The sequence below is a fragment of the Scomber japonicus genome, chromosome 10 (assembly GCF_027409825.1).
Source record: "Scomber japonicus isolate fScoJap1 chromosome 10, fScoJap1.pri, whole genome shotgun sequence".
Taxonomy (NCBI): domain Eukaryota; kingdom Metazoa; phylum Chordata; class Actinopteri; order Scombriformes; family Scombridae; genus Scomber; species Scomber japonicus.
The window spans coordinates 10,187,030-10,317,736 of NC_070587.1; the positions used below are offsets into that span (position 1 = coordinate 10,187,030).

General features: G+C 39.8%; 6 protein-coding genes across 6 annotated transcripts; 1 reads left to right on the plus strand and 5 right to left on the minus strand.

Annotated features, from left to right (window-relative positions):
• Positions 1-6,254: 6,254 nt before the first annotated feature.
• On the minus strand, positions 6,255-49,466 carry kcnn3 (potassium intermediate/small conductance calcium-activated channel, subfamily N, member 3). Its single transcript, XM_053327155.1, has 9 exons — positions 48,366-49,466; positions 36,416-36,511; positions 24,293-24,589; positions 23,120-23,241; positions 20,815-20,956; positions 15,727-15,837; positions 9,340-9,467; positions 7,497-7,566; positions 6,255-6,680 (listed from the first exon to the last, which is right to left on the minus strand). The coding sequence occupies exons 1-9, from the start codon at positions 49,464-49,466 to the stop codon at positions 6,255-6,257; spliced, it is 2,493 nt and encodes an 830-aa protein (XP_053183130.1).
• Positions 49,467-68,364: 18,898 nt separating this feature from the next.
• Positions 68,365-81,839, minus strand: adar (adenosine deaminase RNA specific). The gene is made up of 16 exons (XM_053327153.1): positions 81,750-81,839; positions 78,582-80,343; positions 77,335-77,663; positions 76,836-77,031; positions 76,371-76,573; positions 75,882-76,017; positions 75,467-75,705; positions 75,004-75,160; positions 74,310-74,478; positions 73,965-74,058; positions 73,722-73,838; positions 73,425-73,552; positions 73,108-73,290; positions 72,816-72,928; positions 72,202-72,329; positions 68,365-70,509 (listed from the first exon to the last, which is right to left on the minus strand). The coding sequence occupies exons 2-16, from the start codon at positions 80,211-80,213 to the stop codon at positions 70,185-70,187; spliced, it is 4,149 nt and encodes a 1,382-aa protein (XP_053183128.1). The 5' UTR covers positions 80,214-80,343; positions 81,750-81,839; the 3' UTR covers positions 68,365-70,184.
• A 4,375-nt stretch (positions 81,840-86,214) lies between these two features.
• LOC128366446 (neuronal acetylcholine receptor subunit alpha-7-like) lies at positions 86,215-92,709 on the plus strand. Its single transcript, XM_053327158.1, has 10 exons — positions 86,215-86,394; positions 87,792-87,931; positions 88,508-88,552; positions 89,550-89,659; positions 89,742-89,821; positions 90,059-90,226; positions 90,724-90,918; positions 91,373-91,459; positions 91,574-91,683; positions 91,763-92,709. Exons 1-10 carry the CDS (start codon positions 86,343-86,345, stop codon positions 92,636-92,638), a joined length of 1,863 nt encoding a protein of 620 aa, XP_053183133.1. The 5' UTR covers positions 86,215-86,342; the 3' UTR covers positions 92,639-92,709.
• A 6,223-nt stretch (positions 92,710-98,932) lies between these two features.
• snx27b (sorting nexin 27b) lies at positions 98,933-110,138 on the minus strand. The gene is made up of 13 exons (XM_053326803.1): positions 109,807-110,138; positions 105,202-105,433; positions 104,499-104,691; positions 104,275-104,339; positions 104,082-104,186; positions 103,837-103,915; positions 102,525-102,688; positions 102,320-102,409; positions 101,741-101,890; positions 101,506-101,634; positions 100,749-100,808; positions 100,607-100,655; positions 98,933-100,476 (listed from the first exon to the last, which is right to left on the minus strand). The coding sequence occupies exons 1-13, from the start codon at positions 110,136-110,138 to the stop codon at positions 100,409-100,411; spliced, it is 1,716 nt and encodes a 571-aa protein (XP_053182778.1). The 3' UTR covers positions 98,933-100,408.
• Positions 110,139-119,481: 9,343 nt separating this feature from the next.
• LOC128366399 (ictacalcin-like) lies at positions 119,482-120,634 on the minus strand. Its single transcript, XM_053327097.1, has 3 exons — positions 120,586-120,634; positions 119,721-119,860; positions 119,482-119,620 (listed from the first exon to the last, which is right to left on the minus strand). Exons 2-3 carry the CDS (start codon positions 119,853-119,855, stop codon positions 119,498-119,500), a joined length of 258 nt encoding a protein of 85 aa, XP_053183072.1. The 5' UTR covers positions 119,856-119,860; positions 120,586-120,634; the 3' UTR covers positions 119,482-119,497.
• A 7,673-nt stretch (positions 120,635-128,307) lies between these two features.
• On the minus strand, positions 128,308-128,712 carry LOC128366295 (protein S100-A6-like). The gene is made up of 2 exons (XM_053326977.1): positions 128,572-128,712; positions 128,308-128,469 (listed from the first exon to the last, which is right to left on the minus strand). The coding sequence occupies exons 1-2, from the start codon at positions 128,710-128,712 to the stop codon at positions 128,308-128,310; spliced, it is 303 nt and encodes a 100-aa protein (XP_053182952.1).
• Positions 128,713-130,707: the final 1,995 nt, after the last annotated feature.

Consider the following 130,707-nt stretch of genomic DNA (forward strand, 5'->3'; position numbering starts at 1 on the left):
GGTGTTACATGCATGGCAATTTCTTTCCTTTGCTTTTATTTACTGTAAGTCTTCCTGCAGTCATATTCTTTCACCTTTTAGGCTAAGTTTGGATTGGAATAAGAAAAAAAAACCTTATCCAATGTCCATTTTTACCTCTTTAATCTGTCATGTCTCTACGACTGTATGTTGAGCTGTATCTTCTTCGCTATGTGCCCAAACACCCACCTTGAAAGTTGGTGTGTTTCCTGAAAAGAGAGACTGAAAAACAGGTGGAGAGAGAAATAGAGAAGCAGAAAGTGAAGTGTTAAAGATTTGTGGAAAAAAAAGATGTCATGCATCACAGACACTACCTTGGCCTAAAAATTATGACCCCCAATCATGAATACACATAGCCTGAGAGAGATGATGAAAGCCATGGGTGCAGTAGAGCCTGCCAGTAAATAACACAGATAACAAGCTCATCATGTCTGGGTATCTGCCGTGCCCCAGGCAGAGCACGGCCTCAGGCTGCCTGGCCTTCACACCTCTGTTACTGTTACATTTCACCCTGGGCTCATCACACAACAGACTACGTTTATATAATGCCTGTTTTATGAAAAAAAAAAGAATCCTCTGTACAAGAAAAATAGTGTGAATGACCATCATCACATTCACACCGATTTACTTACATGATAAACCCTGAAAATATTAGCATGTGGTCACCTTTGAGACAAACATTGGTGTGAACTAATGGGAAGGTGTTTCATTTAGCTTCGACTCAACTATCACTAATGAATAAGAAGACATGAATAAAGTGAAGGTGCAAAATATTTTGATATTATATATTACGTACTTAAGCCATATATTATCTGGAGATGGACTCATAGGCCAACAACTACATCTACTACTACATCTGTAAATGGCTGTACATTCCTTGATGGCATTGTTTGAGAAAAATACCATGAAGCTTTGAAATCCATTAGCTTGGGTTAAAGACGAAGGTGAGGTTTGTGTTCGAGCCGAGAGACTCATCTGGCCAATTTTGGATGATGAACAGTATACAAAATGTGGTCCACAGATGTGCGTCATAGAGAAGGAAAGATCAACAAGGGAGCTGGACAACCTGGGAGGCTGTGACCAACAGGGCTGTTATGTGGGCTTATATGTGGAGGATACCGCAAGTGAGGGTCAAATATGACAAGCTTCCCAGTCCTCAGAATCTGCACCTCTGTTACAACTCAGAGGAGACCTACCAACTCTGTGATTCCTAGAACCTGAGCCTGTAGGACATCGGCTGCAAGGCAATGTTGATGCAGGGCTGGTATGAATTGTGCCACAAATGGGTCCAGCATAAGCAGGCTGGAAGCAGCCATCACAGCAACTGACCCATTTTGTCAGGCAAGTGGGTAGGGCTCAGTGCAGCAGCATGATGGAGTGGTCCCTCCTGTCAACTGGAGGCGAGTGGAACATGAAAACTGATCTCGACTACCACAAGAAATCACCACAACTTCCCTATGGCCAGATATCATGCTGTGGTCCACCTCTATTAGGACAGTCATTATGGCTGAATTGACTGTTCCATGGGATGAGTGAATGGAGGCTGCCTTCAAGAGAAAGAAGGAAAAGTACACAGAGCTGGCAGCTGTGTGCTCACAAGCAGGGAGCAGGGTGGAGGGCGTTCCAGCGGAAGTCAGTTGCAGAGGCTACGCTGAAGCATTCACAGAGCCGTTCCTGAAGTCTCTTAGGATCCCAGGATCCAAACTAAGAAAGGCTCTCAAATACCTGATGGAGGAGGCACAGTGGATGCTGCTCCACCATTTTGAAATGTTCTGGGATTAAAGGAGTGAAACATCAGCGAAGGGTGGCCTCTGGTTGACGACCTGTCATCCGGCACAGTGGCACTGTAGGAAGTGTGTCAGGCTGAAATGCCTGGCAGGTGGACCTACCTGTGCTCACATTCAGATTGTGACTTATTATATCAAGTTTGGCACATTTTTAGACTATTCTAAACAGTGATTTTCCATTAGACCTCTCAGGATGTTATCTTGAGACATATATACATATATTTTATGTTATATATTTGTTAGATGAGACTGGAATTTATGTATTCCTATGTAGTCTCTTTATACTCCAATGCCAATATCAGACAAATCCACAAGACAAGTCAGAAATTGTTTAGATGAATGAAAGAAAAAATCAAAGACAAAGAGAAAACCGACTTCACCCTATTTGACTATTGTGAGCATTTTCACTGCTAAAACATTACAACCCACACTTAGATAGGCCTGCTATGGTGAGATTATAAATACAACAAAGGATTACACCAATTAGAATGAAAACATCTGACAAATATGCAAATCCGAAAACCAACTATCTTGTGTTGTAGAATGTATCTCTTGCTGGCACAAAATACTTCCAACTGCAATTTGAATTACAGAAAAATGGAAAAGAGGGCAAACAGTCTGACTGAATGACTGACCAGAAATGTTAATTTCTGGCATGCTCAATTCAACAAGGACCTAATTGAAAATCAGTTAGCCACATGAGTGCTAATGAATGCATATTCCAGTAAGAAAATGGCTTTCTTTTTCATGTATTTGTGTTTTTATTTTAGACAACATGCCTTTCATTAATTTAGATTATTGCTGCTGTCTTTCAGTCCAGTGACATTTTGGGAGTGTGTTGTATTCATGCATACTTTAATCTGTCTTCATTTTTTGCAGCAGCACTGAGTCATCTGCATCATTGCATAATCACTGTTCTTGCATTGAGTGTTGCATGCCAGGTAAAAGTTGTAAGAGTCCCCTGACTATGACTAAATCCCAATGAGGACACAAACCATTTAGTTGTTGCTGAATACATCTGCATTGAGAACAAAATGGCAATACCAATTTTAATCACACTTAGACAATTTAATCCCAATTACATGGATTAACATCTGTAATTGATTCCCACATTTGAAAATGGCTGGACCACACAAGCACTTACAGGCGTTCTTTAAATTATAGCCCCAAAATTAATATTTCAGATATTGTTTGTATTTCAGTTATAGTCCATTGTAGCTTGCTCAAAATACTTAGTAACCAATAAATAAGGAAACCATTTGAATACACCCTTCAAAACCCCCCAAAACCTTTCAGTTGACCTCACCATGAGTTGACAGCAATCATGTGAAATAATCTTCTAAGATTAATAAAGAAAAATAAGTAAAATTGCCTTTAGCAGCTCTAAAAATAGAGTTTAAATAATTATTTAGTGCGTAGATAAGCACAATTAACCACAAGATTTGCTTATTAAGATCACACATTAAACTAAATGGGGGAATACAGAATGAGAGATACATCTAATCTGTTGTTAATTCAATAAGTGGTATTTTAAATCACTGCACATTTAAGTCCTCTCCCCGGGCCTGAAAGTACAGAATAAAATAAATAAATAACAATCAGCGACACAGAAAACATGGAAGCTGTAATGTTATAGATATATACTTTATTAATTCTCTCTGATAAAATAAAATTACAAAATAATTTCAACCTCAAACGGCACTTTCCTTCTTCATAATTATTTAACATATTGTTAATACATATATCATAATTGTCATAACGAATGAGAAGAATACTATAGTTTAGTAATATTAGATATCAGCTATAACTGCGTTTAATCATAATGGTAGAAAAGACTAAGCAATCCAAAGCTAGATTTCGTTAACAGCATACTGTACAATATTCCAAGCGTATGTAATTCAGTATTCCGGCCACAGCGTGTAGCTATAAGACAGTTTTGAATATTGTCTCCAATGCAAAGGGTAGGCTTGTCTCTTTTCCATCACACCATTATACATCCTCTTAGATATACCTTAGTGTTCCTGTGTTTTATTTATTTCATGAACAGCTGTTCCTTCATGGCCATTTATCCTTTATAAGGTTTATTTGTGTTCCCTTGTGTTCATCCGAAGTCCACCTTGAGCTGTTTTAAAGCAGTGAAGAGCAGTCCATGTACAGCGCTGTAACAAGTCCATGCCCAGATTTTCACAGTTATTCCCTCAGAAATATTGTCAAGATATCTGCAACGCCTCCTGCTATCTTTTGTCCCCAGTGACAGCAGCGTTCCCTGCCTCTTATTGAAGTCCATTTAAGAGAGAGCACTTTGGTTGTTGAGGTGTGTGTATTATATCTGTGTGTACATGTGTGTGGGTGACTGTTCCTGTGTCTGCATGGCAGTTTAAGTGGTTGAGCAAGCGAAAGTGTTTGAGTGTATGTTCCTACTTCTTTACACAGAATACATTCATGATAACAGTGAGTTGTTTTGGGACTGCAAGCTTGAAAAAAGAATGGCAGTAAGTAGGTCTTCTTCCCTTCACGAAGGGTCGTAGACTGACATATACTGTGAAAAAATATGAATCACATCAATTTATAATCACACAGACAAATCAGTGTTGGATTAAGAAAAATGTCAAATTACTGATGTAAAAAAAATCTACATTTTAGAGATTTTAAGTATAACATTTCTTTCAGAGAATGAAAACAAAACAATAGATGCATACATAATCTCAATAAACCTGACTACTGACTTCAGCTACGTCTACATAAGAAAAACAAGATAATTTATTATTAATGGATAATGTCTTGATTGTTATTATAACTGTCTGCAGTAGACCTCTAGGTAGAAAGATCATTTTTTAATTACATAAAAATGAGAAGACTTACTACACATGGAGCATTAAGTTTGTGCAAAGCTCCAACTAGTCGAACTATTCATAAGTAGATGATATCGTCTTGAACATTAACGACCAGGTTGAAATGCCAGTTTCATAAATGTGTGTTTTATAAACCATCCCAATAGTAATGCACTTGATACAACTATTAATGGAGGTTTTCTTTTATATAAAATGTTCACAGAAATTAAACAAAATCAAACTCTTCTACAGTCTCATTTCAGTACAGAAAGTATACAGGTACATCTTAATTTCAGATCAACTAAATCAGTAACCAAATCAATAATATGCAGTTATAATGCAGTAATAAAGTCCTGTTATAGTTGTGTTAGGGCATGTTATCATCTGCTACTGCCTTTTGCATCACAAACAGATGTTATGATGACTCATGTCACTCAGTATCATATCTGCTTATTTGAATTTGATCTGTGATTTGTGTAGTTCAGTGAACAGTTTACAATTGAACAGTTTAAGTGTCACAACTATGCATTGTAAGTCTAAACTACTGCATTAGCTCACAACCACACACACAAAACCCCCCCCCCAAAAAAATGTTTGGATGAACATTTTTTACAGTGTGTCGACATTGCTTGGCAGTGCTCTGTGGAAATTGACAGTGCATCCAGTGCTTGGCAGTATAGGCTTTAGTATTATCTGGTGGGCTAGTGCATTAATTTCTTTGTGTGGGTGCAAAAAGAGCCTGCATTGTGAAAGTGTGTATTCATGTTTGTGCTGTGTTAACTTGTATTGCGTGGATGAAGAGTTGATATAATTTGTGTGTGTGTGTGTATGTGTGTGTGTGTGTGTGTGTGTGTGTGTGCCACTAGTTTTGTTTTTTTTAAATCGTGGTCGTATTGATCGAACCTTATGTTAAAGGGATGCTCGTTTACACACAATTAGCATTCAGATATAAAATACATCATAAGGATAAAAAGTCATGGTCATTAATTCCTGATGAAGGGAGAGAGAGATTGGGAGAGGGGGAGGGAAGGAGAGAGAGAGAGAGAGAGTGAAAGAGAGAGAGAGAGAGAGAGAGAGAGAGAGGGAGAGAGAGAGAGAGAGAGAGAGAGAGAGAGAGAGAGAGAGAGAGAGAGAGAGAGAGATAGAGAGAGAGAGAGAGAGAATAAAGGCCTTTTTCAGTAATTAAAGTGGATTCCATTTAGGAGCTCTGAGTTCATATAATTATTCCTCGTTATTTCTCCTCCTCTCTCCCTCCCCCCCTCCTCCTCTCTACCTCCATTCCTCACCCTCTTGACATCCTTCCTCCCCCTCACACCTTTTAGAGTCTCCATTTTATCTCCATTTTTCTTCTTCCTTCGCTCTTCAAGAAAAGAGCCCCAAAGTCCCCTAACATGTCTCATCATTCATACTAGCCATCCATCTTTATCCCATTATTTCTCCTCATCGTCCTGTCTTCATCCCTCTCTTGTGGAGTATTAGTTTCAGAGGATTGCCTCACATTTCTCTCCTCCTCCCTTGTTCCTCTCGTTTAGTCTGCAGTGAGAGGACACACACATCCCACCTGCTCTCTCCCGGTTTCCTTACTGTGTATGTCCTCTCCTGGTCCTCAGAGCTGTCTTCAGCAGCTAGAGGTGCAGATGTTGGGGTTGGGACTTGCTTCCAGGCTCCCCTCTGTGCTTACAGGTGGGGGCGACAGAGGGGACTCCAAGGCCAAAGTAGGGAGTTGGGCTGGGGGTGGTGCTGGAGCTGCGACCTGGACTGGAGACACTGCAGTTGGAGTTAATGAAGCTGCTGGGGACAGTGGGACCACAGCACCTCCTCCTCCACCTCCACCCCCTCCTCTGCCATCCCTCACATCTCTCTCCCGGAGCAGGTGGACAAGGGCGGCGTGCTGGGCGCTGAGCGTAGCAGAGAGGTGGGCAGGCAGGGCGTTGAAGCCGGCAGTGAGCTGCTCCACCCGCTGCTCCAGGGACAGCATCTGGCGCTCCAAGTCCTCGCTGCGGTCGTTGAGCTCCGACATGAGCTCATACATGACACTCTGCATCTACAGGAGGAGAAGAGCAGAGAGGAGAGGAATGTGGAGGACAGGAGAGGAGAGGAGAGGAGAGTGGGAGATGAGTCAGTGTACACAGAGTACTTTGAAGAAGAGGGACAGATTGCACATTTGTAAACAGGAGTGGTATGAGGGTCGCTTTATTGAAGCATGTTTAGATAAAATTATTTTGAATGAGGAGACAGTAGAAGTGGTTAGAGGGTAAAGAAAATGTAAAATGAGGACAAGCATTAAGGCTTGGGAGGACTGAGCAAGACAATAAGAAAAGGGAAAAAATGTTAAAGAGGGAGCAGAAGCTAGAACGAAGAAGAGGCTAAAGGGAAGTCTTTATGTGGGTGTTATAACATTGTGAAGAAGGAGAGAATATGAGAGATAAAAGAGAGAATGAAAGGAATATACGCACGCGCACACACACACACACAAACACACACACACACACACACACACACACACACACACAAAGAGTGCTCACATTCTCACTCAGACACCCACACATTAACAGAAAAACATGGGCACTCCCCACCCTCCTCTCATTTCCTCCTCACTCTCTCAGTCTGTCATCCCTGTTTTAACACTTGTTCCGGTTGCTAGGAGACGCAAAGCCAAAGAAACGTGCAGGTCAACATGGAAATGGAGGAATGCTTTGGTGTATTTTGGTGGGGAAACGGCATGCTAGATATGCTAGTCCACATGAACTGTGAGTTACTTAACTGTATGATGATTGTATATGATTAAAATGTATGTCCTACATAAATGAAGAGCAGTGCCGCTCTGATATGTGTGTGTGTGTGTTTGTGTGTGTCTCACCTTTGAGAGGTCCACTAGTGTGTTGGCTTGATCACTGAGTTTCCTCTGCTCCATTTTCACACTGCGTAATCTGCAAACAGATACACACACACGCACAGGCATACATAAATACACAAACTCACATGCAAAGAAATGAAACCCAGTAAACACACAGTGGTTGGTCCAGAGAGCTAATCCCTCCGGGTCCCGACAACAGCACTGTGAAGCGGTCACCTTGCCTAATTCAGCCTCATTTCTACCTGCACTGTGTCACTGGATTTGAATGCACAGCAAGCACATGTTATGCTCTGTAATTTTGTAAAGCAGAAGATAATACATACATATTTTTTAGTGAAGTAAGACCTTGATGGATAAGTTCACATTTTTTCAAGTCTGTCCTGAAACAGTAGTCAGGTGCCCTCCTGTTCATACTGACATTTAATGGTTCACTTTATAATGCCATTCTTCCATCCAAAAATGTATTAAAATTTGATTTGAAGGTAATATGAGGCTTCAGTCAGACAAATTGGTAAAATAAAGTCAATATCTTTCAAAGTTAATGTCTTTTAGTGCCATATGTGCGGTTGTGTTACCATACTTCCACTGTAGCCAAACAGGAAAACACTGTCAAGACACAAAGAGGGAAATATTTACTAAAATTACAAGCAGGAAGATATCCACTTTCTTTGACTTACTCAGGCAACCGAGGCCTCATATTACCTTCAGATAGAATTGTCATGGGTCATGGATTTTGTCCCCCACCACTTATATTGTAAGATCTTCTAACGGCCAGTATGAACAGGGGCAACACCTGTTTTAATGTTTATTTGGACACCCGACTTGAAAAATTGTGAAAGTATCCTTTAAGCTCTTAGAAATGACAGTGTAATTTTGATATCAAGAAACCTTCAGGGTAGTTAGGCCTACAGGGAAATAAACTAAGGGGAATGAAATAAAATAAAATAAAATAAATAATTTTTCTACAGTCCAATTAAAAATAGGAGCTCCACACAATAATTAGTGAAGTAAAAGTCTAATCTATGTTTTCATGAAACAAACCCTGTGGCTTCCTCCATTATAATGAAGTGCAGACGGATTCTATGAAACTGCACCTCCACATGAATCTGTCTCACTGTTATGCTAACAGGATTGAATAAGTAAATATACTCACATCCCCATAAAACCATCCTGTTACTATGTTCTTAGAATTGAGCTATCATCCACAGTCTACATGCTTCATGATTAGCCTTTCTGTGTTAGAATTAAAATATTTTTATGTCTATTGATTTTGGTTTTGAAGGCACTTGTTAATGTTTTTAAGTTTTGACTGAACTCTTCAATCAAAAGGAGCAAGCAAAGGGACACTTAACTTTTTGATACTAGACAGAAAATATGTAAAAATCCTTTTAAAGAACAGCCTTTAACAAGACAACCATATGTGTAGCCATTCAAATATAACTGAACAATAACGCTTCAGTCCTGCTGTATGTGTTTGTATCTTCTACAACACTCTTTAGCACATTTGATATGATGATCAGAGTGTTTCTAATAGTACATGATATACTGATTATCCAGTCCCACAACTGTATTTGCCTGGAGTGATCCTGTCCCTTAGTAGAGGATGATTCATTTTGTGTGGCTGTGTTTGTGTGTGTGTGACTGTGTGTGTTTGTGTGTGTGTGTGTGTATGGCTGTGTAGGGATTCATGCACTTTATCTGATTATCAGCGTTGATTCAAACTGTGGGTGGATAGAAAGTACAGCTGATTTCAAAGGCCTCATCAGCTCAGCGGCACAGTTTTGTGCATGTGCGTGTGTGTGGGTGCTGTTGTGTGTGGGCAGGTGTGTATAAGGTGTGGTCTTACTGATGTATCGCCTGCAGGAACTTCCGCTGGTGTTTGCGGACTCTGGAGTGGTCGATCTTCTTCATGAGCTTGGTGTGTTTGTAGATGAGCCAGGTCTCTCTCAGCACATTAGCTGCTGCATTCTTTATCTGCTCCCAGACGACACACATGCAGGCACACACACACACAAACAAACACAATTATTGTTAGCAACAGGTAGCCCTTGGCAACTGAAGCAGGCAACAGGTTTACTCATTCCTGTTCTCTTTCTCCCTCCATCCTCCATTGTCTACATGCAAAGAAAAACCTAGACCATCTTTCTCTTCTTACAGCCTGCCCTCATTCTCTCTGTCTCTCTACACATACCGGCTTGCTTGCCAATGCTTTTCATGCACGCATAAACAGCTCTCTCCTTAGGGAGATTTGGCAATGAGAACCAATGGGAGTCTCTCCCTCACACACTTCCCTCTTCTCTGTCAATGTGCACCATTATACCCATTATACCTAGACTAATTCAAATGGGCCACATTATCTCGACTGTTTGGAAGTAAATTCAGCGCAGTGCAACTACAGTTTATTAAAACCAGTGTTCTCCCATTTAATTATGACAACAACCGGCAGAAACAACAGCAGTATGAGCTGCTGCTCTTAAACTAGCTGTCAAAGACACTCTTGATCTCTACAGAATAGGAACATTAGAGAATGTAATGCTCACTTATTCTCACTTATGGAAAGCCTGATAACCATCGCAGAAAATGGTCTGATGGTTATTTTTCTCCCTTTTACTGGTCAGACATTTAGCTTGGTATCATCTGGATGTGAGATTGCTGTGATTCAATAAACCACTGATCCAGAAGGTCAGTGTAGGCCTCCGGTCCACTTATGTGGGAACAAACCAGGATTTTGTTACATTAAACTTACATCCATATCTACTCTTGTATGTTTCATGTACAGTGTATATCTATAGATTGCCATGTAATTACAACACAGGGGTCTGACACTGCACAAAAAAGCACGGGTGTATACCATAGAAAAGGGAAAAGGGAGAGAGAATCTCTGAGGACATAAATTGAATGAGAGACTTCAAAGAGATGCTGCACTGAACAAAGAACAATTATACCCCCGTCTGAGGAGCACAAAAGACCCCGGCAGCTTGGCTAATCAGCACCCATCCACCGCAGTCAAGGACTGCTCACACACATCATACCAGCCTACACATGTGCGCACACACACACACACACACACACACACACACACACACACACACACACACACACACACACACACACACACACACACACACACACACACACACACACAAACACACACGCATGCATGCACGCGCAGACATACACACACCATTGGCCACAGATGAAGAGAGTAGGAGGCCCTGGGCCTTGCAGATGTGTTTTCAATGACACAGAGGAAGTCAAACCAAAAAGAGCTATCTAACATGCTATAGATGCTATATGAAGCCTCTCCAGATAACTTCACGTTACCAAATTTATAAATTCTTGCCTTTATGATGCTTATATATAGAGAAGTAATTCAAATACAGTATGTACATCTCATGTGAATAAACACAACAAAATAAACATATTTATGTATATGTATGTACATATGTATGTTCAGTTCATTTCCCATAACTAATGGGATTTGCATGTCCTGTAAATTAGGGATTGGAGTACGGAGTAAAGCATGCTATACTATGTTTCGCCCTCTGAGCTTCATCTCTCAGTGTGTGTCAATAGGATTACAGAAGTCCCATCCATGTAGCGAGGACAGCCACTGAGAGAGCTGCAGAGATCCTAAAGAGGCATCACAACTATGACATATTATCAGGGGGCCCATGACACTGATTACACCATGTTTTTTCTTTTTTTTTCTTAGTAGCTTTGCATTTTTTGGGTAGTGCTTTATAATGACATTCAAAGCTAAGAAAGAAAGAAAAAAAGATATTTGCATCCAAAAGTCAGTCAGTGATAAAGAGATAAAGAATTTATTCACAGGTCAGGTTACTGAAGAGCACATTTAATATCCCTCATATTAACAGGCCCATTGGTGAACTGATATGTTAGAGCCTGCTACTTATGAGTTGACTAATCACTGCAGGGTGAGTGAAATATGATGTATGATGGCATCGTGTGTCTGTCAGGCCAACTCACTGTGGACGTTTTCACACAAACATTTCAACATCTGTCCAGCAGTGCAGATGAAGCCTGTTACTTCACTTTAATTCAGCCTCACCCTTCAGTTAATCATTAGGAGGTGCTTTACTCTGCTGATAACAGGGAGTGAAAGTCTCAACATGAACCACTAAGATTACTCCATGAGAAACCAAACGACAGCAGCAGCAGCCATTCCTGGACCATATGGTTCGTACGTGGGCAGCCATGTTAGAGCCATATGGCTGGTTTGGGTCAAAGAACTGTTCTGCTGCTCCCCTACATGGCGCACCTTATGGCAGATACATGAGAAATCTCTTAAAGCAAGGGGTTCCCATATCTCAGACTCTTGAGCTCAGCATGCTTGATGACATATTTTGGAGTCTAAATTAATCAGTCCAAATAGAAATATTTAAAAAATGTCAGTACATACAATACTTCAGCTGTTATAAAAATATTTTCTCCAAATAAACATGGACGAATTTCAAGATTATATAAATAACTGTTGGTGTCAGAAACTAAGATACTTCATTAGCTTACGCTGAAAAAAACCCTTGTTTATTTTCCTTGGTTTTTATGTCGTGATGGAGACTTTGTTCGAACATCAGAGGAAAAGCTGTGATGCCTGACCCTTCCCACCCAGAAAAGCCTTGATGACCTGGGTATGCAATTAGTAATTAAATGCTGTTGTTCTACAGATACAATGGTGTTTTCTGGGAGAGCAGAAAACAAACAAACAGGCCAATTACCTTGGCAACAACCTCTCTCATGGCATTACCTGCTCTGACCTTCCCCTCACAGGCGCTGTGACAAAAAGAAGAGACAACTCTCACACATGCACATACACACAAATCTGGTGTGTGGTCCGGTTTAAATAAAAGGATAAAATAAATCGATAAAGGTTCATAGAACATTTAATTAAAATAAAAAATTGAAAATAAAAATTGACATTTTTGTCTCCTGAATGAGGTCATTTGGTAGCCGACACCCACAGAACACCATAGAGAGCCTTCATAAATCTAAACCAGTGCTCCATTAAAGGGACGAGTACACTGAGGTTAAATTGGTAAAAAAAAGAAAAGAAATCAGAGTGATGTGCAAATGCATTCAATGAGTGTCAAATTAATGTCATCGCTGTCACAATACGTCTGCACTAATATTGATCTCTTTAGCTTGAGTGTGAATTAAAAGGCTGTTGAAAGAGGAGTTATTTTTACTGTATGGAGTTGAAGCTAGCTTTGTAGGAATCTTCAGGGCTTAGATTGCTCCCATTTGGCTGCTGGTGTAAACATTGGAAGGCATTTCAGCACCTCCTCCTTGGCCAGTGCCCAGAGTGCACTCTGAATATTCAGACAGGGCGAAGCTCTGAATATGCCACTGGGACTTCTAAAAGTGCTCTGATTTAACCAATGGTCCAGTGTGGAGGCAGAATATACATTTGGAGTGCAAATTTATAGAAAGACCTAAGATTTTCAACTTTGCAACAAGATTAAAAATAAAAGTACCAACCTCAGAAACAGGCAAAGTCAGTCATATTCATGGGTCAATTGGCTTGTTGCTTCAATGAGTGGCATTTAATTGACATTGCAGAGACATCAAAAGGAAGGAGACACCAGTCCACTGACTTAACGCCTACAGTTAAGTGTGTCCTGCTTTTTCCAGACTCAAGAGCACTGTGTGAGTGTTCAGGGCGACGCACTGACCAGATGGACTTCCAGCAATGCTCTGAATTAAGTGCCAGCCTTTTAAACACACACCTTTGACACTCTGCATTAAGACAAGAAGTCCTGACATCAAACATAAGCACTTACATCACCTCACACACATGCTCAACTTAGGGGCTAACTATTATTTAATTAACATCCATGTTAATCCTATCAGAGGGTGGGAAGACCTCACTTCACAGTGTGCATTGAACTTTGAATAATGTTCTTAAAGCACATCATCCTCCCTGATAAGTTGTGGCTCTTGTGCACCAAATCTGCACCGCACAAGACTTCAACAACTTCAGTCCTGTCGGGCGCATCTACATTAATGATCTCATGATGTAAGCAGGGAACAAATACGTGGTGATGAAGTTAGTTTGCTGATTTTTTTTAGGGCTTTAACTCTGTGCTATGTGGGTGCTGGTGAGCAACCACACCCATCACTTTTTACAAAACACACATGTACTGATATAGACACATCAACAGCAAACACTGACATTATCAACATCACAGTATATTGGCTGAAAGCCCCACTATTTGGCATTTAATTGACATTCTTGTTAATCCTTCAAAGGGAAACAACATTTTCACTGAAGTAGAAAGCCAGTGTATGCACTTTTATGTCTTTTCTTGTACATGTGTGTGTGTGTGTGTGCATATACAATGATGGCAGGATGTAGAGTCTATCATTGCATTATTCATCATAAAGCCTTGAGTGATTGTGTTCTCTTGTTATGGTGATATGACAGAGAATGGCCCCAGCCATGTAAATCGATGTGCACACAACAGCTTCAATCAATGCTCTCTCAGTAATAGAGGGCAAGAGACAATTACTACCACATAAACTGAAGACCCTTTGAAGGAAATGTCACTGTGCACGCAATATTGTGTTGAATGAAACTCCTTTACTCTGTTAATTGAGGGTTATATTGATGTTGAAAATTTGCGAATGTTTATCTATATCTATATTTTTTCTGAGAATAGCACTGTAACGACTAGAAAACCTCAGGAATATGAATCTTTACAGTCTTTAGATCAATGATTCCCACATCCTACAGAAGCCAAGGGGTATATGGACAAATTGTGGCTCAGCTAATTTGAGAATATAGAAACAGTTTAAAAAAATGATATCTGCACATGTAATTAACAGGAAAATAAACACAAGATTAAATATTAGTAGTTATTCTTGATCTTTACTGCATTTATTGGCACCACAAGCAGCTGATTGTAATTAAGGCAGCAATGGACAAGTCATTTGACAGGAAATTAATTTAGATAATCGTTTAATTTTTTTTGTAGTTTTTTAAGCAAATATGCCAAATGTTTTCTGATTCCCGCTTATCAAATGTGTTGATTTGCTGTTTTACTTTCTCATATATGACAGTAAATTTAACAACTTAAAAGCACATGCTGGGAGATATGGGAAAGCATGAAAACTAGTTACAGTAGAAGTGCAACAGGGAAATTTAAGTAACTAAAAATAAGTTGGACAAACGATTGAAATGTACAGGTCTGTCATTCTAAGTGGTATGAATAGCAGTTTGTATCCAGTATACCAAACCTGTCTTATATGAAAAGATTCTGTAACAATATCCATTTGATATATTTAACAGTGTTTAGATGGGCAGTTGAAATCGAGGCTTTAAATAATGTCCATGCAAACACCCACACAAACACACACTCAAGCACACACTGTTCAGGGTGTTAAACATGTTGTGAAAAACGATTTCGGTCAACCTGGTCAGAGACTGCAGGAAGATGAGGTGAGAGCTGCACTGCAGAGTCTATTCCTCTCGTCTGTCGATATTTTATCCATGCTGAAATTATTGATCACCCCAACTCAGTCACCCAGATACCCTGCTGCCATAATGTACCCTACATATTTGATATGGGAGCTATTTTTAACACAGTCTTTCAACTGTATGAAAAATTGAAAAGGACCGGAGGAGGGAGGGAGGGAATGAAAGATGGAGGGAAGGAGGTGGGTAGGGGGCAAGGAAAGGAGGGCAAAGGAGGGGAGGAAAGGTGACAGATAGAAAGAGAGAAAGAGAGAGAAAGGGATTTTACAGTAAGAAAGACAAATGTCAGAGAAAAAAAGGAGGTGGTGGTGAGGAGAGATGCAGAATGGATGGATGAAGAGAAAGAGAGAGACGTTAAGTGAGGGAGTGAGAAAGAGATGACCTTTTATTGCCTTCACTCACTCAAATAACATGGCACCCTGTCACAACAATATAAGGTGATAGTGTGATGTAGTAGATGGGGAGCATGAAGGAGGGGCAGGGAAAGGACAGCCTGGCTCTCAACCACCTTGTCTTCAAACCCCTCTTAAAAATCCATAAATATGGTACAAAATCCCCCAGTGGATGATTACATGTAAGTACATTACTTCAACAAATTACTGTTAGAAGTCCAGACATGTTGCATGCAGAGAATATGCACTTTCTTTTTTATAAATGATAGTTTTGCTTCATTTCTGCACACACTCATTCACAACTCTGTGCACAAACACCTCAGCGACACCATAGAAGTCTACACACCCTCTTGGTGAGTTGTGTGTCCATCATGAAGTTGTGTACATGTTTCTCGGCCTTGGTCAGCTCCAGCTTCCTGGCTACCACGGCAACCACCAGAGCCGTACAGCCTGCACCCTGAGAGAGGAGGGAGAAGGAAGAGGAGGTGGTGGAGGAGGAGGAGAAAACAGAGCATTGAGTCAGTCAGTCAGTAAGACGGAGGAATTGGTAAATCAGTGGCTTTTGGCTGGGGAATTAGCCCAGATGATTGAAGGGAGCGAGGACAAATATGAAGACGGAGTGCACGACAGAAGGAGAAGCGAATGGGGGAGAGAGGAGAGGATTAGGAGGGATAGTTCTGTTCCAGATCCACATTTCTTCATGTTGAGACGCAAGCCAAGTCTATTTTCACTTCCAATCCATCTGGCGTGCGATCCTCTCCATATCGGCTCTATATAGCTGAAAAATATGTTCCCGTATAGACACACATACACACACACAAAAAAAAACATCAAGAGATTGACACCACCTAATTTTATTTAATTAGATGCTGTCAATCTGAATTACATGGTGTCAGTCTTTTCCTGTCACCGGATGCTCGAAGGCCTTCAGGAAGTGTTAAAATGTAAAACATGGACTGGTTTGTCTGTATTCCAGCTAGGCCCGAATGGGACTTATGGCAAATTCATTTGGGAGAGAGTGACAGCAGTCTCTCAACCAGAAAGACATGCTTGAGAGGAGAAGAGGAGCAGGAACACAGGGAGGAAGACAGACTTAATTAACTTTCAGATTAGACACTGTTTTCAATGGGGCTGTTGAGTGCTCACAGGTTCCTCTGAAGGGGCAGGCACCGAGAGGAAAGAAGGAGAAGGGAAGGGAAGAGAAGATAAAGAGAATGAAGAGCAATGAGTCAATACAAATGGGGAAGGGAGGAAACACGGAGGGCGGCTAGAGAGAGGGATGAAAGCAGAGAGGCAAGGGTGTGTGCTCGCAATAGTAGGAGAGAAAGATGGAGAAGAAGGAGATGTTAATGAGGTCACATATCTACTGATAAGTAATGAATTAAGATTAAGAGTGTTTAATGAAAATGTATGAGTGCTTCCCTTTCCTGCTTGTGAGTGTGTGCATCTCACAGTGGGAGAGAAATAGAGGGAGACAATAAAAGGGATATAAAGAGAGAAACAGTGAGTTAGAGAGCAAGTGAGGGAGCATGCAACATTTTGAAGCATGTAGGAAATAGCCAAGACTTCAGTGTGCACACTCTTGAGGTTTGCCAAAAATAACTTTGGCTGGGCTCAAGTAAAATGTAACGCAAAAACAGGCATTAGTGCCCACGTCTAAACACTCATCCACTCTATTTGTGTTTATTCAAAAACTCTGAATAAAATATGATGAGAGCTGATGGAAAACCCTCAGAGCATTCATACATGTCTGTGCTTTAGGGAATAGAGCCCTCTACAAATTGCCACAGTACAGTACGTACCAGTGTGCCAGTGTGTGTGTGTGTTTAAAATGTCCTCTTCGGTTAGGAACAGTGGGGTGCTGATTGGTTTGTCAGGGCGGGTAATGTGTGTGTGTACATGCATGATGATGTGTGTGCGCGTACAAGAGTTTGTTTGTGTATACGCCTGCATCCATTTGATTCCAGCAGGGTTCCCTATGCAATCTCCACAGATTGACACGGCTGATGATGGCTGTGCTGCTGTGATTTGTTTCATACGCCTGGGTGTTTCCCTTTCTTCCTCCACTACAGTGCAGCCATCTACCCAGCTGTCAGAAAAGAGGGAATCACCCATCTGTGCTCCTGTGAAACATTTCCACACTCTAGGTAGACAGCTGCAACTCTTTGGATTAGCAGCAGATAAAAATCAGTTTCTCAATCAGGTCAACTGGAATATGTAGAGGAATAGGAATAAGAATATTTCAAATACTAAAAATGTGAGATTTAATTTCCTCAGTTAATGCACACAGTACAAGCACTTAGAGGCTAAAAGAAGACAATCAAGGTTGGAATAAGCAGCCACTCTGCATCTCTTTAACCTGACAACATATCTAGAGCTACAACAGCTCAAGAGGCTGAAAAAAAATGGAAGACAAAAATACAAACCCACATTCATACATGCACACAACATGCATGAATGAAACTATAAACAACAAATACACACTTTCATGCCATACATAAACTGCATTAACCAATATGTGTTGTATTTTAGACACACATACATATTTTGCTGTGTATTTAAACATGTTGTGGTAGTCTATACCTTACCACCATCCACCCACCCACCCACATACACACACTAACATACAAAAGGTACACACCAACACCTGGCACACCCCCAGCTAGCCTCGGGGCAGTGGTATATTCCAACATGGGTAGCCTTCATGTGTTGTCATAGTAACGACAGTGAGAATTTCTCCTATGGAAACTCATTACAATGATTCTCAACCAAGAAAAAACCATATCCTGTTCTCTGTTCTCGACCTGTCACCCATGCCTCCCACCCTTCTCCTCTTTAAAACAAAATCTTTTAATTTCACTTCCTCAATTTGTTTTCCCACAACCTGCTGGCCCTGGTCTCTCTCACAAGCTTCACCTTTCTCTTTCTACCTGCATCCTCACTTCTTCTCTGATGATCAACGAAAATAAACCACTCTGAACACTCTGATGAGTGTTTGTGTGTGACAGGGGAGGAGAGCTTGTGTGGGAGTCACACGAAGAGTGTATGTCAAGCTCTGTGTCAGTGTTGTGTGGAGGATGCAGTCTGTAGCAGTGGGCTTGGGATGTTCTGTATCCACCCCCTGCTTTGTGTCTTTGTGTGTGTTCACATCACAGTGAGAGTCATACACTGTATATAAAAAACAATTGGATGATTTATCCAGCAAATGGGTGTCTGTGAGTGTATGTGTGTGTTTATTCACACATTTGTTGGACTTTACCATTAAGAAAGGGAATATAGAAATATATAGGTTGCACAGTGAAGATGACAGAATACATGCAGGTTTTGGGCAGTTTTGGGAATGTTTAGTAGCAAAATGATCAATGTGAGTGCAGCAGATGATTCCTGTCAGCACACTTAAACGAGAAAAACACCACATGAAAACTCATTAAAAGAGGTAAGGAAAAGTTTTGACTTTGAGAGCTGTGCTGAGGGTTTTTCAGTCCGCTTTCTTGATTTTTTTGGAACCAACATCTAGCAGACATTAAAGTAATAGTACCTTCAGGCATTTCTGCACTGGCTTCAAAATTCAGCCATGGTGACTGCTGATTGACTTTAGGTGTACTTTAACAAAACACACTGAGCTGTAGTACAAAAAGACTAGGCATAAAAGTGTCTAAATGAAATACAAAGGATTTCCTGTTTTAACAGCTTATTATCTCATTTTAACAATGAAACAAAGAATTTGAAAGCTTTTGTGATTGTTTTTATAATCACAGCCTGTGGTTAAATGAGGATGCTTTCACACGTAACTTGACTGAAGTGAAGACTGTTTCAAGGTACTTTTAAATGTAATAGATGGTGTTTCTTCAAATAGAGGGACATCTTTTGTAAATGGTAAAGGTCAATGGACTGCATTTATAAAACACATTTCTAGTCTTCCAACCACTCAAAGCCTTTTATACTACAAGCCATATTCACCCTTCACACCCATTCATACACTGATGGCTGCTCATCAGGAGGACTTTCTAATCATTTACATACACACACACACTGATGGCACAGCCTTTGGGACATGCGGACTGCAGCAGCCACTGTTTTTCCGATTTGTGGATGGCCTGCTCTACATCCACAGCCACTACCAACGTATGAAGAAATTGAACACCTACAAAAGATGTAATTACTTTTCACTCACTTTAACAAGCTTAAATAGGCTACTAGTTACAGTCCTCATTACACAGGGTTACCTTTAGTTTTTAAATATTAAAAAAATGACATCAAAGTGGCATTGCTTTGTTAATAATAATACAAAAAACATTTTTAATCATCGCATACAGGAATTTGCATCATTTTGTAGAAATGCTGTTGATGTAGTACTGCTTCTTTGCTCAAAACATTTAAGCATTATATCAGTCTGCAATTCAGAGAAGTAATACTATTATGTAACATGCAAAAAAATGCATTATCCCCAACTCAGGTGAGCACCCACTGTGCAGCGACTTTCGGCTCTTTAGCTGCGCAAAGTCTTCTATTACTCACTGTACTCGACCCTTTGGCAACATTAAACATGTGGCACACTGTGTCCTTTGAGAAACTTAATCCCAGGTAACATGTAATTTGTTAATCCTATTTTTTTCCCTGAGCCTTAAAAAAAAATCAACAAAAGCCAACATACTTATTAGCACATTTAATTTGACATTTAGGTGAAGCTACTAAAATTTTAATTTGTTTTTTTTTTACATTTTGAAAAGACACAAATTGCCTCCAGTCATTCAAAATAGGGTATGTTAATGAGACAGCATGGTGATAAAAGAGCAGTATCTACATTTTATATTCAAATCATCAAATCAAATCCGGTTATTCCTTTAAATAAAGGGATGAGAAAAATGAAGAAAAATGACATGGTGACAAAGCAGAGGCAGGAAATGAGATTGAGACAGAAAGCTAGAAAGATGAATAAATAGTTTGAGGAGGGAAGAGCACACCTGTGAAGTGAAGTAAACAGAGGAGAAGTCGGCAGCTTAAACACTGATACTAACAGATGGACAGTAGATAAATAAAATAAATAAATAAACACATAGCCTCAGGGAAGGAGAAGTGGACAGAGGAAAATAAAGATGGAGAAATAAATGGGGAGGGGGGGGCCTTCATTATGCAATGAGGACAGACAAGGGAATAATGTGCACACATGCACACGCGCGCACACAAACACACACACACACACGCAAACCATTAACATGCTCATGTTTGCACGCCTACACACCCAAAACACACAGAAGCACAGATGCAGGCTAATTCAGGGAGGATTGCCCAAATTACAAAAATGGCAGAATTTCTCTAACAAATGACAGCATGCTCTCTAATCTGCTGACCTTTGAATGAGGGGAGGACAGCACCAAGGGGAGAGAGAGCATGAGGGAGAGATAGAGAGAGAGGGGGAAGGAAATGTACTGACCATGATTCCAGTGAGCAGACAGACTCCTTTGCCACAGTAGGTATGAGGAACCATGTCTCCATAGCCAATAGACAAGAAAGTGATGGAGATAAGCCACATGGCTCCCAGGAAGTTACTGGTCACATCCTGGGCATCATGATACCTAAAGGAAAATGTTTACAAGATAAAGTCAGTCATAGTAGAAAAAAAATAAAATAAAAAAATAAATTAATAAATATATGTATATATAATATATATATACACACATAAAATAAATAAACAGAACTGTCCCTTGTCCCTCCTTCCTGTCTGCTAATATGGGTGTCAAACCTCAAACACTGACACAGAACATAACACATAACTGCAGCTCTTGCCTCCGTCATTTCTACCCTACGCTCAACACTGTTACCATAGCAACCAACCTGCTGCAGATCTAAAACAAAGTTGTTTTCTCAAAAACTATTCAACAGAACAATGTATATTGTAGCCTTGGAAGTTAGCGACAGATATTCACTCTGAACTGAACTTTCTCTATAAATTCTCATATTTGCCCTTGTTTAAAGCAGTTTAATTGAATTTTATACATTCTTTTTCCATCGTTAATTTGGTTTGAGAGGGGAGGAAATTCCAGTTAAACCTGGATGTCGACCAAATAAACGGCTTCCCAGAAGCCCGGCAATGATGCATTTAATCAAGCTAATTAACCAACTGACATTTACCCATATTTCCCTGATTATCTCCAAAAGCACTTAAACACATCAAAAGGGATGGCCACTTTTTCCTTTCAACTTTATGGTACATCCATATAACAATCATTATGTAACTCATAAAATCAGATTGTCTGTCTTTGAAATGTAAGTGGAAAATTTGATTTACAGTTTCCAACAGCGATCATCAACACCAGAGAGGCTGATATGTGAGTGGCTATTTCATTTTCAAGCATCTGCCCATTGGATTAAAAAAATGTCCAATAAATCACCAGCCTGCACAGCCATATGGTTACAGCTGTTAAGTATTTAAAGGTGCAGTGTATGGAGTTTGGTGGCAGGCAGAAATGGAATACAATATTGATAAGTATGTTTGAAAATAAATGAGAATCGTGTTTTTGTTGCCTTCGCCATGTTGCATTGTCATGTTTCTACAGTTGCCCAGAATGGACAAACCAAACACTCTCTAGAGAAGACCTTTCACATTTGTCATGAGTTTTGCAGCCCACATAGGTTCTACTACATGCCTGAAAGGGAGCGGTGAGAGTGAGGGGTGCAATTTGCAACCTCTCCAATAAATGCCACTAAATCCTGCACACTGGTCCTTTAAGTCACAGTCTATGACTTCGGTATGATGTAGCAGTATGATTATATTTTTTCCCCTACCTGCATATCTTGAATATCTTAAAGGATATAAATTCCAGGAAAAGAAATAAAAATGTTTTGCATAGTGGGATAGTTTTCTTCTGCTATACTTCCTGCAGTTGTATCTAACTATTAAGCATTTATAGATGGTATATAAAGAATTAATAAATGCTTTGATACACATTTAACATAAAAATTGATATGTTTATTATGTATAGTTAAATTATTTAGTATAGTCTCTAACTATAACACCTTCTGTGAAGCATTAGTAACCACTCATTAATGAATAACTGACTGATAATGAAACACAGTTGTAATAATGAGATATCACATTTATTTATTCATTTATCTATAAATGCTTATTTATATCCCTAAATTTAATTATTTACACATTTATTTATAAATACTTTCTCTTCACACTGTATGACAACTGAGCAAGCATAATCTGCTGATGAAGGCCATAACATGCAGCTGAAACCTCATTTGCCTGTGAATGATTTGTCCATGTGTAAATACACTATGTTATAATGCGTTGTTAGTCATTCATTATCTCTTTAACAGCAGATATGGAAGCTTCATGGGGGGATTTTTGATTAATGCATTAACACATACTTAAAATGTTCATTTATCTGTTTACAATAACATTACAGTGTATTGCAGGAGTCTTTATCATTATTGTGTCCTAATATGTTTATTTATGCAAGAAAAAAAAAATGGACGAACTCAGTAACAACACCAATGCTTGGATCAAATTAAGTGTACAACTGGTGATAAAAGCCTCATAAACTGTAGTCTAAAGATGGATTATGTTCCACGCATGTCCCAGATTATATTTCCTGCCAATTTAATTTAATTTCTCAGCCGAATTCCCCATCCAATCACATTCCATTGCTCTGTCTCATCCACCCACACATAAACACACACACACACACACACACACACAATAAAACAGATGGACGAGCTCTGGTACTAACCTCTCGCAAACTCGTACAGTCCAGGCAGCAATGATCCACAGAGAGATGCTGAAGACCAGCAACACCGTCCCGGGGCAGATAGTCATGAGGGTTTTCATTACAAATCGTGTGTTAAAATGCACCTGCAACACACACACACACACACACACACACACACACACACAAACTTTTTTTTTCAAGGGTTCATATTGCATAACTCTGAATTGCCATCCTATACACTGTTTCCCACACAGAGTTGATGTTTTAGTAATTAGTCTTCTCAGTAGCTTCTGATAGTGGCAGCACTTGGAGTATCTCCACTGTAATTGGAGTCGAGATTGGGGCTCGCCCTATGACTCGGGTCAAGCTATACAGTATCTTGTGTAATTGACCTATTTCACAGTAGTTTTATCTGTGGCTAGTTGGTCAATAAGAGGCAGAGACTGTCAACTTGAGGCAGATGGATAATCTGAGAGCAACAGTTGAGCCCTGGAAGGGTTAAACAGCTGATAAATGAGTTGTCATGATGGAGCTGCACTTCTATGGTAGCTTCACCTCCTCTTCTCATCACTGTACCCTGAGGGTCAGAGTAGCGCCATTGCAGATACACTCGCAACCTGCTAAATTACTCATCAAAAATCTACTCCATCTCTCCTGCTGTCCTCCTCTTCTCCTCCTCCTCCTCGTAGTTTGCATATTCCCACTATCCTCTGCATCTCTACTGATTTTACAATAATGTTAATAGTTTAAAGTCATTTCAAACCTGCCATAAATAATTTATTGCATGGCTTGTACACATTTCTCTGCTCTCCTATTTCAATCTCATTCTTTCTTTTCATGCCCCATTTGAGCCGTATGCAATATCTTGTTCCCATTTCACACTCCCATCTCATATTGTATTATGAAAGATCAGCTGTAGCTTACATTTAAGTCTCTATGCATAGTGATAACAAAAGGATAGAAGGAGCATTTGAACTCATAGATGAAATAAAGAGGATGACTAGAAAGACAGAGCAGAAGAAAGGACTTGTTGGAGAGATAGAGACCAAGGATGAAAGGGACATCACGGACACAGATTTAATTCGAAGCAAAGAGCCCTTGACCTTAATAACTTTATAGCTCACCTCGTTCTGGCTAAACCTTTGACAACCACACTCTTGAATGCACACTGCACAGATATAAACCCTTTCTGACCTTATTTAGGGCACCTATACTCCTAGAGGAGGCGTCTGTGAAGAGTTTGCTGTGGAGAAGCATGACTCTGGCGATGAGGTAGAGGCGCAGGAACATGGGCACGCTCAGCACCATGTCTAGGTCAGCCTCAGCCTGTGATGGCGCATAGGAGAAGGCCAGTCGTGCCCGCCACTGAAACTTAAAGTCCCCGGGCACAGGATGCACCGCAGACACAAGCAGCTCCAGAGCAATCAGGAGAACCCTCTCCATCGTCATGGCGATGCGCCAGTCGTCCGCTCCGTTGTCGATGACAAACAGCTGCAGGGACAGGAAGGACATGCAGAGAGTTAAGTGAGGAGAGGAGTTAAGACTTATTTTAATGCATGGCTGTGCAAACTTTTCATCATCACCCTCTGCCTGCACAGTCCACTCATCAGTAGCTACAGCGGACTGATCTGATGATTAAAGGAATCGGTGGCAATTTAGAGTAAATGCCTTTTTCCTGAGATGTAAAACACCATCCATCTAATCAGTAATCTATTCAGTCTCCACACAGTGCTTTGGCTCATTTTCATATAACCTACAACTCTTGTCTTGCTAAAATTAAACTAGAGATGCCACGTCATCTGGAGTAGTGCCAGTAAACACTGGTCCTTAATTATCACAATCTCAATATTTTTCTGAAAGACGACTATGCCAGTCCTTCGAGCATGTGCCTAACGATGTTACTTTAATTGTAACTTCCCCCCGCCGTGTGTTGATGTTTTGCGTTTGTAATTGCTGTAGTTAATCTTTATACTGTTGCCAAAGCCGTTGTTATAAGGAAGTGCTAAGAGCAGGTTTCATTACAGGGTCCCTCCTCCAAACGGTGCTGACAGGAATTGGGGGTGGTGGTGGGGCTGATTAGAGAAGGCGTTGGAGAGAGATGGGTGGAGTGCGGAGGAAATGAAGAGACAAAGATAGGGACGAGGAAATATCAGGAAAAGGAGGACACTGCAAAAAAACAAAAACAAAATAAAAAAACAACAACAAACAAACCTCCACTGAAAATTGTTCTTCTATTTTCTTTAACAAGAGTAATTACAAGTTTCTAGCACAAAGAACATGAGTTCCTCCACATAATAAAGCATTTTGGATTTTTATTGGATAGTCAAGTGGCAGACAGGGCACATGGAGAGAGAGATGGTTGTGACATGCAACATACAACTCAAATTGGAAATAGGTTGAAATCTTCAGATATCACACACACAAAGTGCAGTGGAAAGAAAAGGTTAAAGAGAGAGATAGACACAAGATAAAGGCTAAAAAGAAAGGCCTAGGTACAGTGTGAAAAATGAGGAACTTCTCTGCTGTAAATCAGCTGGGTTTACCAGTTGCTGTACTGCCTGGAGAAACAGCCGGAGCTAACAATTGCTTTTTACCACATGATTCATCTCAAGGGCTTTTAACCCACACAAACATTTATTAAGGACAACAAAACAAATACAATAATAGTTCAAATGTCAGAACAAGCGGGCATGACAGCTGCTCTGTGTTGTGGCCAAATGGTCACTGCCATGATAAAAGCTCTGCTACTTCCTCAAACTGCTATGGACACACACACTGTATATTTCATCATTATCTATATCCAGCTCAGCAGGATGTGTGTGTTTTCCTTGTTCTACTGTTGTAACGTGTGTGCACACATGTAGACAACATGTGTACAAACACACACATGTAGCCAACGCACACGCCTGAGTCATCGTGTAAGCTATCATTTGAACCGTGGGTCAAACACTGGCTGTATTCTTTAATGATTTCAGTGAGCAAATGTGTGTGTTTGTGTGTGTGTGTACTGTACTTGTGTGTATTTGTGTATGCCTGAGTGAGTTTGAGAGAGAGTGTGCAGACCCAGCCTCGTCATGGTGACTGTTGCCAAGGCGACAACATCAAAGAGCAGCCAAGCTTAATTAGGATCCCCAGCGAGAGGGAGTGAAAGAGAGAGAGAGCGAGAGAGAGAGAGGGAGAGAGAGAGAGAGAGAGAGAGAGAGAGAGAGAGAGAGAAAGCGGGACGGAGAGGGCAAAAAAGAGAGAAAGAGTCAAAAAGAGAGAAAGGCAGAGAGAGACAAAGTAAGAATAAAGAAAAAAGGATATACAGGAGAAAAAAGACAGAGGTGAGTATGACAGTGAGTGGAGAGGTACAGACAGGTTGTCTAACTCTTGTGTTCTCTGCAAAGACTTGCAAAGGTTTTGGTGTACGTGTGTGTGCTCACAATTTGGGACTCACTTCCTGTTTGGGGACAAAAAGCTGCTCCTCACGAGGTAAACCAATACATTTAGAGCTAATGTTATTTGTTAAAATTGGTGTTATGAATGGGTTTAGGCATGTATCAATAGGATAAGTCAGATAAGTCTCCGGAAAATGAATGTGAGTCGATGCAGTGTCCTCCTGAGTCATAAAAATACATTTCTGCATGTGTGTGTGTGTGTACTCGTTTGAGCCAGCGAGTAGAGCACCAAACTTCATAGATATTCATTCACACTTAAAGAACACTGCTTTTGTCTAGAAACCTGTCGTCACCCATTCTACTTTACTCGCAGTGTGCGTGTGTGCCTGTGTGAGACAGAGCCTTTCCAGCAGCCCCAACTCTCTCTCTCTCCATCTCCCTTTCTGTTTTTCCTCCCTCCAACATCCCTTGCTCCCCTTCCTTCTCTGAATGTCATCTCTCCAATTCAAAACGGAGGTGATCCAGTTTCTTGCCACTGGAGGAAATGAGCGCCCTCCCTTCCTGTCCTGTCCTCCCTCGCACTCCTGCTGTCGGTCTTTTCCTGGCTAAATCGCCATGAGGAAGGGATAAATAATTAAATTCCATTAGGAAAGTAATCTGTCAATGGGAGTGAGTGAGTGCCACTGCCCCTACATGACCAGGACGAAGAAAGGGAATAAGCCAGGAGGGTGGAAAAGTGGGTAGGGAGTAGTGTGCAGGTAGGGATTGTTTATATTTGTGTGTGTGTGTATGTGCACGAGAGAGTCCAAAACAAACTGTCAGCTCTATGAGGGGGGAAACAGGAAGGAAGGTCAGACAACAGCAAAGCTAAATAAACTTGGACATAAAAAACATAGCCCATAGGGAAAAATGAACTCGATCATGGGGAAAAAAATGTTTGTTGTGTTGTTTTCTTAATTCTAACAAAATATGGCATTAGAGGGCAGAGGGCACGGGACAAGGAAAAGGAATGGAAAGTGGACAGGACAGAAGGAGGGCACAGCAAGAAAAAACAGAGAAAAAACAGAGAGCAGGCCAGCGGGAGAGGAGGGAGACAAAAAAAAGAAAATGTGTGATAAGCTGAGGTCTTGTTGCAGGTGAGGGATTTGAGAGGACGCTCTGCACCTCAAGCATCTTTCACTTGCACATAAGCAGACTGCTCAAGAAGATTGTCACCCTTCCATCTTTTCTCCGCCATCCATCCATCTATCCATCCATCCATCCATCCATCCATCCATGTTTCGACCTCTTCCAATCCTTGCGGCTATAGTACCTTGGGAATCGTGTTAAGTCCCTGATTGCGGATGTCCTCTCATCATGGAACCAGATGCACTGCTGGCCAGACTCTGCCAAGCAAGACATGTGGGGACAATTTTGCACACATACATGTGCACGCACGCGCATCCAGACGGCCTTGTCAAATGGAGTGCAGAGTCTAAAAAAAGAGCTGGATGCAGGCAAATGAGCCTCAAGTTGGAATTTCCCACGGGAGGGAAAAAGACTAAACCCCAGTCAGGGATGGAGACGGCCCTAATCACTGAAGGAGACAGTGATAGAGCGAGCACAGAAACACTGAAAAGTGTGCATGCATACTTTTATACACACATCACACCTCTGGGAAATGTCTGGGTCCTACAGCATGGAAATCCCTCAAACAGGCAGAAAATAACTGGGGCAAGCCCCACACACACACGCACATGCACACACACACACGCACACACACACACACACACACACACACACACACACACACACACACACACACACACACACACACACACACAGGCCAGATATGCACACCCAGATATACGTGAATATGCAGAGAGGATAACACGCTTTCCTTGACTGTAATTGCAGCTCTGAGGGAACACCCCCATGGCTGTTTTTACGCAGCCGAGAGAAAAAGAGAGGAAAGGTAGGAGAGAGGGTGCCATGGAAGTGTAAAGTAAGTGTTAGAAAGTGTGAGAGATGAGGAAAGGTTCACTGTTTTGGTGTGTGCATGAGTGATGTTGCCTATAGTCTGCTACTAGAAAGTCTAAAAACAGTAACTTGGAGTGAGTGAAGAAAGGATTCCACCAGTAGTGCCTGGAGAAATTTCCATCAATCAATGCAAATAAGACAAAAAAACTGTGTTACTAAAAACGGCCACAGACTAGCAAGATACAAAGGGCATCTGGTAAATTAGCATTTCTAAGAAGTAAGTGGGTGAAATGCATCTTTCATGTCTACAGTCTTTAGAGGACACTGTGTTTTCCCTCACCCTCTTTTTCTCGCCCATTATAGTTCCCAGGGAGGATGTACATTATGCAGAATCTGCAGCACATGACATCATGAAATGACCGTCCAAGTACGAGACATCTTAGGACTGCATGCAGATTCGCTTTAAAGATGATAAACCCTTTTGGAAGACTGCTGCTCACTTTATTTTCCTAATGCCATCTGCTTGCCTTTGAGTAGCTGTGAGTGCCAGGCTGGTGTCTTCTTGATCAATGGACTACTTCTAAAATCCTCCAAAAGTAACCCAATAACACAGTTCACTAATGCTTAAAGTGCACTAATGGACTGGAGAAACATCCCTTTCTCAGTCACTCTCTTAGAGTTTCTATTTGATTAGTTTTAACTAAAATTAAATTTTTGCCTTTCAAGTCTGTATTTCTTGCAAGTTTATGAGCTAAAATGCATGCATTTCATTCTAGAGTTAATGTGTGTCTTGTTGCTGGGTATGTAAACGCTTCTCTCTCTTTCTGTCTCTCTCCCTCTCTCCCTCTCTCTCTGTGTATGTGTGTATGTGTGAAAAAAGAAGAGAAGGCCACTGGTGAGCTGGCAGATAAGTGAGTCACGCAACAGACCTGAACTTCAAATACATGCACAGACATGCACAGACGTCCCTGGATGCGCCATAAAACACATGAAAGATGAAGGTGCAAGCTTCCTAAATTCATATGTTTTAAGCAAAGATTTAGCCTTGTTTTGGCTATGAATCATTTATCATTCGTCATAAACCACATGACCATTTGGAAACATAATAATAGCTTGGCTTAGGCCGACCAAATTTCAATCCATTATTTCTGACCAATATCAGCCAATTGAGTGTAACATTAACTCAGACTAATGGTGTGGGGTTGCACAGATTGGTCGGTCAATCACAGCATACTTAAAATGTCCCCTGAGGTCTTGATGGTGATAAAAATTGCTGCTGAAATTCTACCTGTACAATAGTAGACTCTATCTGTCAAGAATTTTTCTGAACAGTAACAAAGAACAAGGATAACAACCTCAGAAAAAGTAAACAAGCTTAAAGTCAATAGTAAAAAGTAAAAGTGAGACAAAAAGGGACAAATAGTCGAGGACAAAAACAGCATCACAAAAACATAAAGCAGGCATTCAAAAGTGTCTCCTTACAATTTCTGTTCACTTTTCTTTACATAAGAAAATCTCTGAAACATTCCTTCAGTCGGTACAACACAAAATGATCTGTCACAGTCCAGCAAGAAAATGGTTACCATGGTTATACTGTTGAAGTTGATACCATCTTGATTGTAATAGCATTGGTTCTTCGTGTTGGTGCTCATATTATGTGGTTATTAAAATGCTTTGCAAAAATCTGAGAATGGGAGGAGATGACAAATGTGCCTGAATAAACAAAAAATAATATTGCATAATGGACAAGATTACATAATTTACCTGTTTAAGGGGGTTTCCCTGTTTCAAAACACTTCCACTGTAGCACATGTAGTCTACATACACTAGGTTTTCATTGATGTTTATCAGAAATATTTCAGTATACCTTGAAGCCATGATGATACACTTCCTGATTTTGTTGTACTCCTGAATTTGTCACGGAGGCCCAAAACACCTAAATATTAACTCAGCTCACTGGTGAAAGTTTTAAGTTTTAACTGAGAACTCGGGGGCCACTGTGAGTGTATCTCTAAGGATAAAACCTGATATAAATGAGGTTGTTATTAGTTAGGTTAAAGCTGCGCATGTATTGAGGAATCTTCAAATAACTAGGTAAACTTTCTTAAGATGCTTTATGCAACACAATGCTGCACACATCTGAACTCTCAATGTACAGAAGTACATTTGTCAAAGTGTAGGAACAAACGGTGCTATTAAGAGCTGAAATTATTTATTCCAGACGGGTTTCAGATAACCTTTTCACCGAGCCATGGCCAGAATGGACTGATGGCCACTTGCAGTCCAATCTTGTGCTTTTATGCAAATTACACAGCAGAGCTGGAAATACCAGAAAGGACACACCAATAACCACATGAACTAGCATCTGAGAGTTGCACCTTTTTTGCCAAGGTTTAATATATTATCAGGACAAAGAAAGGTTTATTTCTCCCATAGAGGGAGACATTCTTGAAAGGATCTCTCACATTTTATAATGTTTGACCTTAGCCTTGTACAAAATCCCAGGAAATATGAATATTTTAGTCACTTTTATATATCACTTTTATATATCATTGTAGCATGGGCACTTTAATTATTGTATTACAGTGCCATGCTAGCTGTGTCTGTGAAGTATATAAACAGTTTGCAATTTCCTGATGGGAATTCTTATTACTTCTCAGCCCTGAAGTGTAATTGGCACCATGACGTTAACATTTGTGTTCTTCAGTAAAATGTCTTAACAAAGATTGGCTGGATTGCCATGAACTCTGGTGCAGACATCCATGTCCCCATCATAATGAACTGTAATGACTTTATGGATCCTAACCTTTCATCCAGCACCATCATCAAGTCAAAGCCTTTTGTTATTAATTACCAAATATTTGCAAATTTGAACTCAAAATGAGCACATTGTCTTCAACATATACAGTGCTATAGTTAGCATTTAGCCTTAAAGCACAACTGTGCTTATGTACATTGTCACAAAACAGCGAGCATAGCTTTCGACTCTTCATCACTTAAACAACCAAGTTTGTCCCTCTATAGACTGATGATCAATATGTACAGTAGTTTGATTTTTTTAAGTCGTTTGATTAACTTGAGGGACTTACTGTAACAGTAATAATAATGATAATAATAAAACACACATTCATAATTCTATAACAATGTATAAAATCTATTTTTTCGCATTTAATCCCTTAATATAGTGATATATAGTAAACATAGTATAATTTGACAGTGTGCTAATTTGTACACTATTTTCATCCAATCATTTCATCAAACATTTTTTATTGAACTAAACATTCACTAAACTAATGAAACAAATTAAGGAAAAACCAGCAGTGTCACAACTGTAATGTTCTCACTTAATAGCAAACAATTCTCATGTCAGCCTCTTGTCTCTTTTGTCTTTCCTGTCATTTTTCACTTTAACACTGCAATGAGCTTTAAAACACACTCTTGCTTCATGTTCATGTACAGTATGTTTCTATTTGCTTCATTCAGAGAACAATAATCTCTCTATCATAACAAACTAATCACTGAAAACAAAATAGGAGTTAATAGGAACTTAAACTCTTTGTTTTGAATACAGTAAATAACAGAAATTTGCAATATGTCATGAGTGCAGATGTGGTGCACTGTAGTCTGGTTTTATTGTTTTTCCTAGTTTCATGCTGAGCACAATTGTTTTGGGCTTTCCCCTGACAGATTAAAAGAGACAGTGAAGATGGAGAGAGTGGAGGGAGAGGAGACAAACGTCCTAAAGAGAAGAGCAGAAAGGAAAGATGTGAGAGAGGAATATCGCAGATAAACACAGTGTGAAAAGGGGACAAGATAAAAGCATAAAAATAAGAGCATAGGGGTTTTCAGAAGGAGAGAAACGCACACAAATGTTTAAGTACAACAGGAGGAGGTGAATAGGTGAGAAGTTGAATACTGAGTAACAAGGGAGGAGAGGAGTCACGAAGAAAGGATGTGAAACTCAGCAACAAAATTGAATTGAGGCCCAGTGGAGGAGAAGGGAGACGGCTCTAATCTGATAATGACAGAGAAGCAGATGGAGAAAGAAAAGGGAAAAAAAAGAAAAAGAGAGGCACAATGATGGTGGTGAACAAAAAGTACTGAGATAAAAGACATGAGGAGAGAAGGCGATGGAGATCAGAGAGAGAGAGAGAGAGAGAGAGAGAGAGAGAGAGAGAGAGAGAGAGAGAGAGAGAGAGAGAGAGAAAGGTGGTATAAATGCCAACAAAATGTGATAACATCATTCTGATCTCTAGCAACTCTGACTTTCCAACCTTCTGCACAAATATGTGTGCATGTGTGTGTTTGTCTATGTGTGTTGAATGTGTGTACGTGCATGTAATATCCTGTTACATGCTGGGCAAAATGCTCCAGCAGAGTGTGTCATAATCTGAGAATGAGATCTTTATTGAACAATGCCTTTCATTTTGCACGGCATCACCTCTCATGGTGTCTGTGTGTGTGTTTGAACAATCCAACAATAAAAAAGGGAGACAAACTGGTTCTTCTTATGCTGCTTATGCATGTAAGCAAACAGGCTTGGTGCCAGCGGGCAGGTACTGAACAATAAATGCAACATGCTTGTAATAACAAACATGGAAGTAGGTTTGCATGTGCAGACATAACAATGGGAAACAACAACACATTTTAACTGAGCACAGCTGTTGTTTGCCAGTAAGCGGTTTCAGCATGTAACTCTCTAAATGATTTTTTTCTGTTTCTGTACATTAAAAAAAAGCTACAATGTGTTAATTAGGCTAGCTGTCTACCCCTGCCTCCTACATGTATATTTAATCTTAGCAAAAAAGGTGGACAGTACGCGTATCCAACAAGGTACAAGTATATGGCAAAAAGCAGCAACAAATGTCAGCTGGTCAAAACTTTGCAATAAATATGTGGGAGCTTGCAAAGTTCAGTGTGTATACTGCCTCTCCTTTTTCTTTAATGGAAATTGATCTTCTCATCTAAATCTGGAAAGAGAACAAATAAGCACATTTCTCAATATGTTATCTCTAAGTATTATCTAATTACTACCTTTAAAGTAGTTCATCAACATTTAACAGTGCAGTGTGTAGGATTTAGTAGCATCTCGCAGTGAGGTTGCAGATTGCTATCAAATGAATACTTCCCCCTACGTCCCCCTTCCAAGCATGTAGGAGAACCTATAATGGGCACGAAACTCACCTGAAGAACTGTTAACCTGATTCTGCAGTTGTCAGCTGTACGGGTGTGTTTAGTGTCTTTTAGCTCATTGTTTTGTTTTTTATGGCCTTCAACTTTATTATGATGGTTCATTCTCAACGCTCTCATCGGAGTTGTTTCCAGAAGCAGCAGGCGGCTTTTTCAGTGAAAATTAGAAACTAGCTGGTAAACAATGTGACGCATTTAGCAGGTAAAGTGACAGGAACAAAGAAGAGCTGAAAGGATAATAAAGATTGGACCAGAAACATGACTCCGAGTGAATGCTAATATTGGGCTCTATCTGCTGCATGTGTATATAAGCAACTGCTTGCCAATAAATTCATCATATTAACTTAAAATTTGTCACATTGTGTTTCCAGCTTATTTCTGCTGCTCCCAAGTGTAAGTGATTTCAGTTTACAATTTTCGTTAGGTTTTTGTTAAGTTTGTTAAGTTTTTAAGTTACAAAGTTTACAGACTGACTGCCTGTTTCAACATTGCATGATACAGTTTAGTTGTTCAATGAGGGTTTTACCTCATAATAAAGTTGTTCACATGAACTATTGGCTTGTTTAAGACCTGTCTGATCACCTTAAAGTCCCAGATCTCAGTAATTACTAATTCCTTTAGTGCAATGTTATTATAACCGATAAACTGCAAAAATAAAAAGTTGTTATAAACTAGATTCGTCATTTGAAGCTGTCTGTTGTGAGGTAAAATGCTTATAAATTATCACCGTCCTTACACCAAATATCATAAAGTGATTTGGGATTAAATCCGAACACCACCTCCCCCACCCTTCTGTGCTTCCAACCCACACCTTTGCAGCACCCTCCCCAAACTCCTAACTTCATTTAATCAAAAGGAATTATTTCTCAAAGAGATTAACAGTAGACCAGTTTATCTCGGTCTGTCTCTCTCCCTCCCTCTATGTCAGCCTTACAGTAGCTATTCTCAATCTCTACCTGTCGGTATTAGTGTGCCTGTCACGTGCGGCAGCCACAGTGTGCGTGGGTGGATGACTGACTCCGTATGTGAATGTGACATCAAACTTGTGAGCAGAAACAAGGGTCCTTTTATCAATGAATGCTTTATACACAGACATACACTTGCACGTGCATGGTACGAGTGTGCATCGACTCGTTTTTTGTCCTTAATCTTAATACACAGTGGCTGCCTATTACAGACTGATTACCAGTCTATCAGTCCCTGTATATGACAGTGAATAATCAACAGTCATCCAGTTATTGATCCAGAGATGGAAAGCCTGAAATTCGAAGCAAAAGGCATCAGAATCCCTATCACGGATGTGCTGGAACTTTAATAGACATTTCCTGCAACATCCAAGTTATGAAGTAATGAAAAAACAGAACAACATTAAACTAATATGTGGTTAGATGGATGACTGTGGCTCTGTGGTTTAGCTGGTGGGAGTAATAGCTGGTGTGGGGGCACTCAATGGGTCTGATTCCCTCAAGGCTCCCATAAATAGTCAATGTGCATCGATTGCAAATGGCTTCAGATGAAAACCCCAGCTAAATGACTGTGGTACCATTATATTAGTGAAATGACAAACACCAAAACAGATATCATGAAGCATGAAAGCATTTCTGATTGATTGTTTCAGCTGTACCAGAGATTGAGGCTGTGTGTGTTTGTGTTCCTGGCTTGTGTAAGCGTCCACATGTTTATGTGTGTTTTCTGTGCATTTATTGAATGATTGTTATTGGCAGAGCGTATCTTTAAAATTCTGTGTATATCAACTCGATGCAAAGCCATGACTGTTTTGTCGATCCCTCTAAGACTCTCATTAATGTCATTAATTGGCTGGAGCCAACATACACCTGAGTCCCTTGGTCTATCTCAGGAGTCCAAGCAATGGCAACGTAATGTGCATACTACAGAGACAGCTCAGATGTGCTTTTGCTTATATTTGAATAAAAACACTCTTAAACAAAAGCTACAGGCATTACAGCCATTATTGGCTCTTTTGGCTTATTCACAATCTTGCCAAGATTTAGACGAAAAAATTGATTGATACAACTCTTAGTGTTTATCAGCAGCTGTAGCTTAGTTTAGCCTAATGGTTGGCAATGGGGAAACAGCTAGTGTGGTTCTAACCAAAGGTAACAAAATCTGCCCACCGGCTCCTCTAAAGCTCAATGACAAGCTTTGATTTTATGGGACGTTATGTGTGTGTTAAGGCTTATAAACCCTTTACATGCACATTCAAATATAAATACAGACAATATATATATAATGTTTAATGTGTGAGCTTCAGAGAGGCTGATAGATTTGTTATCTTTGGAAAACCAAGTTAGCTGTTTTCCAGTGCTTACAGTCTTTATGCTACACTAGGCTAAGCTAATCTTCTTTTGGCTCTACCTGCATGCTAAATTCACATACATGAGTTGTATTTTGCATGTATTTGACCACTGGACCTATTCATTTGTCCCAAATAGCTTAAGTACTAACTGTACATTTGCTATAAGTCTTTCTCCCTTTCCTCTCCTCTCTGTATTTTTATTCAGTAGTTTCATAAAGCCCTGGGTTAGTGCGAAATTTTCACTCAAGTTGAAACATGGGGTGGGTGCAGGCAAATTCACATCTACTTGCATCTTTCCATTGACTTTATATACTTTCGTACCACCTCTAAAGTAAACTTTGCGTTCTTACTAAACTCTGTAAGCAAGAGAGTGATTAAGCATATTAACCAAAATGTCAAATTGCCCTTTGAATTTCAATTAACACCTTGTTTGTGTCAGTGTGTAAATGTCTGTTGATGCATGTGTTTTACCTGAACCTCCCGGGCATGGTAAGCTATGATGAGGCCCAGCAGTATGACTGTGGACAGGCTGATCAGACACTTCAGGGCCAGAGAATACATGGAGCTCTGTGGAGAGATAAAGGGACATAAACACTTTTAGAAGCATGCTGCACAAACCCATCCACAGATTTTTACCACAATGGTTGTTCTTGAGAGTTCACATTCAGTCACAAGTCAGATTTAACTCAGAGCGAGTCCCAGATTTCAGACTCTGTCATCTTTCATTCCTCTGCTAAAATGGCGTAAGGGTGTACCACAGCAGCACTGACTCAGAATAGACAATAAAAACTAACATTTACCAAACAGACTTTCAAAGGCTGAGCCGAAGAATGGCAGTATTCTACCCGTCAATATCACTCTGCAGTCGAGCTTTAAATCCTCTGCTTGTCTGGTTTCATAGGGCTTATAATCAATGCACTGGGGAACTTCCGATCAATACAACTCATAGCACTTCAGTGGGTTCTTTAACCCCTTCACCTCACACACTCAGAGCACAGCAAAGATTATCATACGCATGTGCACACACAAATACTTTTGTATTAGCAAGAAACACAAGACCCCCACAAATGCACATACTTGGTCTCCATTAGAAAAAAACAAGTAATACACATCAAAAGGATGTACAACAGAGGAAGAAAACCCTAACAAACTGTAGCTGCATGTGTGTATGTAATTTACTGCATCATTTATATTAGACTGTTTTTGTTGCTCTTCTCTGGTGAATTTATGTCCAGTTTAAAAGATATATAATTTTTGGTAACAGCATGTCTGGTCATGTGTGAGCCAAATGTGCTAAGGAATGAACAAATTAATTATTAATGATGCATGCAGAGACCTGTAAATTCATCATACCATTGCTGTTTAGTAGACTTGTCTCTGATGTTTGTAAATTCTACATCAGGACACCTCAATCACAGCACAGAGTATATTAAAGTGCAGGTAACCATAGCAACAGCACTGATGCTTCACACCGTCAGATAATTCTCACTGGAGGAACATACATGGCTTAAACCGACAGTAAGCAAACATGTTAATGATTTGTACACTTTGGTAAGTGGCCTGAGTGCAGCAGAACCCTCTGAGGCATCCTAAAACATGGGCACAAACAATTTTATTTAGGGGAGGAAATGTCACTCCACTTCCCATTCTGCCATTCTTTGCTTTCACCTTGTCCATTATTGTCACACAGCAGGAAACCTTGTTTTGCATTATCACTTTGAAGATAGCACATTTCATTTTATTAGGCTGTTGCAATAATGCCTCGGAGCCAGTCTACCCAAAATCAAGATGAGTGAATTGAAAGACACACTGTCAATCCTTAGAACCTCTATTGGGATGAGAAAAATACTAGAGTGCACAGACGTAGCAATCAGAGAAGTACAATATTAAGCAAATAAATAGAATAAAATATAACAGTGAGCAGATTATAAGTATCATTAAATAACTGAAGTAAATATTATTAGTGCACTATCACCAGGGACACAGTATTAATTATCTTTATGCTCTTTTTAAGGTGTACAACATTAACATACCGTATCCTGCTTTTAACTTTGATGACGAGAACCATTAAAAAGAACAGGCAAGTTTCAGGTAAAACAATATTTTGCCTGTCGATTTATCTGTTAACAAGCAAAAGCATGAATTATGGTGATATCGCCTTACTGATACTGACCTTTTATCAGAGACTGGATTTAGTCAGTGTATTTCATTCATTCATTTTTAATTGAATATTTTAGTGTCAATATTTTGTTTCAAAAGAGTTTCCAACCTGTCAAATATTGGCAAAAAAAGATGCTGCATGTAGATTCAAAATGTCAGGAATCAGTAGTCAAACAAAACATTTATTTAGACAAATTTCCAAAGCTTTAGAAATGTAACTACCGGTAGTCACATTCAGTGCTTTGGTTTGTAAAACTCACAGTCACTGAGTTTATTCATTTGTCTACATGAGCTCAAGGACTATGTTCTGAATTGTAGAATATAATAAACAAAAAATCCCCAAAGCACATTCATTTCCAAGTTCCCCAAGGTCACATGATGACCACAGCCTGCTGACCTTAAGCCTGCAGCATCACTGAGCAGATATTCAGCTAGTTGGATGCTGTTAGGTATTCATTGTCCAGAACACTCTTCATCTGAATGTGCACACTGAGTTGAGGCAAAATATTACTCAGTCTTTCCTTCATGATGTTATTAAGCAGCATCTACATTGCACTTTAGGTTCATGAATATATATTGCAAGTCAGCATCCTGGAAAATACAGAGTGTGTTCGTGTACTATTGTGTGTATTTAGAGTCTGTGTAGATGCTTCATGGCCTTAATGGTATTAATTTAACATGACACACACACACACACACACACACACACACACACACACACACAGTGTAGTTTATTAATCCTCAATGACACCCTCCTCTGATGAGTATTCCTTTTTCCTGTAATTATCACAATATGAGAAGATTGAATATGTGACTCAATGCCTTTTCTACCATTTATATAACACACACTTACACACAAACACATAGAGGCACACTCACTCACTCGCAGAGCATTAAGTAAGTGTTGTTCATTTGTTGCTCATATCAGTCTGGTTACGGGCCACTGCACAACATTGGGAAAATACCATCTTGCCTTGGCTCTCCACTGATTTCCTCTATCAGTTTGCCCAAAGCTCTAGATGTCTTTTGGTCTCTATTTGCCTGTGCTCTCTTTCCCTGTCTCAGGCTGTCTCTCCTCTTCTAACATCTCATTTGTACTCACTGAAGCAAACTAGGTGCAAAGGAGCCAACATTGGCGTGCTAATGGGAAAATTCAGACTTTCAGGATTTCAGCAGCGTATATGTTTTAAATACATAGCCACACTGGTGAGATGAAATGTGATTTGCTTGCATTTACCTACAGCCATCTGTTGTGTGCGTGTGTGTTTTTCAGTTCTGCCTTTCTCATGCAGAGCATTTTGTTTATGCCTGTTAACACTTCACTTACTCTGCATGTAATGTAAATGACTGTGAGGGAGATATGTGTGTACATCTTTGCCTCCTGTTCCTTTTTTACTTTGTTTCATACCATGGGAACTGATAATTTTCCATACTCATTGGCTGGGAGGGGTCCATTCATTTCTAGTAACCGGATTGTATAACTGAACATCTGACACAGGCTTTTTTCTCTGTTATCAACTCTAGAAAAGGCTAGCAACTGAACTCCTAAAGAGTTAAGCCTCAGAGATTGTGATGCTGAAACCATCTAAACTGTGCCATTTGGGGAAATATGATTATTTGCATTTTTGCTGAGAGTTACATGAGAGGATTGATAAATTTAATAAAATTGAATAGAGTGACTTGATCTGTGATGTAAGCATGGAGCTAGCTTAGCTTAGCATTAAAACAGGAAACAGAGGGAAACATCAAGCCTTGCCCTGTGTAACATTAAGATATACACTTCATGGCATTTATAAAACTAAGTAATTGACATTGAATCTTGTTTGCTTAATTCTTATACAAACAGAAATTTAAAAAAAAAACACTTTGTGGGTTTAGAGGGGTTTAACCAGCCATGAGCAGTGACTTCTGGTAGTCTTGACCTCACTGTGAGGTTGCCAGGCAACCAGCGGAGACACCGCACAGCAGACACTTTTTTCAAGGAAGACATTTTGACATGTCACAGCAGGAAAAAGCTCAGGTGTAAATGATAAAATTAATCATGGCTAAATTCCATTTAGCTGTTTCAGTTTCAGCGTCCTGGTGTTGTGCATGCTGGCTCACTGTCACACTGTCATGGCTAATTGGGACGCTGAATAGAAGGGAGCCATCGTTTTCTGTGCAGATTAAACTTTTTAAAGAGTGAACTTCAAAGATGTTAGAAGGAGTATTTTTTTAGTTTGTAGAAATCCAGGCTAGCTAACCACCTCCTCACTCCAGCTCTATGCTTAATGTACAGACAATGGGCCTCTTTTTTTCACAAATATGTAGAAATGTTCTTACTTTGTACACATAATAAGTACAAACGCACAATTACTGACGGATTCATGATGTGCACACCAGCCAATTTTATTGTTACCATTGTATATATGTTAGTGAATCATAATAATTCTAAATTGACAAATGTGTGCCCATTATCAGTAATTAGCATACTACCCATTTCTCTGTATAAGGAAAGCTCTGTTGTAGTGGTGCAGCTGTGAAGAGAGCTGTCAGTCATTACAAGAGGGCCATGATGATACAAATGTAGAAAAACTGTACTGTTAGTGAAATGCAATCAATAGCTTCAGAGGTCGAAGCAAGAAAAGTCAGATATGGCTGGCAAACGTCATTGGAACAACAGCTTGGAGCCCGATTGTGAACCCACTCTCGCCTCCTCACCTTCTTCATTTTGATTTAAAGTTGCAGTAATGTCTTCTGTATTATCCCCATTCGTAACTTTGTGCTTGGGTTCAAATTGAAAAGAAGTATTATTAAACTATTTGACGTCACTACCCAGACTGCATTGCGATGTAAACAACAATGGCAGCCAGTGTTGGCTGCCATTTTTGACTTAAACTTGACTTAAACTACATTTAGTTGAACTACATAGTTTAACTACAATTTGCTGTAACTTGCTGGTACTGTAGTTAAACTGCATCATATTTTGTGCTGCGTCAAGTATGTCAACTACTTTTTGGGTCATTTTATGTAGTTTAACTACTCAATTTACAAACTACAATTTTTGCCAAAAACGTAATATTTTTTATAAAAAATATAATAGAAATTTTATTTTACCATTATTGTGTTCCCGAACTCTCTTTAAAAAAGGCATGAATCATGTCATGACATGCCAACATTGTTGTTCAAGACACACCGATCTAGAATATGTCTACCTCTTTGTATTTTTTATTAAATTTCTTGTTGACCGATTTACATTTTTGATTTACAAGTGGGTATTGGGGTAGGATTTTCATTTTCTCTTTATATTACCCAACATGTCTATATATTACCCAACATGTCCACGGTGAACCTACAGTATGTTGACCAAAATGTCAGCTTTTTTTCTTTAAAAAAATAAAACTGAGTTGAGAGGCATATTTCTGCTGGCATGTGAATTTTTTGTAGGTTATTATATTTTGTTTCATATACACCACATGTTGATTTATTTAACGCTGAGTATAATGAGTATAAGTAGTTGTTAAAGCTTTTTTTAGCTGTAGTTTTTTCAAACTACTGCCAGGCTGAACTACATGTAGTTTTACAAGCTACGCTTACAAGAGAAAGGATTTTATTCCCATTTTTATGAAAAATTAAGACACCAAGGGTGTTTTATGTCAAATTTATATAGTTGATGACAACATTGATGAATCTAATAAGGCCTGTAAGTCTTCATAGTTAGGTTCTTTTTTGCAAGTTGTCACATCAGTGACATACAGCTGCAGCGGGTCAGTAGTAGCTGCAACAAAAGTCAGCACACCCTACATTAGTGGCAGGACGATTTTTTGTTTTTTAATATTTTGTCTGCCTGTGTTTTTTGATGGCAGATTGGATCCTCCTGGGTATGGATGATACCAGTCTTGCATAAATCTGTGCAGAGATGTTCTGCCATTCTTCACAGATGATTGGTTTCAGCTACTCTTTCCTGGAGGGGTTTTGTTTCTCTACCCTCTTTAAAAAACTCTAGAGGTGTTGTATTGAATTCATGTCAGGTGGTGTACTTGGTCAGGCGATAGTTTTCACTTTTTTCTTCTTTCTTCTTTAAAAACAGTGATTTCTGCAGTGTGTTTGGGATCAATGTCATGTTGGAAAATTCCTCTCCTATCAGCCTTATGACTGGGAGTCATCTTTTCATTCAGTATTTGTGTACAAACTCACGTTCATAATGCAATCTATAAATGTCATCTCCCTTATACCTTTTGTACTCATGCAGCCCCTTTTCAGAACACTCCCACCTCTATGTTTCACAGTTGGCACTATGTGATCATTGGTAGACCTGCTCAGGTCCATGCCAAACATGCTGGACCCTATCTGATCCAAACAAATTGACTTTGGTTTCATCTCAACAAAGAATTTGCCGGCAGTATTCATTAGGCTTCTTTTCATATTCTTTGACAAAGGTTAATCTTGCAATTTTATGCTGATTTGTGACTAATGGTTTTCTTCTTGGATGTCGTCCCTTGTGGTTGACTTCATGCAATGTCCTTCGCACTGTCTTTGCTGTCGCTGAAAGACTTATTTCCACAGATAATCCTTGTGCCAAGTCAGAAGCACTAGGTCAGTTTTTTTATACAAGGTTGTGTAAATAGTGAACATTGAACGCCATATTTTTCAAAGACAGGTACTGCACCTTCTATTATTGGTAGTATGGGTCTTCCTGTACCTCCTAACCACTGCTGCAAATGTTTTTGACTTCTTCTCAGTAGCCTACTGGTGAACTTATACCCTCTCCCGTCTCCATGAAGTCTCACAAAATAGAATAAAAATGAAAAAAAAACATTTTTGCATGTGGAGTAATGTAGAATTAGACACAACCCTGGCCAAAACTGAGAAAATTGTGGTGTTGACAGATTATTTTATAACCTTGTTCAGGCAATGAGTCTTAATTGGAAGTAACAGGTGTAATCATTTCTGTTTCAGTGTTTATAGTTGTACTCACTTTTGTTGCATTAGGGATGTACGAATTGAATCTAACTGGTTGGTTTTTAATTATAAATGAGTATGTACACTTCACTCTAAAAATACTACAATTTTTGTAAGATGATCCAACATTGCACTGATATTGCACAGGTGTGTACTGAGTGGTAATATGTTTGCATGTGTGTATTTGTTTTTTGTGTGTATGTGTGTGTTACTTTTCCTTTTTCTTTTCGTCCAACTGTGTAAGTGTGTGATTAGTGTATATTGATCAATGACTTGGTGGACAGCATGCAGAGATAATGAGCTTTTTGAGCTTCTTAGATGAGAAGACACACACACATACACCAGGTAGTATCTGGGGGATGGTTTTCCCCAGTTGTCCCCTCCTCACCCTTATCAACACAGATGTGAGAGCAAATACACGTTGCTTACCAACACATTACACTCGTAGTGATAAGTCGCTCAGTACATGTGTTGGTAATGAATATGAATATGTGTGTGTGTGTGTGTGTGTGTGTGTGTGTGTTGTAATGAGTTAGCCTTGGGGGTCTCTCCCTGTCAGAGCGATGCCTTCTTGCAATCAGTCTCCAGGGAAACAGGCAGTAGACAGAGGAGCGATGTCACCTTACCAGGATAAACACATACACACACACACACATGCAAGCACACACTTGAATGCACATTTACACACACCATTACAGCCCTACACACTCAATTAAATCCAGACAAAGGGAGATGTGAGCACACATACGCATGCACACGCACACACACACACACATATACATATATATATACACACACACACACACACACACACACACACACACACACACTAGCAGGTGCATCCATGGATCCATGGGTACTAACATGACAGACCTAAATACATAGAAACACACTCCATAGGTGTGTATACACAGAGGAGGCTACATAAAGTCAGTGACTTCAGTTTTCCGGTGGGTGATGCAAGTTCTAACACACTTGTGTGTACCAACACAGAGCAAGGTAGCCAAGCCTTGCTACACTGAAAGAAATTAGCATATTTGTACCTGCTAATAGCAAGACTGTGATGGGATAGCATGGGATCTACCATCTCTTAGAAGCCTGTGATCTAGAAGATGAAGGGAGTGTTGAGTAGAGTGAAGGAAAAGAGAGGAGGAGGAAGAGGAGGAGGAGAGGGATGGGGTATGCATACAGTACGTGCTGAGCTGGCTGAGAATATAGGGGCAGTTGGTGAGTTTAATTCCCTGATGATCTTTGTGTAGTGTCTGAAAAGCAGCACCCAGGAAGTGTGAGTGGCCTAGCATAGAAAGGTCTGGAAAGGTAAATGTCTGAGAAATGTCATAGATAGGAGGCGGGGGCAGAAAGGGATGGGCGGGACGGAGGTAGCACAGGGAGAAGGAGATGTTGTAAGCCTGAGATGGCAATGACCCCCTTGGGAAAATGGAGACGTATTTAAGAATCACTAGGGGAGGAACATAAACACGCCCTGTAAGTGAGAGGAAGAAAGAATACGAGGAAAGGGAGAATGGGAGTGAGCTCTGCTGTTAATCTGTAAAATCATTGATGCTTGTAGTGAGAAACACATAGTAAGTGGGTGCATGCTCACAAATAATACCTCATCCTTCTGCTTCTAACACACAAACACACATGTACACACACATGCACAAACACACGCACGCTTACACTGTACTGTATGTTGTGGTGTCAAGTGTGTGTATTGACAGTGTGACAGGTGAAGTTGACAACAGCTGTGCATTCTCTTAGAATAGCCATGTTCCATCGCAGGCCTGAAACGTGGCGTGGAGCCAGGGCCCTAAGGAGCCATGTGGGGCTTGGTAAAATGATCTATTGATATGACAGTGACAGGCCACATGCTAAGGTCCCAGGTGTCTGGGGGCCTCAATTATTCTCAGATAAAGACACATGTCAAACTAGGACATCCCCCTCCCCCTTTAACCTGTTGCAAATAAAATCAATAATAGAAGCTCATAAAAGTGTTTTGGGAGTAACTGTCCTCTCACTGCCTTTAACATTTGAAGGATTCAAGGTCCCCAGATAGCAACAGCAAACTGGTCATGAAAAGTGGTCACTGTAAATGTAGAGTTAAAAATAGGGTGTGATGCTTGACTCTCTGTAGATGTGCAGTGTAGAAATTCTTGAAACTGGTACCAAGTTTAAGTTACGATCGCAATTTATATGGCTTGGTTTTGCTTTTTATGTGAAACTTACAATTCTGCCTGAGAGCAAATGAAATGATAATTTATCAATTCTTTCATTATCCAATATTCTCTCCACAACAACTGATTGGATGTTTACAGTGCAGGAATTTACAGTGACAGCCTTGAGTGCTGAATATACATTAATGAGAACAGTTTCTTTCTGCAACCAAAACTTGTGGCCTTGGTCATGAACTTGTTCTTTGTCTTGAGCTTGACTGGAGTGGACTGGATAATAACTGAAGATAGAGGCTATAATGAAATGAATGGAAAACCTTAGCTGTGGCTAAAGAATGTACTAACAGGGTTTGAAATCTGCTTCTGCACATGAATATACATATGCTTACTCACTATGCCCACAGTCACGAACACCATGTCCTCCTCTGTTAACCTCTCTCCATGTATCCCTGCTAACACACACACACACACACACACACACACACACACACACACACACACACACACACACACACACACACCGAACCATCTAACCCACCCTGTTTAGTTCCATTCTTATTCTTCATCTCTATTTTTGGGAGCAAGATGGAGCAGCTGGACTTGCTGAAATAAGTACAGGAGTGTTTGGTAGACACACGTGTCGGCAGTAGACAATGACAAGTATTAAGGAGCGGTTAACAAGATCTATCTATATACAGGATACATATCCTTATTTTTTGCAATAAGGAAACCTATTCCTATCACATTTCCCCTGCCACATGTCAGGGAGGTCCGTCAATACACAGCACACAATATAGCACCTCTGAAAGGCATTTTCAGTGTTTGAGTTTGTACAGTATGTGTGTGCGGGGGTGGACAGTGCATGTGTGGGTGAGTGATTATCAATAATCAATAGGGGAAATCATTCAAGGCTTCTTCCCCTAGATTTAAAGCAGTGCATGAAGCTCTCTACTTCTCTCTGCCACCCTAACATCTCTCCCCCTTTCCACTCCCTCTTTCATCCCCATGATCTCCTATCCATTTTTCGAAACAGCCAGTGGGCTTCTTTCCACCTCAATTATCTAAGTGAGGGCTTCAACTGTCTGTTGGAATTCTAATATCTGTTGGAGTCAAACCAAATCCGCAATTGTAAGACAAAAAAGAAAGAAGAAAAATTACTTTTCATTAAGCATTTAAAATGAATTTTGACTAGGCTTTGCTGAAGCATACTTAACTCCCTGAATTCAACCCTGGAAGGAGACAATGAAGTGCAAATATATTTTACATGCACAGTATTCATCCTCAACACTGATCTTCGTGTTCTTAACTAGGTATCTAAATGAACATAGATTATCCATGTGGAGAAAGCACTGGCTAACACAGTGGTAGCTGTGCACGAATTCACAGCTGTCCATCAATCCTTATTGATAGACAATGCTGCCTGATTCGGATTAGAACTGTATTGGTTGTAGCTGAAGAAACTAAATCAGGCTTTTCATTATCGCCTTTCCTTTTTCTCTCTTTCTACAGCCTTTCATTTCTCGCCCAGACGCTTCTCTCTTCCGATCACACTCCCCCAGTTTGACGCCCACTGGACGACCAGAAGCAGAGGGAGAGACAAAGTGAGGGGACAAATGAAAGAAAGACAGAAAGAAAGCAGTATAAAGAGACAGGCGTGAAGTTGAAATAGAAAAGAGACAGAGAAAGACAGCATGAAAAGTGTCGGCCGTCTCTTTCAGGGAGAAGAAGAATAGGCCGACATAAAGGAAGAAATTAGACAGGGATGGACTGAGAGAGAAAAAATGAAATCATGACTTTTCATTAATAAAAAGAGGCTGACTCTAAAACAGTGATTTTCATAAAGTAATGAGGCAAATGAGAATGAAAGGGAGCAAAGACACAGGCAGGGAAACATTTAGAGCCAGATTTCTCTGGCAATGACAATAACAGAGAGAGACCAAATATGAACTAGACCACAGTCTGCAAACACACAGAAAGAGAAAGAGAGATAGAGATGAGGGACACACCCAGCTGGCCTATTCTAAAAGGCTACCGGTGGATTTGTCCACTCACTTACACAGTCCCATATCTTCCTTCACATGATCATTGATCCACATATGACAGGCTGCATATCTGCAAGTAATGTTTCAACCTTATTAGGTAAGGAAAATCAACTCTCTGTGATATGTCAAGACTGCAAGGAAGTATGGAATAAGGGATCTGTGAATCAAGAAGGTGAGCACAACATGCTCCAAGAATCATCACTGGGATGCTTTGGCACAAACACACACACACACACACACACACACAATCAAAATAAACAGACAATAGCAGCCAGAGGCCAATTCAGCTTATTACACTCCCCATTACACAGACAAATGAGATCCTGGCCTCCAACTGATAATCTGCCCCCCATGTCCTCTGCATCGTTGCATTACATCACCCAGAAGCAGCAACTGTCAAGCCTGGTCATTACAGTACACAAGCTTCCAACAACATGGGCATGGTGTTGGTCAGACTGTGCAGGGTGTAGAGATCTGCTGGAAATTAGCTGGTGAAAGCTAGCTCTGATTATCAGGCCGCTGAACTGTCAAAAACAGTCAAAGCTGGGACGCCCCTGGTAACCTGGGGGTAGAAGATGTGTAATATTCAATATGCCTGGTTCAGATCTGGCCGGTGACCTTTGCTACATACCATTCCCTTTCTTTCTCTCTGCCTCTACTTTTCCTGCTGCTATTTAATGGCTACTATAAAAACTAAGAAAAAAATTACCCTGAAATACTCAAACTTAGCCAAAGTTATGTCAACAAAGCCAAGTTATCCTTACATTTAGTTCCTAGTGAGGGTCAAACTCCAAAAAACACTGGGTCCTACTCTTCCCATAATGCAACTTGTTAGTATCTTTCACTGGACCTTTCCTGCCTGGTAAATGCGATGTCTTTTAAAAGTCAACGTTTTTTCCAACCCATAGTTTGTAACGCAGGCTTTCTGTTATAAATTTGTCATCTCCAAGACCAAGCTGCAACAACCCTGATGACATCAAAGTGACATCATAAGGGTTATTTTCTCAGCAACAGAAAACACTGTACAACAGAGTACTACCCATGACTGAACTATATGTGTCAAATCCCTAGCGTGTCTCTTTAAGTATCACTGATCCCTCTACTCACCTTAGTGTACACGCCCCACGACAGCTCCGTCTCAATCACCATGACGACGATGCCAAACATTCCGAAGATGAGGGCATAGTCACTCAGCCTCTTCCTCTTCTCGAACAGTGCCCTGCGATGCCCCAGTTTATAGCCAATGTTTTGGTTCTTCCGTTTGGAAGCCTTGGATGTGCTGCCCCTGGCCCCAGTGCCCACTGACCCAGACCCTCCTTGACTGCTGCCCCTCCCTGACTGCGCCCGCCTGCTCTCCACCAGTGCGTGGTTCTGGTGGTAGATGGACATCTGGTTGGATGTGGAGTCGGTGATGTCATACTTTCCTCTGGGGTATGGCGAGTCTTCTTTGGATGAAATCACAATCTCTGGAGGGCTCTGAATTGGGGGTTGATTGGTGGAGGACTGGGCCAACAAGTAGCTAGGAGGGGGTTCTCGCTGCCGGTCATGCCCCCCAGCGGCCGTAGCCCCAGCAACAGCTGAAACACCAAACTCTTTGGTTTCGCTGCTGCTGTCTGATTCTATGAGGTTTCTTCGGGAGGCGCTGAGACGGCTCAGGGGCTTCATGACCCCGCCCGTGTACTTACAAGAGCTCATGGCGATCTCCGTGAAAGGGTTACTGTCCCGACGGTGAACCAGGGGGCTGGCCTGCCTGTGTTTGCAGCCCCTCTCTCTGTCCCTGTCCCTTTCACGCTCTCTGTCCCTGTCCCGGTCCATGGAGGGTGAGTGGGAAGAGTAAAAGAGGGCGTTGTAGACCGGGGAGTTGTCTCCACTCAGGCTGTGCTGGGAGCCCAGGCATGAGGAGAGCGGGGTGCTAGTGGGGTGCAAGGCGTTGGGGATGGGTGGGGGCAGGGGCTGTGCTCCAGAGGAGGACAGGGGCAACTTGGGGAGCGATGTTGGAGGCAAGCTGGGCGTGGCAGGGGATGGGGACGGGGTGCTGCCATTTAGACGGTCGAGGCTCGAGCCTCCCATGTGGTTGGAGTGGTTTGATCCTGGCTGGTTGCCAGTGGTGGAGGGATGGGATATACTGCCCAGGGGAAGGAGGAAACGTTGGTCCTCGTCCTCGCTCCCTCCTAGCAGAGCCAGGCTCAAAGAGGGGGGAGGCTCCATGTTCTGCAGATGAACACAGAAAAGAGAAAAGAAGAACTGTTAAGACAGGCACAGAAGAAAAACAATGTAGAATACAGACTATTTATCACAATGGAGGGAGGACCAGGGGAGCTCTGTGATGAATAACGGCTAAAACAAATGAGGGAAAAAACGGAACTTCAAAAGCTGAAGATGTGTGACAAAGAGGGGCAACAGATTGAAGAAAAGTGGCCATAATTGGGGAATATGTTATTACTTGAGTAAGCTGTCCAGTCAGCCTCTCTCAGTGCGCTCTCTCCCTCTGTTTCCTAGTGTCCCTTCCTTCTCTCGCATCCCATAATGCTTCAAGCAATATATGCCATAAAATGTCATCTGTGTTACATTGCTTTTAGGCAGAAGGGTGAAAATCCTCTGGCTTTACACCAATGTAATAAGATCAGGTGCAGAGACTGAAGGATAATAATTCCACATCATTCTTCTTTCTTTTTTTTTAACACCCAGGAGAACTATTAGTAGTAAATGTGTGTATGCCATAGTTAACAATAAGTTGGCTGCATTTGATTGATCCAAAACAATAACCTACTTTTAGCATGACATAACCAGACACCTTCACGGCCCCATCCTCCCTGTCTGTTTCTCTACCTACCTCCTACCTCTTCTCTATCAGTCCGTGTCCCCCAGGTTAGTTGTGTTGAATCACTGGCTGGATGAAAATAGACTACCACACTTTTTCTTTTTCATGTTGTCACGGCCATTAGCTCATCTTTTGCTTCGCCTCCTTTCATATAGGTCCATCCACAGGTCCTCCCCTGTCTCTCGAAATTGTGTGTCGCTTTCCACAGATGTTGCTTCCGTCTCAGCTCCACTTGATACGATCAGTTTGTTTCTTTCCCAATCATCAGCGGTCTATCGATGGTGCCCATTTCGATCCCGTCAGTGACAGTCGGTACGACATGAGAAGGTATAATCCATTATGAGTGGATTAAATCGGTCAACCTGTGGCTGCACGTTAAAAATGTGCAGCCACATCACCCTGCAAAATAGGAGGAGAGGGGAAAAACCCAAAGCTGGTCGTTAAGTATGAGTCCTCGGATGAGCCGTGAAGTCTGTGATTTAATATGTGACTCCGCCGGCTTCCACTCAATCTACAGCTCACTGTCTCCTCGAATCTGTCTCTCACTCTCTCCTCCAACTTCTCTCCCTCTTTTCTCCGCCTCCAGATCTGCCGTTCTTTCCCATTGGACGGAATCAGAAAAGCGAAATAAACGCTGGAAACAGGTGGCAGGAAGATAGCCGCGAAACAAATGTCCACTTTATTGTACCCGGGTTATTAGGGTTTTATTTTTTTTACTGTAGCCTCAGAAAAATGTTATCTAATTTGGATGCCGCTATAATAACTACATGGCCTATTTGGTCGTTTAATGGCACCTGTTACGACCGCTCAAGGACGATGGAACTGACGAAAGGACGTCAATCAGATTTTTTTTTCTTTTTTAAACATTTACACAATAAATGCGCATAAATGTGTAGAGCAAAACATCTTTCTTGCAATCGCACAACTGTGTTGTACAAAGAAACCCTACAACATATGGCGAGGAGGAGGGTGTGGAAACAGAAGAAACAGGCACGGCTGTGAGCCTGCATGAAAAAAACGGAACATTTCTCTCCTTTGTGATTGAATTTACTAATACAAGACAAACGAATCTTAAAATGTAGGTTATAATGGGATGCTACAGACTAATATATGGGGTTAATAATGAATACTTTATATAATTAAATTCATGCTTAAGAGAAATTTTGATTGATAACTTAGGGGAGATAGTAACTAGGGACTTTCTGATAAGGGCCTATAGCAGACTAATTAATTTATAATTCTAACTCGAAAGAGTCTATTCTTCATAATCCTACATAAGTAGACTATTCTACCTGGTCTAATCGTATGAATATTATGGGTTTTTGTGTGCGTAATGTGCGCCCCTAATCGGATGAGCGCAAACGCGAAATTGTGTGGGAGCGGATTAGAAGGTTTCCTTATAAAAGGTCAGCCTATCCTGCGATTATGCAACCTGACAGACATCGATAAATAAAAGAAATCATATCTTGTGGAAGATGATTCCAAGAAGCCTATGTAACGCCAGCCATATGCCGGCGTCTGTTAATGTGGACTGAAGGCAGACATAAATGAGAGAGAGAGAGAGAGAGAGAGAGAGAGAGAGACAGAGAGAGAGAGAGAGTGATCCCCCTTATGTTTGAATCTGCTGTCGATATCATATTTACTTGTATGGTTTGTATATCTTCTCTGTTATCAAATCTCTATGAGTCTCTCTGACTTAGATTATTACCTCAGTTCCTTTGTCATGAGGGGAAATGAACAGTAATGTGTTATTCTTGCTCTGGGCAGATTCGTTATGGGTCAGTGATGGAGAGTGGCTGGTTCAACAAGCATTAAATTATTCAGAAATGCAAGGAGAGGTCAAAGGTCAGGCTTGCACAATTATAGATCAAAACCATTTATTTAGCTTTATTGTGAGACAGAGTATTATATAAAGGAGAGGAAATGATGTATTGGGGGTTGTTCCCTTACTTGTTAGGGTTGATTTTAGTTTTCATTTTTTATAGGATTTTTAGGATGCAGTTTTGAATTTGAAATTGAAGTTTTGTTTAAGGCAGTTTTGATGATAAATGTCAGGGTTATAGAGCAGAAATGATTAGTAAATGATTAAGTAGTTGATCAACAGACTATTTGTTCACTTTCTGATACTGGATTAATCATTAATGTAATTTTTCATGCTAAAATTTCAAACGTTTTCTGGAACTTTGGACTGTTCTCAGACAAAACAAAACATTTTCGGAGGACATTTTGCAGATTTTGCAGTTAATTGATTAATCAATTATTCAAGAAAGATTTTCAAAATACAGATGTTTGTGTTTGTGGAGGATAAGCTCATGAGTGCACAGTCACCTGCACAGTCAGTAGATTCCTCCCGTTTGTATTTTTTAAACATATCTGCTTATAGTCTCCGGCTATCTGCTTATGGCACCGGAGAGACAGCAAGACAGAAAGGGAGTTGGCAACACAATACAGTACAATGAATCATGATAAATGGAAAAAGGGCTGCCAGTCTATATTTTTATTCTGGGGCTCTACTTAAACATCTTTACAGTTCAAAAAAACTCCTTCTCTATCTTACACCGGCTCTTTATGCAGCTCCTTAGTTCAGTCGCTGTCTGAAACTAACTGTCTTAGCCCTGTCTCTTGAAGACTGCCCTCCCAAAGAGTCCACTCTGTTCTGACTGCTTAAGCTTCCAGTTTTGGAGGCAATGTAAGCAAACAATAGTAGTAGCATTTAACTTATTTTTTCCCATTCTTTTCTTGAAATTTAAACTTTGCAAATACATCTGCATATGTACAAGCCTGAATCCAAGTAAATGAGGACATAGAGGCAACTTTGGAAAGGCATGTTCAAAGCTGGCTGAAGCCTGGGGTTTTGACCTGAAGGCAACATTTTTACATATATACACCTTGAGTACCCCTTTAAGTACAGTATAGTACCTAGATAAATGCACTTGAACACTGCCACTGAACAACAGAACCAACTCACTGAACAGGGAAGTCGGTCAGTAAAGGAAACAAAATGGAGCAAATGGCTTTTCTCCAAATCAAACACCTGTTGAACAAGTTTATGATACATGTCAGAGAAGTGATGAGTAAGTGCACTGCATAGCTGCATGGCTCTTCAATAATAGACCACTGGCCGCTGGCCCTACTCTATCAGACACACTCTAATCGTTGCCCTACACTGGCTCCATCATATTCTCATAGCTCAGATTGCATTAAGGGCCTGGAAGCTGTGTGGGCTAACCCACAGTCTAAAACCAACCGTTGTAAGCAGATGGATCACTGCGATCTGACTGCTTGAGAGAGACTAATCAACTACAGAAAACGGGGACTACAGGGGGTAGAAGATACAGAGGAGGAGGGTGTGAGGGTGTGTGTGTGTGTGTGGGATGTGAATGGAGAAGCTTGCATAATGCTGTGGGTATTGCATCCGCTCTCCCATTTAAGTGTCAAGCAAGTAGTGCAGAACATCTCCCCTCCAAACAACTGTGCCCTTTTAATGAAAGGACACACACACACACACACACACACACACACACACACACACACACACACACACACACACACACACACACACACACACACACACACACACACACACACACACACACAGTGACAGCGCTTTATTAGACTCTGTTATTCAGAAATTGTATCAGATTATAACAAAATACAGTTCCATGTCAGGCTTTGTTCTATCAGATATACAATAACATGTTATGTGTGTTGCTTACACATATTTGCAGCAGTCATGTTCTTAATATTTTGCTGAGTTTGAAGAGTTCAGAGGCTAACTGCTGTTTCACAGTGTCAGCACAATAGCTAAGTAGATGCTGTGGTGGTGCTCATGCACAGGATAGTGGGTTTCTGTTATGGTCTTCCTCAGTCAGCTGTCTATGGACTAAAGAGCACTAGTCAGCAGACTATTGACACTGCCGGATTTCCACTCATATACACTTTTCCTGTCACATTCGGGTCCAGCTTTTTCCTCCCTCTGAGACTTCATCGGTGGCTTTAAGGCTTCTTAGGCTGGACATTGGACAGCCACTCTCATCCTGTAGTCCCTAAAGCTCACCGGTGTCCTGATGCATCAGCTGTTGTATCTTCGTGTCAAGTGGTCCAAGTCAGTTTGCAATTTATCTAGTCACCTCTCCAACTGTTGTTGAATCCACATATCACAGTGCCAGGGGCCAATAGTGAGATCATACTTCCAAAAATCACTCAAAACCCAGATGATTACTGTGGCCTGTGCTCCTCTCCCATCAACATCCCTCTTTGAGACTATTTCCCTTCCTCGTCCACCTCTTGTAAACAACCTCTTACTCGATATCAACATGATCGGTGACACTATCACCACACTCCCATAGTTAAATGAAGAGAGCTGATGTTCTCAAGAACATGAGTTATGTTGTTTTGATGTGCTGTTTATATTGCTTGCTTGTTGTGTTGCCCCGGCTGCCAACACAGCCCTAAACAGTGACTGGAGATGGAGGCCTTTATATTTATCTGATAATCAGACTGAAATAGTATTTCACTTTATTATTATCGTAATTACAACCTTTTTTTTTTCTCCTAACCAATAAGTAGTGAGTGATGTTCTGTCCTGCTATTGTCACAAAAGGTGCAGTTGCAATTGCTAGGAACAGTTTCTTGAGCATTTTTTACACAAATCAAAGAAATACATGGATTTAAGAGTAATTATTTCTTTATTGTATGTTTATGTACAACCGCTTCAGTGTTACTCACACCTATTGCAACTTTTCATGATTTCAATCTTTATCTTTATTTGTATAGTGCCAAATCATAACAAAGTTATCTCAAGGCACTTTACACATAGAGCAGGTTCTAAACTGAACTCTTCAGGTTTTAACTTTAAAGAGACCCAACAAAAAAGAAAAAACTCCCTTTTAACAGGAAGAAACTTCAGAACCAGACTCGACCGGCTGGGGTTGAGAGGTTATCTAGCTTATTAGCGATTTGATAGTACAAAATAACAGGGAATGAAGGAAGAGAGAAATGGTTCATAACACGCATCAAATATACCTGGTCGGACTCAAAACAGGGATTTTGCAGCCCAGGATCAACACCTTAAACCAACAAGACCACTGGGGGGATCCTGAGTATAGCCTACAGTAGCTATAACTAGCAGACAACGTCCCTAATTTTAATCCTGTTTACTAAACTGATTGGTTGATTGTTTTTAAAACCAGCAGAAACCAGGGGCACAACAAAAGTCTGTGAGCAGCGATTCAGAAGCTTTTGATTTATACAACTGATAAATGAACTTAGCTAACACCACGTTACTTAAAGACCATGTAAAGTGAATTCAAACATTTTCTTCTAAACACATTAAATAGGTCATAAATGTATTTCTAAAAAAAGGTGTAAAAAGCATTTCAACCATTTAGATTTGAATTGTGGAGCTAGGCTTCACAAACTCTGTTTCAAGATTTCTGTGTTCAGGATTTAGTGGGCGGGTCTGAAAAATCACTGCTGCGTTAGGTAACGTGGCAGTGATTGGCATAAACCATAGACTGTATATAAACCCGCCCCTGCTGCTGTAGCGGTATAAATACATTCAGCGCACACTACTACTACTACTACTACTACAGTTAGCCAGTTAGCTGAATTAGCCGCCGAGCTAGCAGCTGAGTTAGCGGCAGAAAGCTCCCACAGGGTTTGGGAGCAGAGAAAGAGACTGATTTTTACACAACTTTGAAGCCCAATTTCATATATTTGGTGTTTTTGTTTTAATCATTCAAATTTGGCAGGGTGGTTAACCACTTAACGTACGCTGTTCCGTTTACGGAACGGGACAGATGTTAGGAGGTAGCCACAAGTTCTTCTGAATGTTTTAAACACCAACCCTTAAACATATATATTCATGCCGTACATCGTTGGAAAGCTTAGATTGCCCTGATTCATTCAAGACCACTCACGACTTATATGGTTGCTCACAGCCGTAATAGTATTAGCGATTAGCTCGGCTAGCCCCTGAGCTAAGTAAGAAAAGCTATAATGCCTACATACCTTCAAAGTCTTCCCTTTATCCACAACGATCATCTTATGACTCAGGACTTTCTGTACAGCTCGCCAAGTATCCATTCTTGTGAAATATGAAATCCGTTTCCATAAAACCGGAATACTTTCCTCAATATGTCCATGTATTTAGTCCAACACGTAATGTAATAACACAAATAACAAACCAAATGCGGTCCGTTTACGTCATTTCCTGACCTGCGCATCCATCTCAGAGTACACGTGACTAGATGTTTACGACCGTGAGCCTCTTCTGCTTCTGACGACACCACACACAAGCCAATCGGTGTTTAGGATTAGGCAGTACATGTCTCCAAAACCAATGAGGACATGTGACCGACAACAATGACGACATGGCTTTGATTGACTGCTGTTCCAGCCTATGGAAATATTCGGTGAAATGAAGTTGATAACCTTTTAGCCAATAGTCAGAGGTTTCCAACGGTGTATGACACTAAGCTATTAGTTTGGCTGTCCATAAACAAACTCCAAGCGTAACTGGCGTGCGCCCTGTGCGTAAAAGAGTTGAACCATATATCATTACGCACACGGCATTTTGGTACACGGTTGGTTCTTCTTCGACTTGACATATGACTTATACCAAAATAAACAGATAGATAGATATGGCCAAACAAAAAAATATGGTTATATGTAATAATAATAATAATAATAATAATAATAATAATAATAAGAATAAGAATAATAATATGGCGTCAGCTTTCATTAGAGACCAAGATTTTGATTGTAGGCAAAGGGGATGTGAAGTTAGAGGGTGTTTGATTGTGGTTATACAGCTTTGGTAACCAAGTGTCCATTTGGAGTCTCCAAAAAGGACCTGAGGAAAACGCATGGACATACCTGTTGAAAAATAATTCTGAAAAATTCATCTTTTGGTCTTTTGACTCCAAATTTGGACTGCATGAAGCCAAGACCTGTGGCTGTGGCCTCATTGTGTCTATATCCTGCTGAGAGGTCCCTGAATGTCTGTACACATGTCATTGTAAAGGCAAACCTATGGGCGAGTAAACAACCCCATCATTGTAACCTCTGCCACTCTTTGTCAGTACGTCACAGAATCACACAGACACTTTTACAAGAATCCTGAGAGTGTTTCCTTTCCAATGATACCAGACACATCTCTGAGTCTCAAACTATGTGGGATCTGTGCTGCTCACAACTTGGGCATGTCGTTTAGGCTAACAGCATAAAAAACAGGGGCGTGTGTTAAGTTAACAACACACTTTTCTGTGGTATGTCAAACTCAGAAAACATATTTATTCTTACTTTACACTGACAACTGAAATTCTGTTGTCCCTGTCCATGGCTGATGCAGAGACTCTAATATTGTTTTATCCAGACTTGATTGCTGCAATGTTCTGTTTTCAGATCTACCACATGTTAGTAGTGGGTCTCAACTAAATTAGTGTGTAGTTGGTGAGAGTATTGTTTATTTCATTTGAATGTTTATTTAGAATTGCATTTTAAACTATAAAACAAATGACAAAGTAATGAAATCTATTATTCATAAGTACTTGACTCAATTCTTTAACAGTGTAACTGAAATGTATTTGTAATATAAAAAGAAATTCAACTTAATTGCTATACCTCTACCAATGGTATGTACCATCATTAGAGCAGGCGGATAGGTAGCCAAACAGTTACTAAGCATGTCATATAACCATGACATTCCTGGTTTGATTCCCTTGTTGTGTGTCATACCCATTGCTCTCTCTCCCCTCGTTTCATGTTTGCCTCTTCACTATCCCCCGTCCAACTAAGTCAAAACTGCCAAACAAAAAAGTAGCCATTGATATACATAACTTGACATCACAGGAGTGTATATATATATATAAATATACACACATATTAGTACAGTTTAAAGTCTCCCTCAAGTGTATTGGAAATGCTCAAGCAGTATATGATAATACACAGACTAATGTTGATGTATTTGTAATCTCTTAATGTTTGATTTTTATGTATGCTCGAAGTACAGTTTACTTTACATTATGAATGTATTTCAGTTGTATTGCAAATGAAAGAATAGTGCACTGGTAGTATACAAAGTATACTTTAAAAAGTTTAATTTTAGCATGATCAAGTATACTTAATACAGTTAACATTGGGCTTTTGTACAACTTAAATACTATTTAAACATAAGTACCAAAATAGGTGGTCCATTTTAGCACACTTTAAGTACACTATTTAACAGTCTGGACATAAGTACACTTTAGTGTGCTGTTACAGGATACTAACATTCAGTATACTACAAAGATTGGCCTTTAATTGAATACTTACTGTCTACTTAATTTCTTTGTCAATGAGTTTACGAAGTGCTGTCCTGCCGATGATATTATTGATTATTGCAACTGTTCTGATAACTATTGCATCTCTGTGACCTTCTGTTAGTTTGTTCCACAGACACATAAGTGCCTGAGCTGTGTGCCTCTCTCTGTTTTATCCTCCTGTCTTCTCTTCTTGCTCATCCCTTGCTTACTTGGCTGTGTGTGTCATTTCCAGAGTTTTTAGATCATTCAGGAGTTCAGCCTCACCTATTTTTTCTCTCCCTGAATGATGTCTTTATCTTTGTCTCTCTCCTGTGTGAATAATGTTTTTTCTTGCCTCTTCTCCTGTGTATGTGAATGGTGGGATATGAGTCTTGCCTGGATGTATGCTTAGTTTGTCTGACTGCTTGGTCTCCATGGTGACATCTATTGTGTGCCTGTCCGCCCTTAAAGAAAAAGAAAGATTTATCTTCTGTTGCTCTTAATGAAGTTTCTCCCACTTTTTTTCCCCTATTAAAGGTTTTTTTAGGGAGTTTCTCCTTATTTGAACTGAGGGTCTGAGGGCAGGATATGTTGTATTGCTGTGCAAATAAAACTGACTTGACCGTCTTTTCTGTTGATAGTAATGGCAGTGCGAAAAACCCGAGGCCTGATCTGCATCCTCATTGTTCTGAGAGGCTGTGTCAAATTTAGACCCCTTTTTATGCATTGGCATTGGCATCAGAGTCAAGGTCTCAAGCCTTTTTACAAAAGGAATGCTATATTGTGTCACTCTTGATTGAAGAGGCAATTGGTAAAGTATGCCTGCAAGTGTGTGCAGCTGTCCTGATACTAATATTTAGAAGTGTTAAAGGAGTTCAGAAGCTAACAACAGTTTCAAAGTGTCAGCATGATAGTAAAGTTTATTCAGGGTTAGTGTGTGTGTGTGTGTGTGTGTGTGAGAGAGAGAGAGATGACTGTAGTCTTCCTGAGTCAGCTGTCTCCTATCTCTCAGCTAAGTGACATTGTCTGATTCCTGCCAGACTTTTTATGTCACTTTATTCCTTAAAAAGACCATTGAGAGCAGTAGGCTACATTTTACCACAGTGGTATTAATGTAACGCAATAGTCATCATCACTGCTGTCAAAATTGCCATGCAATATTACAACAATAATTATTATTGTCGTATTCGGAAAAATTCGGAAAAAAACGCGCAATTACGTAATGCGGAAGGGGTAACAGGCAGTAAAAGTGTGTAATGTAAAACAGACACAAACACAGTACTTAATGAATACAATTTAACTATGTGGAGTTTTTCCTCATTACCAAAGTTCTGCCTTTCTGGCTTCAGCCTCCACATAATCCAGTGGTCTAGACATGTAACCTAAATAGAGTAAATGAAAAACATTTTCAATTCTCACTATTGTATGGTTCATCTCATTTGGCAAAATATACTCTTTGCATATTATAACCATGGCCACACCTTCAATAGAACATATTGATTATATTATATAACATAAAAAAGCATTAGTGTTTCTCAGTCTCTCCAGTGAGTTGCAGCCTTTTCTGTTCTGTAATGACAAACTGAAGCTGGAAACTTTATCGTGTATACACAAATCTACATACCAGAAATTTTGTAGCGAAAACCTCCCCTCAGCCTGGATTTTGTTATGTCTTTGCTTTGGAGGTCCACTCATCAGACAAAATCAATTTACTTTCGGGGTATGAAAAGTAAAACAGATCACATATCGTAAACTAAAAATGCCATATTAGGTTTTTCAGCCTAGATTTGCATTACTCAATGCATTACATATCACAGTTTTTGGACAGCCCAAATTCATTCACAGAAAAGCTCAAAATAAGGGCCAACAAACTATCCAAGATTTATAAGTAAAGACACTTGATAATGTTGCTCATATAATTTTAGGTCTATTGGTAAAGATGTTAGGTCATCAGAGTTCAGATTGTCATACTGAAACTATACCTTTGTTCACACGCTGTACATGGATAAATGTAACATTACTAATTTGTGTCATAGTTATATGTCATGCTGTCATTTAGTCCACTGAGTACCATTAACACAATGAAAAAAATAGAAAGAAAATATTATACTCTATATTCTCTCTTAGTTGTTCCATTGTGCTTTTCCAGTTCCTACCTTTTTCTCTTTGAGGCCTCAAGGATCTGAGGCTCCATCCCTCCTGTCACACCTTTGATGACCATTATAAATTTGCATTGGACCACAGGTTCTCAGGACTTGTGTTTTTTTAGCTTAGCTTTCTAAGCCATTTCACTCTCCACTCAGCCCTCACATATTCCCTCCTTCCCCGCTCTCATTTATTTCCTTAGGAGAGCATCGATTGGCTCGTTTAAGCCCTTCAGTCTGGACTAATATTTCACTCCATGCAGCCCCATTCCACTCGTCCGCCTTTGCCTCCATCGTCCTTTTCTCCTCTCTTTCCATTAGTGGTGCCCTCCTACCATTCAAATACTCAACTGGAGAGATAGTATGAATCCAACTTGCCCAAAGTATTGCATACAGATCATTTGGACAGCACATACACTGTATCTTTAAATTACTATTGCTTACTTGACAGGCGATACTGAATATAAACTTAATTGTAGTTTAAAAAATCAATTTCTAGACCCCAACCATGATTAACCACAAGTCCTCCAACGTAAGTCCCTTGACCATGTACTCCAGAACGACGATTCATACGGGCATTTTCAGAACAGCCCACAGGAGCATTTGCTAGTCAGATGCCTCTATCAAAAGTTTTACGATGTGACAGGTTGGTTTGGGTTAATTAATATCTAACACCACCTCTTTAATTCTAGAGGAAATGGATTTGGTTTAATTCTTCAGGAAACGGAAAATGTTCAAGAATAGATTATTGGCTTCACTTGTGTGCTATATAATATTTCAGAGTGTGGAATTTCATCTTGTGTACTCACGGATCATTGAATGAATAGTCTGACCTTATCAACGCCTAAGCAGCCCCAGATCTCTACTAATATTTGGAAATTGAATAATGACTTGTTACAGAATGTTGGATTTTGTGAACAAGGGAAGGCTCTCAGGAAGAGGATGAAAAGCTAGACATGTCTAATATGAATAAATGGGAATGGTTTAAGTTTAAAGTCAAACTAATAACTACTGACACTGGTAAAATTCACTTATAAGGAAATAAAAACATAAGGAATTGATTGATAACATTAATTAATAGCACACAACTATCATTATAAAGCATTATAGAAACACAACTGTTTAAGTCTTGGTTGGATAAGATGTACACGGTGAAAGCAAATGGAGCTTATATTTGATCAAGAGGATCAAACAGGGTGAAAAAGTTCACCTTACTTCTTCTGCCTTGAAAAACAAAGACAGACTAAGACAAAAATAAATAAGCCAGTGATAATGTAACAGAAGATCAGAAACTGGTTCAGGAAGTCTGGCCTTTTTATTGTAACCTTCATAAATCAAACTATGAAAAATCGTAGTGATTTTCTATTTGAAACATCAAAGATGACATCAATAAAAGAAGATAAGGAGGATGAAGGATGAAGATAAATATTGAATTGATGAGAAATGAACTATAATGGAAATTGATGTAGCTTTAAAACAAATGAAAAGTGGTAAATCAATTGACAGTTTAACATCTGCATTTTTTAAAATGCTTTTAAGATTATATCAAGACGTTATTACATAAAACATTTTTGGAACATATGCAGAAAGGGTGATTATCCCCTACTAATAAAAACAGGTTTAATACCCTTGCTACCTAACCCCATGAAAGTTTTGTTGCTAGATAACTGAAGAACGATGACTTTAAAATGCAATAATTACAATTGACTTACCTCGCCCATAAAGTTGAAATAATTTTGTTTTCAGACACATTCCTCTTTTTATTTTCTATTTATGCACATCAGTAATCACCTTTGACCAGGTGCAATGAGATTGCTCAATACAATTTTGAGAATATATACACTTTATCTATCAAGAATAAATTACATTGTCACAATCATTTCATGAGAAAAATTAAAGAATATTTTTTTCTAACTTTATGTGCGACCGTGTATTTGGTAATTGTCTTAAACTTGTTCTTGGAAGACTTACAAAGGAATATCAATCAGCCTTTATTAAGGGAAAACATATTGATAACCATATTAGAATAATTCTGGGTATGAATTTGTCAATTTGCAGATGACGCAATCATTTTTGAACCAATCAATCCTTTATTCTGTCAGATAGCCTTGTCTTATTTATAGACCTTTTCAAAGCATTTGACACCATTGAATGCCTTTATGTTTATAACACTCAGAAGTTTTGGAAAAATGTTTTGCAAAGTTATTAAAATGTTCTATAGTGATACTCATAATACTTCCTCAACCCTGGTATGCCAAATTTGTTTATATCGTGTACTCAAATACTTGCATACTTAATTGTCAACCATCCTCAAATAAAAGGAATTAGCATTTTTGATGAAGTGTGATCTGCAAATTGACTAATTTGATATGGATTTGTCAATTTGCAGATGACACAATGATCTTTGTGTACAATGTGACATCTTTATCCTTGTATTGAGGCAAACATCAAATCTATTCATGTTAAAAAATAAAACACCTGGGTATAATAATGTCTACATAGAAATAAAAAAGAACAAATAAACATAGAGGGAAAACAGATAGTCTGAGAAAATGTCTTAATCATTTTTTTGGTCAGAAATCTATTGACAAAAGCAGGAGGTATACCCAAATTCACCCCTGTCATTCTTTTTATGTTTCTGCTCAAATGATTATAAATGTGACTTATGTAACTTTTTTAATTTTATGTGTAAAAGTAAATCCCACTATCTAAAAAAAAAAAAATTCTGATAATTAAAGAAAATAACAATGGTGGTCTGAAAGCCATTGAATCTCCCTCTGTTTGAAGTGTTTACATTAAATTGGATAAGAAATTATTTGGCTCAGCCTGGTTCTGTACTAGCCTGGGTATACCCACGCTCTCTTTCCAGCGACATTCCAGTTCGCTCAGAAAGTTAGCATGGCCACCAAGACAAAATCTTCGCCTGAAATAGGGAACCAATCACAGAACGGGGAGGCGGGCTCAAGACGATGACGACCGTAGAGCGGGTCTGTTTACATCCAGCATGGCGGCCACGGAGGTGCAGCAACCGTAAGGAAGCAGCAGTAGATTGGTTGCTAAATAAATTGGAAGGCAAGTTCACTTTGAAAATAGAACAAAAACTTGCACTACATGATTTTCCCTTCATAAAAAGGATGTGTTCGCGCTGCCCCCTACAGGCTCTGAATACGTCATTGTATATTGTTGATATGATTGGCTGTAAGTTTGTCCAGTAGCGTACAGAAGCATTTAATTGACATTCCTTGATCCCACCTCAAATCGAGGAAATGAACGGCTCCTTGCTTAACCCTACCTTAATTGTGGTTGGGTCTGGCATTAGCCAAGCGAGTTGTGTATGGTTTCATATACCAAAATGTTTATTTAGAACAGAAAGTTAATGTTGGAATTTTTGTTGCGATGTGATTTTGAGTTTTGGGAAACTACTGGGAAATCATTTTTACACATAATTTCTAACTGCATGGCTCCACCTAGTGAACTAATAGAGCCAGTACAATTAATGGGAAGACCTTATTTAACAAAAGTGGCATGAGAAAAAAAGTTTTATATTTGGTTGATTTGATGAATGAACATAGCCATTGTATATAGTGGAATAAGAAATCCACAAGATACCAAATACACGTGTAGGATATATCATTACATATACATTAAAAGCGACATTAGAGTTTTAAACTGACGATAACTAATACACTAATATTTATAGGGATCACATTTCACTGTTTTGCTGCAATTGAAAAAGAGGTCAAACTTCTTGCACATTTTATCAAGCAGTATTTTATATAGCAGTCTCCCCTTGCTGATGATCTTATTTCATGAGAATTGTTAGCATACAAATACTTAAAGGGGTGGGGGAGCTAAATCATAAAGTTTTGCAAGTATTGCATATAAAAAATTGCGGTGGTGATTAATCATTAGTGATAAATATCATATACATAAATGCAAATGGAAAAATAATAAACATTCCTTAATTTGTTTTAAAAAATGAATGTAAAAACTACTCAGTTTCTTGGTGGAATATTTGAAGTCATGTCTAAATCTCTTTCATTTTAAGTTATTGTCCTTTTTGCTGAAACTTACATTTGGTTACACTGTCAACTCCCAGATGTTGTTGTTGTTTGTTATAGAACATATTTGTGTATTAATTGTTATTGTGTTGCTTGTGTTTATTGTTTCATATGCATGCTACAGTTCTTAAATTTGTAAATTGCAATTGTTCAAAAGCAATTGCAAGGAAAAAAAGGAAAAAAAAAGGAAATTTGACACCTACATCTAAACCACTTCTCCAGGTCATTATTACTACTGACATTATGACCTATTGTGTCATTTTTGTTGGAAGAACAGGCTCATAATTACATATAGGGATACTGTGAAAATCCAACTACTGGATGTAAAAAACATCTGTGATTTTGTTGTTGTGATTCACACCTATCTACATACCCTGCTCTCATCAATATGCTGTTTGGGGGACATTAGCAATAAAGTCAATTATGAGGCACTCCACTGACTGGCTGGCAATATTGCCCTGTCTCTTGACAGAAACAATCGCCGCTCAAGTCCGGATCTGATGCTACAAAAAATGATTCAGAATGAGACACTGAATATCACTAGGCTATTTGTTCCCAGTGAGATATAACACCAAGTGACAGTTCCAAATGGCTTGCTCAAATGTTCAGTGGTATTTCATCACATTAAGATATCTGTGAATCAGTATGGTGTATCAAAATTATCCGGCATTATGATTTTATAGCATATAGTTAACATCTCTGACAGAATCCCACAATGCCAACCCCACCAGCAATAATGATGGCCAAAACATATTTGGTGATGATAAGCCTGGAAAGGCTTATTCTGCTCCAGTTATAGAGGGAGGTTTGTGGACTCACAGACCCACTCCAATCTGCCTACAAGCAGCAGAGAGGTGTGGATGATGCAATGCTGATTCTAAAGCAACACACCCACATCTGGAGAAGACCAAATAGTATGTTGAGATGGTTTTTTGGATTTTTCAAGTGCATTTAACACCGTGCAACCTCACCTAACGAGACATAAACTCCATCAAATGAATGTCAACCCCCACGTCAACAGGGGTGGATCTAGGAGTTGAAAAGATCTGGGGCTAAGCTCAGAGCATCCAGAGCCAGGGCCATTTTTTTGGATGGTTCACATGCTCAGAATTTAATTTTACTGCATGTTATGACTGCTGCAAACATTAGTAGTGGTAGTAGCACTTTATTTAGGTCCTTATTAATTATTTTCCCAAAAAGAATGCACAATAAATACATAACAATAAGGCAAAAGCTCAAACGGAAAACTAAAAAATATTACATTCATTTTTAATTACATTTCACTCTATAACATTGCCTTAACTTCAATGTCTTCATAACTTTCACTCTTAATCACAATTGTTATAAACTCACTCAGATTCAGTAGGCAGCTGGTTGAAGTCACTGCTCAGAAAAAGTGACTTTAACCAGATTTAGAAAAAAATAAAAGATTTGGGGCTTTTGAGAAAAACATTAGGGGCTGCAGCCTCAAAAGCCACCTCCTAGCTCCACCCTTTGGTCATACACTTTATCCTCTCCTTCCTCATAGGCAGATGGCAAGCAGTCAAATTCAGCGACCTCCGCAGAGGCACCAAAGGGTTCTGTCATCTCACCAGTCCTGCTGAGCTGCACACAGATGATTGCAGAAGCTCAGATCCTGAGATGCTACATACATGGTATCAGTAAGGAAATCCAGTTTTGTAGGGTGGTGTGAAAACAACTGGACCTAAATTCCAACAAAACCAAAAAACACTGGTGGAGTTCAGACGTGACCTGGAGGTAAATGGCCAGACAATATAGTGCATTGAGGATCATAAATACCTTGGCACCACCATTGATTATAAGCTGACCGATTATACACCGATACTTTCAACTGCCAACAATGCCTGTTCTTCCTCAGGAAGATGAGGAAGTTCCAAATCAGTCCTGCAGGTGTTTTACAGATCCGTTGTGGAATCCATATGGACCTTCAATATCATGGCATGGTTTGAAGTGATAAGCGCTATCAACCTGAACCTCCTCAACAAGATTATAAAGATCAGGAATAAGATCATCAGGCAGGAACAGGAGCCAACCAGCAGCATCTATAAGAAACTGACAGTAGGCTAAATAAGGCCTCACAAATAGCAGAAGACACCACTAACACCCTGCACACCTGTTACAACCTCATGCCCTCTGGACGATACTATACTGTAGGTCCCCTCAGAATCACAAGTTTGTTTTCCCCCATTATCACACACACCACTACTGCACTGTAGCACTAGCACACTATCATTACTGCCACTTTTACTTTTATTGATTTTAATTCCTAGCTTTTATTTCAAGTTTTATGTGAATTAGGTATATATTTTATGTATCATGGGTGCACACAATGGTCAACTCATCATGGCTCCATGACAGTGCTATGTTTGTCTGTGATTGTTGCATTTGTCTTATTTGTCCACTGCACAAATGCAGGTCCTCATACAAAATGGAGTATCATTTGAATTCAAATTAAATGTGAAATACACTAAAGCTCTAAACTATACCAATCCTAATGAGTCTAGGCCAAAACTTAAAATACTTAAAAGACATGGCTTTGATGTCCACACCTGTAAGTACAGGTACATAAACATACCCATACATTCCCAGCCTAAAAATAAGACAAAATTATTATAAATTAGAACCATTCTGAGATTACCATTGGCTGTGTAATTAATGTGAGCCAATATACTGTAGTGTGCTGATCTATACTTGAGATTAATGTTTACACTCCAAAGATCTGGAGTACACACACACATGCGCACAGCTCTCAGCCCTGAGGTGTGGACACATTTCCATCTGCTGATCCTTCAGAGCATTGCAATGGGCTCTGCAGCTATTTAGAGCCAGGCCGGATCTAACACCACCCTGAGGAAAGTTGCCTTGGAGTGAAAAATATGCATTTTGGGTTTACTCAAATTTCATCCCAGAAAATCTCTTTCCAGCCATTGCTTCTGCTTAAGTGCGATCCAGAGCTTTGCCATTAATAAAGAGTTTAATTTAGGTCTTGATAACAGCTCAACATCAGCTCTGACACATTATCTATAATCCCTTAAAATATTTCAGAACACCTGTATTATTTAGACACCTTGACCCCCAGGTGAAGGAAGTCCTCCTCTGGAGTATGAAGCACATAATAAATAAATACTGTGTGACTCTGATGAAAAGAAACTGCCTCAAACATTGCTGCACTGAAACATTGCTACTTATTTTTTTTATTCTTCTTTAAACTTTCCAAATAGCATTGGTAAAAAAGAGCATATTCTTTAGCAATTAAAATATCAGGAAAAAATATATAGAAAAGCCACTGTAGATGATTTACAAAATATATACATTAAACTATACATATACATACACACACAGACATATACAGGTATACAGCATACACGCAATCTTCCATATTTGCATACAGTGGGGTCACAAAGGTCTGAGTCCACTATCAGGAACTGTACTGATAATGATAAAAAAACACCTGATTTGCTATATTATGTTGTACATGTGTAATTTATATTGCTGCTAAAGGTGAAGACTTTTGCCCACAAAACACTATATTGCACAGAAAGAAACTCTAGCAGAGTTTGAACTTTAGGGCTGCAATTGGGGAGCTTTTTGAAGGCCTAAGGTGGTTGTATGAGAGGTTAATGCAATAAAGACTAAGAACTACAGTCAAACATGACACTAAAAACCCTCAATTGTGGGGATATTCTGACTTTTGTAGAGCTGGTGACTTGAAAAGGATCAACTACACACTGACATTCATTTTGCAGCAACGTGCATCAGACCTATGGCAAAAAGGAGTGCTTGAGTTGGCATGGTTTTTTCTGCGTTGTGGTGACACCTTAACCACACAAAAAAAAATGTGTCCATTGTAACATTTTGGAATATTACAGTGCAACTCAGAGATGCTCTTAAAGAGAACTTGGATTCTCAAACTCTTAAAAAGCAGCCCTATGTTGTGCACAATGCATTTCTGCAGAACACTGTCAGCTTGCATGTTCAGTTAATGGAAACAGTGAACACAGATATTGAGGAATTCTGACTTTGTAAGTATTTTAATTTACTTACTTTTACTGCATGAATAAAATATATTTAAAAAACAACAACAAAAAACCTTCAGACTGAAAAATTATTTTTGTCATAGCTTTGAGTTTGCTTTTCGACTCAGGCTTTTGGACCCCACTGAACATCTGTGTGTTCATGTATTTGTATATACCTGATGTATATATTACATCATTCATCTACATGTTACCAAATTAAGAACACACAAAAAAAATCTCCTTAGACAACAAAAACTGTCCGCACCTAATGGTCCTCAGGACCTGGCCATGCATCAGCACCTGAAAGCCTTTTTGCCACAAATGTGGCATCAAGATGTAAAAAAACAGCATGCAGGCAGGACAAGTGATTCTTACCAGGACTTTCTAGCATGGCCAGCTACTGATTACCTTATTGACAGAGGTGAAGAAAAAAAGGAGAGATACTCAAAAAAATACAGAAGCAATCAGAACAGAAATGTATTTGTGACATCAGTAATTCTATATAAAAGCACAGAAATTATGGAACTGATCAAAGGGACACGCTGACCCATGCTGTTCTAATGGTGACCATGGAAACAACAGGTGGATGGATGGATAGACGGCTGAGGGTGCACAGAAACTTTACATTTCACATAGCTGGTTTAAATCAGAGAGGGTCCTGAAAGAAGAATAGGTATAGAAGCCGAAGTCTCAAATGTTGGAGAGTGAGTATTTGTTTAGTCACAGCAAAAGTTGACATTGATGTTCTTTTTATGTACACTTTAAGCTAGGACTGTACTGAGCAACAACTAATTTACAGGATTACTCATGACATCTAACTAGGTTGAGTGCAATTTCCAAAAATCAAGATTTGTGCTGAGAGCGTTCCATTTTTTCTGCTCACTGCTTGTAATTTCAGGCAGCAGAACACAGAGCAGAACAAAAATATAAGCACTTTATGACAGAAGATTTAAGCTCTAAAAGAACTTAATTACAAACACTGCTACACTGGCAGGTCATATTAGGTTGACTGCAAATTAACAGCAACATGAAAAACCGAACAGTATTTTAGAGAGATTGAATTATCTGGGTCCAAAATACAAGTGCAACAGTCAAAGAACCTGCATAAAAGTATTTTACATTTCAAGTGTGGCATTCTTGAAATACAGGCAGCGTATGCCAGAACAGAAATGAACAGTATAAAGGATGCGGACAAATACAGTGATTGTCTTACAAGCTAATACAACCCAACTTTGTAGCAGTGTTTGCCATGGTGATTTACTGACTGCATACTAATTCATCATGTACTGTTTACATCACTTTGTACACCCCCTGAAACTCCTTCTAGTTCTGTTTGACCCCACTCATCCTTCAGGCTTGTCCTTGCTCTCTACTCACCCTTCTCTTCCTCCTCTCACTTGAAATGTCCCTTTCCATCACTCTTCCTCTGCAGCCTTTAACCACGTTTCATCAGAAGATACAGTTGTGGCCGTTTTCTTTCTTCACATTGACCCTTTCGATCTGTCCCTGCCTTGTGCTTATCTCCCTCTGCATATTCTGCATTTATATTACCATCTTGATAATGCACCTCGTACCACCCTAAGCCTCATCTTGCTTGTACTCCACAGTGCCTCCGTTTCTACTACTGCCGTATCCCACGGGGAAACTTGCTCCATTGCTGCCTGTTCCTTCCCCTTCCTCAAAGCTCTTTTCTTCCAGTGGTTTGCCGATCCAGGCTCCGTAACCGTGGACACTGAGTGCTCGGAAGAATTGTTGCTTGGCTAGCTGGAAGGACATGGCAGACATCTTGGCCTGAGCGTAGGAAGGCAGGGAGAGGAGGTCAGTGCGGCCGCATCGCTGGCACAGAGAGTGGAACAGACCAAATAGGTTGGACTTGGACACGCGGGACACGGCCAGTTTGTTCCTGGAGGGAAAACATTTAGAGGGCTCTTTAGTTGAGAGGAGGCAGTACTGGAAAACACTGTAGTTTATCTGGCATGCTGGCATGACACAGGTTCTTCTCTTATGTCTTTGCCTGTTAGTTTACTTAATTGCCTGCTGCTCACCGTTTTTTGACAAGTTTATTAAAATTAAATTAAGCCAGCAACATGCTCGAGGGATGGCAATGCTGATCTGTTGGTTTTTTGGTCCACCACTTTGGTTCAGACTGAAATATCCCAAAAACCATTAAATGGATTACTTTGAAATTTTGTGCAAACGTTCGTGGTCTCCAGAGGATGAATCCGAATGACTTTGGTATACCCACACTTTAAGAAATAGTTGTGAAATCCACAGTAATTCGTTGTGTTTCAGTTAAATACTGAGAATGTTTTCTGCAGTATAGTACTGCATTAGACCTGATAAAGTAATCTAAATAATAGTGTAGAAAATCACAGTAATAACCACACAACTGTAGATAATCATATTACTGCAAAAAGCTTTATGTTACTGTAAAAAATCACATGAAAAATTACACTACTGTAGAAAATTATAGTAATTCATACCACTGCAGATTATTATACTACTGTAGGTAAGGTAGCAGTTTACCCTTTTGATAAATTGAAGATTGCTTTGTAATACTTTCAAATGCAAATTAAATTTAAACATTAGTCAGAAATAATGATTTGATCCGTTTGTGTGCAGTTCTTGCAGCCTGGAGAGGAATAACGTTAGACGTCAGTCTGGAGCAGCAGCAGGAGGAGTCACCTACATCATGCTGCGGTCAAGCCAGCCACCACCTTATTTCCGTCTATGTGTACACTAGCATTATTACAATAATGAGGTTTATCTACTTGGAAGAACTGAATAATCTGTTGACAAAAGGTGGTTTGCCACAGTTTTCATTTACATTACAGATGACTAATAGTATTAATGTTTGACTCACAAAGTAAAGTGAAATAATGCTCTGTCTCACCAAGGAGGTTATGCCTCAGGAGAATTCACTGTGGTATTTAAATATACAGAGTCTTGACTTCTCTTATACAATCAACAAAGTATCACATTCAGCATATTATGAGAAGAAACCTGTCTGTTTCCAATCACAGATTCCACATCTGACACATTGTAGAGGACCAAATGTAACTGCATAAAAAGTTCCATAATGTTTTACTGTAGCCATTTGAAAATATTATGCATTAAAACAAAATGTTACTGATTCCTTTTAGCTAAGGCACAGCCTCACAGAGCTACTGGAATGATGTAAAGTCTTAGCTCTGGTACTGAATACAATAGAGAATTCAGATTATCCTTAATAAACTCTGCCAAGGGTTTTCAGTTTAATTTGCGCATCTAATTCCACATTAGTACTTCAGATTATTCTTCTGAGAACAAATTCCAGGAATGTCTTTTCACAATGATATGGTGTTTGATCAATGTCACTATGATCAATAACTCACAGGTGAAAAAACAAGATCATATCTCTGGAAAGCATTTTAGAGGCATATTGGGCTACTGGGTAAATCAATTTAAATATCAAATTTCTGCTGAGGCAAAGGAATGACTTGAAGTTGACAGAGGAACAAGGGTATATCTAACCACTGGAGAATAAACAATCAATCTAAAGTATTAACAATGTGTGTTTCTATTAGGAGCGACAGGATTTAGTTTGGTTACATACCCATCCAGTTTGCCTTTGGTCCCATCAAGCACCTCTACACTGTGCTGGTCTGGAAAGCTCCAGTTCACACTGGATTCCTTGGTCTTGCCCGTGTGACGCGTGGAGTCGTACACACTCACCCTGCCCACCTACCGTTCAGCCAGGTGGTGTGGGTAAAGGAAGGGGGACAGAGAGCATATTGTGTTCAATCAGGCTAATTTAGCCCTGCAATGTGAGTCAGCAATTCCAAACAGAGCGTGTTAAACTAGTTGTGTAATGCATGTGTCAGTGTGATGACTGTGACACGCTGTGTGTCGATTAATTATGATTAGTTTCAACGAATTTCATTGATGTGTAAATGACAACCATGAAAGTGTTGAAAAACTGGTCAACAAATCGGAACGAGCTAAAATGAACATAACTGCCTGCTATGGTTTTTCTCAGGCATTTTGCCCTGTGGTGTGAATGTGACCTATCCATGTCTGCTAATTGATGGTAGAGCCAAATTTAGAGAAGATGAACAATGCAGAAACACTTATACAGGCACAGATAGAAGTGTTGGCAGCTCAATTGATGCATTTAGTGAGAATGACCTCAGCATGTCAGATTAATTAACCCAAAAGTTGTGTGTTTACCTCAGGGTGGTTTAGCATAAAGGGGGCAGGGAGACTTTGGGAGAATGCTTCACCGTCTCTGGCCAGCCGACAGCAAACAGCACGTGTCAGATGACCGTGGCTGTACAGATAGCCTGACAGATCACAACAGAAAACACAGGTTGTAAAACAGACATTTGAGATCTGAAGTGACATAAAATGAGGAATTTATCAAATTTCAATGAAAGAGTTAACTTTCACAATGTCTGTCACATCAACTCTTCTTCAACTGGCTTCACTTTATTATATATCTCAGTGCAACAGAAAGTTTTACCAAGCGTGATGGACTTCAGGTAGATGGGATGCAAGAAATGAGTGAGGAGTGCCCCCTGCAGGCCCAACACATTCCAGCGAAGGATCTTATCACTACAGCTCATGGTTCGCAGCCTCTCGCCGTGCTGGATGCCATCCCAGGTGGGAACAATTGCACTCGACTCCACTGGTATGGTGCCCTCGCCTGACACAAACCACATAAACACACAAACACACACACACACAGGTCACAGGTCTTGCCCAGAGACCAGGCAGTGGAATCATTTACTTCCTGCATGCACTGATGATGACGAAAGATGTGCGAGTGTCATCTCTCACCGTTCTCTACTTTGGTGCGGAGCTTTCCCTGCTTAGCATTCTCAAACAGAGGCTGGTGGCCCTCCACTTCATCCCCTGTCTCACTGCATGACTTATCAAACAGAGCACCATCACCGCATGGTGCCGTGCTTTGGAAGAGAACAACAAGACAAATAAGACCTTGACATGAAACCAAAATGTCAAAAGAAGAATATTGATCCACACATTGATGTACATGACTAACGGGTAGGACGGGAATGAAAGACGAGAGTGTGTGGAGAGGTGAACGAGGAGAAAGAAAACATCTGATACTCCCACCTGATGTAAAGGTGAAAGGTGATGTCAGCTTTGATCCGCAGTTTGTTTTTTTCAGCTGGCTCAAATATACTGTCTTCTGCACCATCATAGTGCTTGAGGAGCTCACTGTACAGAAACCTGAGAGGCAAGAAGTCGGTGAGTTAGACTTATAAATAATGCCCTGCGGACCGGGTCTGAGAGGAGAGCTGGGTATATTTAGAACTGGGAGAGAAACATTGATAAAAGAGCAAGATCTATTTCTACCGAACAAATCCTCTTCTGGAGATGATTTCAGCATGGCAATCATTAACAGTGTCCCCTTTAAGGCTCAGCTCCTCCCCTTTAACACAGCGATTCCCTGACAGAAAAAGAAAAAATATTCAATGTCAAAGAACAAAACAATGCAACGCCTCTTGGTTCTGCAGTGACCTAGTTCTTATTCAGCTTTCTGACAGTGCATGCCTCTGAGCACAGAAATCTATAAAACTTCCTCACATCATGGACATGAAGTGACTTCTTATTTTCATATGCTGCCAAACAATTCTTTATGCTACCTGTTTTCATTAGTTCTTTACTTCATAAGATACATGCCCACAGTAATGGATATACCAGTTCCCAGGCTGACAACAGTCCCCAGGCCCTCCCCCCTCCTCATGATGATGGTGGCCAGGATCTTGCGTCCCAGAAGACTGTGCTGGATACGAGTTGTCAGGGCATTGAAACGCTGGTGACTCAACATTGCTATCTGGTCATGCAAGGTGCTGCCACTCACTGGAAGCTGAAGAGAGGAATGTACACAGGACAGGACAGGCAAAAGAAAGGGGAAAAAGGATTATTTAATATTCAATGTATGTGAAATGAGTTCATTGTGTAACCGAATTCAAAGTCTCACAAAACTACCCCAGAAAGTAACAGTTTGTGTGTGTTTTAAGGGCTTACTGAGGCTTCCTCACCACAGGGAGGCTAAGTATATAGTAAACAGGTGCAGCCAAAGAATGTCTAATGTTTGTATATTAAATATCTGTAGACTGTCAATACAGATTGACCACTTCCTATAGATGCTACAAAGCTAAAACCTCCAGTGAAGAAAACGTACTGTGAAGCAGGAAGTTATAGATTTGTTTACTATAGATTGGTTATATTTTAACTGAGGTTGCATGTTATTCTAAATATTTATGAGTAGGCAAGACAGGCAAAACCTCATTCCATACTTCTACTTCAGTTTTTCTCATAACATTTTGTACTGCCTGATCCCAGAGAATGCTCATCTGATATTCAGATTTCATAAGTATGAAGTTGGTACCTCTGCTGGAATAAGCTCCCCAGTACGGGCCGCCCTCTCAGCCTCCCCAATGAGAACCCGTAAAGCTGCATCTGCAGCTTCTTGCTTCCCCTGTTTTTTGTTCGACGCACAGACTGGAGGGAACCAGCGTCCACCCAGTTTGGCCTGGTAGGTGAATCTGGGCAAGAGGGACAAAGAGAGAGGCAATCAGAGGAGGACAGAACAGGGATTCCATACAAACTTAAAGATCCAGGTATATTCAATGACTTTCAATGTTTTCATTTGTGAAATTTTGGGACTCAAAATAGGCAACACGTCAAAATAAATCATCACAGAGGCCTCCAACAATGTTCCACACTTGAGTTCTTTTTTCTCAAATACAAAAAGAACAGATATTTCCAGGAACAGGGAGACCCTGAACGTAAGATATTTTTATCCAGTGTGTAGATATGCATCTGTGTGTGCCTGAACAGCTCACACATACTTAGGCTCATGTGGTGGCCCAGACTGGCCCACCAGGCGGATCTCAGCAGCAAAGCCCCGAGCTCTGGCATACTCCAGCAGACCCGATACTGCGTTGTTGTTTAGGTGGTTGATAAGGTCCCCAACTCCTGCCTCATGGGCTGCTCGCAACTCATCTGCTGTCAGTGGGGGCAAAGAGGGGCATGTAGTCCCAGAACCAGCAGCATCGCTATCACTGGAAGAGCCCAGGGGCAACTGGGGCTAAAGAAGGGAGAGGTGGGTAGAGTTATGGAAAGTCGGTATAAATTGTACTGAGAAAGACACAAAAAAACTTCTTTCAACCTGAGTGATCTGTTATTTACTCTTTCAAGGAATAAGCAAATCCCTCTTTTTCCCTAATGAAGACCTTTGGTTATTCTCTACTTCTCATTCCTTACCTTGTTGAGCTGCAGTTTCCCATCAGCCATTAATTCTTTGACAGCTTCCTCTGCTGCCAGCTGGCGGGCTGCCTTCTTGCTTGGAGCTGAGGCCTCTGCGAACAAACTTTCTCCAACCTTCACCCGGTACATAAACCTGAACATAAGACAAAGAGGATGAAAACGGTGGAAAATTATGCTTTTGAATCTGAGGTTAGACATGATATCAGACTTTGGTGAGATACTATTCCAGATGCCTCATCTCTCAAATTTAGATAAAAAGGAGACGAAATTGAGGAAAACACAAGTTTGTACTGTATCTCCCATTCAGCTGCCTGAGGGGATGAATTACAAACAAAGAGTGGTAAAGAGTGGAAGGACACAGTCAGTATTATATCTATGTCAGCTGACACTGAACAGAAATATAACCACAGAGGAATCTAAGAATGTGGGTTAGGGGAGAACAATATCCAAAAGGACATATTCAGAGGGGGTTTAAGCATACAGTACCTTGGGTCATGTGGTGGGCCTGCTTGGCCCGTGATGATGAATTCGATGGGGTTCCCACTGCGCTGACTGTACTCCATAAGGACAGACACTGGATTCTTCCCACCAGGCAGAGACCGGGACAGTGGCTGGCGAGGTCCCTCTGCCATCCCCATCCCTTCCACACTACTTGTCCCAAAAATTTCCCCCATGCCTTCAGCTGCCCCCTGATAGACAATGGAGGAGAACGAAAATACGTGTTTTATTGTTGGCTGACTCCGTCTATAATTTAAAGTTTTGGTCACCACAGTTAATGAAACTTAAGTTTACAGTACTTGCTCTGGTGAAATAAATGTAGCTCTACCTATTCACATGTAAAGTACCTGACCAATCCCAGGGGATTGTTTAAGCCTACTGTTATTAACTTTAAGTTGACAATCTTTAAATACTGATAGGGGCTTATTTTCACACATTCAAACAAAAACTTACACTGCTTTCTGTGATGATATCCATCACTTGGTCCATACAGGCAGTATTTCCCTCGTCCCCTGTGCTCGCACCTCCCTGCATCTCTCCAATAAGAATGCGTAGGGTGGCTGCAGCAGCGTCCTTCTTTGCAACCTTCTTGCTGGAAGCCTCTGCAACAGGAAAAAGTCTCCCGTTGAGCATCACCTGCATACGGAATCTGACAGAGGGAGAGAAAATATATAAATGAAACTCAGTGATCTGTCAATAGACGATTCATATAGCAGCTATTGTTTGGATACAAGCCAAGTAATTTTGATTCATTGATTGGTGGCCTCATATGTCTTCATTAAGGCAGATTTATTTTTCAGTTTGAATCAATAGTTTTGTTTTGTGCCTGCAAGGCACCTGCTGACAAAAAGACACATTATATATTAAGACAACAAGCAGCACTTCACAGACTTTAGTGTTGAATAACATATGAATTTATCCTTGTATCAACTAAAACTTTACAGTAACAAACCTTGGGTCGTGAGAGGGTCCCGACTGGTCGAGGAGCAAGAACTCACAGTTCTGGCCCAGATACTGGGCATACTCCATGAGACCACTCACAGGGTTCTTCAGCCTCACCTCCTGTAATTTTGCCCATAGGTTCTGGGAAGGCGGGGCAGCCAGCGATACAGCAACAGTTCCAATGGCATTGTTATGCTCTGCAGCTACAAGTCTCTCAGCATCTGTCTCTCTGCGAATGGCATTTAGGAATTCTGGGATATCGTCAGTAGCCCACTGTCCTTCACTGGTCTCTTCTTCTTGTTTCGAAGTAAAGGAGGGGGGTTTGACGGTGGAATGAGACTATAGAGGGAAAAGCAGAGGTTAACAAAGTCAAGGTAGAACTCTTAGGATGGTAATCTTAGATCAATATATTTGGTAAAACAAAAAAAAGTTCACATTTTATATGCTTTTTTATCTTAAAATCTACACTTTTTGAGAAATACCCTTTCTTCTACTTTTGTTTAAGCTTTCTGGTGGCGGGTTAGATGAGAAGGTGGCAAACATGAGGATACATCACACTGTTAAACTAGCATTAAGCTTCAGAACAGTGACAAACAAGCGCCTTGCATTCGTTATTCACGTACAATCTACCATTTCTAAAGTATGCTTAATGTGCATGGTGGAAGAGAAACAAGCCTCCAGGTATGGTTGAAGATCATAAAACGTTCAAACTCAAACAACAAAACAGATTTATCTGTGTGCTAATAAGATGTAAGTACAGACTGAGCAAGTTTTGTGTGTGTGTGTGTGTGTGTGTGTGTGTGTGTGTGTGTGTGTGTGTGTATGTTTCTTACTCTGGTGAAGGGGTGCACTTAATCAATTTATCAAACAGCCAAAACACACAGTGCTCATTTTCAAGCTGTGATAGGCGACAAGTGGGGCCTGCTTTGCTTGTCCAATAAGTTGATGAAGTGCACTCCTTTACCAGGGCACAGTGGGAACTGATCAAATCATGTTTTCAAGAATCCTTAAATTGGACTAAATGGTGTAATTTCAGACAGACTAAAATGGGAACATTGCAAGTTTCCCTTTTGTATCAAGCAGCAAAAAATGTAGTATGATCTTTTTGAATTAATGGGCCTGACTTGATGTTGCGCATCTTGTAATGAGACTATTGTACATGCACACATCACATGCTGAAACAATATCATGTGCAGCCCTACACTGTATGTGTAAGACAACATTCAACATACCACCATTAAAAAAACAAAAACCCACCTTTTCACTATGACTTTGCTCTGGCATCCAACTCTCCTTAAATGGCAGTGGCTCAAGGCCTGGTAGTGGTGGTAGTGGTGGTGACGGCAGGAACACGGACCCACCTCCCTTCTCATCTCTAGTGGCTACCCCTGTCTGGCTCCCCACAGCTGATGTGCTCTGTGAGGCTTTGAGGCTCCTCTCCATCATCTCTCTTCGGTGGTTGGAGAGCTCCCAGGTGGGAGGGTTGACTTCACTATTTTTAATGACTTCACCTTGCTTCTCCAGGGCATAGAGGGTGGGGTTGACCTGTTTGGCACTCCTAAGACCCACATTTTTGGCTATGATAAGAGCATTTGCCTCTCCTGAATCCAGGAGGTACCGTAGAATTTGTTCCTTTTGGTCTGTCATTGTAGGAAGCTTAAGTTCCTGGTCAGGGGAACTGGTCGTGCTGGGATGCTGTTCCTCCTGGTGCTGACCTTTTGCTGGTGACTGGGATCCTTCAGAGTCAGATGACTCTGAAGAGGAGCAGTAAGAACCACTGGAATCTGTGTCAGAGTCGTCTTCTTCTTTAACTTGTCCCCTGTTTTCTGCTGTTTCTGTTTTTAGCTCAACCTTGGCTTCAGGGTTTTGAGGTTGTTCTGAACTGACACACAGATGGGAAGCTGGACTTTGTACTGCAGAGTTTTGATTTTCCTCACCTCTGAGAGGTTCTCTGTACAGAGTCCACTCAGGAGGTTGGAGTCCGTGCTTGGAGGCTTCCTGTGAGCGTTCTAAAGCGTAGAGAGCCTTGTTGACTATCTTTTTGGGCAGATGCAGCTTTTTAGCCAACAATTTTGCAGAAATGCTCTCACTTGGTCTCAAAGTAGAAAGAGCCCTGTGTACCTGGCCCTGGATGTCAGGAGTGAGTGTGATGTTCACTTTACTAAAGTTAAAATTCCCTGATCTGCTGGATGCAGAATGTCTGTCAAACCTGTCTCCTCCTCTGTTGGGCCTGTCTCGAAGGGACAAGTTCTGAAAACTGTCACACACAGAGTCAGTTTGGACACCCCATTGTCGGCTGGAATAATGGCTGTAGTTTTTACTTTGTAACTGGTTTTGATTCAGATGTCGAGGGCCTGGGGTGCCTTGCGGGGGTCCTACACCAGGTGGGCGTGCAAAACTCTGGTCCTGGCTATAAGCCCCTCTACCCTTAGGGCTGCTGTTGGGGTTTGAATACCTACTGTACCCTGACTGGGGCTGGTATGAGAAACCAGGCGGCCTGCCAGGTACAACTCCCCCTCCACCCCCTCGCGGACTGGCTCTGAACTGTGGAGCCTCAGAGCTCTGTCCTCTGAGGAACTGCACCTGTTGGTACTGAAAGGAATTAGGAGCAGGACTGGGACTGTGATTCTGATTGTGTGAGGGGTTAGGGGCCACTTTACTGTGGCTTGGTGCAGGTGGAGCAGAGGGGAATGAAGGGGTTGGGAGCTGTATGGGCACTACAGGATGGGTGAGGCTGTCATAGTAATTTGGATATTGGCTCAGCTGTGGGCCAGCTCTTGGTAAGAATGGGCCTGGGCCAGATCTGTAGTAATTCTCCTTGACCTGGAAATGGGGTGGTGGATGTCTGTGGTAGTGTTCTCTGGAAGGCCCTCCTCTACCTCTGCTCATAGCGCAGGGGTTGAGCGTGAAGGGGGCCGGTGCAGCAGGCTGTGCAGCTTCTGTGTGCGTGTATGTCCTCTAGCAGTAACAGCAGACCCTGATTGAAAGTCAGGGCAGGCCAGATGCAAACTGAGACTACCTGAAATACAAACAAAGGACAATGTAAGGGGAATATTAAAAGATAGAAATAAATAACAGTAGGAAAACTGGATGGTGGAAAACTGAGAAGCAGCTGGGAGTGTAGAAGAAACTGTCATTCCAGCCAATAAAGGAAGTTCAGGCCCTGCTGCTAGCCCTCCAACCTGCTCAAGTGTCCTTGGATAAATCATTGTATCAATACAAACTCAGAGGACATGGTTTTTTTTATGTGATTCTACACTCATCCTCATGAAATGGGTATACAAGACCTACTGAAGGAACAATGAAATATGTCAGTATTATGAGAAAAAAGGAAAATGTGCAAACCATAAGCTCTGATGCTCACACAACACTGTCAATGCTGCTGTGTACATCTTCAGATTATACTCTAGCCAGCCTACAAGGATATTGCAGGGTGACATACTGTCTCTCCCAGTCACACCGAAACTTAATCCCAGGGTAAAAGGGTGATGATTAATAATTCAGACCTTCTTGTGACTATTCTGTTTTATTTCTGGCCTTACAATTTATTGCTGGATCTGGATCCATAGTGAAGAGGAAAACGAGAAACTTATGCAGACAAAATAGGACAGTTCCAAGGACACAAGAACATGAGGGTCGCCTGTCAGTGACAAGCTGTAGACAGAAAACCATGTGGTTTCTAGCTGACAAGGTTTTTGCAGAGGTAAATGAATTCCTCCCTTCAAAAATCACACATGACCAAAATTACTAATTTAGTGGAAACTTGGAGTTTCCACTAAGGAGCATAGTCCAGAATTTCACTATCTTTATATGGTACAACATTGATTCAGCCTCAAGTGTCATATCTGACAACACTCAATAATGTCTATATCAGTGAGACTAACAACAAGGAGACACCCAATACTGAGTCAGGTTTCATCCCCTCTGGCCCAGTCAGCATCACTCATCTGTCGCATAGAGCTGAGCAGGCCCGAATGCAGCCACATTAATAGAGAACACCATAGTGTTGGTTCATCAAAGTAATGGGGGCTGACAAGACCAACAGCCCAGGGGCCTAACAAGGCTGGAGCTGACTCATCTTGACCCTGATGCAAGGCAACAGTTGACGGCCAAAATAACAACTCCAGTGTTTTTCATTATGCCCCCCTTCATTTTCAGGCTGGGCAAGACAATCCACATGTGAAAAGTGATGAATCAACTATTTTGCATACTTCATGCAGTCATGTCACAACACAGCTAAACACCTGTCCACAGTCTAATGTTTAAAGTTACCCCCATCCTTGTTGCTGAGAGTCTTCCCTGACAGCTGAGCATAACGGTACATAATCCCCAATTGGGAGAAATATTTCCACATTTCCAATGCAACACATCATATAAACTTATAGCACAAGGCCCAGTGAGCTCACGGAGTATTGTGGATCTCACCTAGTTAAAGTGAAAGTGGCGATGGCGGGGAAAACAGTGAGACGTTTTGACGTGCCGCTCCTGCAGCTTTCTACAATGAGACGAAAAGACTGGTGAAAAATTAACAAGGCACAAGTCGCAGACTAAGCACAGAGAGTTAGCGGCTGTATACTGGAAATCACGGCTGGTTTGTGAAACGGCAAAAAAAAAGAAGGCGCAGGGTCTTCCGTTTTGGATGAGGCAGGTCCTGTCTGTGTGTCCGCAGTCTGTACAGTGTAAAACACTACTGATGTCGCTCGCTTATAAATGCTGTATGCAGTGCTGGGAAACAAAACTGTAATCAAGTTACGGGGGAAACGCTCAACCTGTCTAATGTGAGTTAGTAAGGAAAACAAAAAGGAAACTAAATGTTAAGTTTCGATTTCTTCTCTGTAAAAAGGATAAGTTTCAATTGGGAGTCACGTGACCCAAGGAGACACACCCACCGAGGGCAGAAAGATGCACACGTGGGTCTGTACTCTGTAATGTCTAATAAATATATTATAAAACTTAAGGTCTGCTGTGGCTTTCCCATTCACTTCCATGTTTAAAGAGGTCGCTCTCAAACAATCAATGTGGCTGTTCTCCTGTGGAGCAACAAGGGCACCCTCCCTTTGGATACACGCTGAGGCAGAGGAGACATCACATGCTCAGATCAGATTCTCACATTAAAAATAAAACGAGGAAAAGAGAATGATAGTAATGTAATACATTTTGAGAGATACAGATATCAAAAGAAATTGAGATCTTGTAACATGATTGTGGTAGGATGGAAATATAACATAAGAGTACTACAAGGTGAAGGTCACTATTAAACACTATGAAACACGTGTTGTTCCTAAAGGGACATCAGAATCCATTTTCACCTTAAACAACGTTGGATTCCCTCATAAAACTAGTTGATGTTAAAAAGCACCCAAAGCAGTACAGCAGGGGGCGTGTACTAACACAGAGATATAGGACTAAATCAAAGTGAAACTTTAGTTAAGAGTGAGTCGCTTCCCACCACAACATTTCAGCTGAATTATTATCAGAGTTCACATCAAGTTACAGTTAATTACAGTTAATCAGTTACTTCATTAAATTAAATACGTGTAAATGGAATAACAATAACATAGACATACACGATAATATTACAAACGTTATTTAGCCATGTAGATTTTGGGGGATTTAAACCCAGCCTACACACATGTCCACGTGTGTGTGTAATCGGTATTAAAATGGACTCAAAAAACCATCATATTTGAACTAGAGCTCAAAGAAGCAGCACATTTCACTACCTTCAATGTTGCCATCTGCTGTGTTGTTGTACATGTGACAACCAACCCTACTGATCTTGATCTCTTGAACAAAAAAACATAAAGAGACACAAAAACGACTCTTGTGAAAACCATTTACCATTTCTCGTAAAAGTTGCATTTCGGTTTTTTGCGGTTATGAATCAATCTCAAGGATTTTTATTGTCATTCTAGCCATTTACACAATAGACATAATGAGTCACACAGTAAACAAATGAAATCTAGTAAGAGATAAAGCAAGCAGTGCAGTCAGTGTACTGTGACCAAAACATCTCACAGAGCTTAACCTAAATGTATCATTTGGGTTAATGTCACTCGAAAGAAGTGAAGAAACTCTACCAAGCTAAATAAGATGTAATATTTTAGGAGGGGGAGACTGGTAGCTGTAATCTTCCCCAGACTTTAAGAAAATACAACAGGTAAGCGGCTATTTCAACGACACACATTGAAGCAACGTGTGTGCTAATGTTTTAACTTGAACAGCCAAAGATAATAATTATTACGTTAATGTTATTGAGACCATATTTATTAAACCACTGTGTGCTTGCAATGTGCTTTAATGTATACATTTATTACTATAGAGCCATATTAAAGCAGCCAGGTGAACATCCCTCAGCTAACGTTAGCTAGCCTGGTTCACCGCACTGGCACTGCACCATTTCTAACTACCGCCTGCAGCACACACAATTTTTAAGCAAATTTACTGCCTCTGTCACCACTAAAACACCTAAACTACTCCGCCCCCCAAACAAGTAATACATGGTTTAAAGAACCCGAAATCGAGCGAGCGGATTACCTTGGCGTTACCTCGTAGTGTGTCGCCTCTGTTGTGGCTGTACAATTTATAATTTATTAAAGCAGCGATAGAAACAATCAAAGAACTGCTGCGCGAAGAAGTGACGCATTAGTGAATCGACACAGACACAAACAGTCTGAACGTCGCGTTTGGATGACGTCAACACGGCGGCAAGGTTCGGATATTTTTTCACATGTCTCCTTCACAGGTTTTTTTTTGTCTCATTAGGGTTGAATTTTAAGATGGTTAGTGCCACCGGTGGAAAGTAATTCAGCACTGTTCAATTTTGAAGTACAGAATACAATGCCTCTATTGTCATTGCATGTTAACATACAACCAGAGTTGGGGAAGTTATTTTGGATCTAATAGGTTACAGATTACTAATTGATCTATTTAACATGTAATAAATAATGTAACAATTTAAATTATTGCTTGATCAAATTAATGTATATTATTGCATTTAATAAATTTTGTATTATTTTTCTAATTTTCTAACTGAAGTTTTCAACTGTTGGGGTAAGTGTACCCATTAAACCCTCCTCTTGAGCAAAATCTTAAAGGTCTGACTTCAGATTTTTGATCCCTTTGTAATCATCAACATTTTCATAAATAACTGTAATTTAACTACATTTTACAGTTGCTGTAACGGATTACAGTTACATTTATTTTGAAATTGCATTACATGACGCCGTTACATGTACCTAGTTACTCCCCAACATTGCATACAATGAAATTTGCTGTCTCTCTTAAAAAAAGTAAAACTGTACCCCATTCACTCTACTCATCCTCTGCTCATTCACTCACTCACTCATATGCACACACATTAAAAGAAATTGTCAGTTGAATGAGTAAGTAACTATAAAAGATATATAGTAAGTATAAGTTTTTGATTTGAGAGTGTGTCAAATTATTTGGTTCTAATATCAGGCTGCAGTGCAGCAGGAAGTGTTGCTCTGTGCCAATTTCTCTTGTAGTTGGCATAAATCTTTTTTCTTTGGGTTGCCAGGTTTTTAGTGTCTAGTGGTCCCAATGCCTAAGTTGTTGACACCTTTTCTATATTTAAGGCCTTTTCTATTTCTGGTCTGTTTGTTGTCTTTTTATTACCAACAAGCATCAATCCATCATGTAATTATTAAGGAATGCGGAAGTTGTCTTTTAAGCAAATGTGTCACTCTCTCATTTATGGATATAGGATTGTGAATTTTGTAATTTTTATGTAAAATTGTAAAAATTGTAAATTCTTGCTGTAGTGAGGTAATATAGTTTCACTATTATTCTCAGGACTAAAATAACTTCCTTAACCTCAACCTCATATACAGTGGTTAAACTTTTAAATGCTTTCACTAAAGAGTAATAACTGACTTTAAAGCAGAATTACAGTAGAATGTTTTTGTTCTTTCTTTTGGAAATGACACATTGATAGAGGTGATAAATTATTATCTTGGATGAAATCCTTCATCTAAATCCTGTCTTTAGTCATATATTTAAATAAAGTTGGAAAAAAAGAAGTAGTCTATTGGAACACTATCTTGGATTGTGATTATCACATATTTATTTTAGAGACATAAATATGCTTAAATGTTTTCTGCTCAAAATAAGATCAGAAATGTCTGTTGAGTTGAATTCTAATGTTATGATAACTTTCCTCAATGGACCTCTTTGTCACAAACTGAATTGTCGGAGAACTTTGAACTCATAATACGTTTGTTTTCCTATATAAATATATGAACTTTAAGGACACCACAGAGTACCTTTGTGAAGTTGTGCACTTTACTGATGAATCCAGTGGGTGTCAGCATTACTCTGTGAATGTGCTGGTGTCAGATTTGACTGGCTGAAAAGCAAAGCAGCATTCACATATAGCTGGATGGTGTGAATTAGAAAGTGACAGACTTTTTGAATTTTCGATATGTTTGAAATTGCTTGAAAATGTTTAATCCTTCCTTCTACTACTAGCTTGTTACAAAAAGCATTGATATATTGAACCTCCAGCTTTGAGTTGCTGTATAGACCTTAATAATCCCATTACCTGCAGGGCTAATCATATTAACAGACCCTCTCAATAAAAAAGTGAGTAAGTACGTGATAAAATGGTACAGGATGACTCATGTGACAACAGACAATATCATGTAATCTGCAGGATTTAATCAGCAGAGAAGCATGAAAGGTAAATTGTAGCTATCGGTCGGGTTATCCCCTGCTCTCAGTATCTGATTGACTCAAACACGCACAGCATCTCGCTCTTCAGAGGAGTATTCATTTCACTGCATTTCTCACCCACTCTCTCTCTCTCTTTTTTCCTTTCTCCTTCTTTCCCTGCTCTACCACTGTCGGCATCACACTCCCTCCACTTCTCTTCTACAATCTCTCTTCCCCTTCAGACCCCTGTCTCTACATCTCTGTCTCTCTTCTACTCTCATCATCCCCCATCGCCTCTCTCTTCCACTCTTTCTCTGTTGTGTTGATACAGAGGAATGCAGTATGTGGCAAGCTGTGGCTCTTTGGCTGTTTGTACTTGGGACTCTGCTCCGTGGTGAGTGACTTTCACTTATGCTTTGAGCGAGACTGTGCTCGAACAAGTGTGCATTTTCTACCTGTGCTGTGTATATGTATGTGCTCTTGCATGTCGAGCACTCTGTAGAGAGAGTAGCTCTTTTAGTAGTAGCTCTCACCAGGAGTCTGTTGGTGTAAAGCCAAAATAGATTAATTTTATGATGAGAAGGCAACAATATGGAGTTCAATCATCTTTACTGCAGATTACAAAGCTGAGCATTGCATTTTTATTACTGATAAGACAAAACTATAATAGATAGACAGACAGTTTGACACATAGATAGATAGATAGATAGATAGATAGATAGATAGATAGATAGATAGATAGATAGATAGATAGATAGATAGATAGATAGATAGATAGATAGATAGAGAGCAGAAGAGGGTGGTGATGAGGCAGTTAGTGGTTAATTTATATGGCTGGAAGTTGTGGACACTGGGGACTATCAATCTGAATTATGGGCATACCATCTGGAGAGTCATATTGATATTAATTAAGGAGTACAAAGTGAATATAGATTTGACACTGCATAGTGAGTGCATAAATCTTACACCATTTATTATGTCACACCCATGCAGTTTGAAGAGCAGCCGGTACTGTTTGTCTTCAGAACAGGCATTTTGGTGTTTTGTGGGTTTTAGCTCTCATTGTCGTGAGTGCTGAGTCTGTCTGTCTGGGGTGTTTCAGTGTTTAATGGCCCCACTATTTCCTGCTTGGAATGGAACTGACATTTTTATGGTAGAGAAAAGTCTCTGACTGTCTGCTGGTGATCAATCAGAAATGTAATTGATTAACAGGGAATCTGTCTCTCTTCTCTCCTATCTCGTTCTCTCTGTTTCCTTCCCTTGTCCTGTGTCCACTTTACTATGTATTTGTGCAACATCTTTAAAACATGACCGTTTCCTATGATCATTGTTTTAACCTTCTTTGGACCATGACTTCCCTCCCTCTGTTTGTTTTTTTCTTCTTTTCCATTTACCTGGCCGGCAATCTCGACACCACTTACTCTAAAACTATCCTTCTATCGCTGTTAATCACACTTCAGTGCTTTCATCCTGTTTGTACTGGCCCAGCTTTCTCTTTGTAACTGTCAGTTTTTGCCCTTGCTCTTATTTTGTCATTAGACTCTCTCATGATGGTGATTTTTGTAAACAATTAAAAAAGTGGTTTTAAACCCAGTGTTCCTGTTTGGGCCCTGATTAAAGTGTAAATAGAACAATTGGGCTTTGATTTAGTGCAATGCTGTTTAAACAAATAAGAAGTTGGTGAAACAAATAAATACGTGTTGGTCCACCTACTTTCACTGACTACACTCTCTCCTATGTCCATCCCTCTTCTCTACCCACTATTAACCCCCCTTATCCTGCCCTATTCAGTATCAATGCAGGGTCCTCACCAGCGCTTTCTGCTCAGGGAGCTGCTAAGAGACTACAACCCCATGGAGAGGCCGGTGGCCAACGATTCTCAGACCCTCACTGTTCAGTTCTCCTTTACTCTGATGCAGGTCATGGATGTGGTATGCATACTCACATTTTCAAGTCTATCTTAACACATTACGTATCCATATATACATTGAAAAGGTGAATGGCTTTAGTTAATAATTCATGTTAATAAATTTTCCTCCTGGGTGTGAAAGTGTCCCTTTTGATCTAAGAGTCCAAATCCAAAGTCCTCCTTTTGTTTAAGAAAATGCTGCCTGAAGTTCAGCTGAAGTTAATATGAAGCTTCATAAGTCTGAATTAGTCAAATGAAATGGGTATCTTATAAACTTTATGTAATTTTAGTGTGTGTTTCCCTGGACAGTGTGTCCCACTGCAGCAGAGTGATCGTTTCAGCCTCATATGAGTTTAGTTCAAATTCGAAATGCATGTCTTTTTCTCTTTTTTTGCACAGAATGAGAACTGTAGATAGTCCCCCATCTCTGACACTGAATTGCATTAGGAAGCTATCTCTTCAAGGCCATTATGAACAGGAGGAACAATTATAGCTAACAATAACTCTAAAAAGGACACGAGTCTGTGAGTAAAGTGAGAAACTGTGCTTAGTTTAAAACATAAAACTTATCCCCTTAATTCCCTTTGTGTTATACAAGGATGAAAAGAGCCAGATCCTCACTACGAATGCCTGGTTGCAGATGGTGAGTATAATGAATAATAATATGTTATCAATCTGTGCAGTGAAAACTTTCAGGGTCATATCAGAAGACATGTAGACTAATGAAACATTTCTTAAATCATCTTGTTGCTCCAAACACAAACTTGAGCATTGAAGGAATCAGGTACAAGTAACCAAGCTTGTCTATGCCTGAGTGTATTTGTGAATAGCCTGTGTTGGGGAGACTTAAACTACATGTAGTTGAACTACATAGTTTAACTACAATTTTCTGTAACTTGCTGGTACTGTAGTTAAACTGCATCATATTTTGTGCTGCGTCAAGTATGTCAACTACTTTTTGGGTCATTTTTTGTAGTTTAACTACTCAATTTACAAACTACAATTTTGGCCAATAACATGAAATATTTTTTATAAAAATAGACCTATATAATATAAATGTTGTTTTACCATTATTGTGTTCAGGAACTCTCTTTGAAAAAAGGCATGAATCATGTCATGACATGCCAACATTGTTGTTCAAGACACACCGATCCAGAATATTTCTTGTTGACTGATTTATATTTTTGATTTACAAGTGGGTATTGGGGTAGGATTTTCATTTTCTCTTTTTTTACCCAACATGTCCATGGTGAACCTACAGTATGTTGACCAAAATGTCAGCTTTTTTTTCTTTTAAAAAATAGTTTTTTCAAAGAGTTGAGAGGCATATTTCTGCTGGCATGTGAATGTTTTGTAGGTTATTATATTTTGTTTCATATACACCGCATGTTGATTTATTTAACACTGAGTTAAATGAGTATAATGAGTATAAGTAGTTGCTATAGCTACTTTTCTTAGCTGTAGTTTTACAAACTACATTTCTCCAGGGGTTGAAATGTAGTTTGTTCAAACTACTGCCAGGCTGAACTACATGTAGTTTTACAAGCTACGCTTACAAAGTAGCTTCCCTAACACTGTGAATAGCTGAGTGTTTTTTTTTTGTTCATTTGTAATACGAGAGTTGTGTTTGTGTCTCTCAGCAGTGGTACGACCACTACCTTCAGTGGAATCAATCAGATTATCCTGGAGTTAAAAACCTTCGTTTCACTCCTGATCAAGTCTGGACACCTGACATATTACTTTACAACAGGTGTGTGTGGCTTAACAACACACACAAAGACATACACACACTTCCAAACTATCTAAATAACCACTGTGTTATTGTCCTCCAGTGCTCATGATAAATTTGATGCCACCTTTAAGACCAATGTGTTGGTTAACTCCAGTGGCTTCTGTGAGTATCTGCCTCCAGGTAAGATTATATTCATCAGTATTTTGTCCTTAAAACCAAACAGAGTCTTCAATCATTCTACGTGCACACAGTGTTAAGCTGAAGCACATTAATTCAAAGAATGTTTACTGCAATTAAATATTTTCTTTTCCACTTACTTCAAGATGGCTGCAACAAAAACAAATTGTATCATGTGTTTGTTCAGCTTTGGTTACTTTCCTTTTACAATTAGTCCATGTCTTTCTCCTACCTTCCAAGGAATATTTATCAGCACATGTAACGTGGACGTGCGGTGGTTTCCATTTGACATCCAGCGCTGTGAACTGAAGTTTGGCTCCTGGACATTTGATGGCTGGCTGCTGGACATCCAGATGAAGGAAGCAGATGTGTCAGGGTACATGCCCAATGGAGAGTGGGACCTAGTGGGTGAGACAGGCTGTAAAGGCCCTGCATAACAGTTTGTTGCTTAGTAACTGCAGCCTTTGGATTACATAAATGACCACTATGTTGTACTGTATCTGTACTGTAAATAGTAAATGTCATGTTTACACAACTAATTAGATTTTATCAGCTGAAGTTGGAGTGTGCCTTACCACCATGTCATTCAGTGAAAACAAAATGACAGTACAGTTTTATGCTTTGAGTTTTTAAATGCTTTTATGCACTTACTGTATGGTTCAATGCAGTAAGGCTATACTCAGAGGGAGTAAGGGTGGCATATTCTGCCATCCTGCAGACATAGTTATTGATTTTCATTAAGCCACTGGTTGTAATAAAATGATCTATCATGCTACACTGTTTCAGCACTCTTTCAGCTATTTGTATCATTTTCCTATGTTAGACTTTTCTACCTGAGGTTCCTTTCTGTGAAGCATTTAGTGGTGCATTGTAATGTCATCTTTGCCTCTCCCTGTCCCCCTCAGAGGTTCCTGGTGGTCGTCATGAGGTTTTCTACGACTGCTGTGCAGAGCCCTACCCTGACGTAACCTTTGTGGTGACCTTACGAAGGAGGACCCTGTTCTACGCTCTCAACCTACTCATCCCATGTGTGCTCCTCTCCTCTATGACCCTGCTGGTCTTCCTGCTCCCTGCCAACTCTGGAGAGAAGATCAGCCTAGGTGAGGAATAGTAGATGAGGAAGAATAAAAACATAGTGGGTGATGGTGAGGCAATGAGGAGGGGTTGAAAACAAATGTTCATCTGCTCCAAAATTTCTAGCTGTGTATTCTACATTCCTTCCTTGCAAAACACCTAGTAGTTCTCTTACAGTCTTTCTCTGTCAACACTTTCTGCCAGCTATACAGTCTATGCAGACACTGTCAGGAATGTTGAGACGTAGGAAGAAGAGAGAAAAGAAAAGGCAGGAGAGAAGATGAAACAGAAAAGTTGAATGAGTTTTCCTATGAGTATCAGAAAGACTGATCATTGTGGAGAAATGTCAAGTGTGGCATACCAAGTACACTTTTCCACTAAGCATATTTGTACTAGCATTCATGTACTTTTGTCTATTAAGGTTTCTTTCTCTTTTTCTTTGTAACTCATGATTCCCTGGCGCCTTGTGTCTGGCTCCAGGCATCACGGTTTTGCTTTCTTTGACTGTCTTCATGTTGATGGTTGCAGAGATCATGCCTGCCACTTCAGATTCGGTACCACTGATAGGTTAGTTTCTTTCTGTCTATAAATGTGTTCATTTGTTTGTGAGTGTTGGAGTGGTGGATTCTTAGGACAGTGATGATTTCATACATATTGAAAACACCCTACTGTCTGCCTCAGGTCAGTACTTTGCAAGCACCATGGTGATTGTAGGCATGTCAGTCGTAGCCACAGTCATCGTCCTTCAGTTCCATCACCACAGCCCTGACAGTGGACCCATGCCACGTTGGGTGAGTTGGATCCCTCCTGCTTATCTTTATTTGAAAATGTGCCTGTGTGCCCCCTTTTTAATCAGTGTCTGTCTGACAGGTGCACTTGGTTCTGCTGCAGTGGGTCCCTTGGTTCCTGCGGATGAAGCGTCCCGGAGAGGGGGCAGAACCTACTCTTTCCTACAGCCAGACGGACTGTCAAAGCAAGTTTCTGTCCTCTCCTACCACCACCACTACCACTGCCACCATCCCCACCCTGGTGCCCTCCATCGTCCCCCAGAGCCTCAACTCCCTGCAGGCCAGCCTGACTCAGCTCAACCACCCTCTGTCACACCCACCCCCCCATCGGCCCAACTCCCAAGCTGTTATTCTCCCCAATCCCTGCCACAGAGATCCCAGTCCCAATCCACATCCCCAACCCAATGGTCATCTGCCTTACATGGGCTTCCAGACCTTCCAGACCACTGTAGAACTGGAGCCAGTTCAGATGAGCAGAGCCACCAGTTATAGGAGGGGTAGCAGTGGAGTTGGTGCAGGAGATGGAGAAGGAGCAGCAGCAGGAGGAGGGGGAGGACATGGAAACACACCTATCCATCACCACCTACCATCTGCCAAGTTTGGGAATCCAACACAGGAGACTCCAGTGTCCCCAGAGCCTGACCCATCAACCACATCCTTGGGGCCCAGTGGGGCTGGAGCAGGGAGAACAGCTGCCATGCATACCCACAGTGGTGGGGTCCGAGGCAGAGCAGTGGACAACCAGCTCCAGGATCTTCTTGTGGAAGTGCAATTCTTAGTTGAGCGTGTTCGTGAGCAGGACCGGCAGCTCAGTTTGGCGGAGCAGTGGCAGTTTGCTGCAGCTGTCATCGACCGCTTGTGCCTGGTTGGATTCAGTGTTTTCAACATCATCTGTACCATCGCCATCCTCATGGCTGCACCCAACTTCGGAGAAGCACTGTCAAAAGACTTCCTCTGAGAGAAACTGCGATGTCAAGGGATGATACAGATAAAGCATTGTTGGAAGCACAATTGCTGTTGATGACACTGGAACATAAAACAGCAAATATTAACTGTTTAGGAACCTGGAGTGAACTGTGGCACATTTACATAATTTCAGACACACTACAGTGTATTTTGTTCTCTTTCTGATTGAACCCAATCATGCTCACAGTTGCTGTTCACACATTCTTGCAATGGGTTTTCTGGATGTTTCATTGATATTTGGATGATGGATGATGGACTAGCAGACAAAAGCATCAGTTAATATTTTGTAAGTGTAACAATTAAATTAAATAGTTTTTGTAGCTTTGCGGTTGAGAATCTTAAAGAAAAATCACCACTTTTTTTGTGAGAACCTGGGGGCATGACTTGTAAAGAATTTGTACTGCAGTCATGGGAGACATCATGAAGATATTCAGTAAAAAGCAACCTGACACTGATTTGCTGCATGTGAAATGATAGTGGGGGTCTTACACATGAGCAGGATTTATTTAACAGTTAAGATGTTCAGAGTTGCATTAAAACTGGTTTTGTTTGTTCACTAACACTCTTCAACTGATTGTCAGTAGACACGCTCTGTTTTCTCTTGTGTTACACAATTTCCCAAATATACTGCAGTAGAGGCAAATCTATTTTCTTTAGAATTTCAATTTAATTTTCAATTTAATCCAGTTATCTCATGGTTTTCATTTAATAAGATGTCCAAAGTGTTTTCTTTCCCCTCATTCTTCATGAACACTCTGTTCCAGAGATTCTTATCACAATAATAGAGCTGGGACATCATCCATGTAATGGGATGATGACGTTGGCAATTCAGTTATGCATCACCTTTAACAACATGTCAGTTTCATATCCCCTACAAAATACACAGTATTTCTGCCATAGGAATCTTTTGTATGTCATTCACTTTCTATATACCTATACTACAATAATGTACATGTTCTAATTTCTGATTATGGGAGACACTAGATTCCAGTTTGTATTCAAAATGTGGAACACCATAGTCTGTCTGTGCAGGTGTTAATGAGGTTCAGATTGAAAAGAGAAAAATCATAGGTCATGTCAGCTTCCGAAGAATTTCAGGAGGTTTTTGATCTTATGTGTGCACACCGCAATACACCCTCACTCATCCACCCACACACTCAAACGTGTGTATGCAGAAAAATATAATCTCCATGACCCTGGCTTTGAGTGTAAATCATGACATAAATTTAACACCTCTGGCAGGTTGCAGAAGTTTTGGACTCTCAAAACACCAATAGGTTGTGACAGGCAAAGATGTAAACACTGTGAAATAAACTGCCTCATCTTTTGTACTCTCTAGACTTGCATTCAGTTTTCTATTCCCTGGCTCCCCTCCTCTGATCGAAGTTCAAAAAGGACGCAGAAACAGAGGACAGGAGTAGGAGGAAGGGAGGGTGTGTGTGAAGAGGGCCAAAAGGAAGAAGAAAGACACAGAAGAGGGAGATGCAAGGGAGGGCTATGCAGAGGCACAGAGATGGAGAGGATGCAGAATGAAAGAGTGCAGAAAGAACTTGGTTGCTTGGTTGAGAGGAAAAGAGGAGGGAATGAAAAATGTGCTGAGAAAGCAAATAGGAACCAATACAGTTTTTTAACTGATTGCTCATTAATGAGAGAGGGAGAAGAGAGGAGGAAGAGAAGGGAGGAGGTGGGGGAGAGGGATGAATGCCACTTCCTCCTCCCCCCCTTGGATGCTGCAGCTGCTGAACTGTACTTAGACCAGCATTTAGGGGTGACTGGACATATATTCTGAATTGGCAGAGTGTCTTAATCACAATTTATGTGAAGGATCTTGGCAAACCGCATGTAAAATGATTGACTATGAAATAATGTAAACACTTTATGATGATTGAATTTGGCTAATTGGTGTCTTGGCATAGCTGTACTATTAATTTGGCTTTAAACTTTCTCATTGTAAGCACTGTATGTGCTGCATGTGATAGCAGGGTAGTGCACTATTCGATCAATTCACAGCACATTTCAATGGCCTATTGAGCTCCTTTGTGTGTGTGACTGGTGGGGCTGCAGACTAACACAGCTGAGAGACGCAATACAGCACAGGTAATAAATCTAAGATACTCTCCTCCTCCAGTGACTCTGTCATCCACCTGCTCTGTGGCAACAGCTCCTGCCGAGCTGTTTGTTCAGAGGAGAAGCAAACCGACACATACAAAACAGAGCAGCATGCAATGAGCAGCATGCAGGATGCAGAAAACATATTTGGTATCAAGGCCCACTCAAATCTGTGGCTGCAAATTTGCGCACATACATCCACACAAGCATGACAAACACAAAGCCACTCACACATCAAGTGGTAAAGTGAGAACCCTGCTGCAGACCTAATGCAGTAACCATGCATATACTCCTGAAGCTCTCCCCAGTTCTCGTGCACATATGCTGTTCACTCTCACTTCTGCTTGTGCAGTAGGGTGTTTACTTATGTGGAAACAATTAACAGAGGGGGAGAACATATAAAAGGAGTAATACTTGAGTAGTGTGATATTTTAATATAGGTTAATCAATTCAAAAATGTAAAAAAAAAAAAAAGAACATCCATAGAAAGACAACCACAGCCCTCCTGACTTATATGGTTTTGAAATATGGGTGGAAACCAATCAGTAAAGCAAAACAACTCAGAGATATAGGCTACAGGCTGTGGCTGCTGAGACAACAATAACAATGACTGAACCTCCTACAACACAATACTTCACATTTTGGTTGTTAGATTATTAAGTATCAATGCCTCAATTTCATAAGAAAGTAACTGAATCTATGAATTAATAAAAAAAAATGTTGCACATAAAATAAAATAAAACATAATACAAGAAAAACAACACAAAAACAATAACTAAGAAAAATATGCAGGAGGAGCCAATATGGGCTTGTTGGGTGGCCCTCCTATGGTGAGACATTAAATAAGAAATACAGACAAATACATACAAAAGGTAAACATAAAAAACTATGTTGTTACAAGTGTATCAAGAAAGGTGACAACTTACCGATGCATGGAATATGATAATGAAAGTGATCCAGGAAGAAGAGTGTGGTTAATTTCTTATAATGATTTTGGACTGGTGGAATTCATAATATGATTTCATAAACGGTTCCAACAAAGAGGACCCCTGAATTAATTTGTTTTAGGATTAGGGAGACTGGACACAGTTGTAAGACATTTTGTATTTGGACTACACCAACCAAAGTTTTATATATTAAATGTACATTTGTCAGCTAATTACCCATACCATTTATAGATGATTACATATAATATAGTGTTTACAATATTTAAATGGAAGAAGTCAGATGTTGTAACGGACCCACTGCAACACATTCAGGGATGGTTGCAACATGTTAAAAATATGTTAAAATTCATTGATTTAACCTCAATCAATCAATCAATCAATCAATCAATCAATCAATCAATCAATCAATCAATCTTTATTTGTATAGCGCCAAATCACAACAAAGTCATCTCAAGGCACTTTACACATAGAGCAGGTTCTAAACCAAACTCTTCAGGTTTTAACTTTAAGACTCAACATTCCCATATGAGCAAGCACTTGGTGACAGTGGCAAGAAAAAACTCCCTTTTAACAGGAAGAAACCTCAGGCAGAACCAGACTCAGAAGTGGGCGGCCAGGTAGAGAGGAGAGAAAGGAAGAATAGGAGAGAGAAGCACATTGAAAATCAACATTGAAGCTAGAAGGTCCGGGACTGGAATCTGTCATCTGGACGTCTCCAGGCCCAGACTACCTGTGAGAGGTGAAAGCACAGACAACTCCGGGGAAGAAGTTTAGGTTATTGAATGTACTAAGAACCACAAGTAATCCTGCATGCTGGGAGCGCAGTGTTCTAGTAGGTACATAAGGTACTGTAAGCTCTTTAATATATGATGGAGCCTGATCATTAAGAGCTTTGAACGTGAGGAGAAGGATAATATCAGGTTTAACAGCGATATCACCATTTACAGATTTCTTTGAAGATCACATAAATTATGTCATAAAATATGAATTCCTATCAGGCTCTGCTATTGATAATTGATTATTTAAAAATAGATTTAAGACTTTTCAAATTTTTTACTACAGTTCTTGTTATCTCCAGGGAATTACATTAAATCAATCATTCAAAATAAAATCATTTTAAAGCATCAATCTAAGACATACAAAGTCTTTTTTTTTTCTTTCAAAGAATGGATTCTGAGCTTGCAAGATGGAAGCAAAGAGTAAAGTACATTTCTCAGTCTCATAGCAAAAGTAGATTTTGCTTAAATTCAGCAAACTAGAAGCCTCTTTTCACAGCAGTGGGTCTTCTGGAGTCCTCCATTGGTCTGTTGGGTATTTTTTCACAACTTTGAAGGTGTTAAAAGTATGTGCTGATGATGATGATGATGATGATGCTGCTGCTGATGATGATGATAACAGGGTGCAAAAACAGATGGCGCGTCAGGATAGTTATCAAAATCAACCAAAGCAATATATATATATGGGAGAGTAATCCGATACCAAGTAATCAGCTTAATTTTGGGAAAGTAATCAGATTACGAGTAATCTTTCCTTTGGGAAAGTAACTTTGAATCCTTTGGCACGGGGATTGCGGCTGTTCATAACGTCAAATAGTCTGTCAATCATCTAAAAGCAAGTCCAAGTCTTGATTAATTCATACAAAGGGGCCGGACAGTATGAAAAAAACTGTTTCTTCAAATTCTTGATGTTAGCTTTTCAAAATTCAGATGTTCTCAGGTAATACCCCACATCACCAACAGTCAATAACTATTAATTACTGGGTGGATACACTCAATGTGGGTCGATATGCAACGGCCGTTTCTCTGCCTGTTGGGTAATTGTCTCCCAGATCTCATTAAAAGACGCTGCAGTTGAGGAGGGAAGGGAGGAAGAAGGAAAACAGATGTGGGTACACAAAGGGAGCGTGGGAGTACTGGTGTAAAATCATCTTTACAGGATAAATCCACCATGACTTAACGGTTCTATATTCCCACCTACTGGACTTCCAGGTCCCAGGTTCCAATACACAATGTTAACTTAAGACTGTTAAAAAAATCCAAAGGGACAAAAACATTGCATCAATAAATCGGTTTATTTAAAAGAATATGTTACAATTTATTACAGTAAGCGACGTAACCAAACCCTTGTCTTAAATTTTACATTTCAACATGTCAAAGGATCTGCAGGTTGTCAATCTCCATCCTCTTCTTAGCGTGACTCTTTGAAAGCCAAACCTTATCAGGTGAACAACTTAACAACAGAGATGCTGGATTTATTATCTTACTGAAATAAATAATGCAAGTGAGAAGCGAGTCTTGTCTGGAGTCAGGATGAGAGAGAGAGCGAGAAAGACAGAGGTGAGAGAAGAGAGAGTGCACACTTGAGTGTGGGCAGATCAGACAATCGACCACATCAGACGCGGTCCAATAAACAGACAAGAATCCTGGGAAATGCGTTCAGCCTTTTAGGATTGTACATTCAATCTCTCAAGTCAAGGCTCAACACATTCAATGAAACCTCCTTTGCACCCACCAGGGTCTGCTGAAGCTCATTAATCACCCAAAATGGCTTTTGTGAACAGCACCATCATTATAACAAGCACTCTTAGCAGGGTGTCAATCTGAGACTCTTTACTTGCTTGCAGATTACAAAAACACTGTTAACATTCTCATAATGAGCTAAAAAGGCGATGGGGCTGGGCGAAACTTATTACTGTTTACTGAGATTCAGTGGCATTATCATATCATGTTATCTTTTTATACATTTCTGTTGTCGGTTCAGAACAAGCTGTGATTAAAACCCTAGAAAATGTGTCTGAAGTTTTTGTTGTTGTTTTTTGAAACAGTTATCTGCTTTGAACATTGGTTTGATCATTTTGTGTGTGATTTTTCATACATAAGCCGTATCATGATATACAGTGTATTGATTTTAGATAATGTCCCCATAATAAGGGGACTCGTCTTATAAAGCCAGCAGTGACTGAATATTTGCTATCTGCTGAATAAAGCGAGAACGTTCAAAAAAGCTCCTCTAGGGCACAATAAATCTATTCATATTTTATAGAAAAGGTAGTCACATCACAATATTGCACTGAGCAATGATTAATATTTAATGTTAACATGTAGTGTGAAGTTTTAAATGATGTTATGAACTGTAATTACATTCGTCATTGATTTGTTGTTTCTATGGCATCATCAAATTAAAAAAAATAAATACAGAAACTATTATTTTAGAACATTAACTGGGTTTCTTTAGAGGGATGTTAAACTACACAATTTATCATATAAGACATCACTCCAGTCTAATATGATAAACTGTTGCTGCAAAGCGTTCAGTGAATGTGCAGTTATGTTTATATTTATCATGTTGATGAAGGATACAATCCGCCCTTTTTGCTAAGAAATTGTCTTTCCATTTAACCTGAATCTGGAGTGCATGAGTGGCTTAACAGAACGGCAAAGTACCAGCTACAAAGACAGATAGTGCTCCGCGTAAAGGCCATTTGAATTACAGGCCTATTATAAATCCTGCTGGGAGTTCTCTGAGACAAAGTAATCACTGCCAGACAGGGAGCAGGAAGGAAGAGAAGGACCCCTGCTGTCTCTTCTGGGTAATGCACAATGCACACACTGAACTGCACTGAACTCCTTCTCCAATGCTGCTCTACAACCTACATTTTCCATGGCGTGTTCATATAATACTATAAATACGTAAAAGTTTAATGCATTGTTCTGCACATGGCAGTCAGTCAAAAATAAAAGGTAAACTAAGTACAGGCTTGTTCCAGTATTATGCCCACTGTATGCTTCTTATATTACATATCCCACGTTTGGAGGTTGTTAATACTGTTGATAAAGTGCAACATTAGTGTATAAATGTTCCTGCTCATGTATCAAACCATCACAGCTGTCTACTCTGTGCACCTAAATCTTTAAAATAACACCTGAATGAAACAATCCTGCAAAATGTCTGCTTTCTCTCCCCCTTCTCTCGTTTGCCACGTTACAATGTTAATAGTTTTCTTCTATAAATGCAGATTTCTTTTAGCGCCAAACAGATGGAAATTTATGCATGAGATGTGAATCAGCTGCAACTTACATTCACCTGCTTTTTGGGACCCCTTGCAAGCACAGTTTAGTAAACATGCACAAACACACTTGCACGCTTACAACTGCTTTTAACTGGCCAAAAAAGACACACGAGACACTGCTGTGCTGATCCACAAATTGAGAAGCGGAGGGTCTTCCTGTGGTTAACCCTCAGCATCGTTGATCAGTTCCCCTTTTGTGAGCACTAACAGCTTTCTCTTTCCCTTGTTAGTCCAGCAAGAATCACTTTTTTCAGCTTTCTTCTTCAGTGGAGGCTCAAGTCGTCCTTGTGTACGCGTCACGTTCTTCTTCAAGTCCCTGCTAATAAGAGGAAGGCTTGCATGAATCCATAACTTCAAGTTTTTAGAGGCCTCACTTTGTTTTGAGAGTTTTGCTTAATGCATGATTATGATGTGCTGGATTCAAGAGACCTGGTTCGTGTGTCTGTAGCTTTTTATGCTTCTGTTTATTCGATTTGTTCATTTGCAGATGCTTGTCGGTTTGCATGTATCGCGGGTAGCTTCTCGGGTTGTAGTTGATGGAGTATAAATGATGACCATGTAATTAATAGCTGAGTGTTTCTGGTTGTGGGGCTAGATGAGGGCCGAGCTGAGCTGAGTCGATGGTGACGGCGTGAAGTTAAGAGGTAACGATCTCCCTTCCTGGGTGCCTCCATCCCTTCTGTGCCTCAGCAGCTGGAAAATATTCTGCAACAGAAACAGAAAACAGGACAAAGATAGACAAACTCAGAGGGAGAAAACAGAGAAATTCACCAAGGATTATTCTTGCATCAAAGAATGGACAGAGGCAGGCAAAGCCTTACCTTGCCACACATACCATCTTTACTGCAGTTCTTATTGTCCTTGTCTGTAGCCTCCTCTTCCACCTGTACAAACACATACAGTAGCAGCTATGAGTTCAGCACACGTATAAATGGCTTGTAATAGAGTGAGTTACTCTGTGAGTAGATGGTGCTTACCTCCTTCCTCCACTTCAACTCACAGAAGACTCTCTCGAAGCACTCATGCATGTAGTTAAACTGAACAGCAGCCGTTCACAGCAAACAAAAAGAAAGAAACATTGAATGAGATTTAAAAAAAAAAACAAAGACAAACAAGATGATAGTGGTCATAAGTTTTACTTCTTCTCCTTTCAATTATAGCTGTCACTGCACTTAATTTGAGCATTTATATTCTACTTTAACAGCATATTAGACAGTAAAGCCAGTTCTCGGGAAATACAACAGGAATTCAAACACTGTATATGTACTGTATATGCAAACACTGACAATAACAAGCGGTTACAAGTGATGTTTTTTGCAAACAGTAAGATCATCAGGGAACTAGTTATTCAAAAGTATAAATGTAAACACTTTCAACAGGGAGCTTACAGCTGAAAAACTATGTATACACAGGTGCAGGACCAAATATCATTGGGTTTTATATTTCCTTATATTTCCATTTGTATTTATTTATATTTTTATATTCTTTTGTCGCTGTGGGGGTGGTTCTAACTATGTGTCGTATTTTTTTGCATTCCAGTTGTTGACACTATTGTTCTCTGAATGTATATATGGTTGCCACGGGTTACAGGTATGTAGGTATGTATGCCCTTCTTTTGGCAGAAGAAGTGTGTTGATTCCAGGAGCCTAACACAAATCTAAATAGAAAAGAAATGTGTTTAACACTACTAGTTCCAAATGTGAAGTAGTGTTAACATTAGTGTGTGACACTCACATAAGGTGTAAATATCTTGACCCAGCGTGGTTTCTTCTCTCCTCGTGCATATTCAAAGCAGAAGGCCATACCCTCTTCATCTGTGTCCCATCGCTGCATCTCCCCCCAGTCAAATGCAATCACCTGGTTCTGAAACCAAGTAGGGAGGCTTTAAGCAAACACACTTGATTCTACACAAAAAAAATTTACATATAGAAAGGCACACACAAAACAAACAACAAGCAGTTGCCCTTGCCTCAAGTGTCCCTTCCTCTGTGCAGGCGTGCAGCTTGAAGTGGTGAATGCTGATGGCTGTGATGACATGGCCTTTACGCCGGGAGTCGCAGGAACAGTGAGGGAATATGATCTCATTGTAGCCCTCGCAACCCCTCAACAAACTCAGATACTGAGACAGAAGGAGGTAGGGGACACAAGATAGAACAAAAAGTGACAAAGTGAAGGTAGGTAGATACTAGTTATTCTCTGCAGCCCAACTGATGTGAAGATACAGTATGGTGTGAGCATATGCCTGCTGCAAGAAGTTTAATCCTCCAAAGTTATTTATGTTTTTAGACATAGGAGAACTCGCTCACTTTCTATATGCACATTTTCCTAGCAAGGATTTCTGCCAGTGACACTTAAATCAAACCTACACTCTCTACTTCCTCTACTTCTCTGCACCTTTTCCACATCGTTAAATCATACACAGTGGAGACTGAGCAGGTGGGAGAGTGGGGATGACATAAAGTATACGGATCTATGAAAAAAACCCATATCTGTCTCTATGTTCTCGAAGACAGTATTAGAGTAGCTGTGTGGTATGTTAGAGACTGACCATGGACATCTTCTTCTGCTCTGCTAGCTTCTGCAGCTGGTAGGACTTCTGCTCTGCTTTGATAAAGCCTTTCTTCACATCATCCACTGCCTGTAATGGGGCCAGAAAGAGGACATTATAAGAAAACCAAACCAACACACACACATGCACACGCACACACACAGACACACACACCAGTCAAACACATAATGTCATGTGAATGCACCTGGTGGAAGAAGTAGTTGACAGCAAGCTGGTTGTCATTGAGCAAAATCTCCTCTTCTGTAGTAAAGAGCCACTTGCGCAGAGTGAGGCAGGTTCCTGGGATGGCTGAGGTATAATTCTGTACATACAGTTTGTGGGGGAACTCGTTGGGGGCAAGTTTACGCACTGAAGAGGAAAGAAAAAACAGGAGGGAGAGAATGAGATCCCACTTCGACATGTGACACTAGATTGCTGTTTGATGTTCTCATCTTGTTGGTATGCAGTCGAAAAAGAAAATAAAATCAACTGAGCAGTTATTAAAAGCACAAATTAATTGCTGAAGTTATTAAACTACAACTGCACTGATCAACACTTCTCAATAGTAGAGCAAAGAGATCCTCTCCAGCCACAGAAAAACAGTCACTCTGCTCTACAATTTATACTAAAATGTTGTGCCAACAGGTTATGATCTAATACATAAGGGATTAAAAGACCAATGATATTACTTCGGTTTTAATTACACTAATTCTACATTAAATGTAACAAGATACATCCGTAAGGCTATAGTAAGGGTGGTAATTCATCATCCATATTCATCTTCAATTCAAACTGCTCCCTTTCCTTCAGTATGGAGAAAAGAGGGATTCAAATATTTATGATCTTGGATGACTTTCTCAGCATCACTGAGGTATAAGGACTGTTTAATTTCTAAGTTATCCAACCTGGATACAAAACTGGAATTCTCATCAAATATGACTCTTGTTTTTACTGCTAATGTGCTGCTGCTTCTGTCTTAAAACTGGAATGAAGCTTCTCTGAAGACACAGGTTGACATCTCTGCAAACACACACAGAGATGGGTGTTTTCGCCTACGTGCAGCCCAGAGAAGCATAACTCCAGTATAAGCAGCTCACACTTCATGTAGAATAAATTCAATGGCACTGTGTGGGAAGAAAAGGACTACCTCGGATAAAGCTTTCTTTTAGTTGATTGTTTTTAAGTTGACATATCCTTGTACCACACTGACTTTAAAGAAACAAGGACCAAAAATGTTATCCTCTTTTTTTAATAGAACAGAAATATAATAACATTCATCTGTAAAGGTCCACAGCTATTTATTAGAAATGATGGCTATGGAGTCAAAACACGCCAAACGAAATGCTAATATTTTTCTCTCTCTCCCCACTCTGTCATTAGGTGACATTGGTGACTACTAAAGTCAAAATTTGTGCTGTGTTTTGACAAAAATTGAGAATATTTTCAGTGTCGAAAAAAAAAAGCATCAACATACACACAAACATGCACAAAAGGTTGAATTACATGTCTCAACTTACCAAAGGTGTGGTTGATGACCTCAAACAGAGCAAAGTAGCTGGCTGTTATACTGTCCATGCCTAACTTCACAACCACAGCCTGGCAAAGAAAGAGAAGTAGAGACAGAGTGAAAGAAGGAAGCATAAAGCACACACTGTAATGAGGTCAAGCTATTTAATGGTTATGGTAATACAGGCCTGTGTGTGTGTGTGTGTGTGTGTGTGTGTGCGTGTGTGTGTGTGTGTGTGTGTGTGTGTGTGTTTACCTGGTAGACCTGGTCTGTGGTAGAGTTTTTGCGAACTCTGACAGTGAGTGTGGTCTTATCCGGCATGGCTATTCTCAACTCCACATCTGACACGCCGTTATAGTTCTAGAGAGGGAGACACCAAATGCAGTGAGCCACAGGGAAAAGACCACAAAAGGACACACACACACATAAATATATTTTTCTACGTTACCTCATCCGACTCAGAGAGGAACTCCTGCATGATGTCACTTTCTCCAATTACCCGCACAGAGCACACTGCAGATAATACACACAGAACATAGGTCATGATTGTTTTCCACACCCTTTCTGCCCTATAATTTAACTTTAAAAGCTCAAGACATTATGACACTGATTGATGCAGTCTTGGCTTTAACAAAATTTTGTAGAAACTCTGAATCTCTTCCTCTCCCTCACCTTTCTCCAGGTATTCTTCCAGGCCTCTGCGTCGTGCGTCTAGCTGCTGCTCCGAAAGGGAAAAAGGCCATTTCCCAGGGAGCTTGGGGAATGTAAAGTTGGCAAACTCCCTTTTCAGGTTTTGGTGTAGGATCACAAACTCTCTGTAGCGCTTGGAGCACAGTTGCCTGCCCGCCATGTAGACATTATATACCTGTAAGGAGAGCAAAGAACAACAAATATATAGGGTATGTCTTAAAGTGAGGGAATTATAGTTTTCACAGGTCTTCAGGTAATTTGTGTCTCATCAGATATTGTGTCCACTGAGATTAAATCTAAAAAAAGCTCAACCTCCATTATGAGTTGACATTAATCTGGTGACAAGCAGACTTCCATTTATTATTCACACTGTTCTGACATGTAGACGTGGAAAGTCAGCCTGGCTGTGACTCAAACCTTTGTGTCATAGAACTTTTTTTAAAGTGTGTTGAGATGTTTAGTCTAACAACAGACGTCAGCACAAAGTTAACATTCAAGAGTTATAGGTGGACACTGTAGATAAACTCATCATGACGTATCTCTGGTGCATCTGGTAACAATAGTTGCTGCTTTGTTGCTGTGCATGTGAGCGGAAAATCACTTGCTTGAATCTTAACATTCACTGTCTTCAGTGCTTCAAAATTCCCCATCCTCCTCTCAGTAAGTCATCCATACATTCACCCACCACAAACTTTTCCTGGTTGAGCTCAGTGTGTTTGTAGCTGGGCACAGAGATGGGGACGGCCTGCTTGTCAGAGTAGTCGTAGCAGGACTGGGCTGAACCATCGTCTCCAGGATCCAGGCAGTCAGCCTCCTGGGGCGGGACTGACAGCACAGCCAGCACCAGTTCTCTCTCGCCGGCCCGGATCAGGTCCACTACCTGCTTGTGGGTCGCTCCCTCTACATTCACCCCGTTACTGGTGGAATAGAGAAGGAGAAGTAGATGTCAAGAGCAAAAAAAAAACACTTTTATTACTGTTGTAAAATACAAGAAAAGTCTTACAATATAATGCAGTCAAATACTATAAATACAAGTTTAAAATGGTTTGAATTATGATAGGAGAAATATGTCAGGAGCAAGGACGAAGAGTTACATTAAATGTTTCTTAGAATGGACATTTTTAATCAACAGTGAGCATTACTGAGTTCTCCACTTATTATATGAATTCTGTATAAACTGGCATAAAGTATTAGTGTGCTAAGCTGCAGTGATTTTAAGACATAGCTTCTGTTTATGTGTGGCAGAGTGACCACCTGGGTTCACATCTCACCCCCTCAGGAATAGGATCTTTGGTTTATGTCATTGGCTCAGCTGAACATGGGCAACACTGGGTGTGTGCACTTTGCCTACCATGCATCAGACGCCTGTGTTGATGACAGTGCTGTAGCGACCTGAGCTATAGTTAACTTTTTACTTTAAGCAGCCACAGCACTTCTTCTAAAGGCATCATCTCTAGCTGTTTCTGACACTTTGTAAAACAAGTTCCTGTCTCATGTGGGCGCGGGCACATATACATTGCTCTCAAGCTATGCCGGAATGAAATACAATAAAGGAAATGATTCACTGCTTTTTGTTTTCTACTGATGTATGGGTTTTTACAATTTAAACAGTAACTTACAAAAATATTAGCATGAATGTATAAACTGGCAAAACATATATTAAACATTTCCCATAGACTGCAGAAACCATGACTACCACATATTATTAATTTACATTACCTTAACACAACTCAGTCAATAACTTGGGGTAAACCTAAATAACCACTAACCATTAACTTCCGCCACAGTTTAAATGGTTGTAATGGTGTACAAATGCATGACGCTAAACAACATTTTAAAATGATTTTTACATCTTCATTTTCTGTCATCTCTTCATGGAGAGTAAAGAGGTGGTCTATGGGCTGTGTTCACAGGTGGGAAGCTGTTGAGGGATCATGTCTTTGACACAGGTGAAAACAATCGTGTCATGAAATCTTATGTATCAGACGCAATAGAGCTGTAATGATTAGTCAATTCATTGGTTAGTCGATCAACAGAAAATTAATCAGCAACTATTATGATATAGATTTAGTCATATTTTAAGGGCAACAAAGCCAAAAATGTAATGATTTTAAGCTTCTTTTGGCTTTTTTTACAATATTCTGATGATTTGTAGACAAAATGATTAATCAACAAAATAATGAGGTTGGATGTTTTTTTACTCTTTTCTTTGGTCAACAGTGGACTTAGCAGTAACCAGACATGGGGAGTTGAAAGGATCATATGGGCAGGGATAGACAAGGACATAGATGTGCAGCTGTGTATATTTCATGTATTGTGTATATCAGCGTGTTGCTATGTGGATATCTGTATAAGTCTGTATAGTATAAGTTAAAGGGCTGTGAAAGTAGATATCACTGTGGGTAATTAAAAACTATATCTAGCTCTCAAAAGGAGGCAAAACACAAAAATCTCAAAAGATGAAAGAAGAACCATAATAAATGAGAACAAGTACCATTAAAACAAGACTCTTCATCACACTGACTAAATTAACCTGTAATACAATGCTGCCATTAAGCCGTCCTGTTTGCTGATTTTCATGATTTCCCAAAGTGACCTAGTATTTATATGTGGGTCAATGACATTTTTTGTGTCCATGTGGTTTAGTCAAATTTAAAGGGGTTCAAATTTGAAAATAAATGTAGAAATACCTTGCTCAGTTAATTTTTTTATGGACCCAGTATAAAATGTCTGCTTTTAATCCACTTTGAGAGAATATATTAGAGGATTATGGCAAAGTTGTATAACCATAAAAACTTTGCACCAAATAATTACACTTCAAAAAAATCCTCAATAAAACCGCATATCAACTAGTTTGTCATTATCTTACATTATAACTTTTTATATTGGAATACAATTGTTCTAAATATTAAATTTTATCTGGGGAATCATGTAAATTAGGAACAATATCAATTTCTAAAATGAAGTAATTATTTGTACACTTAAATACACTCGTCGAGTGTTTTATCAACACTAGTTGATAAAATATTTAATATTAATCTTTCTTTTGTGGTTACACCATTTGACATTTTCAGGAGCATTCAGTCTTTGTTTTGGTTAAAATGGTGCAAATAAAACATAAAACCAACTAAAATACAAAATGTAAATTTTAACTAACCTGATGCTGCTGTTAAGACATTTTTAAAGATATGTTTGTATTGCTCATCTTGCCAACCCTTATTTATCACTGACCCATGCACTGAATGCAACACACCATGATATTACCAAACCACGTCTGATGGATGGCTGGAGGGCGAGCTGCTGTCCAGAACATTAACACGTCCCCACTGTCAGGTGGAACATAGACTATCAATCCAGGGCAGGAAATGCTTCAGATACAACTTGTGACTGACAGCTGATCTGTTATGTCAGCTGTTATGTCACGGCATGGCTTACGTTGGCTGGGTGACAGAGGACTAAAGCTCAGTGGACACATGCTTTTTAATACTTATGGATGTCAATAGCAACAAAAAGCTAAATGAGTCAAACAACGCCCTCTGAACAGGGCTCACACGGAAAAGCTAAAACTGTTGAGGATCATTTAAATAGAAATGAGAAAACCGGTCACCAGGTGTAGTGAGAAAAAAGAGCAACTGTCTTTAACAATATAAACTACAGACTAAGCATTTTGGCAGCTCTTTCATTCCAGCAGCTGTATGACTATATAATAAGCACCTGATGTGGTGTCCTGTGCACCTGCCATCTCAGCACTTTTGAGCGTGATAAACAGTTTTTAAGAGACATTTTAAATGTGTCATGCTTTCACTTCTATTGTGTTTATATTTCAAGGTAATAATTAATTTTAAAAAATTAGAACTTTCAATTCTGCACCTTGTGCACGCACAATTACTTACATGTACAAGCAAATATTCACACATTCATACCCAAGGCTAAACGCTTATAGAGAGGATGAATATTGTTCAGTATGATGAACTTGTAACAGCCATATGTAATAGCCTTTATCATTAAGCAGGATGCTGGGGGGGGGGGGGAGTTGTGTTACACTATAGATTGTTCTGCATCAAAAGCTGAGAAGCAGAACTTGTGTGTAAATGTGCAAAGAAATATTGATTATATAGAGAATAGCAGATGCTCTATACCACTGGAGCTAGTGTTACTCCACTGTCTGTATACTGATTTATTCTGCTTTGACACCGAAGTCAAACATTAGGGTGAAAACAACAATAAATATGTAAAGCTCTAGCCACATTTGGGACAAACCTGGAGAGATGCAGTGGGGGAGACATTAAAGCAGTATTAACACTTAACAAGTGTAAAAGGCAGGCCTAAACATAAACATTCATTATCATTCAACACAATGAATGGAGCCAATAATCAAGGGACGCTATTGACAAAAATAACTCATCGGAGGATTTAAGAAGTGCTAAAAGGGTGTTCCTATGTTACAATATACTAATAAACTAACACATACAACCACATGCTTGCACACACAAACACCCAGAAATAATGGGGTCAACAAATTGCCAGGTTACTGCAGGCCACCCATTAACAAAGCAGTGTGCAGGAGCTAGCCAATAAGACGCAGAATTTAAGAGAGCGAAGCCAATCAGAATTGAACTGAAGGCATCCCTCCCTTTCTGCATCCCCTTTTTTCTTTTTTTCCCACACACACACACACACACACAGACACACACAGAGTAGCTCCAGCACTGATGCTGAGCTGTGTGCTGCGTGTTCCTCTCCATAGCAACAGAGCCTAACATCAGCAAGCAATCTCCATGCATACTAAGGTCCCAGCTAGGAAAGCCACTTCTATCCTAAATGCAGCAGACACATCAGTGTTCAGTGATAGACACACCAGAGCCATGTGTGGTTAATTTACCAAATTCACTGATGTTAATGGTTTGACCTTGATGATTAATTTAAGCAAAACAAGCTACACTAGTGTGTGATGCAGACATAGCACACACTGCATCTGGTTAGAATGCTATAGCTGTATGCGAGGGGCGTTTTGAGATTATTTGACATGCTGTGGATGTGAGGAATAGGTTTCAGTGTGACGAGAATTGCTAATGATCACTGGATCTTTTCTCTCTGACACAGACTCCCCTTTCATTAGGATGAACCTGCAAGTCCAGTGTGCTCCAGTGCATGCACACACAGGCTTGGACTGACTGGTGGTACTAACAGTTCTTGTTTGCCTTGGTTTTCATTCACTTAAACAACATGACATGAAAGGGTCCTTTTGTACATGATTTATAATCTGTTTTTGAGTGCATTAGCCACTTACACCTCCAGAATCCTGTCCCCCTTCGAAATACCGGCTCTGTCGGCGGCACCTCCCGGTAGGACGGCACTGACATGCTGCAGCGGAGCGTACAGTTCCCCGTTAATGCTTCGTAGTTGCCCTCCTTCACTTACTTGCCCCCGAACATTGAAACCATAGCCCGAGTCCGACTTCACTATTCGAACTAGCCGCGGGCCTGAAGTAACGGTGGTTGCCGTCTGGCAGCTGCCGCCGGTGCCCGGTGTAACGTTACCGCTACCGGAGCCGTTACTAGAGGAAGGGTGAGGCAGCGGAGGGACCGATGAACAACTCCCTTGTCCCTCGACATCCGCCATTTTTCTACACTATTTGTATCATCAACTCGAAGTCAGCTAACATTAAAAATAACCTGCGAACATTAGCTAGCTGGTGCCACCAGGCTAATCGTCTTGGCTAGCTAACTGATCGGGATCCACCGGAAAAAGCCGAAGGCTTCCGATGTTTCGCAAGCCCGCCCCAGGATGCGTTCCATATCGGTCACTTCAGATTCTTTTTACTCCCAGGGACAAAAGCTTTTTTTGGGATATTTTAAAGGTGCTGATTAACAGAGGGCACGACTATTATAATATTAATTCTTTATTAACAATAAGATCGAAGAAGTACACTTCAAAATTTTACGCAGTTATTTTGCCATTTTATATATTCTTATATATTACTTTTTGGACTGAATGAAAGATTATATGGGATTAAATGTATAATAATGTTACAATTTTGTGTATGATATATATAACATTAAATTCACTGTACATCTTCTGTTGGTCAATGGTATATTTCACATATATGAATGCAAAATAAGTTTCACTGGATTTTTATGTGAATTTAGGCTAAATAATATTAAGACTCCCTATAAACACTAAAAAGGAGGAAAACAATACAAATGTAAGATGAACTCTATAAAGGATTATTACTAAGTATTTTATTAGTATAATTAGTCCTACTAATTCATTTAGTAAAATTAGATTTTTGTGTTAAATGACTAAATTAGGTTAAACAGATCTGATTGCAACTCAGTAATTCCCAACATGCGGATCAGGGTTCCTCAAGTGTCCCAAGAAACATTTCAGGACTCACCCAGGAACAAAAAAAGGAAAAATATATTTAGATTTCTTTTTTTCAATTTATGTTTTTTCCTCTGAATACTGGATAGTTATTTATATTGTATATGTATTTAAAATTCCTTTAATTGCAATTCAAGAAGGAAAATTACATACTCACAACTCATAACCGTACTATCAGACCGTAAACTGTGATTAGGGATCATGTCATGAATAGACAGACATTCTTTCTTCATGGTGTCATAAGCCAAAAAGATTGTGAACTCCTGTAATATTTTGTGATTGCCAAGAAATAAGGACTGAAAAAAGTTGGTAGTTGAGAAATTGTTCATTTTCATTATTTTCTGACATTTTCTTAAAGACACATTGATAGTTAGGTGCAGCCTTAAATGCAACAACCTTGCAAAATAAGATGCAGTATTCCAATATTACCCCGGAAGCTAAAAAAAACAACACTTACAATGATAACACTTACAAAATACAACATTTTACAAAATATATATCTTCACAAAATAACCTCTCTGTCTCTGAGAGGTAAAAATGCCCACCATGGTCCCCGGTAGGCTACTGATGCATCTACAGGCAACACAACTGTTTTATTAAAATGTATTGAAGTAGATCCAATAGTTTTTGTCATGCACTTTAATGCAAGTAAAAGACTTGTGCCACAGGACATGAGGCACTGTACTGGTTCGTATATTGCAAGGATGTCAGACAAGTAGGCCGGTGCAAGACCATGAAGACCTTAAAAAGACAAGTGAAAAAATATTAAAATAGAGAAACTGACAGGCTACCAATGTAAAGATTTTAAAAAGATATGATGTTTACTCTAAGTCTGGTCCCAGTCAGCACTCAGGCAGCACAGGTAAGTTAACGGTTGCAGTTTGGTTATATGTTTGAGATGATAAATAGCAGCTTTTATGACAAACCCCACATGAAAGTTTAGTTCTGAGACAAAGATGACGCTGGGGTTTCTGGCCTAGACTTGGGGAATTCTTAGAAAATGTCGTTTTTTAGCGAGTTTCTCCCTCTGAGACGTAGACATACAGTGTAGTCAGCTGAATCCAATCCATTTCATGTGCATTTGCTCTATGTGTGGTGTGTTGGGCCACTTTCTTGATTTTTCTATCCATCGTGTCAGTAAAAACATGACAAGAATGTGTTTTTTGTTCCTCTGGCCCTGTCATCTCCTTTGCTCGAGGATAGTAAGGTTGTCAGTAATCTCACAAGCTTGTGTCATTTCCCTCAGAGCATAACAGCAACAATCCCCCTCCGCTGAATGTGACATTTCTTAAAAATTTGGACAAAAAAATATTTGAACAATTGTCATGCTCCGTGAATACACCAGGGATAGATATTATCACGGTAAATATTGGCGGTAAATATTGGTGAGAAAAGTGTTAAAATAGATCATCTATGGGTACACACCACTGCCGGACCCCACCCTTTAGAGTGACTTCACAGCTCTACTAACTACTCTAACTAACTCTAACTAACATGAATTAGGTATAAACCCCACCCCAATTCTCTTTTGGAAAAATTAAATCAACTGGAAGCAACTGCCAGATGGTGAGACTTTAAGAAACATATTCCACAGAAAAAATGTGGAATATGTGCCCACTGAATCTGGTGACCGTTCACATGGATCGCACATGGATCTGCTCTCACCCTGAGCACCTCTGTCCTCTCTGGCAATGTTCCCTCTCTCCCTCTTTCCCTTCAGCCAAGTAACTATTCTACGGTACTGTCCAAGGAGCAGAAGGAGGAAACAAGATGCTTGCCATACTATCTGAATGCATAACTGCATCACATTTTAAATGGGTCTGCTCCAGGTGCTCAGACTTCAAGTGTCTTACCTCTGCACTACGCAAACAAGAGTCAATGCAAACAAGAAATGAAAAGAGGAGTCGGTGGCAGCATTATTATTCAGAAGTCAGAGGTCATCAGGTCTTTCTCCGTGGGTTTGTGCTGGATCCAAATGCCCTCAATCTATGATGCATACCTGACAGGAGAGTCCCAGATCTAAATGCAGTCCCCTGCAATGGCCTTCTGGAAATCAAGTGCCCCAACTTATATTTTCTCAAACATGGCCATGAATATCACCATCAGCTCATGGGGCAAATGTGGCTGAACAGTGATTTGTTAATCATGTGCAAGGATCATTTCAATCTTGCGAGAGTCCATTTTGACTCTACCTTGAGGATGGGCATGAAAGCTATACTTGAGTTCTTTTTTGAGTATTTCCTCCCTACTCTTGGCCAGTAGTTGACTCAAAGAAATGAAGGCCATAGTTGTGTTTCCTGAAATGTTGTTGTGTTCCCTGATTTTAAAACAGAGATAAAGCTGTTGTCCAGGCTAAATGATCAATCATGGAAAGCAAACAACTTATCTTGGACCCCTGATTCCCAGAAACCACAAGAGCACTAGGATCAATTTGTGTACATTAATTAAAGGTAGAATATGTAGAATGAGCAGAACAACGCCATCTAATGTCTCGAGATCGTAGTCGCAACAACCAAAAAGTAATTCCAGCAGTCGGGTTGCCAGGTCCGGTGCCGGATTTTATTTTAGCTCTAACTCTGTAAATGTACCACTTTATCCACATGTCTAACCTTTTTAGGCGAGAAAGTAGCCATTTAGAGCCACAATGTGACGCTAATTTGTCCAAATAACATCTGTTTAAAGTTTTGTTCCTGCGAATTCGGAGCCACTCAAGTTAGCCGTAGCGAGTAATGCACTTCCGGTCATTTTCACAAAATAAAACACCCGTTGCCTTTTATTATTAAGAAAACCATAACGATAGAGTTGGTGCTTTTATTTTGAAAACAGGAAGCGAACATACCCTCGTTGTAACTGACTTGAAACCACCGAGGTACATTACATTGTAACGCCAGTGGGAGTAGCAGCAATGTCTCTGCGTGTACCGTATATATGTCTATGGCGTGTATTGCCTAATCCTAAACACCGATTGGCTTGTGTGTGGTGTCGTCAGAAGCAGAAGAGGCTCACGGTCGTAAACATCTAGTCACGTGTACTCTGAGATGGACGCGCAGGTCAGGAAATGACGTAAACGGACCGTATATGGTTTGTTATTTGTGTTATTACGTTAAGTGTTGGACTAAATACATGGACATATTGAGGAAAGTATTCCGGTTTTATGGAAAACGGATTTCATATTTCACAAGAATGGATACTTGGCGAGCTGTACAGAAAGTGCTGAGTCATAAGATGATCGTTGTGGATAAAGGGAAGACTTTGAAGGTATGTAGCATTATAGCTTTTCTCACTTAGCTGAGTGGCTAGCCAAGCTAATCGCTAATACTATTACGGCTGTGAGCAACCATATAAGTCGTGAGTGATCTTGAATGAATCAGAACAATCTAAGCTTTCCAACAATGTACGGCATGAATATATATGTTTAAGGGTTGGTGTTTAAAACATTCAGAAGAACGCGTGGCTACCTCCTAACATCCGTCCCGTCCCGTGAACGGAACAGCGTGCGTTAAGAGGTTAATGATCAAATATCAAAATCTGAATAGCGTCAGAAAGTCAACCCACTCTCCACATTTCCATTGCTACCGTTTTGATACTTCATGGTACACAAACAAATAGCATCTCATATGAAAGCTTGGCGAGTTCAACAGTACCACAATTATTGCGCTTAAAACTCAGTGAACCAGCAGCCAAAGAATACAAAGGCAAACAACCACTTATTTACAGCGACTAACAGATATTCTGTCTTACCTTCGAAGTTTTGTGATGAAAAGTTGTACTTGAGAGCAAAAAACGCTGGTTTTAGTAAGTCCAACACGGCCGTGTTTGTTTACAACTCCATTTCATCCAGTGCCTGCCTACAGTAGCTGCGCGGGAACAACAGACAACCCTGGCAACCCGCAATTCCGGCCGCTAATTGGCTGGTACAGTGTACACAGAACGTCATTGTCGAACCCGTCAAAAAATTTTAAAAATATTAATTCAGACTAAATTTTTTTTTTTTATGGAAAAGCAATACTTTCATTCTGTACCCATCAAAACGCCCCGTGGCTGTATTATTTAAAAAAAAATATAGCTTTTAATAAATATTCTACATATTCAAAAATGTATCAAAGAATTTGTAAAACTAACACAGGCACTTCATTATTACATAATCACAATGGCCTGACTGGTAGAGAGGTAATTTGTCAAAGTCAATTTTTGCTCCAATGAAGCATTTTCCTAAATAGGTTGTATACTGTAAAAGTTTAGAATTTAAGGATGTCCTTGTGGTTTCCAGAGCATGAGTTCAGGTTTGTTTCTGTGTCTGCTATGTACAGTCTGATTTGTACACGGTGCTACAGTAGTTCATCTTATTGTTCATCTCATTTTAAATAGGCTAATTGATTATATCCACAAGTATAAGAACAAGAATTTGCAATAACTCCTCACAGTGAAAAAACTAAAACACTAATCACAAGGTGGCAGTGTTGGATGGCTGCATAAAGCATCTGTTATGGGAATGGTGAACATACTGAATGTGAAAGCAGGCTGCCTTTCCCTGCCCATCTAAACAGTGACGTTTTTGCCAAAGCCTGAACGCTGGGCGATGAAATGAATCCCTGAATAATGAGCTTAGAGACTGGACTAGTTAACATATCATATGATAGGGATGACCAAAAAAAAAAGAAGTGGCAAAAGCCTGAATATTCGCAATATATTTAAATATACAATATATTTTAAATTAAAGAAACACACAAGACTATTCATAAAGAGTGACAGCATTTATTTTAGGTTCTTTATGAGACACTTTTGACATATAAGTTAATTGGCAATATACACTGTCTTCAAATTTAGCATATTTAAAGCCTGCATAATAACCCATTCATGATAAGTTTGTTTATCCAAGTTTTCCTTCATATGATAATGACAAGTAAGGATGTGACTATAGTGCTGGTGCAAGTTGGACCAGTCGTATAGAAAAAATTATGATAGGCAAGAAAACTCTGAAGCAATGTTGCCAAAGTATGTAGCTGGCTGACTGCACATCACAACGAGGGTTATGACAAAAGGTCTTGTCATTATCCAACATGCTGAAGAAATCGTCCACTGCAGCTTTGCACACAGGCTAAAGAAAGGAAAGAAGAGGTAGTTGTAAGTAGATCGTAAAAAAAAAAACGAAAAATATGGCAAAGAAGGATTCACAGCTGCCTGTTGTAATGGTACTACTACTTCTTTTCTACTTACTCCTGCCTCAGGAATCTCATTATGGAGCAGATCAGCGAGTTCTGCCTTGGTAATAGTGTTTTTGTCTCCGTCCTTACCAGCTTACTGGTCAAAGGTAACCTTGAGAAATGCCACTGCCTTTGCAAGCTCTGACATGGTGGCTGGAAAGAGATAATATTGTTTACTGTTTATTCCTTCATTTTACATGGGTGTGGTAATGTGGTAACGCTTCATCCTACATTTAAACACATGCTTTGGAACCCCAAATTGAAAGAGTGGAGGAGCATGGGGTTGAATGAACAGCCTGTTAAAATACAGTAAAGAACATGCAGGGACATCCCTGATTCCTTATTTAGATTATGAAAAGAATGTATCCTTTTGAAAAATGAGTCAGTGTGCACTAAAATCGATATTTCCATTGTATTTATTTTATTTTATTTTAAGCTTTGTTGTACACCACCAAGCATCATTCGGTGTAAAGCATGAGAAATGATCGAGTATTTGGTGTGACAGGCAAGGCTGCATTTTTATAAAACAATTCAAGGAATCTAAAGCTATGCTACCTTTCAACATAGTCTGCTTGCCCACTCTACTGGCTCTTTCTTCTCAACAGCTGGGGCTCTGCACTGTCATATCCTTCCTCACTCATTTCCAGTGCTTTTCAGTTTTCCTTCCAAAGTTTCAGGTGGGACATCTTGGTAAACTAATTATTTTGAATGCCAACCAATTTCACAAAAGTCACTACTATAACTGTCATACCACTATGAATTGATTCATACATTGACACAGATTGAAATGATAATCCAGATGCAACACTCCATACAATACAAAAACCACACCCTCTTGAAAGTGTTTTAAATGTCTGTCTTTCTTCCCCTCTGGTTAAATTTACTAAATGTCAACCTATTAGAATGTAGTCTGTCTTGCTTGCCCTCTGGAAAAGCCCCATTTAGTAATACCAGTATGGGACAACTTAAGTCACATGAGGATCATCAGGCAAAAATTGTGCTAAAAAAAAGTAATGACTGTCAGTATAAATCCCCTTTGACTCAGTAAAAAAAGGGAAGATACACTCAAATACTGCATGTACATATGGTGAAAGGCTTTTAGAATGTTCTCTCTCTTAAATGATAGTTTCTTCAATGGCCTTATGTCTGCTGTCAACCGGATTTGAGTTTAGGAACACTTTCATCACAAGAGAATTATTATTTCAGAACGGGAATTAAGAACTTGCTTCACTTTCATGTGACCAGAACTAAGGGGTTTCTTTTACTAATTTATTGAAAACTCTCACTAAAGGAGCTTTCATATCACTATGTGGTAACTTGCTGCCTCCGGTCATATCAATGGGGGAATTCAGTTGAAGAGAAGGAATTCTAATTAAGTCGATAAGGGTATGAAGCAGTTTTCCGCCAACGTGAAAGCTCACAGGTTTTGCTCAGAGAAACAATAAGTAGCACTTCCTCTTTAGGTTAAATTTATTCAAGCAAACATTAAATTCAACCTTACTGACTAGCACAAGGTTTATTAATCCACTCTGAACCAAACTAATCAATTTTAAATAGGGGCAATACGTTGCATGGAATTTCATGATAGACTGGTGCTGCCAACGATAAGTTAACCAGAGATAGAACTTTTTAATCCTCTGTTACAAATAGGCGACATTTAAACAGCTTTAAAATGTCTTCAGATGAACAAATCTCTGCCGCCTGAGTTTTATTTGGATCTATGGGATCTAGTGTCATCTTAGATTCCTTCAATTTTGCGACTAAGTCTGGTAGTTTTCATAGGCAACAAATACTCCTATCATGCTGAAGAAGTGAAAGGATGCTCTAAATCATTCAAGCTACATGCCAATTTCTGACAAGACAGAACAGCTCTGTCTGACCATTCTGCTGTTTCATCAACCTTCACTTGAGAGGTGAATCCTGAGATGCCTTAGGTGTTTTTTTTTCTGATTCACCTCTTATTTGTACAGGCTAAAGTAATGTGTGCCATAAGTTGTTCATCTCCTTTAAGTACATTAGGTAGATTTTATACATCCACTTTATTTAACAGGCGAATTGATTCCATCCATAAACCCACAAGAACATAATGTCCCAATTTATTTATTTAATTTATTTTTATTTTATTTTTATTTTTTATTTAAAGGTTTAGAAATCAGGGACAATGCACATTAATAAAACATTTTAACAAAATGTAAACATGCCAGAATTAGCCAAAAGGCTATTTTAAATAAATAGTCACCCTAAAAGAATATAAAAAGATTTAGTTTTAGGCATACAAATAATACATTAAAAAATTAGAAGACTAAATCTGAATAAAATTAAAAGAAAAAAACAATACAAAAATCCATACATACACACACAAGCTAACAAAGACTCAGCTCAAACAACAGACAGTTGCTGACAGACAAAAACAAAAACAGCATTAAGCAGCAACACCAACAAAACTGATTACACCAGACAAGCTAGCAGACCACAAGCAAGCGGGACATAGACATTAAACACATTATAAAAAGCCATGCACAAAAAGCAACAACAGTACTAGACAATTAATAAACTGACAGACAACATGACGGACAGCATCAGAAAGCATCGGCAGGCAGAGCAGCAAACATGGAGGAATTTAAACACTAAAATTTAATGTTGACAGCTTTGACCACTAATAAACCACTTTTTTAAAGAAAATTGAAAAGCAGCATAATTTGAAAGATTTCTAATGTGAGTTGGAATGGAGTTCCACTCACGAGCAGCCCCTAATTTAGAGTGTTATATTTATCATACGTTATTGGAATATTAGTACTCATTCATTGACGTGTACTGTACATGTATGCAGCAATTTAATTTAGGCAAGATAGAGTTAATTTTAACACCTTATACTGTTCTTCTAATCTTCTCATCTATAACAATGCATATATAACAGACGGTTTTTCATGAGAAATAAAAGTAATATATATTATTTAATATTCGCCTCTGAAATGTAGTGGAGTAGAAGGCACAAAATTGTAATACTCAAGTAAAGTGTACAATTACCTCAAAATTGTTGATTACACTCTATGACTGAAAAACTAAACATAGGGTCTAGGCCTAGGGGGTCACAGGGGCATTGGAAAGGCATCTGTAGTGAGAATGAGACGTTTGACACAGTTGTTTCCTATTTTGCCTGTAAAGCACCCAAACAGTGACGTTATAGTGGAATTTGAAAGCTGGATTATAAAATGCTGAACTAAGAGAGTGGACTTTAGTTACGATGTTTTATTTAAAAATGCTCAAAAAAAGATGACTAAAGGTTTTTATTTTGACAATGACGTATATTTAATGGATGTGACTAGTGCAAATTTTTCATGTGGTACAAATTACATAAAGCATAAAAACTCTGAAACAATGTTGCCAAAGTATTTATTTAGAACAAATCACAGTAAGGGCTGTTACAAAAGTGACATACTCCTTGAAATCAACGACACCGTCCTTGTCGTTATCCAACATGCTGAAGAACTTGGTCTCTTCAGCTTTGGAGGCGCCCTGAAGAATGAAAAACAGAAGAGATTTTAAGTAGATTGTAAAAAAGCAAAGTATGGCAAGGATTCACAGCTCTCAGTTGCACTACATCTTTTCTACTCACTCCTAGACCAGGAAGCTCATTCCGGAGCAAGTCAACGAGTTCAGCCTTGCTCAAAGTTTCTTTGCTTCCTTCTTTTCCTGCGTACTCCTCAAAGGTAGCCTTGAGGAGCGCCATTGCCTGCATGAGCCGTGACATGGTGGCTAAAAGGAGAAAATATTGTTGACTGTTTCATTTGTTACATGGGTGTGGTAATGCTTCATGCTACAATTAAACACATGCTTTGCAACACCAAATTAAAAGAGTAGAAGACAATGGAGGATGGACAGTCAGGAACGTCTCTGCCAACATACTACAACATTTGTATTGTAAAAAGAATGAATGCATTGTGCTGAAGTATTTCCCCTCTGCTTTCTTGTCATTTGATCTGTTTCTGGGTGGTAACACATCGCTGATTTTAAAAAATGGACAAAATGGAAGCATGTGGGTAGTTTGGTATGATGGGCATTTAAAACAATTCAAGGCATCTAAAGCTATGATGCTCTCCTACATAGTCTGCTTTGATGCTCTGGCTCTGTCATATACAATCATACACTGTCCTCACTCACTCATTTTCAGTTCCTCCCTGTTTTCCCACACATTTTTCCTTCCAAGGTTTCTGGTGGAAAACACTTGGTAACCTTCATTTTTGGAATTCCAACCAATTTAGCAATAGTCATCATTATATCTTCTATCGTATAACTGTCATAACCTTACCAGTTCATTCACAAATTGACACAGACTAACATGATAAAATAGATGCAGCAAAATACACAAACCACACCCAGGGGCTCAGTCATGCATCTCATGTTAGATCCTAGATATTCAACTTTAGATAAATGTTAAAATACTGCATTTTAAAATGGTTGAAAAATGTGTTTGCACTTACCAAAGTTACGTGAAAACTTGTGATGATCAAGGCGATGAAAGAGAGAGATGTGAGAGGAGGGTGTGGACACAAACCTTTTTAAATAGAGGTTGACACACCCTCTTTTTAGGCTCAACCTCTCTTGTCTTTTTCCCCAAAATGTTCCTTTCAGTAAATCTAAACACATGTCAGTAAAATAGAATATGCTCCATCTTGTTTTCACTCTTAAGCCCCTACATACTGTAGTATCTGTCAGTAGTTTGGACACACTTTCTCATTCAAGTCAATAGGAAGGTGTGTCAAAACCTTTGACTGGTACTGTATCTGTAATACCGGAAAGCAAGAATGTTAAAATGCTCATGTATTATGTTGTTTTGATTTGTATTATTATGAAGCACTTTGCACAGCACAACTCTCTACAAACTGTTTGTGTGTCTTTCCTTACGTCTCTTATCACATAGAAGTTACCGGCTACTCCATGTAAGCCTTTGTGTCTCCTCAGTGGTTTTTGATACTGTCTCTGTATGCAGTGATCTGGCATGCAGGAAACGACTGTCATGGTGTGATGGCCACACCCGTCGCCACACAAATGATTTAAGTCACTCACACTTTAGATCCTCTATAATTAACATTTGTAGTTCATTTATCCTAATTTAGTTTACTTTATTTTAGGCACATCACATTGCACAGCACACACAAATAAATTACATGATACATCTGTTTTCATCATCATATGTATACTTTATTTAGCAGTTTTGACATTAAGTTAACTTTTGCACAGTTGCCACTTTATTTTTAGTTGTCTTAAGTTGCTCCAATTTTCATTATTTGAATAACCAGAGCTGGGAATGCTGCTGCTGGAGAACATCTTGTCAGGCCTGAGCAAAATATCCACTGTTAACCCTTTTATTTCCATATGGTTTGATCAGTCATTATATATCAGTGTTTCTCCTATATTCGTACAGGCCTGGCGCATGTACCCGCGTTAGGCCAAAGAAATTATCACTAAATATCAATTAGTTTGGAAATCAATAATAATTTGTGTTTTGGAGCCTCTGTGTGGCACTGTTTTGAAACATGAGTCAATTTATGTGTTATTGACTGGGAAACTTTATACATCCATGTTCGCTATGTACACACATTACGCACTGCCCTACTCCTTAAAGGAGCAACACTGCCAAGAGTTTTCCAGACAATAACACATAAATTGACTCATGTTTCAAATCAGACCCGGAAGTTGTAATTCCACGGTTTGGCCACTATGTCAAATTGGCCTTGGCGAGAGAGCGGCAGAAAGTTGATGGTGAATGTAAGCAAAGCAGAGGAAAAGGTTAGCAGTAAGTTGTCAGTCTGGCAGTGAATGTACAACACAGGCTACAGTGTGTCAGTTAATAAATGCTGCAACTTCTCAAGACAACAAAAAGTCCCATTTGTTGCTTCCCCAACTGCTGGAAAAGTGAAGGGGGTTAGCTTTGAGGTTAGCACTTAAGATGGACTGACCTTTAAGGTGGACCAACTATTCTCATGTTACTGTCAATCTCAGCTGCAGTACCCATCTTTTGTTTTATTTTTCTGGTTAAATAAAACCTTATTTTTGGAAAAACAGCCTGCGACTATACTCTTGCCTGCCAGCTTGGCCACTTACACATGAACTACAATACGTACAAAAGACTACAGGCTTTTGTATTTGGAGTGAGAACCTCAACAACAATTAGCAACTTGTAGATCTTTGTTTGCATTGCAGTTGGTGTTTCACAATCTTAAGCGGCGGCTTTATGCTGCAACATCTGACGGTCAAAATAACAAGATTGGGACTGTGTAGAGGCAGCATTACAGACAGTAAGAAGAAGATAAATAGAGAGGCTTGGCAGGATCAGGAAGCAGCATGACTCACTCGGAGAGAATGTTTGGATTTGGATACCAAATTAGCCTGAAGTGAACCATCCTGCACGCCATACACACCACACACACACACACACACACACACACACACACACACACACACACACACCACACACACACCACACACGCACACACACACACACACATACATACAAACATGCACACACTTACAAACACGCACACATAGTGGTGAATCACCCACTCGCTAGTAGTGGAAAGTTTTCATTGGTCTTGTTACCATAAGAGAGGCAGAGAGTGCACAGTACAGCAGCCTGTTTAGCCGTAAACAGAGAGCTCTGATCCAAACACCTACATTAGTGTAGATTCCAGGGCAGATTTTCATTAATCTAATAAAAAGTTGATTTTCGTAAATTACTTCACACACTTTTGCATGAGTTACAGGAGTTGTACTGACAAAAAGAAGCTCTACTTGATCCTTTAATGATAGCTGTTTGAAGTCCTCTTCAAACAGCTCAAGTCCAGCTGTGAATTAGAAGTACAGTTATATGTATAATATAAGCACTGTTGGTTTCCAGATTTACTTTTTTTTAATGTAAGGACCTACAAATCAGCATTTTCTTCACAACCATGAATAAAGATATGATAATAGTCTTGGTGCATCCCTCTGCCTGTAACTATTCTCCCTTTCAACTTGATATACACAGTCATTTTTTGTTTTATGGGAGTCATTTCTTGGCCAGGATCAATGCTAAGCTAAGCTAGCCAGCAGCCTCTGTTCTAACTCTCAGCAAGAAAGTGAATAAGCACGTTTTCTAAAATGTAGAACTCTTTCTTTAACTGAAAATACTGTACAAATATGACACCGTTTGATTAAAAATAGCAAAATAGGCTTAGTAAATTTACAAATCTTTTGGCCTGCCTTTCTCATTAACTGGACCCACAAGGACTCAGCTGCTCCACTATGGCAACTCAAAGACATAATGTCTATGTACATCATTCTGCAACTCAACACAGTCCCTAGTGCATTTCAGAGATTTAGGATGGGAAAACGTTAATTATCACAGTAGCTCAGCACTCCCACAACATTTTAATTGCCAATGTACTGATAAAATATTTTTAAGTAGAGGTGTGTGTGCGTGAGTGCGTGTGTATGTGTGCGCATGTATGTTTATTTGCCCAAAACAGAGGAAATTATAAAGTACTCCTGGCAGCAATAGATAAAGACTGATGAAAAAGAAAGAAAGGAAGGCAGGGAGAAAAACACGAACAAGCTCTTGTTTGTTTTTTCTTTCTGTCTTGGTCTCGATTCTTTCCCTGCTCTTACGTGTTCTTTTCATGTGTTTTGTTTTGGTAAAGGTTTCTCTCTTTAGTGCTCATTTGGCACAGAAAATGCAATGTTATTTCATGTACACATGATGTCAACAAACAGCATATGCAGTCAATTAATGTAGATGGATCAAAAAAGGCTGTTAAGCAGCTCCACTTGCGCAACACTGTTGAGTTCATTACAGTTTATGAGCTATGGTTTGGCTGAATGTTTCCCAGGACAGAAACAATGGATCAAAATTGGAGCTTGGCTTGGTTGTGTGGTTTCTCACAGGAACAATGTGGCAGCTACCACGCAGTTTGGCTTTCAGTGAGGTATCATTGGATACAAGGAAATGTGAGACGGAACTCAAGTTTGTTCAGGGTTTGACTCTTTCTTTCTGTCTTTCTGTCTTTCTTTCTTTCTTTCTTTCTTTCTCTTGCCAAATCATTTATTATTTATCTGAAGTGTAGTTTTTTTCGTACTTAGTTTGTGTGTTGAATATGCTTATTCAACATCCATCATGGCTCAGTTTCCCTGGCACCTGCCTCGGCAGATCATCCGGCAGTTGGAGTTGCCACCGGAAGTGCCGAGACTACCTGCCGCTGCCTCAAAATGCGCTAGCTCCTGCTGGCGTGTTGTTGTTGCATTTGTTTTGTGTGTTTGTGTGTCTTTGGTTCTGCATCGTTTATGTATTTGCAGCGTTTGGCCGTTTGTTGGCCGTTTGTTGGGATTAATAATATTCATCTTTGTTTTTTTAACACTACATTGCTGTTTGTTATTTTTAAAATTATTTTTCTCTACCTTTTCTCTTTGCACTTTGCACCAGGCAGCAGAACCACAAAGCCCTCCCCTCTCTGAACGGATACACTCGGGAGTCCCAGACGCAGCTATTGAGCTAGCGGGCCACGCTAACCGCTGCGGCGACAGGAACAGTGGAAAAACACCTTAGAGCTCTTGGCAGTCAAATGCAGACCCCGCTATCTGCCTATCTATCTTACCTTGGAACAAACGTAGGTGTTTTTATTCATCTTTGCCGGATTCAGCTGTTTGTGTGGTCTTCCACACTGTTTAATCCATGTGTGGCATCTCTCTTCTTGGGGCTTGGGGAAGGGGAAAACACCACCTTCGACACTTTGTGAGTATTGGGTGTCGGATTTGCAGGTCCTACTATTAACTATCATATCCCGTGGCCACAAGATAATCAACGCGTGGCCATGCGTTAATTATACAATAGTTAATTATTGTTGTCTTTCCATGAAGATACTGTTGATTGTTGCTGAGGCTCCGTAAACATGGACAACTTTGAATTGATTTCATTCTATTTTAATACAGGACTGAATTACAATGACATACTCAAGTCACTTGCGGTTAGACATGAAGTAGTTCTTAGCAAGAGACACTTAATTCGGCTGCTCAAGATGCATCGGCTTAAACGATTCAAATGTCACCAGGGGAGCTCCGTCGATTAACCAACTGTCTGAAGACTACAGTTACTACTACAGTTGATGAAATTAGTCAAGCCTGGTGTGCTCCTGCTTGTTTGGAATGATAACCTGCAGCCACATGGCCCTTTATGGAATATCAATCAATCAATCAATCAATCTTTATTTGTATAGCGCCAAATCACAACAAAGTTATCTCAAGGCACTTTACACATAGAGCAGGTTCTAAACCGAACTCTTCAGGTTTTAACTTTAAAGAGAATAGTTTGGACAAAGCATGATCTATACTATCTGTCTGGCCCCACTCCCGCCAGTGCCATTACTGGTGCAGTAGAGTCATCTTTCCTGCTTTAACTTGCACCATCCACTCAAGTGCTCACAAGATTGCCACAAGCTGCATGTTGAGGACTGACGCATGATTCGATATCTGCTCTCCGAGTTGAAATCTGCATATTCATATTGCAGCTTATCTGTTACTCAGATTCTAGGAGCCATCAGTGTGAAATCTGTCAATTTCTCTAACAAAAGTCACAACATGATCACCTGCATCCTTCTTGATTCTGTCTAATACTGAAAAATGTTGTTATCAAAGTTGTGGTGGAACAGGTGGCCAGCACATTGTCAAATCTTTCATTCCCACTTCCTATGCTTTCTCACCCATGGAATTTACTAGACTTCCCCTCCTTACTTTTCTACACCTTCATGAAGTTCCCAGTGCTACCCCAACAAACACTTGGCAGGTATTAAGAACCTATAACTCTGTTGCTCAGACCAGTAGTTCAGAGACAATTCGCTCTTTCTCAGCTTTAATATGGTTTCTCCCATTTTAATTAAAAGAGCTTTAATAGATGTTCTAAAAAACCTGCAACATATTCTAAGGGCACCACATCTGGCTTATTTAGAACAGAGGAAGCTACTGTCCCATATACCATACAACCATAATCAACTGCAGATCTTATGATTGCCCTGTATATCATCATTAATTTCCTGCTATCTGTTCCCCAGTCAGGTCCTACGAGACATTAATAGCAACAAGCAATAGGCTTGTTATGTAGTTTGAGGTCCTGCTGTGATGCTTTGACATTGCAGCAGAAACTTTGAAAACTTTGAAAATGCATTTCTGCAATTGCCATATGGTCCCAAATTTTCCATATGGCCTCACCATCAGTGAATAACGACACACCAAAGCCATTTCCCAATTTATAAGAAATGTCATTAACCATTGCATTTAACAAAACTGGACTGATTACACTTCCCTGGGAGGTCTTATTATCGCATCATATTTTCTTCACAGGATACAGCCTCACCTACTCTTACTTGAATATGATCTCTCGGATAGTTCTTAATCTAGTTCAGCATCCTAACTTATACCCCAGCATCAGACAGCTTTATCACTAAACCCTCCTTCCACAGCATATCATACGCCCTCTCAAAAGAAATACACCCACTATTGTTTTATTCTTTGTTTGCTAAAGCCTCCCTGATTTCCATACCAGTGCGTGTGAGTCCATAGTTGATCGTCCAACCTTACAGCCAGTCTGATAGTGGACAAACCTGTTTCTCAGGGCAATGTACTACTAGTCTGTTTGTAATGATATGTTCCATTGTTTTACACAATGGAGCTGTAAGTTCAACTGGGCAATAAGATTCATGTTCACTTGCTTTGTTGTTTTACCAGTTTTCTGTATAGGGACAACAACTGAGTGTTTCCATGCTTTTGGCAAATATCCATGTTCCCATCTTCTCTTGTTTAATGGCAGTACCTCGTCTAGTACCAGGTCATCCAGATGTCAAAATATCTGGTGCCCTAAAAATCAAGATGTAATATACACGGCACCTGAGGTCATCAACATATTTTAATTTAAGAAAGACATTTATTTTAAGTAAATAAAAAAACCTAATTTTAAGTATTGTGTACAACCTGCCTTGTACACTTTTCTGGACGTTGGTGTTTGCATTTTGTTTATGATAAACACTGAGAAGTAAATCCACTAAGCATCAATGAAAATGTTATGTTATTAATAAGAGCTGTTTTTTTTTAAATTTACATTGGGTATTACTCACACTTTGCTTTTGATTTGCAGACTTAATGACTGAACTTCGCGTATTCAACACCATGCCCTGAGCTCACAGGTATGGCATGGTGGGTTTATTCAGCTTGCACTGTCTACAATAGATGACAGATTGATAAAGATAGTACTTTCAAAACAAGTCTACTAGTCACACTAGTCCATGGTGAAAGAGAAAGTAAGCAAATGACAGAGAGATAGATGGAGAATTGTCATGACTCATAAAGGATAGGTTCTCATTTATCAAGTATGTCTTAAAACAACACAGCCAGTCCACAAATGAACACAGACTCATGTTTATCTTGCCACAATCATCCCTTCTGTTTGTACTGGCCATTAAAAAAATCCCTTTATTATACACGTTTAATATAATTGTAAATAATGTAAATCCCTCCACAAAAATAATCGTCCTTCCATGGAAAAATGTATTTAAATGTTTATTTGAAGGTAATACGAGGCTTTGTCCACCCAAATTAGTCAAATTGAGTCAGAGTTTTTTATGCCAAATTGCCTCTTATTGTTCCTCTCCTTCCTCTCCAGCTGAACAGGAAAACACTGTCCATTGAGACACAAAAAGGGAACTCAGATGACTACTTTATATTGTATTCAGATAAACTTAAAGTATATAATTGCCCAAAACAGTGACTGTGGATTTTGTAGTAACTGCTCTTCTAATGGTTAGAATCAACAGGAGGAATGATTACTATTGTTTTAAGATAGACTTTAGAAATGTGTGAAGCCATTCTTTTATATATCACCAGAGAAGTAACAAAGTTACTAACCAAGTTAGGGCTTGTTGGGAATGTTTGTTGAGTCTGTGCTTTTTTCCCTTTCATCACATGTGATTGCCATGAACAGACCAGGGGCCAATATGAAATTCAACGTAATAGTTTTAATTTATTCTCAGCCAGTATTGTATGAACATTACTTTCAAAAGACATTGACAGGGAGACACGGAATGTCACTCTGTTGCATCTGTTGTAGGGATAAACATACAGTATATGACATTTGTACATATTTCAGCGCAATATGATCGAGTCTGTAATAGCAAATCATGTTTTTAATCTTCTTCTTCACCGTCTGCCTTGCCTGTCTTCTTGCGGTAGTAGCACATGGTCATGAAAGCTACCACCTTGCAGAACTCTTTGAAGTTCACCTCACCATCACGGTTCTTATCTGTCCTCCCCATCATCTTGTCAAAATCAGCTGCACTGACTTTAGCCTGCAAAATAATGTTTTACCATTAACCGCATGACATGCATGGGAATGCTGAATGAGAAGTTTGTCACCTATAAAAGTGCGTTGAGTGTGTTGAGTTTCTTACTTTGATCTCAGGGTTTTGAATTTCTTTCTCCAGCAGCATCTTGAACTCATCCTTGTTTAACTTGTGGGCCTTGCCATCGTCATCAGCATACTCCACAAACATATCCACAATGGATGTTATGACCTGTTCCAGACGAGCCATAACTATAGCTGGATGAAAAAAAGCAGATTTGGAGTAATTAAAAATAGGCGCAGGAGTAAATCCTTTGAAGTATACACGATGAACAGAAAATAAAGTTGTCAGAAGGCTTTTGCAGACAATATACTGTGAAGCCTATGAAGTCAGAAGGTCAAAGCACAAAAAAGGAGGATGGCAAATGTTTATTTAAGTTATTGTGTTTGCATTGGCCTAGAATAAAGCTGAGGTAAATATCACAGCTTTGCAAACCACATTTTGTCATTGCCATCCCACATATCTTTTTCACTCAGTATCTGAATATTGCTGCTAAACCACAAAATCCACTCCCTCCACATCTAGCTTTCCGTCAGTACTCACCTTAGAGTTCCAGATGACTGAAGATCACTGTGTCACCAGCTTGGTTCAAGATGAATGTCACATTGAAGGAAAAGCCTCTTTTTATAAGTAAAGACCACAATGCCTCATACATAAAGACACAAGAAACACAAAGAAACACACATGATTCAGCTACTGGAAATGTGGTCCACTCCCCCTCAAACCAGCTACACCAGTTGTTTTTTGAGCCATCCTTTATAGATACCATATTTATCATTGCTCGGACTGTGGAATCTTGTTTGCGTTGACTACAAGGACAATATTTACGCGTGTTGTATGTATGTGCATTGGTGCGTGAACAGGTGGAGTAGATCATCTAAGGCAGAGACATCTTTCTTTTCAGCTTTTTGAAAAGGTGCAAGGTGCAGCCCGTTGAAGAAAATACATGTCAGATAGGTAGTCGTAAATGGTAAGTTTAAGTCAAAGCCATGCATGTGAGGGTATACATATATTTATGCATATTTAATAAAAGTGTTTGTGTATGCAGGCAAGCCTGTTTGTATACCACAAGGGTTTTACCAACATTCTAAATTATAAGGGAAACTTTTAATTTTCTGTTTATCCAATCAATAGCTGCTTATTCTAGGCAAGACGCAGACTACGCCCTGAGCAGGGAACCAATCTATGACACACTTTGATTACAACATTGCTCTGTGTTCCATTAATTTCCAGCACCACTGTGCAAAATGCTTTATGTATTAGTCTGAAAGCCAGTCATCAGCAGAATCATCAGTCAAACTTAATTTATATTGCAACTTTCATATAGTGTAGTGTAATGCAAAGTGCTTTACAAGTGACTGACAAACGCACAAGGCGGTAAATATGGATTAAAGCACATCAACATAGAAATAAAATACCTGCACCTGTCCCAGTGTTCAAAAATACTATTACAATAAAATAAACAGATAATGCATACACATATATTAACTGCAACACCACCAATGGTGTTTAATCAAGGAGCAACATTTTGAAAGTTGAATATTTTATTTGGCTATCCTTCATTTCCTTTTCCTTCCTTATTTGTCCTTATTGTTCTCTTTGGTCTAGATATAAAATGTACATGTGTCATTGCCAAAATAAGATTGATACAGTAAATCAATTACATGATGCACACGGCACACAGCTGGGAATAAAAAAAGGTGGGCAGGAACCTACAGTTAACTCTCTTGCTAAGGTGGAAGCAATTACACCTGGGTAGGGTATTTCCTGTTTTAGGCAGTGGTGTTGTTTCTTTCTTCACATGGGGTGTGGTCAAGTTTGGTGGGAACATTTAGCTCTTTAGATGCAAAAGCTCAGCCGAACTTGAAAACCCTGCTGTACAGTATAACTCCAACTGTGTTCAAGGATCATTTGTTGTCTTGCAGAACTTTAATCAGAAGGTTGGCATCTTTTTCATTGGTGTATGAAATACAGATGTGACATGTGATATGACATTAGCTGTCTTAGAACAAAGACTGGAAGCAGGTTGAGACAGAAAAAAAGCTAATTTCACATAATGTTGTACCTTTCCTTCAATGTGTGGTCACTAATAAAGAAGGTTTAAAAGTGTTTACAGGTTTTATAAGTGACATAGAAACATGCTGTACTAAAAGATGCATGCGAGAGTATCTTCTCTTCCTCAGG

Coding starts and splice junctions, on each gene's coding strand:
- kcnn3 (XM_053327155.1), bottom strand. CDS start 49,466: ATGGAGCCTCCCCCCTCTTTGAGCCTGGCTCTGCTAGGAGGGAGCGAG. Junction 23,242..24,292: donor GTATAGGTGCCCTAAATAAG/GTCAGAAAGGGT, acceptor TGTGTGTTGCAG/GTGCATTTTAACACACGATT. Junction 9,468..15,726: donor ACACACAACTCACCAAGAGG/GTGTGTAGACTT, acceptor GTCTGGGAGCAG/ATAAAGAATGCAGCAGCTAA.
- adar (XM_053327153.1), bottom strand. CDS start 80,213: ATGAGCAGAGGTAGAGGAGGGCCTTCCAGAGAACACTACCACAGACAT. Junction 74,479..75,003: donor GGGAGCTTATTCCAGCAGAG/GTACCAACTTCA, acceptor TCCTCTCTTCAG/CTTCCAGTGAGTGGCAGCAC. Junction 73,553..73,721: donor ACCTTTCACCTTTACATCAG/GTGGGAGTATCA, acceptor TCTCTTCCAAAG/CACGGCACCATGCGGTGATG.
- LOC128366446 (XM_053327158.1), top strand. CDS start 86,343: ATGTGGCAAGCTGTGGCTCTTTGGCTGTTTGTACTTGGGACTCTGCTC. Junction 87,932..88,507: donor TGATGCAGGTCATGGATGTG/GTATGCATACTC, acceptor GTGTTATACAAG/GATGAAAAGAGCCAGATCCT. Junction 91,684..91,762: donor GTGGACCCATGCCACGTTGG/GTGAGTTGGATC, acceptor TCTGTCTGACAG/GTGCACTTGGTTCTGCTGCA.
- snx27b (XM_053326803.1), bottom strand. CDS start 110,138: ATGGCGGATGTCGAGGGACAAGGGAGTTGTTCATCGGTCCCTCCGCTG. Junction 104,187..104,274: donor TCCTCTCTGAGTCGGATGAG/GTAACGTAGAAA, acceptor CTCCCTCTCTAG/AACTATAACGGCGTGTCAGA. Junction 100,656..100,748: donor AGTTGAAGTGGAGGAAGGAG/GTAAGCACCATC, acceptor GTGTTTGTACAG/GTGGAAGAGGAGGCTACAGA.
- LOC128366399 (XM_053327097.1), bottom strand. CDS start 119,855: ATGTCACGGCTCATGCAGGCAATGGCGCTCCTCAAGGCTACCTTTGAG. Junction 119,621..119,720: donor ATGAGCTTCCTGGTCTAGGA/GTGAGTAGAAAA, acceptor TTCATTCTTCAG/GGCGCCTCCAAAGCTGAAGA.
- LOC128366295 (XM_053326977.1), bottom strand. CDS start 128,712: ATGGCTCGTCTGGAACAGGTCATAACATCCATTGTGGATATGTTTGTG. Junction 128,470..128,571: donor TTCAAAACCCTGAGATCAAA/GTAAGAAACTCA, acceptor ATTATTTTGCAG/GCTAAAGTCAGTGCAGCTGA.